Source organism: Phoenix dactylifera, chromosome 16, assembly GCF_051530095.1.
Source record: "Phoenix dactylifera cultivar Ajwa chromosome 16, Ajwa_hap1_PhDact_Kaust_v1.1, whole genome shotgun sequence".
NCBI classification, from domain to species: Eukaryota; Viridiplantae; Streptophyta; class Magnoliopsida; order Arecales; family Arecaceae; genus Phoenix; species Phoenix dactylifera.
Genome location: NC_143205.1, coordinates 16,316,466 through 16,457,524, shown reverse-complemented (window position 1 = coordinate 16,457,524; position 141,059 = coordinate 16,316,466). Strand labels below are relative to the sequence as shown.

The following is a 141,059-nucleotide window of genomic DNA, read 5'->3' as shown; positions in this document are numbered from 1 at the left end:
TAACTTCGCTGGCCTTGCTAGTGGCCGAGAATGACTAGCTGGCCCCGCCAGTGGCCGAATGGACTTCGTAGTAGCATCCGAGAGAAAAAGGACCACGGCATGCCGGGGGGCACGGTTTCATATGCATATATTATGAAAATTGTTGTGATTTGCACTACTGCTTTGTTTAAATCGCATACTTATTATGCCATGATGATTATTAGATAAACATGCATGTCAGCTTCTCAAAACCCTGATTTACATGTTTAGTCTACTGGTTGATCCGGTAGGATTATGCAGGATTACTTACTGAGCCGTGTAGCTCATATCCGTTTATTTACTTTTTTCTTTCAGATCCTCACCACTGATAGCTGCCAGAGACACGTTAATTTGGTATTAGCGCTTCTTTCTTTTGGGGTAAAGCAAGTATATACTTTTGTGTATATAAACTACGTAGAAGCTCTGTATTTGGGTACTGACCAGCATGTTGTACTAGATGAATACACATGAAAAGATTTGGTTGGTTTGACTACCCTATTTCCCAGGTATGAGGCTGCGTGCTATTGTGGGCGGTAGTCGGCAATAGCACGGCCGTGTCACGGATCCGGATCCGGGGCGTGACATTTCGTGGTATCAGAGCAATAGGTTAACCATGAGTAAAAATTTTAAGCTTTAATAAGGAAATGGGTAGTTAAGTCTCATTTAGTGAGATTCCGCATAACCGGAAAGGAAAGAAAAGATTTTATTGGTCGTATCATCGGTCAGTCACGAAAATTGCTTGACACAAATATTTTGATAGGTGATAATGAGCAACAAAAAGAAAGAAGCTAGGGCTAATACAAAGCCATTCTAGGGGCATGGTTATGACAGGTATGGTATCAGAATTCAAGATTTAAGACTACCAAAAATTTTGGTGTTTTCAGACAGAATGGTAGCGAGCCATGCCAAAATAAGAAAAAGCTAGTTTGGAGATTTCTCGATGGAGTAATTTGTATTTTGGATTATGATTAAAGTATATTTTGACTGATATTAAGTGGAGTACTAGCTATGGAATATTAAAGTATATAGGTGATTTTTGGAAGTTTAACTTGATACCTGGTACTGTGGATGATACTTCTAGTTTGAAGTTAATTATTTTGATGGCAGGATAGGGTTTATTCATAAGTTGTTTCAGGCTTGGACAAGGAAAGATATTTTTAATATTCTTCGAGGATAAAATCTGTATGACAAATTATGCAGGCAACTATTATATAGAAAGAAAGTATATTTGAGAAATGAGATCTAAGAGTTTCCCTTTTGTTTACTTGGAATGTGACATATTAGATCTTTTCAAATTACAATGCAAGATTGGTATTTTGATTGGAAGTCATTTAGTAAATTCTGGAATAATTTCCAATCTTGAAGAATATTTTTGGCTCATTTTATATGAATGAAGTTGCTGAAAATGATCGGATTTTTTTTTGGGATATCGCTGTGCTACCTTTGATTCTCCAGTTTTATGACATGCTAAGAAATTCTTAGCATCTTGAGACTAGAATTAACGGATCATCAATTTTGATCTCAGATCTGGAATATGCTGATATAAACCTCCGTCCTCCTAAACTTGAAGCTTGAGTTTCTTTAATTAATATCAACCCTCCATCTGATTGAAAGAAATTGAGGTTGTCAGTAGACTACGAGGAATTTCTATCCAGAGTGGATTAGAGTCGTTTATGATCTAATCTTGTGATAGATCGGTTAATCAAGAGAAGTTGATATTTTGACAAAGAAACTTGATCTTCTTATTCAGAATTAAGATGTTGATTCTCTGAATAATCTGGAGACAGCTATATAATTTCATCAGTGAGTTTTTTTTTCTACTGTGGCAATTCCGGGAAGATTTTGAGCATCTTAAATTTAGTATTAATGGATTGATGGTGCCTTGGTTAGGCTTAGATCTGAAATGTTCCCTACTCCTAGCTATGACATCTTCGATCTACCTATCTAAAAGGGGTTTGAAGTTTTGCTAGGATAAAAGTTGATCATAAAATTGTAGGCAAGGTTAAGAGAAGAATGGAGAATGTTCTGATTTCTGGATAGCACTGTGCTATCCTAGATTCTCCAGTTTTATGTCATGCTAAGAAACTTCTTAGCATCTTTTGACATGAATTAATAGATCATCGATTTTTGATCTTGGATCAAGTTTTGAGGTGCCATGATTTTGCCAAAATCTTATCAGCAAGCATTTTAAGAGAGAGACTAAATGAGATTTCGAGGATGACTCAATGGTTGACTACTTTTAAAAAAAAACCAGAACCTAAGGTATGTTTAATTTCGAGGACGAAATTATTTTAAGGGGGGTAGGATGTAATGTCCGGGCCCAGAACCTACTAGGCCCAATAAGAAATGGGCCCAGTTAAGGGTTGGGCCCAAATTTCACTGTGGGCAGTGCTGTTATCATATTTAAAAAAAAAAGAAATAAAAACGAAGGGATAAGACCGACAGGGAGGGGTGACCCTCACCCCTGCTGACAGCCGCTGCCGGCGCGCCGGAGACAAGGGGAGGCGGCGGCCAGTCCCGGAGCAGGAGGGAATGGAGAGGATGGGACCTCTTAGAGGGGGGTCTCATCCTCTAAATAATCAATTAAGCCTCTGCCGGCAACCCCAAATCACAGACCCCCCTAAACACCGAACGAGAGAAAGAGAGAGAGGGTTTGCCAACCTACTTCCGTCGCCGGAGGAGAGGCTCGTGACTTCTTCCAAAAGCTAGGTAAGCCCCCTGCCTTCTCTCCTCCTGATTTATTCAAGATAATAAAGAAAGAAACAAAGACAGAAAGGAAGGGGAAGAAACAGGGCTCACCGCGTGCGGCCGCTCCCTTGGTCTGCCAGCAGCCGACGCCCGCGCCGACGGGATCAGCCGCAGGCGCGGCCGTGGGCTCAGCCGCAGGCGCGGCTGTGGACGCCGCGAGCTCGGCGGTGGCACTGCCGACTGTGGCTCGGCCCTCCCAAACCCCCCTTCTTCCTTCACAGAGGAAAATGGAGAGAGGAAGAGAGAGGGTTTGGGAGTAAGAGAGAGAGAGAATATGGGGTGGTGCCGGAGGGGAAGGACCAAAGAAAAGAAAGAAAGAAAGAAAGAGAGAGGAGGAAGAGGCCGTAGATCCGGCCGGAGGAGAAGAAGAAGACCGGGGAAGCCGAGAGCTCGGCCGCGGGCTCGGCCGGGGATGCCGTGGGGCTTGGCCGCGGACGCCGCCGGTCGTGGCCCGTCCCCCTCCGCTCGCCATCCTCCCCTCCGCTCGCCGTCCTGCCTTCGTCGGAGAAGAGAGGAGGAGATCGGGATGAAAGAAGAAGGGAGGAAGGAAGCTTCGGGAAGGAGAAGAAAAGAAAAAGGAGAAGAGAAGAAAAGAAAAGAAAAAGAAAAAGAAAAGAAAAGAAAGAAAATGAGAAGAGAAAAGAAAAGAGTGGGTTAACGGGCCGGAATCGGGTTCGGATCCGAAACACGTTAAGCCCAAATTAAATTGGGTCCGAATCCAATTAAGCTGAGTTGGTCTCAGCATACCTAATTGATTGTAAATCAGGCCCAATTCAAGCCCAATTTAACTGACAGAAGGTCGAATTGACCTTGGGCTAATCCTGACTCAGACCCAAATGAGCCACGTTGACCAAATCAGAGGACCCAATTGGCTAGAAAAGGTTGGACCCAATTATAAACGAGGCCCAATCCTTTAATTAAAAACCCAATCAACCCAGGTGGACCCAATCTGGTTTTAAATCGAATCCCAAAGGCTTCAAATTGGACTTGGGCTAAATCCTTGGATAGGACCCAAGCAAGTAAGTTCATAGTATGATGAACTAAGAAATTTTATAATAAATGAAGGGGGAATAATGTAATCCCTATGATGTTGTTTTAGGTGATTGAGGATTAGTCACCTGGACTTGAGCAATTTGGAAAGCGAATTGAGGTAAGTAATCTGTCTTAATCCTATCGTAGATCTTGTAATACGTTTTATAAGATGAACCAGTGTTTTTTTATACAATTTGAATTGTATGCATGATTAGTGAAGAATGTAAGTAACCTGTCCTAATCCTGTTATGGATCATATTATGTTATTAATGTTTTCTAAGCATTTATTTTAAGTATATATGTTTCATGCCTGATATGTTACAATGCATAAGTAACTTGCATGATCCCAGAAGCTATGGCTATGTATGCGACATGATGATACTGATATTTTAATCATGCATGTAAGTTTATAAAGTCTTAGTTAGCCAAGAGGCACTGTAACGGGCTCAAAGATGCTACTGATCGAATGCAACTGAGCTGGCCTTGCTAGTGGCCGAGAATAACTTCGCTGGCCTTGCTAGTGGCCGAGAATGACTAGCTGGCCCCGCCAGTGGCCGAATGGACTTCGTAGTAGCATCCGAGAGAAAAAGGACCACGGCATGCCGGGGGGCACGGTTTCATATGCATATATTATGAAAATTGTTGTGATTTGCACTACTGCTTTGTTTAAATCGCATACTTATTATGCCATGATGATTATTAGATAAACATGCATGTCAGCTTCTCAAAACCCTGATTTACATGTTTAGTCTACTGGTTGATCCGGTAGGATTATGCAGGATTACTTACTGAGCCGTGTAGCTCATATCCGTTTATTTACTTTTTTCTTTCAGATCCTCACCACTGATAGCTGCCAGAGACACGTTAATTTGGTATTAGCGCTTCTTTCTTTTGGGGTAAAGCAAGTATATACTTTTGTGTATATAAACTACGTAGAAGCTCTGTATTTGGGTACTGACCAGCATGTTGTACTAGATGAATACACATGAAAAGATTTGGTTGGTTTGACTACCCTATTTCCCAGGTATGAGGCTGCGTGCTATTGTGGGCGGTAGTCGGCAATAGCACGGCCGTGTCACGGATCCGGATCCGGGGCGTGACATTTCGTGGTATCAGAGCAATAGGTTAACCATGAGTAAAAATTTTAAGCTTTAATAAGGAAATGGGTAGTTAAGTCTCATTTAGTGAGATTCCGCATAACCGGAAAGGAAAGAAAAGATTTTATTGGTCGTATCATCGGTCAGTCACGAAAATTGCTTGACACAAATATTTTGATAGGTGATAATGAGCAACAAAAAGAAAGAAGCTAGGGCTAATACAAAGCCATTCTAGGGGCATGGTTATGACAGGTATGGTATCAGAATTCAAGATTTAAGACTACCAAAAATTTTGGTATTTTCAGACAGAATGGTAGCGAGCCATGCCAAAATAAGAAAAAGCTAGTTTGGAGATTTCTCGATGGAGTAATTTGTATTTTGGATTATGATTAAAGTATATTTTGACTGATATTAAGTGGAGTACTAGCTATGGAATATTAAAGTATATAGGTGATTTTTGGAAGTTTAACTTGATACCTGGTACTGTGGATGATACTTCTAGTTTGAAGTTAATTATTTTGATGGCAGGATAGGGTTTATTCATAAGTTGTTTCAGGCTTGGACAAGGAAAGATATTTTTAATATTCTTCGAGGATAAAATCTGTATGACAAATTATGCAGGCAACTATTATATAGAAAGAAAGTATATTTGAGAAATGAGATCTAAGAGTTTCCCCTTTGTTTACTTGGAATGTGACATATTAGATCTTTTCAAATTACAATGCAAGATTGGTATTTTGATTGGAAGTCATTTAGTAAATTCTGGAATAATTTCCAATCTTGAAGAATATTTTTGGCTCATTTTATATGAATGAAGTTGCTGAAAATGATCGGATTTTTTTTTGGGATATCGCTGTGCTACCTTTGATTCTCCAGTTTTATGACATGCTAAGAAATTCTTAGCATCTTGAGACTAGAATTAACGGATCATCAATTTTGATCTCAGATCTGGAATATGCTGATATAAACCTCCGTCCTCCTAAACTTGAAGCTTGAGTTTCTTTAATTAATATCAACCCTCCATCTGATTGAAAGAAATTGAGGTTGTCAGTAGACTACGAGGAATTTCTATCCAGAGTGGATTAGAGTCGTTTATGATCTAATCTTGTGATAGATCGGTTAATCAAGAGAAGTTGATATTTTGACAAAGAAACTTGATCTTCTTATTCAGAATTAAGATGTTGATTCTCTGAATAATCTGGAGACAGCTATATAATTTCATCAGTGAGTTTTTTTTTCTACTGTGGCAATTCCGGGAAGATTTTGAGCATCTTAAATTTAGTATTAATGGATTGATGGTGCCTTGGTTAGGCTTAGATCTGAAATGTTCCCTACTCCTAGCTATGACATCTTCGATCTACCTATCTAAAAGGGGTTTGAAGTTTTGCTAGGATAAAAGTTGATCATAAAATTGTAGGCAAGGTTAAGAGAAGAATGGAGAATGTTCTGATTTCTGGATAGCACTGTGCTATCCTAGATTCTCCAGTTTTATGTCATGCTAAGAAACTTCTTAGCATCTTTTGACATGAATTAATAGATCATCGATTTTTGATCTTGGATCAAGTTTTGAGGTGCCATGATTTTGCCAAAATCTTATCAGCAAGCATTTTAAGAGAGAGACTAAATGAGATTCCGAGGATGACTCAATGGTTGACTACTTTTAAAAAAAAACCAGAACCTAAGGTATGTTTAATTTCGAGGACGAAATTATTTTAAGGGAGGTAGGATGTAATGTCCGGGCCCAGAACCTACTAGGCCCAATAAGAAATGGGCCCAGTTAAGGGTTGGGCCCAAATTTCACTGTGGGCAGTGCTGTTATCATATTTAAAAAAAAAAAAGAAATAAAAACGAAGGGATAAGACCGACAGGGAGGGGTGACCCTCACCCCTGCTGACAGCCGCTGCCGGCGCGCCGGAGACAAGGGGAGGCGGCGGCCAGTCCCGGAGCAGGAGGGAATGGAGAGGATGGGACCTCTTAGAGGGGGGTCTCATCCTCTAAATAATCAATTAAGCCTCTGCCGGCAACCCCAAATCACAGACCCCCCTAAACACCGAACGAGAGAAAGAGAGAGAGGGTTTGCCAACCTACTTCCGTCGCCGGAGGAGAGGCTCGTGACTTCTTCCAAAAGCTAGGTAAGCCCCCTGCCTTCTCTCCTCCTGATTTATTCAAGATAATAAAGAAAGAAACAAAGACAGAAAGGAAGGGGAAGAAACAGGGCTCACCGCGTGCGGCCGCTCCCTTGGTCTGCCAGCAGCCGACGCCCGCGCCGACGGGATCAGCCGCAGGCGCGGCCGTGGGCTCAGCCGCAGGCGCGGCTGTGGACGCCGCGAGCTCGGCGGTGGCACTGCCGACTGTGGCTCGGCCCTCCCAAACCCCCCTTCTTCCTTCACAGGGGAAAATGGAGAGAGGAAGAGAGAGGGTTTGGGAGTAAGAGAGAGAGAGAATATGGGGTGGTGCCGGAGGGGAAGGACCAAAGAAAAGAAAGAAAGAAAGAAAGAGAGAGGAGGAAGAGGCCGTAGATCCGGCCGGAGGAGAAGAAGAAGACCGGGGAAGCCGAGAGCTCGGCCGCGGGCTCGGCCGGGGATGCCGTGGGGCTTGGCCGCGGACGCCGCCGGTCGTGGCCCGTCCCCCTCCGCTCGCCATCCTCCCCTCCGCTCGCCGTCCTGCCTTCGTCGGAGAAGAGAGGAGGAGATCGGGATGAAAGAAGAAGGGAGGAAGGAAGCTTCGGGAAGGAGAAGAAAAGAAAAAGGAGAAGAGAAGAAAAGAAAAGAAAAAGAAAAAGAAAAGAAAAGAAAGAAAATGAGAAGAGAAAAGAAAAGAGTGGGTTAACGGGCCGGAATCGGGTTCGGATCCGAAACACGTTAAGCCCAAATTAAATTGGGTCCGAATCCAATTAAGCTGAGTTGGTCTCAGCATACCTAATTGATTGTAAATCAGGCCCAATTCAAGCCCAATTTAACTGACAGAAGGTCGAATTGACCTTGGGCTAATCCTGACTCAGACCCAAATGAGCCACGTTGACCAAATCAGAGGACCCAATTGGCTAGAAAAGGTTGGACCCAATTATAAACGAGGCCCAATCCTTTAATTAAAAACCCAATCAACCCAGGTGGACCCAATCTGGTTTTAAATCGAATCCCAAAGGCTTCAAATTGGACTTGGGCTAAATCCTTGGATAGGACCCAAGCAAGTAAGTTCATAGTATGATGAACTAAGAAATTTTATAATAAATGAAGGGGGAATAATGTAATCCCTATGATGTTGTTTTAGGTGATTGAGGATTAGTCACCTGGACTTGAGCAATTTGGAAAGCGAATTGAGGTAAGTAATCTGTCTTAATCCTATCGTAGATCTTGTAATACGTTTTATAAGATGAACCAGTGTTTTTTTATACAATTTGAATTGTATGCATGATTAGTGAAGAATGTAAGTAACCTGTCCTAATCCTGTTATGGATCATATTATGTTATTAATGTTTTCTAAGCATTTATTTTAAGTATATATGTTTCATGCCTGATATGTTACAATGCATAAGTAACTTGCATGATCCCAGAAGCTATGGCTATGTATGCGACATGATGATACTGATATTTTAATCATGCATGTAAGTTTATAAAGTCTTAGTTAGCCAAGAGGCACTGTAACGGGCTCAAAGATGCTACTGATCGAATGCAACTGAGCTGGCCTTGCTAGTGGCCGAGAATAACTTCGCTGGCCTTGCTAGTGGCCGAGAATGACTAGCTGGCCCCGCCAGTGGCCGAATGGACTTCGTAGTAGCATCCGAGAGAAAAAGGACCACGGCATGCCGGGGGGCACGGTTTCATATGCATATATTATGAAAATTGTTGTGATTTGCACTACTGCTTTGTTTAAATCGCATACTTATTATGCCATGATGATTATTAGATAAACATGCATGTCAGCTTCTCAAAACCCTGATTTACATGTTTAGTCTACTGGTTGATCCGGTAGGATTATGCAGGATTACTTACTGAGCCGTGTAGCTCATATCCGTTTATTTACTTTTTTCTTTCAGATCCTCACCACTGATAGCTGCCAGAGACACGTTAATTTGGTATTAGCGCTTCTTTCTTTTGGGGTAAAGCAAGTATATACTTTTGTGTATATAAACTACGTAGAAGCTCTGTATTTGGGTACTGACCAGCATGTTGTACTAGATGAATACACATGAAAAGATTTGGTTGGTTTGACTACCCTATTTCCCAGGTATGAGGCTGCGTGCTATTGTGGGCGGTAGTCGGCAATAGCACGGCCGTGTCACGGATCCGGATCCGGGGCGTGACAATTGCCTTCTGAGTAAGCTGAAATATTGGAGAGGGTTAATATGTGCCGTTCACCTAATCACCTCTGAGTTCATAGTTCTGTTATAGTCTATCATGGCAACTGCATACCTTTTTCTATCTTGTTCATACAACTGTGAACAGGTCTCACAGGAGCTTAATGTCAAGGCTGATTAAATCTTTTTCTGAAGCTCGTATATATATGGGAGCAAACAGGCGTGCGAACCAAGTGGAGGCCAATCAAAACTATCAGGCTTATATTTCAAGAACCTCGTTGCCGAAGCCTCCGGCCGCCGGAGCGGTCTCGCGGCGGAGGAGGTAGGCGGTGTACTTGCCGGAAGGGAAGGCCGGTAAGGAAGGGATGCGTGTTCTCCGCGGAGTGCGGGGGGATGGATGCTAGGATTTGCTGCTTTGTGGTTCTTTCGATGGTGCCTGAGGGGATGGTGGCAAATGAGAGCGAGCTAGCATAGGAGGAAAGAAGAGATGGAGGCGTAGAGGAGGAAGGATGAAGTGCTTAGTTTGGAGGGAAAACAACTCCATCTCTTGGTTGTTGAGGATTGGATGTACGAGGCAGTGAGTGAGTTGTGGATAATGGAAGGAGGGGAGGGGTTTTAAGGGAGTTGGGAGTGAGGGGTCGGTGCAACTTGAAATGGAGCAGGAGATGGTGACGGGCACTTTACGTTCTTTTCCAATTATGAGAGGAGGTGAAGCCACCGTTCTTTTCCTTTTTACGTAGCATGCAAGTCAACCATAATTGGAGTTTTTAAGTCCCTACCGTTGCACTGGATTAGTGGCAAAGAAGTAGGGCCATGTTTATTTAAAAGATTGGGTTCCGGAGATTAGGAGTTGGCTTTACTTGTTTGTAATCCTGCATACAATTCTAGTTCTAGATGCCAAACGTTTGGAAAATATTAATCGAAGATTTTGTTTAATATATGTGTTCATTCTTCTTTCATTGCGGGGTTCCTCTGTTCAAATATTATTCTAATGAGGTGTTACCAGTCTAACCAATGCATCAAGAGCTAATCCACCTTCTATGGTGACACCAGGTGGTGGTTTGCTACAGGAAAGCTTTCGACAATGGTGACACTCCAGATATAGTCGACCCCATCCAAGATCTTAGGATGGGAACCATGGCTAGAATTTCAACGCTTGCTTTTGTATACTAGATGACAAATGCTATGGCCTAATGGAGACGATGAGGCATGCCATGGTATATATGGGTTGGGTTCTCACAGAACTGAACCCAATCAAGCTAGGTTGAGGTCAAAATCTCGACTTAGTTACTCTCATAGTGGCTTGATCGAGTTGAGATTTTACCCATTAGAGCCAGCTATTTTGTACCCAGGAGCTTCTAAAACATGCAAGTCTTGCTAAAAAGATTTTAATCTTTTGCAAGGCCTTCCACTTTTTCATATGTCCCCATAAGGTAGTTGTAAGAAAAATTATATCCTATACCATATGCACCATGTAACAGTACAGCATCCCAATCATAGATGCTCATTCATGTGAGCCTCATTTATCAAACGCTCATCTCGGTGCACTGCCACACAAAAAAAAACATCTATAGTTGGCATGGTGCATATGGTGTAGAATACAATTCCTCTAATTGCAGACAAATAATTATAGACTAGTTTCATATCAATGGGATAGCAATACAGAGGGAGAGGAAAGTGGAAAGCAAGGCCTAGTGCTCTGTTTATGCAGATGATCTAATATGATTCCATAATCATGGTCTCAATCTCCCATATCTGTTAGTTGAAATTATCTTATGTCATAGATGACATTATTTTTATCTTTTGTCATGTTTAAATTTAGTCAAACAACAGGTAGCCTGATCAGCATTCATCTGTCAAAATGAGTGGTCTCAAATTCCAATCTGAGTAAGTACATGGCAATATATAATTACGATAGCTGTACATGATAATATGTGATTAAGATACACCTGGACCTAATTGATGATTATAATCATCTCTCTAATCAAGACACCCAATATTTCTTTTCTTTCCAAAGAAAAGCTACCCAATATTCCTCGAGCACAACACTGTTTACTTTTCTTAATTCATGCACATGATCTCTCAGACAATATCTACACAAGAAAAATAAAGGTTTCCTCAAGATATATACGAGAAAATTAGAGAGAAAACCCATTGCATTAGATTATAAAATAATAATAATAAAAGAGTTACGTATAAAATGGTGCAGTAGGAAATGTACCCAGTGTACCTATCCCATCCATTACATCCAAGACTCTCGTCCTCTCAAGTTGCAAGTCCAGCGCCAAACTGAATTCCTTGACAGGAGAATGTCCAGAACTCCTGCTCAAACCCCTGTTTCTTTGGCATCTTTTATCTTTCCTGGTTACAAGTTCCAAGCTCTTGCTTCTCCCCAACATCATTCTGTTCGATCTCAGAGAGTCCAACAACACTCTTTCCTCTTCAGAAATTTGAAGGATATCATAAGCTCTAGTATTGCAAGCCCGGGATGAATCTTGCTTAGTCTCGTGTGGTAATGATGTTTCCTTCTGGGACTGACATCTAACTGGTTGCAACGGTTTGAACCCATACCCCCGATTTTTCACCTGGATCACTAGATGGTGAAGCCATACCACTAGTTCAAGAACGTAATGGTCAGTCTTCTCCTTGTCTGCATGATAAAGTGTCTGGATGCGGGTAATGTTTAGCTCCGGTGCTGGGTTCTTGTTAACCTCAGTACTGAAAAAAAGCAGATTCAACTCCAAATATAATTATAAGATGATTACTATCAATTTTCTTAATGAAAAAAAATATTGCAATAAAAAAAAGAAGTAAAGGTAAAGATGCAATTGGCCTCATACTGACCCAATATTTGCCCACTCCCCGACCCATCCAAAACCTTGATGTGCTCTGTCAAATTCAAACGAAAAAGAAGAGTAACAAAATAGAAGTGAATAGGTGCAGTCTGCAAGAGATTAATAGAATTAAGGCAAGCAGAGGTTTGAGAAAGACAGTGCATAAGAAATATATTTCGTAATTTACAGATACTATTTGCCAAAGTCATTAATATGCCCACCTTATCGTATTTTCAGCTAATGGAAAGATCCATTTGAGAGTCTTCTGCATCTCAGCTTTGATTTGAGCAACAGTAAACTGCAGAAATGCAAATTCTATAGCATTACCATGCATCCATTAAATACAAACACACAGGTTAGTAGTTTCCATGACACTCATGATGGGATTATTGAACCAAAAAACTTGCTAAGTGCTAAGATTTCGACATTATATGATATTCTAAATCTAGAGCTATCATTATAAAAACAGATAGTATGCTATGAAACTTCACACCGAGAAAGTTTCATGTCACCAACATCTATAATAGGCAAGGCAAGACCCCTTCTGCATTATCTAGCGGTGGGCACACCGTACAAAAGAAATTTTTTCCGGAAAAAAAATTTGCATTATTATCAAGATATTTATGGGTGCCAAGTTTTTTGTATTAGATATGAAAATGGTGTGTGCTTCCAAAACAGACATGCCAATTGCAATACATCCAACATGAAGCCCCCATAATTGGTATTGGTTAATGGCATTCTATAGAGCAAACATGGATTGCAATCCAAGAAGACTCGTCATAAGTATCCAATAGCTAGCTTTTGTATTATCAGCCTTCCATTTGATTCATATTAATAACTAGTTCATTATAGAGTTCATTTTGAAAATCAGTAATAAATATCAGCAGCTAAGCTCCTAAAATAACCCGTAATGCTTTATGAAACCTCAGGCAACTGTGGCAAAACCAAGAAGGGAATTTCATCAAAAGGCTTTGTTATGCAAGTTATAGCTTGGGTCCACCACCCCATGATTACTACCTTAATGAAAAGCGCATTTCACTAAAGTAATCCAATGACCTTTGCTTAGATGTTAGTAATAGTTGATTAGAAGATATCCATGACTGAATTTGTCATGCAATGATACTTGACTTTCTGCTAATTTCTTCTTAATTTCTTGATTCTCAATAGGAATGTCAATGGACCAGGTCTGGCCAGATCAAACCTAGGCCAGATGCAAGCCCAGACAGGCCTGAGCCCATACCTGCCCGAATCAAGCCCAAAATGTCCCAGGACAGGGCCCAACCTGACTGTGCATAATATGTCAGGATGGGCCAGTCCCTAGTAGGGCCCTTATTTATTTTGAGCTGAAAAGCCAGCCAGGCCTGACCTGGAGTAGATCAGGTTCCCTTATTTTCAGGCCAAATCTGGCTTTCAGTTAAAAATATGAGTCCAAGCCTGAGTTTAAGCCTGGTTTTCCATGGGCCAGGTCATTGTGGTGCTCAATCCAGCCCAGCCATTAATAGTCCTAATTCAATTTTTCTGATTCTCTATGAACTTTCATGACATTTTCAAATTTCTATGTATAAATTGTACTCTTAACATGATAGAAATATCTGAAAGGCTTCTTACTGAAATTGACAGCCAACCAAACCTTTGACCAAGCTAATTGATTGTTCCTGGGCCTTTATGGTGCATAAGGACAATGAAGCTGGTCGCCAAACATTTTATCATATGCATTTAAAAAATACTAGGAAGTAGCGATAAAATCTTTAGAATGGATAATTTTTATTGGTTAATCAGTATACCTGAAGCATGTATCCATACAGATAAAGGCAAAGACTGAGTGAAAAACTGAAGGCCTATTCTTTGCAGACGATTAACATCTTTATAAAACATACCTCTTCTTTGGCATCAAATGCTTGCAAGCGGGAACGTAATGCTGCCTTTACTCCAGCTGGCAATCCATGATATAAAGAGTCTCTTGTACTTGATGGAAGGACAAGTGGCCTAGATGCCTAAAGACATGAAATTTTTAAGATACTAACATTCGCCATAATATATGAGAAGCTTCGCTGTCAGAGTTCAGTTATTTTGAGGTAAATCATACATCTTTACAGAGAGGGGAAACAGAATCTTGTATAAACTGAAGCCAGAAAGTTATAAATTCTTACTGAAAACTCTATGTGATTTGATTACTTTGCCAATCAAAGTACAAGAGGAAGAATAAATAAACAAAATAATTTGATGGTACTAGCTGATTGTTGCAATCTTCTTAATTTTTAACACTTCAAGGTACATAACTGAGGTGTGCACAAGTATGTTTACATAGTTCATGCTTTCACACATAAGAAGGGCATATGCTCAGGAGGGTCTTGATTCTTAGCATGCACGCACACACTTGCACACGCGCACGTGCGCAGAGAGAGAAAGAGGGAGGGAAGGGTGGGGCCTTCCTGCTCCATTCAATGATACGGGTGTGTTAACACTCAATTTTGTGTTCCCAACAGATTGAGGCATCTTGTACTTATTTTAAACTCTTTGAAGAGGAAGTCTCTTTTGTTTCCATCATCAATGAAATCGGTAAAACAGCATGCTAGGTAGTGGTCATGTAATCACCAAGACAAACAAAATCCATATAATATTATTTAGGTGCCTTACATAGTTATCTTGATCTGATATGAACACAAAGAATTCCAATTTTCCTAAAATTTACTAAATTCTTCTTTGCAATGTGCTGTTTTGATCAGTTTTTAGAACTTCTAAATTTTAATAGTGCATTGTCCACTATTTCATTCTGTTAAGTATTATGATAAAAGTGCATCCAAGTATGCAGACATATACATGCATACATTCATATATGCATATTACACATATACATAGGTACATGCATATAATGAAGGTATATATTCATATATCAATCCGTCTACAACTTTACTTGATTTGTTTCAATTATAAAATAACCTGATTTACATTATATAGCACAAGTCATCAAAACAGATGCAGTTCAATAAAGATATAAGATAACCTGAGTCTAATTACCGGTGAATGAAACAAGTTTCATGTGAATTAAAGCAAAAAAGGCCATTATCTCAGATTATATTCTTTGGTGTATGTGCCTTTTATATTTTGATACATTAGAATATAACTAATGTTATAACTCAAATAAAACCTTAGTTGGAAGCTTGAAACATTAAGCAATTGAGCTAAACCTTGTATTCTATGAAATTGAGAAAGTTGACGAAGTTTATTACTTTATAAAGAATTTACTAAATCTTTGAAATAACGGTGGAGATTCATGACTCAACATCAATCAAAATCTCTTGTGATTTAAGATAATTTATTTTTCAGAGCATTGGTCTACAGTCATCTCATGGATGATACTGAATGAGACCTACCACCCATAGACAGTTGATGATTATTCATACTTGAATTCATCAAGACACGATCAAAAAAAAATCCTCAGTAAGCTGCAAATCTCAGTTTAATGTGACATGACAGAGTTGAGAGAAATTTATTAATGTCAAATGCAAAGTAACTTTTGTGATAGCAGGAGGAAGAGCTCAGATACAGAACAAGATTGCGGTACATGAAGAAAAGCTTTTTCACTTACTATATTGTCTATTTGATTGATGATGTTAGCATAATGCAGTGCAAGACCAGAAACACCCAATCTTTGATTTTGAGCTGGACCATTGTCCGCCAAGATGGTAGCTGCCAGTGTTTCAAACTGGATTAATGCTATAATACAAATAGGTCAAGTATGTCAACAGCGCAACGAAGATAACATCTGGAAGAGTAAGAAGTTTAATTCAAGTATGTGAAAATTATCAATGTTAGCTGTTGCCATATGGATGCTACTGTACTTCTGCAGCCCATCCAACCTCACTCTAGTTTCACAAAGAACTCTGTTACATACCATATTGCTATCTAAAGGGCAGTAAGTGGAACGGACAACCTTATGTAGGATCAGGCATGCTGATAGCTGCATCAATTTGTGATTAAGCATCATTTTGTATAATCTATTACAATATAAAACATATACACTAAGAAAGAACTTACAACAATCGACTGGAACACAATAGATATGTCACAACTTACAAAACACTAAAATAGGAACTAGTGAAGCTTGAAAACTAATTGGGTTTAAATGACACTGGAACAGAGTGTCAAATTCTTCAAACTCTCAACAATAGATTCAGTGATATGGACATATATCTGAGTATATGATGACCATGAACATACAGACTTGAGTTCTAAGTGGCACGACTAAATTGTCATTATATTCTTACAGAAAAATGATAATGGAGAGAGAGAGAGAAACTGTTTGATTGGAGTAATTGGTATGTAAAAATATGTATCCACATAGAGGCTATCAATTCATGACACATCTCAGTGTTCCCTTATGTCTCTTAAGAACTTAGTATTGTACTGGGTCATATGCAGCAGCAGACCACACCGATGTAATGATTTGAAATGTGGTTGAGGAATTGGGATGATCAGAGAATGTGGAACCATACAGCCAAACACAGGTAGCTGGGATAAGGCTGGATGGTTATGGTTATGTTAATTTAGGATTCTTTTCTGTCTAACCAGAAGAATTCTACAGGTATCAACCCCCTCTATGGGTGAGAACTCCAGTCCTAAATCAGAACCTCAGTCAGTAAGAAGAATCAAAAGAGGCACGACTCAAATATACTGTTCAAGCAGTGTTTGCATTGATAATTGATATAGCATATAGTGACTTTCAAAACACATACCAGTATTACTAAATCTCTCCAAAATCTCTTTATGCAAAATAGCGACAATGTCAACAAATTTCTCCACTACCTGCACAGTGTTTTACCTCATCAGAGAAATATAAAATGTCAAGTATCACAATGAAAAAGGCTTCTTCTTGTGTACTGCATTATTTGCTATATATTTGAGACACACACAGAGAGAGAGAGAATTAAAACAATAAAATTAGTTATTGCTTCAGAAACGAAATCAAGAGAAAACCATATTGAGAATTGAGTTACCTCATTGACATAACTTATGTTTTTTCTTTTATTTAATTACCTCCTCCAAATTTCTAGACCACAGGGATTTCTTTTTCAAACTCCTCACAAGCTTTCTTTGACGTTTTAGTTCACTTTGTAAGATCATAAGATTCTCTGCCATAAACAAAGAAATGAGTTACAAGTGAACTACAATAACAAAGTCCAGTTATCAGGATAACTGGAAAAAAAAGTATTACTTTACGTAAAGTCAGAAGTTCCAGCACATGCATTGCAAATTATAAAATTAAGAAATGTAAAATAAATATCATTTATAGTTCTTTTTACAAGGATATACCTTTTCAATCAGATAAAATGTGGAGACAACATAGTCCCTAGTAAAATGCTAATATTCTGAATATAAAATGTTGTAGGTGAGCTCTATATCAATACAGTAAATGTCATTCTCTGATGGTATATTAATTAAAATATCTCTGCCCAAGAATATAGCCAAGATTTAGTTCACAATTTGTCTAAATATGAGATGAATTATTTTACTCACTTATTCTTCTAATAAACCTCTAGCCTTATTAGGCTACCAAAGATGATAACAGGGTAAGGATGATATTTCTTTAATTTATCACTTACAGTTGTTTTTTAGACAAATGAAAGCAATATGAAGCTTTCAGCCACCATCCTCTCTGTTAAATTTCCTAGCCTGCATTATGAGACTCCTTATTAGGGTAATTACATTCTCAACAAACCAAGACAATCTTCCAGTTGTAATTCCTATATGACTGGATGGTGCAGATCTGACTTTTAGCCCTCTAAGATCTCTAGATATGTTTAACTAACAGAGCAAATTCAAGGTTCTGATTTTGATAACCATATTAATATTATTATCACAGAATAACCAAAATCCTATTCTACCAATTCTCAACAGTTACTGAAATGTTTTCTTATTATATTATTTGATCATGATAGTAATCGACTCCTTCACCATTTTGAAGAGAAAAAAATACCAATTTGAAGGACTTTTATTCTCATATTTATTTAATTTTTTGGAAAGGAAAAAGAAGTTACTAGTGATTACCCCCACCTTCCTTCTTCCTCCCTTCCATTGCTAGGTATCAAGGCTCGCCGTCTTAGTACCGGACCCCATACCGGTGCCATACTAGTACTATATCGGTAGAGTACGGTAATGGGGTCTTTTTGGTATACCGAGTGTCGGTATGCCTCCCGTACTGTGTACCGATACCAAACTGGTATGATACGGTATGGTATGCCCCGTACCATCTGATTCGGACAGGTATAGCGAACCATGCTGGGTATAAAAAGGGAGGGGGGAGGGGTGAAAGACAAAAACAATACTTCTTGATGAAAGAAAAAAGAGAAACATTTGCCTTACCTCGCCTACCTGCAGGCAATGACTCTTCTTCCTGAAGCTTCCTTCGATAATCCTGTTCAAATCTGTCCAGCGCATGTAACTCATGATAGAGCTCCTATACATGTAGGATAAGTTATGTTCACAGAAGACAACTCATAACAATCTAAATCTGATGATCATATAGTTATATTTTCTTAGCAGTCCACATGCAGAAAGCAAATACTGGGTGCATGCACTAACCATGCAAGTTACCTGTTCTCCTTTACAGAGGACCATGCTCTACATAAAATTGATATCCAGGAAAGACAGACAAAAAACAAGGAAAAAGAAAAAGGAGATAAAATCATTCCTCATAAATAAATTTCCACAAGTTTATATACTTGAGCTGAAGTAAATAATAGTAATTTAAGGACACAGTCAGACACACAAAACATGCAATCAACAGGGCAGGGGGAGGGGAGAGATTGAAATAAAATACCAAGCAGGTCATCTGATACCACAATTTTCAATTCATCCACTGTAGCAATTATGTAGAAGTCACTAGGAAATTATCTTTAATAAAGGATTTTCCAAAATATACTTACAGAAGTGTTCTGAGCCAGGTGTATCAAGTGCTGCATGGATGTTTCTACCTCTGCTTTTAATTGTTCCTGGGGTGTAAGGTCTGGACTCAATCTGAATATGTATCATATATCTCAAATTAGTAATTGTAATTCAGTGAACATTAGAAGACTACAGTTCGGCTGCAATTGAACAACAAAGACAAATTATCTTACTTCTGAAAATAGCGGCCCAAATTATGCCACGTAGGGTTTTTACAAAGATCCCCAAATCGAATTACTTCTCTGGAGAAAACTTCAAGCTCTTCCCTGTTATAGTCGAAAAAGAACTTACAGTAAGAAATTGGCAAAATATTATAAGGATAATAAGCACAACATAATACAGAAATTTAAAAAACATGTATCCAACTTCCACACTGGTGCCACTTAATCCTCGAATCAACCTTTTGTCAGCAGCAACAATGCATAGAAGCTCATTGATATCCGCTGAAATCAGTTTTCTTACTCCGTCTGACTGCAAAATATCTTCTTTTAAGAATTTGATGCTTTCATCTGAAAGAGATCTCCACAAATTAGCGCCTTTGGCAATTGTATTTGCAACTTCAAATGCCAATATTGAAACTTTATTTCCTCGAGCTGCAATTCCAGAGAGAAATCCACTGCTAGGATTCAAGTTTGACATGCTACTCCCAAGGGTATCCAAGACCTCCACAGCCCTCTCTAGGCCCGCAATGCCAGCCCTTCCCAAAACTGAACTTGTTTCTGAAACCTAAGAAACACTGGCAGTTTGACATCAGTGCTTGCAGATAAACTACAACAAATTTTACCATTTGAAAAAAACTATTATCTACATATATTCAACCAAAAGTGACAGCTTATTCATGATATGATAGTTAAAAAGGGAAAAGAAAATAACAGAAAGTATACAATCAATTTACAAGCTCAAGAATTTGCACCAAAAGTAAAATTAGATTGACAGGTGGATATTCTTCCAAATTCTAAGAAAATGCTACTGGCAGCTAAAGAGAAGTAATGCACAGATGATAGGGATAGGAATCAACTTGAAAAGGTGGTCTCAAGATTCTGATATGGACTTGGATAAGATATCACAGTAAATCAGTTATTTGGGCATTCATTTCGAATTATCAACTTCAATGCATCATTGACAGCATTTACAACTGCAGCACAGAATTTGGAGTCATATCTCCTGTTACTAATTTTCTTAGATAAGTCAGTGTTTATAAACTTTCTCTTTGCTCAATCCCAAAATAAAAAAATAAATAAAAGCAAGAAAAAAAGAGAATGGGGAAATAATAGTAATCAAAAGCACGGAATATTGTACAATAGATTTGTGAGTGGACCACACGATTTGGCAAATATCAGAGGTATGCTGCGTGTTATATAAACATTATTCCCACATAGATTTTTCAACATACCCTTATATATTATGTTTGTCTCATGCATATGTGCAGCTAGTTCTGGTTTCATATATTAGGTCTTCCACAAATGAGACAACAGCCTTAAGTGTTTTCTTATCTTCACCTCTAAATGTTCTAGGCACCAGATTCGTAGCTACTTTTTGCAAGTAGAACTTGCACCGCACTGTCCCGTACCAAGATAATGCTCATGTGTTTGCTTCATTTAGTCTCTGCTTCAAAATAATTCTGTTTGCCGCATTTAAATTTTTCAAACCTCCAACAGGTGCATGGTTACTCAATACTGTTGCCAACTTTCACCTCATACTAACAGCTAGGAGATTGGTTTAATGGCAATTCAGCAAAAAATGTCACTCCATGTTAAGGTTAACTAGATCTTTTGTTAGGTGAAGCTTGCAACCCTGAAGAATTGAAAGAAGCATTTCTTCTTTAGTTGAAGTTCTAAAACTGATTGTTAGAAAGTTGTTAAGACTGCTGATTGGCATCTTTGGCTAAGATGGCTTCTTTATGATAGCATGTCTTCCATAAACCTCAGAAACCATACATAATTACAATCACATGGATTGAGCTCTGATGTTTAGTGATAATCATAGTGTGACTTAGTTCTATAGCAATCCCCTTTTTCCTGAATCACGAGAGAGAGAGAGAGAGAGAGAGAGAGAGAGAGAGAGAGAGAGAGAGATTAAGTTTGTGATCTTCACCATGAGAACACATTTTCCTTACCACAGTTTTCTTCAGAGTAAAAATTCAGTAATTTGTCACAAAGCCATCAAGAATTCAAAATGACTAATGTAACCTCATCAAGGAAAGAATTGTGATTGGTCATTATTTACTAGTTTTTATAGCCCTGCTTACTTTTAAAAGTTCCTCATATGCTTCATACCAAAGTGTACACATAATCAACTTAATAAGCTAAGTTTCATGATCCCACTATATTTTTTTAGTGGATATGAGAATTTACACAATACGGGTGAGATTACACATTTCTGTTACATGTTCACCAATATGTAAAGCATAGTCTGATTGCCCATCAAAAGACATAAGCTGACGCATAATTTGCGTCAAGTCCCCTACAAGCACTGAAGCACCAGGTATGATGTATCTTCAACTGCTTCGATCACAACCCTAGGATCCGAACTACACCCACATCCATTAATAAGTCACCAGTTTCTTCCTGTTCTCGCTCCACCACTGCCATAATCTAAAGGTTGTACTGCTCTAAGTCTATTGGTATTATTTGCTATTTAACTTGTGTAGATCCACGAATGGAGCATGAAAGCAAATGTCAGCATCATGATTTCAAGATCAGATCTGAGCAATGGGGAACTATGTCAAGTTCAAGGAGCAATCTAATCTTAGCATATTGCAAATGTTCAACTTTTTGTAGGGCGGAATCTAGCTTACAACTCAGAGGACATTACAATTTCATTTTGTATACCCTAGATTAGTCAATACTATTATCCAACCCTGTTATGATAAATGTGACTTTTTAGGCCAAGCCTTGTCCTAGTGGTCACACCCCTTTGCTTAGCAACCAGAGGTTCTCAGTTTGATTCTGGGGTGTGCATCCCCAAAAATCTTGACCTGTTTAATTATACTGCAGATGGGTCGCCCTCCCTTTTTCTTCTCAAAAAAGTTAAAAAAAAAAAAGAAAATTTAAAAAGAATGCATATATGGGTTATCTAGAAGCTATTCAGTTGCTTAATCATTGAACTCATTCTATCTCCTTCGAAGAAATATTTAGGGTTACTCTTTGAACTCTATTCTCACTGCCCAAATTTGGCAGTCCCGCCTTCCTTGCATGCACGAAGATATTCAAACAAACTGCGATTTTTGCTGACCCCCAACCAAACCCATCTACCAATATATGGCATCATACTTGGTATGTCAGTCCACTTACTCCTTGGTCATGACAGCATAGAAACTCGTGATGGGACAACTCCTAAACCACCTTCCATATGCAAATCACCAAACTCAATTTCCTCGTATTGCAGTCCACTTACTCCTAAAATCATCTAAGGTCCTCAAGTTTAATTACTTTTAAGTTCTCTAGAAAATCTGATGCATTATCAGAATCGCTTCTCATTGCAGACAAAGTTGCATCTCTGTTCTTTCACTTCGATCACAGTCTTTTAATACCTCAAGCTCAGATCTTATATACACTGCCATCAAATCCCAAACCATCACCCTCGAACTTGACCACCACATATATATCAAAACCTAACACCTAATTATGTTATCCAATCAATTCCCGCCCCCCCCCCCCCCAAAAAAAAAAAAAAAAAAAACACACACACACAAGAAATGAATCAACGAAGAAGAAAAGGCAGCACCTTTCCAGCTCCGGCCTTCGCCGGGTTGATCCGAAGCTCCCCGGAATCATAACTCCCGCAAGCGCTCTTCCGAATTCCGCCGAACCGATCCGCCGCCGGTATATCGGAGAAGGAGAGAGTCCGTCTCTCCTCCCCCGTGTCTCTCGAGCAAACGCATCCCATCTTTCTCCTCTTCTTCTCTTCTCCCCCTCCACAAGAACCCTAATCTCGGACCCCAGACTTTTTTGCTCTTGGGTTTGGCGACGACGTATATATGAATGGAGTCCAAGCCCTCTTTGTTGCTTATTATCTTCTTCTTGTGTCTGTGCTGTGATTGACCGAGACTCTTTCCGTTCTTCTTTTCCGAGTAGCTGCTGAGAACTGAACCTCGGCGTCAATGCAGGGTGGGTCCCGCGGGCAATTGGCGGGCTTTTTTTCCCGTTCTGCCCCGCCGTCCGCTCCACGGCGGTTGGCGGGTGGGGGAGAAGAACCCGCGAACCCGTTACCTTGGGGGGCACAGGTGGGTCCCGCAGTATGCTCGGTGGAGTTACTGTTCATGGATGTGGGGCCCGGAATGGTGGGTTTGGTTCGGTGTGGACTGTGGACTCGGTGTTTGTAGGGCCCGCCGTAAAGAGAAAATGTTGGTGGGTTGGGTTTGGATCCAGTAGAGACCCATTAGTTTGATCCGAACCCATCACCAAGGTTTTCACCCCAAGTAATATCTCAATTTGTGTCATCTTGGTTGATGTAACTGAAATAATATTAGATTCCGGCTCAAATACACTGGTTGACATAACTGAAAATAATTTTTTTAAATAATGTTTTGATATGGCTGTTAATTTTAGATTTATTATATGGGGCTAAGATTTTGATGTTTCATTTTTGAAATATCAATCGATGTCTTAGTTCATCTTAATTATGACGGCCATAGATAATCCAAGCTAGTTCAACAATAATAGATTCGTTTGGTTTGTGAAAAGAATATTACTTTATTGAGATAAGCTTTATAAAAAGTTGATGCCTGGTATATTATATTATACATGAAGAAGTGGTTTTGATATATTTGATTAATCATAAAAACATGATATAAAAAATATATTTTTTGAAATAGTTTTTGTCTATTAAGCATCTATTTTTGAAAAGAAATTATGTAAAATATTTTTATATTTTTAAAATAAATTAACTATAATAATAAAATATATATAAGCTATTAAATAAGGTTATTTTTGAAAAAAAAGAATTATATTTTCCATAAATGCATGTGCAAGAAAAACTTATTCCTATATAAAAATTAGTTTTTATTTTTTAAACTTCAACGAAAAATAATTTTTTTTTTCCGAACCAAATGAGTTGGATTTGGATATGGTTTTACTGTGATGATTTAGTTTCCACTTTCTATTTTATGGTGGACCTAAGACATGATAGCTGGATTCAACTAGAGTCTGTTTTTAGCCCAGGACCTCTTGAGAACAACTCAGCTGGACTCAGAAGGAGTCAAGAGATGACGGGAATGTTTAGACTTTCAGACAGATAGAGATCATGCTTTGATTTGAGTTTTGATTTTTTTTAAAAAAAGTCTGGACTTGATAGCAATCAGAAGCTGACGCGGATTGATCCAACCTGGCCTCTTGTCATTGATGATATTAGTATAATATTATCATAAATGGTACGACAATGATATCTCCACAATCTATCGTAGATTCTACAGTCAGGAGGGACCCACGACTGCCGTTTATAGTCCAAGTTTGAAAGCTGAGGTTGGATTTGACAAAAAAGTACACCTCTAAATATATTATTAGTACTTAAATATATTAAATTTGGATGTGACGATGACTCGGTCAGCCGTATGGGACACACCGAATCAATATCGTATTAGAACCACACGGAACGTGGTCGGTCGATAAGATTGGAAGTCACTTCTTTCTGGTACTTGATCGTAATTTTCTTTTTGTATTTTTTTTCCGACGCATTTCAAAGCAGATGAAGGAGAGAGAATGTATAGGAATGATTGGACATCGTTTGCCGAATGATGTTGATATTTGGAATGCATATTATGTCGACATGGTTGTACTGGTGACAGATGTGGAATTTATATTTATGAAGGCTGGGAGAACGAGTTTGAACCTCATGTGGTTGGAACTTTGGAAAAATTAGATTCTGATCAAAGAACAGACAAGCAAATGGATTCGAAGGCAATGGTCTTAATAGGTTCTCCAGTAGGGGTGGCAAAATATGATCCGACCCGCCAATTTAATTCGTGTTCGACCAGTCATAAACAGGTTTGGGTTTGGCCTAAACAGGTTCGGGTCGTAAACAGGTCGACCCGTTTAACCTGTTTATTAATTGGGTTGGATACGGATTTTAGATGTCTGACCCGTTTAAACCGCTTAACCCGTTTAACTGTTGGCAGGTTAAACAGGTCTAAACAGGTTAAACGGGTTAAATAAGTTAAACAGGTCTAAACAGGTTAAACGGGTCTAAACAGGTCTAAACAGGTCGGGTTGGGCAGGTTAAACAGGTTAAACGGGTTAGGTTGGGCAAACAGGTTAAACAGGTCGGGTCAAGTTGGATAAACAGGTTACCTGTTTATTAAACAGGTTAAACGCGTCGGGTCGGGTTCAGGTTGTAATTTCTGACCTGTTTATTTCAGGTTGATGATTTTCTGACCCGACCTGCATGTGACCCGACTCGTTTATGATCCGACCCGATCCGATTGCCACCCCTATTCCCTGGTCATCCAGACCCAAACTTTCTTCTTTGTTCCCCTAGGTGGGAGGCATATTTTTCAAGCACTCATAAGCCATAACCCAAGCAATTGAATGAATCGAGCTTATTTTTTAGAAAGCCATATTTTTCTAAGTTCTCCCAAAAAGCCAGCTCTAGCCAATGCTTAAAAAAATCCCTTGCTGTATGTTCATGCAATTGAATGAATTGAACTCATTTTATCTTCATACCCACCCTTAGTACGAACTTGTCTTTATCTCGGTGGTCACACCCCCTTGCTTTCAAGCATAACAAAATCAAGTTTCAAGTAGTGTTGTAACGTGAGATTGTTTTCTTTTGCGTAAAATGGAGGAAGCGAGATACTTCTCTTGGATTTATTAACTAGATAAATTAATAGTTGCGAGAGCTATAAAGAAAATGCTGAAGGTGGGAGAGGAGAAGAAAGAAAGAAGTCAGAAGATACCAGAGCATGGTGGATGTAGAACAATCTAAGAATTATTGTGATGCGGTGATATTTCTCTCCAACGAGCCATCTGCGTTATAGAGTGCAACAATGGAGAGAGTGTCCTATGCTGTTTCATATGTCTGTCCATAGCTCTTTTAGAGCACGAATGTCCCTAATTCTAAAAGCTATGCAAGATTTTGAGATTCTTGACGAGTACCATGTTGATCGAGGCCTTCTTCTTTAGGAAAACCTGTGAATTTCTTGCGAGCCAAATCTACCAACAAAGAGTCATGATTATGATTCGAGGTATTCGATCTTCTGAAAATTTTTGTAAGCAAAAGTTATGAATTTGCAGGCTCAGATCGGAGACAGGTGCAAGTGCATCTTCTTCTGCTACAAAATAGGACTTCCCTCCTCTTTCTGCAAAAATAAAAGTTTAGAAAATAATAAAAAAAACTGCCACTTACTTATTTTTTTCTCTCCTTGTAAATACAATATTATAATCAGTAGGATCTTACCCAAACAAGCAAATTGGAATGTTTTATTTGAGTTTTTTTAGTCCTATATAAGTACCTAAAATCTATCTAGTAAATAACTGATGTACGACTAATAATACATCCGTTCGGATCCTCACATGCTCCCTATGTTAAGCTTTGATGTCCTCACCAGGTTAAGAGTTCAAATATATTCAAAAAAATCACAAGCACTATGATTGGCCTATGGTCAGCCTCCATCAATCTGTGTTACAGTGTCTCCTAGTCAAATAGTCCATGGGCGGAGTCCACTTTGATACCATTTTAATTGTCAACTTAAGATTTTATCCCACAAGGCTAGCCGATAAGTATTATTTGAGCTTCTTGATCTTGCATAAGCATCCAAGATCAATCTAGTAAATAACTGATATGGGACTAAATGCATGCCCGCATGAATACTCACGGGCAAACTGCTCATCCATCTTAATTGCAGATGATGTAAGCATTATGATGAAAATGCTTGCAACCTGAAGTATTTATATTGAGCAGTGGTTTCTACTGTTGTATTCAATATTCAAATTAAAGCCTTTTTATACTTTTAAAATAACATAAATCTCGCAGACGCGTAGTAATGCTTGTAGAGTGTGACACCAACCCCATTACTCAGAACATACTATCTACAAAAATGCCATGAAGTGCCACATTTTTCCTTTTCTTTTATGTGGCATTGACGCAGTGCACAGAATAACTCTATCAGTAGTCCAATCTTTGTCAAGTGGCACTTCATAGCATCATCATAGAAATAAAACCTTTTCTTTTACGTGAATCTCACCTTTCAATAACATCATCATTCAATTATAAGACCCCCACAAAATCTATTAATAACAATCATTTTTTATCTTAAAAAAGCAGAATTATTATTATAGTTGTTGTCATTAGGCACCTTGGCAGGAATAGGGGAATGAAAATAGCAACATTATCTTTTAGTCATTGTGTACTTAATGAAATATTATTATTTAGATTGTGCAATCTTTTTGGAGAGAAATTTGATATATATTATTAAAACTTTAAAATTAATATTTTTATATAAAATGTAGAAATGATAGCAACCATTATTTATATTTTTTATTCACATATGTTTCGGTAGACAAATAAAGTTACTAATTGAATCGTCTTTTTTATTGTTTATTAATTTTAATTTTTTTTGAACTCACTTTATATTCGTTTTCTTATCTATATAGAGTATTTTGTCTTCAGCAGGCAGTGCTCACGAGACTTGTATGAGCTGCCGGCATATCAAATAATAATAATAATAATAATAAAGCAATTTTTTTTTTCTCCGGATGGAATTCAAAATTCTGGAGGCGGGAGAGAGATTTCGATTTGGAGCATGCCCTTGTTTGATTTCGATCGCGCGGGGGGTCTCTCGCCTTTTCTGTCCTGAATCCCTTCCGCTCTGTATCTAGGAGAGGCGGAGAGAGAGAGATTAAGAAAGATAGAGAGGGATTAGAAGTGGGATGGAAGGGAGGTGGCGAGGGGAATGGAAGGGATGATGCAGGTCTGATCTTGCCCTTGGTTTCGAGCGCATTCTTTGGGGCCAGCTTCATTTTGAAGAAGAAGGGGCTCAAGAGCGCCGGCCAATCCGGCACGCCTGCTGGTCAGAAACCCCAGATCTTGTCGTCCTTTTTTTTGATTTGGGGATAGATGGATATATGTTATGGGAAAAAATTCTAATCTTGATGCTTGTAATGCCCACTGAGTATATAATTATAGATTTCATGCATGCTTGATAGCTTATTTTTCTTCATATTTAATGCTGCTCTTGGGAAAATACACGAAGATTGCAGTTTCGTCTAAAATTCATACATTGATTGCCCTATGCTTATTTTTTTTTTTAAAAAAAAATCCAGATCGGCAGATTGTTGAGATTTAAGACTAATTTTACAAAAGACCTGGCTCTGCAGATTAGGAGTCCTTGGGAAACAGTTTCCAAGTCTATATAGCTAATGCTAATGATCAATACAGTCCAGCAATGTTTGAAATATCTGTCTTAGCTACTCTCTTTCATGTAATGCCAACTTCTTTGAAACTCGAATTCTAAAAGTAATCAAAACTATATTCTTTTTTTTTTCTCAACATGAAACCAGTTACAGATCATGATCTCTGAAAAGAAAAGTTTCTCAACTGATTTGACCTAGTTTCTGTATCTTGGGTTTATTAGCTTGTTGTTGTTGGAACTTTATCCGTTCTTTTATGACTATGAATCATTTTTCAGTGGAAAGTTCACTAGCTGAATGGCAAAGCTGATTCTTTACTAGTTACAATTTGTATCATCCTAAACCATTCCTCACTTTTCAAGTTAGAAACTTCAATCCTTATTTTCTTTCTTGTGGCTCAAATTTTCTCATGGTTGGAGATTGGTGGAGAGATACAGTTGTCATATGTTTTTTAACAAGATTCATACTATTGCTTTTGCTTAGAGTTAGAGAAAAACCTCCACATCTTTGTTCCCACATCATTTTTTCCATCTTAATGTTTAGGAGTTGCAGGAGTATGTAGGCGAATTTTATCTAGGGAAGCATCATTTCTTGGTGGAAAATACCAAATTAAGTTTCTCTTTTCATTTGTTTTCTTTTATTCATTTCCTTGTGCTTAGAGGGCTTAGAAATGAAAAATTATGCAATGCATTGGCTTACTTCCATCTAGTAACTTTCTGATTTTCAAACAGGGTACTGATCTTTCAATCTTCCATGTTATTCTTCTATCAAGACTTCAATTTTTTGCTGTACATTTTCAACTTTCTTTCTGATTATTTCTTTATTCTTTTTGTACTGTAGGTTTTGGAGGGTATGCGTACCTATTAGAGCCTTTGTGGTGGGCTGGAATGTAAAAGTAAGCTATTTTACATGCGAAATTATAGAAAATCTCCTTTAAGATCAAACAATTCCATCGAATTGAGTATGACTTTATGTGTGATAGCATCTACTATACCAGGAATATCAATGAACCCAATTCTTGCAATTGCTCAGGATACCCTCTTTTAGCTTCTAGGTAGTCATAATTTATCATACTCATAGCTTCTTTTTATTTATTAGTGGTAGCAGAGGGGCAAATTTTCTTTGTCTGAACTCAAGTTTCTTTACAAGCAGTGATGGTAGGCGAGGTGGCAAATTTGTTGCTTATGTTTTTGCTCCTGCAGTTCTTGTAACTCCTCTTGGTGCGTTGAGTATTATTGTCAGGTAAAACTAAGAAAACATTTTTCTGTGCTTAATAATATACAATTGGATCCTATTGATTTTGAGAATCTATATTTTTGATGGGCAGAAGAGTGCTGTTATGGCACGCTTTATGCTGAAGGAACAATTACAGAAACTAGGTGTTTTGGGGTGTCTATCCTGTATCTTTGGTTCAATTGTTATAGTGATACATTCACTTCAGGTGTGTTCCCAGAGTTCTGTAGAAGAAATTTGGAAACTCAACCTGGTATTACAGACAATACTCCTCATTTGTCTACATAATACTGGTTGTCAAACACCTAGGCAGTTCTGCAATGTCATTAATTTCTCTTCTTGCATTTCTCTTGTCTGCAGCATTTTTAGTTTACTCTGCAGCTAAATTATCAATAGTCTTGGCATCTAGACGCTCCAAGAATTCCAAGCTCCGGGAATCAAGAAGCTAATGATAAATAAGAAGATTTCTCTTCTTTTAAGTATAGATCCGAACTGTAGAAGACTAACTTTGTAAGCATATCCTCAATCAATATATAAATCGAAAAGGTTAAAAAAATCGAAAAAATCAAGGAAGTTTGAAAAAAAAAGAAGAAGTAAAATGGTGCTACATTTTGAACCTCATTACAGACACAACAACGTAATGGTTTATCTGGGTATCTGCTCTCTAATGGGTTCATTGACGGTAAATTGTTTTACTCTGATCTGACAAATGTGAAACACATGAACTCAGTTATCTGGGTCCTCTTAATCATCCTCTTGATCATTAAATTCCATAAAAAACAGCCTGCAACTCCTTTTTTTTCCTTTTTTTTTTACAAGCAAAATCATAAGCATGGGTCATGCACATACGACACAAGGTAGAATTAGATGCCACGTTGGATGGTCTTTGCATCGGGGTTCCATTTTCAAGTCCACCAATGGCTCCCAAGACAACAAAAACATAGTCCGGTCATAAGAACCAGGGGATTCCTCCACGGTGGATTCTACCCCCGAGCACGGATAAATACGAGCCGCATCGAATCAACGGTCGATACGCTCCATAGTTGACAGGTGTCCATCATTCAATACTAACAGGATTTTTATTTCTAAACTAAAATAATATCAGGAACCTTCTTCCGTTTGATCTTACCGTTGAGTCCAGATCAGACAGCCAAGAAGTTGGATATGTATAATATTCACCGTATAATCATCGGCATACAGTGTGATCTCAATCGGTCGGCTAGGATGGTGTCGGCGAGTATGATTTTTTTTTTTTTTGGTGGTTAATAGGAGGGGGTTTTTCACTGAATCATGTCACTCCAGCATCATCCTAATACCAGCGGGCTAGAAAGCGCTTTTATCATATGGGTCCAAGCCGGGGCATTCGGTCCCACAACGCCCGCGCGCGTGTATGATTTAAAGGCTTCGCCCCTCTCCTTGGTTGTTTCCTTCGCTTCTCTCGCCCTGTACCCAAATCTCGGTCGCTGTAAGACTCTCGTCTTTTGCAGCTTCATCTCGCTCGCCTCTTCGATCCCTTCTCGCCGTCTCCGGCGTTCGAATGCTTAGATTCCTCTCTTCGCCATCCTCCCACGGCCGCTCGATCACGCCGCCGTAGCCCTCCGGCCGCCCGAATACTTGTCTCCGGCGTCCGACAGGGCGAGGAGCCGCCTCGGGCTCGGGGAAGCGAGCCGGTGGCAGCGTTCTAGGGTTTCTTTTCCCGATCTTTTCTCTCTGAGCCTGGGTTACTGGAGGACGGGTGGGGGTTAGGGTTTCTTGATCGTTGCCATGGCTCCGGGGCGCAGGAAAGGTGGGGCGCGCGGCAAGGCGAATGACCAGTTGAAGCTGGGGGATTTGGTTCTCGCGAAGGTCAAGGGATTCCCGGCGTGGCCGGCAAAGGTGAGTTCGGTTTCTTGGTTGGATTCTGATTTTGTCTCGGCAGATGCAATTTTGATTTCGGTGCAGTTCTTGGTCCTCTATCTTTTTTCGTCTCAAGGTTTCGTTGCCATCTGGTTCGATTTCAATGAAGCACGACCTCTAGGGTTTTGGAACTTTTCTTTAACCAAATATCTAGGTAGCTTGATTATGTTCTGACTGAAACTTTGTTTGAACCCAATTCGCTTAATTCGATGATTATTGCTCCTAATTGTGTACATTTCTCCCTCTTCTGGATGCTTATTTATGTATCAGGAACCCTTGGAGCTCCCAAACTCTACCTATAGTAAAATTTAGCTGTTGCGTTTCGTTTGTTTCTTGGTGGCTTTTAGTTTATTACCATCTTTGATCCTATGAAAGTGCGTTATATTTTTTATTTTTTTTTAAAAAAAAGACCATTATCTTTGTTCCTCAGTTTCTCCTTATTGCGCTTGTATCAAACATTCTTGTTGCTTCTTTGTGGTTTATATCTAATAGACCTTTGATAGTTTCTTTTCAGATAAGCAATCCTGAAGATTGGGGGCATTCGCCTGATCCTAAGAAATACTTCGTCAGTTCTTTGGGACTTCTGAAATGTAAGTGTGATGCATTCCCCATATTTTCTCTATAACCTATATTTTTTACACTGGGTGAATGTCCAAGTTACATCCTGCATTATTATTCCTTATCCTGTTCTATTGTAATTTAGTTTAATACAACTTGTGCTTTGAACAGTCAAACCATTGCATGTTTTCCCTTTCACACCTTTTCAATTAATTTGGTAAGTAAATATGGGGACCACTGATTTATGATATAGCTAGAAGATATTTCTAGAACTATTTTATAGTGTCATGTTCATAAAAGGCAAAACTCCTTTTCAAGTCCTTGTAGAGAAAATTCAAGGGGAGATTTTTCATTGTTTTCATACGAGGTTCATTTGAAGATTAAATTAGGTAGGATTGTGCAGATAAATGCTTTTGGATGAAATCCCTTTAGAAAGTGGATCTTCTCTTTTTTATTATATGGAGGTAAATGGTATTTTTTTCATAAATGATTCTCTGTGTCATTAATTATTAGTATTGTCATACAACATTGTCAGCATATTCAGATAGGACTATGTACTCCATGTTAGCTCCTTTTCAATATAGTCAGTTGAGGGTGACATTAGAAATTTTTGGGACTTGATTTGAAGTTTCAGAGGATGATGAACTTTGTGTCTAAATCTTAGCTGTGTCATATTTCTCCCATTGATGTTGAGATTATCAATGATAATTCATGTAAATAATAAATAGCTTGTAGGCATTGTCATAGTGGCAATTAGGTTGGAAATAATTGAGGAAACTCCTCCATAATCTCTGTGATTGACCTGAAATAATTGTTGAGTGCAGTTTTAGGTGTTTGGGCTTCCATCCGAGCAGAAGACAAACCTTAGAATGCTTAAAGTGACTCCCACTTGATTGCGATGATGTTGGTAGGGCTGCAATTTAGCTTGCCAGGCAGGAGATTAAGCTGTTTGGTCTTGGCTGAGGTATATCTAGTCTCAGTTCAAGCTAGAGTCAAGTTCAAAGACGTAAGTTCAACCTTGGTTTGAGAGAGTGCTGGCAGATTCAGCTTAGCTTGCAATTGGCTTATTTGTTCTACTAGCCGAGTTCATGTTCAAGCTTGAATTTGGGCTAGAGTGCAAACTTGATCTTAAGAATATCTCATCTAAAAATTTGGTAAAATGAGTTTAAATCAGGGAGAAGAACCCAAAAATCAATAAGAACAAGAATTGACTATCTCTTACCCAAGTACTTTATATAATTGAATGTTGGCATATAATTTCATAGTAACTGTAATTGAAGATATTTCTATTTTTTTTTTTGCTAAAGATATTTCTATTTCAATATTGTATTTTGCTTGTTTCATATAAAGGAAAGCTACTGGGATCATATTAACGGGGAAGAATATGGAGACCATTGTTTGTGGAGTTTTTTTCTTTTTTAAAAATAAAATAAAATTAGGGGTGTGGGTCTTGGTGCTTTGGTGGTTTCATGGAATCCACAACTCACTTGATGCAAAGCACGGCCCTTTTTCTCTATGAGAAGTGGATGTTTCCACTACTTACATGTGACCAAGGTGTGTGCACAAATGTCACACATCTGATGCATGGTTGACCATATAGTTTCCTGAACAGGAGGTCGATGTGTCCTCTGAATGCATGAGACATGCATGTTTCATGTTGGAATTAAGAGGACCGACTGGTTCTTGGCTTGCATTTGTATCATGCATTTGATGCATGGTTTTTTTCAAGTGTCATCGGTTTAGTGAAAACAAAAGTTTGTGAAACAAAACATCAATGCATAGGTAAGCCTTTGGAAAAGAGTGAGGGAAGCTGGAAACGTGTGGGTTACAAGAAGTCCACAAGTGGTTTTTAGGTTTTCTTTGAATACAATTTTAATGATGGTATTTTTGGATGCGGTAGATCAAATATCCATAATTTTTTAATTCTATTGTGTTTGGATACCAAAGGAGGGTCTTCTACTTACAAAAGATGATAAAAAAAGTCGAGGATTTGAGTTTAAGGCCAAAGTGGAGGAGATATTGGATGCAATCAACATGCTTTAGATTTAGGGATAGAGGGGTTGTTTGGGCTATGAGACTGAGCGCGGGAGATGCATGTTTCTAGGCACCAAGTAGTGTAACAAGGTGCTAGGCAGTGGGATGGACTGATAGGTGGGGTTCTAGGGCAATTGGATTAGAAAAGGGAAAGAGTGATGCAGTTTAGCCTTAACTTTCGAATTAATCTTTGCTTAGGTGATAATTTATAGTATTGAAGGTGACGACGACGACCATACTATGTGTTTCTATTGTTTCTAGAAACCCGTGTTATAGTTCAATCTCTCTCTCTCTCTTCACATTCTCTTTTTCACGATTCTTTATATTGACCATAACACATTTATGAATCTAACTATACTATCTTTTAGCCTCATCTCCACCTTTCCCCTTTTCTCCCATATCATTCATCTCCCTTGTGGTTTTGTAATAAGGTGAAGTTGTTATATCAAGAATGATGTCAATATGCAACTTTGTAATCATGTTTTAGTGCCTCAAAGACAAAATGGAGTAGTTTAGAGTTGATTTAGTTTAGAATTATTGTGTATCCAATTAATATATTTGTTGTTGTGTCTTTTTCCATTCTAAATTTGCTCAAGAATATCTTTTCAAGTTTTGAAAATCTTGTCCTTGACTAAATTTGTCGTTGTATCTTAGTCTTATTGAAAGCCAAATCATCATGTAATTTTGGGTAAGCTGCTGTATATGCAATTTTGCACATTTAAAATAAGCCCAAGTAGATAATGATACTATACAAAGTAATTAATGAGACATTTCATATTGTGGGACCAATGCCCTTCTTCATTGTTAGAGACTCTTGATCTCTACCCACTTCTTACACTTATCATATGAATCAATATCTCAATATGCATATAGAGTGGAGCAAGTAGTTCTAACTCTCCTTTCACGAGATTGATGAACTTGACCAGCATTATAAAGTGGACCTGACCAAAAAAAATATTGAGAGGTTCATTACATGTTTAAATGGTATTCTGAGGACCTTGCCATTGATACTGGTAGAAATTGAAAAAAGAAAATAAGAGATAATCTAGTTTCATGGAAGTTGGTAATGAAGGGAGGAACAGATTAACATAATCTGCAGCAGTTGCTATGGAGAATTCATATCTTAGTCCAAGTCAAGAAGTCAAAGTACAGTTAAACGGTTTTTTTGTTAGGTATCCTATAGTTCGTGTTTGAGTCATAAAATGTTGAGGAGATTCATGGTTTAATTTTGGATTTTCTAGATTTCATTAGTTATGGTTCATGTGTTGTGTCTATAAGAGTTTATGAGGTATTCATTGCATGTCTCTTATTAGACACTATGGATGTAGTGCAGAAGGAAATATCAATGAAAACTTGGCATGAATTTGAGTCAATATTTGCTTGAATTTAGTGGTATTCCACTCTTTGTTATCCTTGGAGAAAGATCAATAAGGATTTGGAACTAAATTTGTCTTTATTTCTTCAAAATTTAGTGGCTCCACAGTTTGACTTAATATTATCATTCTTTTAGATTCTTCTTCTCTAGATAAAATTTACTTTCTTTGGTGCATGGATTACCTAGACACTTGTAATGGGTGCCAAGTGTCCAAGTTTCAATCACAGGCATGGGACACAATGTGTGTGCGTGTGTGGCGTGTGTTTGTATCTTTTGATGCTTATTCAGGAAAGTGAAAAAGAAACCTAGAGTTATAGATGCTATTTAGCAAATAAATGAATTAAATAGCCATGAGTTTGCAAGTTGTTGAATTTATTTGCTAGTTGTAAGATGCGTCGAGATACTTAGATTGATAACATAATCTGCAGCAGCTGCTATGGAGAATTCATATCTTAGTCCAAATCAAGTGTCTAGGTAATCCTATAGTACAGTTAAACAGTTTTTTTGTTAGGTATCCTATAGTTCGTGTTTGAGTCATAAAATGTTGAGGAGATTCATGGTTTAATTTTGTATTTTCTAGATTTCATTAGTTATAGTTCATGTGTTGTGTCTATAAGAGTTTATGAGGTATTCATTGCATGTCTCTTATAAGACACTATGGATGTAGTGCAGAAGGAAATATCAATGAAAAGTTGGCATGAATTTGAGTCAATATTTGCTTGAATTTAGTGGTAATTCCACTCTTTGTTATCCTTGGAGAAAGATCAATAAAGATTCGGAACTAAATTTGTCTTTATTTCTTCAAAATTTAGTGGCTCCACGCTTTGACTTAATATTATCATTCTTCTAGTTTCTTCTTCTCTAGATAAAATTTACTTTCTTTGGTGCATGGATTACCTAGACACTTGTAATGGTGCCAAGTGTCCAAGTTTCCATCACAGGCATGGGACACAATGTGTGTGCGTGTGTGGTCTGTGTTTGTATCTTTTGATGCTTATTCAGGAAAGCGAAAAAGAAACCTAGAGTTGTAGATACTATTTAGCAAATAAATGAATTAAATAGCCATGAGTTTGCAAGGTGTTGAATTTATTTGCTAGTTGTAAGATGTGTTGAGATACTTAGATTGATAACTAATTGTGATATATTTATATTTAAAATACAATGATATTGCTTAAACTATATATATAATCTTAAATAAATATTGCTTGAAGTGACCCAAAAAAAAAAAAAAAAAAAACTTAAGGACACTTAACTGAAAGTTCCAACATTTAGAACTATGAGTTCTTTGCATGGCACTCCAGAAAAAAAGTGCCAAGTGCAGACACTTTTTGGCTACCATTAGCAGGACACTTACAAGTGGAGTGTGCAGTTCTGTGTGTCGTGTCCAAGCATCTAAAAGTGTTGACACTTCCAGACAACTCAAAAATGAAGCGTCCTGGTAGCATACACATGAAAGGCAGAGCCCCGGCCAATCTACCATCAGTAAACTTCATGGAAGGTGCTCTTTAACACAGACTTATGTAAGTGCGTGCATATACATATGTGTGTTGTATGCACACACACAGAGAGAGAAAGTGAAAACTTCAATAGCATTTGGCAATGAACTATTTATCGTGATTGGTATGCATGATTGTTGAGAGCGTTATGACCTAAACTCGTGGCAAGGTCAAGTTAATGTCTGCAAGAGTTTATAGGAAATGTTGAATTTCTCATCACAAGGTTAGCAGTTTATTACAAGGAAAATGGTGGCATGTTATCATTGGTACTGAGCAATAGTTTTATTATTCCATATTTCATGCAAGTTTACTTTCAGAAGTTGCAAGGCCTCAATTTGGAAGCAAGATAGTATGAATCGATGCAAATGATTATCACGAGGGACAAGCAAAGCCAATACTCATACTTATCAGAAGTGGTTAGTTGCAGATTTTACCCTTTATGGTGTATAGGATAACTCTTTGAATGCCTTTGGTTATTTGTAATCTCTATGCTCATTTCCTTGGTAGTAAGTTTTTAATATCTTTGAAATTGTCCTGTCACTTCCATTCATATTCTTTTTGGCTTTTTGCTCCACTTTTTCCCACTTAAAGCCAAAACTGAGCCCTTTTAGCAACTTTTAGTAAATAAATTTGTGTTCATTGAGCTGTTTGTGCTATTCTGATATATCACATACTTCTGGATTTGATGCATACCTATTTGTTACATTTTTTATGTTTAGGAGCTTTGCCCCTTTACCATTTGAATCATAGTAACATAGCATCAAGGCCATTGGAATTGCGATATAACTTGCATTGGAGGGAATAAGTCAGATTGCTTTTTTTTTAGTTTTGCCTTTGTCTAAGGCCTATATAGGTGATTATCCCTCAATGTATTTATTTTTATTTGTCTTGTTCTGTTTCAAAATTTCGATCTCTGAATACTTGCTTGAATCCAGGTTTGCAGAATATAACAGTGTAGAGTGTCGTTATTACTATAATACAATTAAGGCCAATATCTGTAGAATTTATTTCCAAAATTAATTTGTCTTAGCATGGAAGACTCAATATGATACCATAAAATATTATTACATCTTGCATGGCTGTAGTTCTTGCTTCTCAGTTCTTTTTTTAGAACCTGATTTGTATCAGCTGTATGTGAATTTATAGTCATGACTGAAATCAGTTTCACCTGCAACTACCTCTCTACATCTTGTCTATATTCTTCTTCTTCTTTTTTTCTGTTTAAGAAAAACAACCCCGTGTCCAGGTTGGGGATGTAGCATGGATTATTTAAATAAAAGAAGGATTCCAATGAAGATAAAATAAATGTAACAGGGAAAGGCCCATGAGTTTACTAGTGGGAAATCCTACATAAATACGAATCTAGGCTATCAAAAGCCCATCTGATCCAGGGTTAGGAAGTGCTGAAAACAACACTTTCTTGGGTATCACAAGCTAAAATTGCCATATGATCCTTAACCAAATTGCATTCTTTAAGTATATTGAACCACGGCAGATTTAATTGGCCATCAATCTGAATTTCTGAACCAGTTAGCAGCGCTGCCAAGAACTTTAATCCGGAATATTAACCAATATTTTAGTATTAAATTCCAAAACGATAGAAGAGTAGCCTCCTTTGGATTTTCAGCCCATCAAGTAGGCACTCATTTCATTAAAATCATTGGAACCAAACCCATGAATGTAGGTAAAACCCCAAATTAATTTGCACATGGTGTCCCTTAATAGCACTGCCACCAGAAGACAAACATCACCTCTAGATATGGAAGCACCTTCACAATTCAGTTCCACAACATGGAGCAGTGAATTTGATCCAATTAGTTACAAGTTCCTTAACTTTTTTGGATTTGAAATTAGAGAGATGAAATTCAGCAAGCATTGGCCTATCAAAATTGTCTATAAGGGCATTTTCAATCTTGATAGCAATAAAATTATCCTGAAACCCTGAAATAATATAATTACGCATTCTTCTTCCTACTTAAAGATAATCTTAATCTTTTATATAAAGTAAATAATTTTACTAATATGAATATAAATATAGATTATCGAAATTATTGAATATAAATATAATAAATATGATTTTTTTGGGAATTTGAAATTCATGCACTGCGAGAGAAGCTTAAAGAATAATACTCACCGGTGGCCACCTTCAGTACGCGCAAATGGAAAACGTGCCACCAAAAGCGATAACAAAATAAACTGACTGGGTTACCCTTTTGCCACGGGCATGGCAAGTTAGTGCAATCAATTCAATGTCGGAAGCGACCCGTTCCAGCCGCCCGTACCTCCTCCGGACCCAACCCAGCGACACATTTATGACCGGTCCAACTCAAGGCCGAGGTCTTCGCATACTAAAAATATCAGAGGTACAGGCTTTTTATATTTTGGTAGCGCTCGGCACCTACCCCAAAGGATGACCTCTCTTGGTCGTGGTAAAGCGAGGATGGTAGCAAGGGCATCGAGGGGTACGCGACGGATAGAGTGGTCCCATCGTTTCTAATCCCCCGTCCTCCGGAAACGGGCCGGCCAGTCCACCAGCAGCGGAGATCAACTCTTTTTACCCTTACTTTTCATATAAGTAAATCTCTACAATATTGGTTTAGTTACAGAGCAGAGTCCAATTGAATCTGGGAGAGTGGGATCATCATCCAAATAGATAATCAAAAGTTTCTTGTAGGGAAATAGATTGTCTAGTTAAAACTATTTAAAAATGAAGATTTATGATCATCTATATTTAGAATCCTATTTTATACCTCTATTTGGGATCGTTCGTTCTAGCTCATTACTAATTTCACACATGCATGATAGTATCTTAAAAATGCCTTTTATACATGCACAGGAAATATCTTAAAAATGCTTTAACAAGAACCATTTGAATGAATACTGTATGGATACTACGAACTTTATTCATTTCAAATAACCATAAATATCATTTTTTTGGTTAATTAAGTCTAACCTTACGGGATCGAATTTCCAAAAACTACAATGCATCTTCATTACAAATTATCGTAAGTATTACTTGTTGGACATAAGGTAAATTTGACAAATTATTTTCACGTCAAGGAAAAAAAAAATCAAATACCTATAAGAGTCTTGGGGCACAGTTGCAAGCATCGATTATCGCATTCAACAACCTCGATGACATTTGCACCGTTGCCCAACATCAACCAAGATAAAACATGTCCCTTTAAATATTGCAAAGCATAAAGTATATGGATTTCGGCACGAAATAAAAGTCAGAAAAATGTTGTAAAAATAAAGCAAGGAAGAGAGTTACAAAAATTTAGTAAAATGAGTGGCGGAAGCACATCAGTCTGGAATATTTTTATTCCCCATAGTCTCTTTTGTCTGATCGGTTCAAAGTGAAGAAAATTAGTGATAGCATCCCTTGCGCTTCGCAACTTATAATACAATAAAAAAAATACGAAACAAAAAAAAAAAGATCGAAAAAGAGGTGAGTGTTGACGAGCAACAATCGAATCGCCAATCGGAGAAATGGCGACTGAAACGATTTCTCGCCTCATCGTTGTTCCTCTGCTTCTCCATCAGGGATCCACGCCATTTACGACGCTCCCTCTATTCCAATAATAATGAGCAGAGGATGTAAAGGGGAAACAAAATAAAGAAAATAAACAAAATAATCAAATTATTTTGTTTTATGAAGTAATAGCAGAAATATATGACCCAGACCCTGCTTACGAGATCTCAAATTGATTTAATTTATTTTTTTAATTGTTTCGTCATAAGCTTATGTTCTAATTAAATTTTGAACTCCGAATCCAATCTCAAATTCCAGATCTCGATCACAACCCCAAAATCCAAACCTAGTTTCCATCTTCACGGCACGGCAATTTGGGCAACGAGACCTCTCTTAAAGGTACATAAATCCCCCGTCTAATCAAAAAATAAAACGGGAAAATGTCTTTTTTTTTGTAAAAAGGCCTAAATATATTGCTGTTGCTACTCAAGAAACCTACACAAAAAAGAAGAAAAACACCACCAAACCGACAGATCCTCCGTACCGTAAGAACCCTGAAACATTAAAGATAAGACGACATCAAAGACGATCCAAAGAAGAGCGGAGCAGATCAGCCAATTATTTCTACTAGCGAGATGTGCAGAAGAAATAAGAGGGAAGGGGGGATTTATGGGGGAGACAGATGGAGATCGATCTAAGAGAGCTGGCCGCAGTCGGCGATGGTGACGGTCTTGGTGGGCCTCCCGGTCGGGGACCCGACGTTCTCGATGGCCTTGACAACGTCCATCCCCTCCACTACCTGCCCGAAGACGACGTGCTTGCCGTCGAGCCACGAGGTGGTGGCGGTGCAGATGAAGAACTGGGAGCCGTTCGTGTTGGGCCCCGCGTTCGCCATCGAAAGCACCCCGGGCCCCGTGTGCTTCTTGACGAAGCTCTCGTCCTGGAACTTCGGCCCGTAGTTGCAATCCCCGCCGGTGCCGTTCCCGGCGGTGAAGTCGCCGCCCTGGCACATGAACTCCGGGATCACCCGGTGGAACACCGATCCCTAGTAGTGGAGCGGCTTGCCGAACCTCCCGATGCCCTTCTCGCCGGTGCACAGGGCTCGGAAGTTCTCCGCCGTGCGGGGGACCACGTCGGCGAAGAGCTCCATCACGATCCGACCGGCGGGGGCGCCGCCGATCGAGATGTCGAAGTAAACCCGAGGGTTCGAAGTCATCTCTGATCAAAGGAAACAAAGATTAGGGTTTCTATGGGTTTTCTTCCCCCTTCCTATTTTCTCCGTCGCTGGTGCGAGCCAGAGAGAGAAGGGTTTGTGTGGTTATATAGAGGAGAAGTAGGTCCACGGATGAATCTGGACCGTTGGTGAGAAACGTGTCGTGATCTAAGAGGGTGTAGGGTTAACCCTTCAACCAGGAGTTAGTGTTGGGCGTTAAGCAAGAGAAGGTGCGGGGGAGTTTGCGGTTACCACTTGGCGGTATACTCGTCGGGGAGGGACAGGCGGATGGCACGTGAGAACATGGGGGAGATAAATATTAAATAATTGACAGCTTCTCATAATGCTCGGATTCGTATTTCTAAAAACACAATACTAAGATTTGTAAAGTAAGATAATCCATAAATTATGAATGATATCTAGCAACAGAGTTTGGGTTGTAGATCTGATGTATGTAATAATAGGGTATATTGTTATATTTGTAACTTGGAATATTTATAAGATGACAACCATCTTGACAGATACTATGATAAATTTTATCTAGATAAATTAGAGGGCAGAAGGCAATGATGGGTTGTATGCAAGCAATGATGGATTATAGGGATGAATGAAGAATTGTGGATTTACTTCGAGACATTAAAAAAGCCTTTTGGTAGCTTACCAAAACTTTACTTATGTCACATAGAATTTATCTTTATTTTTTAACTAAAAAAGATTAGAAATATTGAAAACTAAGAGGACGGGGAAATCATCCAATTTTCTCAAACCAGCTAGGGATTCCATAACATTTTTTTTTGCAAAAAAAGAAGAATAAATAAGAGTATATATTGAGGGAGATTTTTTTTCCCCCCAATAGGTGGAGGGAGTAAGATGGGATGAAATGTTATTCCATTTTCTTTGAAAGTTCTGACATATGGATAAAATTTTAGCTACTCTACCGTAGTATTTTATTGATGGTTCGTGCCTTTCGAGAAAGAAGCTTTTTTTGTTTTCAATTTAGGTCGCATATTTGTGTGATATGAAAGAGATTTTTTTTACCCTTAAATATATATAGAATGTAGGGAGGGAGAGGATAAGATTTTTTTTTTTGTTAGATAGAAAATTTAGGACATGGTATATAAGTGCAATAGGAAGAAATTGGATGGTGGGGACACCGGCTGGAGGCTTGCAATGGAATGAGTTTTTTCTTCGGCCCTTATCTTATTTCATTATTTTTAGATAACAAATATTTTAGAATTGAAGGATATTTTTTGCATAAAGTTTTTTATAAAATAGTTTTTCACTTAAAAGTTGACAAAACAAAATAAAGAGTAATATTCTTAATTCTGATGATTTTATAATATAATATAAATTTTTTTAGCTCCTTATATCTTTTCACAAAATTAAACTCTTTTTTCTTGTAGGAATGCCTTCAAATCTGGTATATACATGTTCACGTTAGCTTGTTGGGCTTTCCACTACTTTACCCTTGTTTTGGATTTATACAACTTTTTAATATACTAATTCCTTACTTTATCATGTTTTGCTACACTCAACTTATATTTTTACTCCCTTTTAATGCTTTCCCCACTCTCTCAATTTTTCCCCAACCTTTCAATCTCGAAGCCTAGCCCAGTAGAAGGATCGACCACCCACAAATAAACAACTAAAATTATTATTGACTTCCCCAGTTGACTTCTTCCTTCTCTTGAATCCACCGACCCGGCACAGATCTGAAAGCGCTCCGTACTATCTTGTTCGTCCGGCTGCACAAATCTCAAAATGACCGGCGGATGATCACCGGTGGATTCGCGCGAAGGACAGATTAACGGAAAAGGCCAGGGAAGACCTCATGGGACCCACAGGCAACATCAAGATTCACGAAACACGACGCTGTTCATCGCACGGTTGTGATTGCCCTGAAGCCGCGACGTACACACTTCCGGCCTCGCTGCCCGAACTCCCAAGCGAACGAGGAAGAGCGGAGACCTATCTCCATCATCCCGACACGTGGCGGCGCTCCAGTGCCCCATTGTGAATTTCCCCCTATGAGATCCCCTCCCCCCACCCCCCTCCTTTGCGCCCTCGCTTCTCTCTCAGCGGCACCTTCTCCAATCTCCGCTGCCCTTCCAACCCCACCACGTCGACCACCAACGACTACTATCATCTCCGCCGCCGCCGTGTTATTAAAAGAAAAGGAGAAAGAGATGAAGCCGCCGGCGGGTGAGGCGCCGACGGAGGTGGATCAGCTGGAGGTGGCGCGGATACTCCGCAAGCTCCCGAAGCTCGTCCTCGAGGCCGAGTCCCGCCGCCTCCCAGACTTCCTCCGCTGGGGCGCCCGCCGCCGCCGATCCGCCCTCGACGACGACATCTCCCTTCTTGATCCCCCTCCTCCTCCTCCTCCACCCTCGATTTCCCCTCCTCCTCCCGATGGGAACGTCGAGAGGAAAGACGGGGACCGCGGCGGCGGCGGCGGGGCCACCTCGAGCCCCGCGACGCCGTTCTCCTTCCCAGCGAGCGGCAGCGAGGAGCCCGACGGCCGGCCCCCGCGGCCGCCCTTCTTTCCCGCCAAGGTCTTCAAGGCCACCGAGCGACACATGGAGGTAATTCTACTGCCGGCTTCCTTCGATCTCTCCCCTCTCTTTCTTGCTCTCTAGATTTCTCGTATTCTTTGATGGATCTTGGGGTGTGGTAATTAATGGATTGGATATTGGTGGGGTGATTGATGCAGCGGGTCAAGAAACAGAACCAGTTGATAGCCTCCTTATCCGACGAAAAAGCTCGCCTCCAACGCGTTTGTTCTCTTCCCTCTCCTCCCTACCCCCCCCCCCCCCCCCCCCACACCTCTTTTCTTTCCATCATCATCTATTCTTGTTCTTATTTTCACTAATTTGTTTCCAAAAAAAAATCAGTCAAAAACGGAGTTCGACGCCCTGTACCAGCAATTAAAAGCAAGGAATTCTTGGCTTCAACACCTTCAATCCAAGGTATTTATAAAGTTTTAAATGAATGTTATTAATATTTATGTAAATTAATTGATGATTTGTAATTGAAAAAAAAGAGGAAACAACTATGAAAGATTTTTTTGGGTCCGTCTTTGGATCAGGTGGCGGTACGGCAGTCGATGGAGGAGGAAGGCCAGAGGAAGCGGCAGAGACAGCAGCAAGACCGCAGCTCCGGGCTGGCCCCGCTGAGCCCCACCACCCTCCCATCGCCAGCCACGCGTCCTTTGGTGGACCCCCACAGCCAACGGTGGGAGATCCAGCCGCCCCCGGTGGATCGGATCGCCGCCGGCGGTGGGACTCCATCGCCCTCGGTGGCGGCGGAAGGGCAGTGGTCGGAGAAGATTGGGGCGTTGGCTCTGAACGCGACTCCGGAGGAGGAGCAGGGGGAGTGGGAGCGGAGAAGCGCGTACGAGGCGCAGCCGAAGAAGAGAAGGCTGGAGATGCAACGCGAGAAGAACGACAGCTATTCTCCTTCTTTCTTTTCCATGACTCAAAAGATGCCGCGGTTAAGATGACTGCTTTTTGTTTTATTATTATTATTTTAGGATTAATTATTTTTGTTTTTTTTTTAAGCCCTTGCTTTTTTGGTTTAGGGCTGAAATCGGTCCAATTCAAATACAGTGATATTAGCAAATTCATATTCATATATATTTTATTTAATAAATATAGATGCAAATATTAATCGGATGTAAAAATTTATATTGATATTTATTTGTAACGAATACGGATACAAATTGGACACCGAGAATATACCGAAAGTATGGATATCAATATAAATATTAATCAAATAATTAAATTTTATGACTATAAAATCAAATCAAGTTAATAGCATGTTAATATGATCATTTATTTTTCTTAAATTTTATGAGTATCATATAAAATTAAATAGTATTATAAATAGAATCGGATATTTAGATACTGATCGAATAGTTATCTATTTATATTTATATTTATTTTTTTATGAACATGTATACGTATACAAATATTAGTCCGATGCTTAAATTTGATGAACTTCCATCTCTATTTTGGTTATTTTTTTGATAGAAGGGACGAGGAAGTTGTGACATATGGGGATTGGTTGGATAAGGAAATGGACCCGGAAATCTTAGTGGGCCAAATGAAGTTTTGTGTTTGTGTAGCAGGTTTGACCATATCTAGCTAACTTATTAGCTGAGAGCATAGAACTGTGGATTACTAGTTAGGTTTCAATTGATCCGATTTGAAACAAAATTTACTGTGACGCTAGGGAAAAAAAAGGATAAATTTTATTAGGAAAATTGTTGATTAGACTGTTAAATCTTTGGTCTCCTTTCTTATATAATGTTTTATATTATTTATTTTATTTATAGGCCAGCTCTTATTTGACTCGAGTCAAGAAGTTCGCAAATTATATCAAGAAGAATGTGTCATGTTCAACCCATTTATTTTGTATGGATCCATCGGTCTAACCATTAAGTAGAATAGGATTTTTTTTATTGATTAGATATATAAAAATAAGGAAGAAATTAAGAAAAAAAAGAAAAAGAAAAATGTAAGTTGGAGGACACAAAAGTGCTGCTAAAAACGTGATATAACTTGGACATGCTATTTACTTCGCATTTCCTTAGAATCTCTAGAATTATGTCCCTGTTGTTACTATCCTAAGAGCCTAGAGGTAGCATTTTTAACTGGTGAGTCTTAGTGCCAAACCTGAACCTAATCTATTTATAATTTCATATACGGGTTGGTCTTTGAATTATCAAAATCTGATGGCATCACGTCAAAATTCTATTCATTTTAGAAGGATCAGAGGACCCGAATCAAAAATCGCCACCTCTTATATCTTTAATAGTGAATAAGGTATTAAAAAAAATGAATTATAAATTTATTGAGAATAATCACTTCAGAAATGAACCAAGTGAACCAATGGATTGGATATCTATGGTCTGACATACATGGCCATGGTTCAAATAAATACATTATTTCTTTAGTCTTACTTTTGTTCAAATATGTTATTTTCTTAATTCTAGTGATAGAATTTATTGTCCTCCTATTTGTCCTTACTTGTTGCGATAAAGAGCTTATTTTTATTTGGAGTTGGAAATTGGTTTTCCATGGAATAAGCCAGGATACTTTTCTGGAGGTTGTTTGATCGGATTGTGCGATGAGAGATGTGTAGTTGGAAATTGCTTTATTTAAATAACAAATTTAACCTCATGTTTAGAATGCATTTGAAGAAAAAAATGGCTGAGTCTGGTGAACTATGGTCAGTTTATGGGTTAAATATTTGGCTTAGTTCAGGTGCGCAGAAACATCACAGAATTGAACAATATTGGGGGTTTCCAAAGCATCGAAACATTATAAATTTTGACACCCCTTTCCCTTCAATGCCTATTAATAGTGACAGCAAATGTTATTCATTCTTAAACTAGTATTTGGCATCCTCGTGGCCATGACCGCACTAAGTCACTTCAAATTAGCGAAACAAATAGGAGCTCATGATCTTTTCTTTCTTGAGAAATACGATGAAGACATCAATTCGAACCTCTCCCAAATAGAGAAGGGTGCCACAAGTGTCATAGATGAATAAGACTTAACATAATAATTCAGTATCTCAGCAATTGGGACTTTAGTTCAATCATGCATATTATCATTATCAAGAAAAAAAATCACTTCCATCAAAAAAAAAAAAAAGAAGAAACACGTATGTTCAAACTCCAAGCATCATACTCCATTATATAAAATAAAAATACGAAGTGTTGGATTTGATTTAAATGATTCTAAATACCTATATAAAAAAGCATGTTTTGAAGACTCCTTATTTATAACCTCAAAATCCCTAAAATTTAGTTTACCATATCATGCTAATGTAACTTTTTTTTTTTTTTTACCTCAAACATGCTAGCATAACTATTAATTTGGGATCTTTTGACGACCAGTAAATTTTTTATAAGTAGGAGGCCAGCAATGGAATGAGTTTTTTCATCGGCCTTTATCTTGTTTCATTATTTTTAAATAATAAATATTAACAAATATTTTAGAGTTGAAGGATATTTTTTATATAAAGTTTTTTATAAAATAGTTTTTACTTTTTTTTTAGGTACAACGACGGCTCACACTCTACGAGTGTGGATACGGCCAATAAAATCCGAAAATAATAAGGCAGAAAGAGACTCCGGCATTATATCGCGCTCCCTCCAAACAAAACCTCCAGAATGGTGAGCCGCATAGGAAGCAATCCAGTCAGCTGCACAATTCGCTTCGCTTCTCTATATACGTATGTAGCCTGATGGATACCACACTCATGTAAGAGTCCACGAATGTCAAGTAGCAACAACCTATCCTTGCTTGCACGTCCCCGACCCCTGATCTAATCAATTACTGTGGCCGAGTCGCTCTTGAGGATAATTTGGTTCGCACCGAGTGTCCATTGGGCATAAGATATGCCCTTCCAGGCGGTTCTAAGCTCAGCACACACCACCGAAGAATCGAAGATCCGCTGTCCCTCCATCGCCACTAGTCCGGAGTCATGATTTCTAATGACAAAGCCTACGCCTCCGTCTCTCCCATCAGCAGCCATACTACCATTAAAATTCACCTTTAAGAAATATAAAGAAATAGTTTTTACTTAAAAGTTGACAAAACAAAATAAAAAATAATATTCTTAATTCTGATGATTTTATAATATAATATGGATTTTTTTTAGCTCCTTATATTTTTTCACAAAATTAAACTCTTTTCTTGTAGAAATGCCTTCAAATCTGGTATATACATGTTCACGGTAGCTTGTTTGGTTGGCTTTCTACTACTTTATCCTTGATTTGGATTTATACAACTTTTTTATATACTAATTTCTTACTTTACCTTTTTTTTTTCTTTGAATTTTATTGCATGCCCACTATATCCTTCTTGTTTTGCTACAGTCAACTTATATTTTTACTCTCTTTTAATGCCTTCCCCACTCTCTCAATTTGTCCCCAACCTTTCAATCTCGAAGCCTAGCCCAGTAGAAGGATCGACCACCCACAAATAAACAACTAAAATTATTATTGACTTCCCCAGTTGACTTCTTCCTTCTCTTGAATCCACCGACCCGGCACAGATCTGAAAGCGCTCCGTACTATCTCGTTCGTCCGGCTGCACAGATCTCAAAATGACCGGCGGATGATCACCGGTGGATTCGCGGGAAGGACAGATTAACGGAAAAGGCCAGGGAAGACCTCATGGGACCCACAGGCAACATCAAGATTCACGAAACACGACGCGGTTCATCGCACGGCTGTGATTGTCCTCACGCCGCGACGGACACACTTCTGGCCTCGCCGCCCGAAGAGAACGAGGAAGAGCGGAGATCTATCTCCATCATCCCGACACGTGGCAGCGCTGCAGTGCCCCACTGTGAATTTCCCTCTATAAGATCCCCTCCTTTGCGCCCTCGCTTCTCTCTCAGCGGCACCTTCTCCAATCTCCGCTGCCCTTCCAACCCCACCACGTCGACCACCAACGATAACTATCATCTCCGCCGCCGCCGTGTTATAAAAAGAAAAAGAGAAAGAGATGAAGCCGCCGGCGGATGAGGCGCCGACGGAGGCGGATCAGCTGGAGGTGGCGCGGATACTCCGCAAGCTCCCGAAGCTCGTCCTCGAGGCCGAGTCCCGCCGCCTCCCCGACTTCCTCCGCTGGGGCGCCCGCCGCCGCCGATCCGCCCTCGACGACGATATCTCCCTTCTTGACCCCCCTCCTCCTCCTCCTCCACCCTCGATTTCCCCTCCTCCTCCCGATGGGAACGTCGAGAGGAAAGACGGGGACCGCGGCGGCGGCGGCGGGCCCACCTCGAGCCCCGCGACGCCGTTCTCCTTCCCAGCGAGCGGCAGCGAGGAGCCCGACGGCCGGCCCGCGCGGCCGCCCTTCTTTCCCGCCAAGGTCTTCAAGGCCACCGAGCGACACATGGAGGTAATTCTACTGCCGGCTTCCTTCGATCTCTCCCCTCTCTTTCTTGCTCTCTAGATTTCTCGTATTCTTTGATGGATCTTGGGGTGTGGTAATTAATGGATTCGATCTTGGTGGGGTGATTGATGCAGCGGGTCAAGAAACAGAACCAGTTGATAGCCTCCTTATCCGACGAAAAAGCTCGCCTCCAACGCGTTTGTTCTCTTCCCTCTTTCCCTCCCCCTTTTCTTTCCATCATCATCTATTCTTGTTCTTATTTTCACTAATTTCTTTTCCCAAAAAAAAAGCAGTCAAAAGCGGAGTTCGACGCCATGTACCAGCAATTGAAAGCAAGGAATTCTTGGCTTCAAGGCCTTCAATCCAAGGTATTTATAAAGTTTTAAATGAATGTTATTAATAATTATGTAAATTAATTGATGATTTGTAATTGAAAAAAAGAGGAAACAACTGTGAAAGATTTTTTTGGGTGCGTCTTTGGATCAGGTGGCGGTACGGCAGTCGATGGAGGAGGAAGGCCAGAGGAAGCGGCAGAGACAGCAGCAAGACCGCAGCTCCGGGCTGGCCCCGCTGAGCCCCACCACCCTCCCATCGCCAGCCACGCGTCCTTTGGTGGACCCCCACAACCAACGGTGGGAGATCCCGCCGCCCCCGGTGGATCGGATCGCCGGCGGTGGGACTCCGTCGCCCCCGGTGGATCGGATCGCCGGCGGTGGGACTCCGTCGCCCTCGGTGGCGGCGGCGGGGCGGTGGTCGGAGAAAATGGTCGCGTTGGATCTCAACGCGACTCCGGAGGAGGAGCAGGAGAAGCGCGAGCGGAGAAGCGCGTACGAGGCGGCGATGTCAGCGCAGCCGAAGAAGAGAAGGCTGGAGATGCAACGCGAGAAGAACGACAGCTATTCTTGTTCTTTCTTTTCTCTGTCTCAAAAGATGCCGCGGTTAAGGTGACTGCTTTTTTGTTTTATTATTATTATTTTTAGGATTAATTACTTTTGTTTTTTTAATTTCTAGCTTTTTGGTTTAGGGCTGAACTCGGTCCAATTCAAATACATGGTATTACCATATTCATATTCATATATATTTTATTTAATAAATACAGATACAAATATTAATTGGATGCAAAAATTTATATTTATATTTGTTAGTATTCAATACGGAAACAAACTGAACACCGAAAATATACCGAAAGTATGGATATCAATATAAATATTAATCGGATAATTGAATTTTATGATCATAAAATCAAATCAAGTTAATAACATGTTAATATGGTCATTTATTTTTTTTAAATTTTTACGAGTATCATATAAAATAAAATAGTATTATAAATAGAATCTGATATTTAGATATCGATCTGATAGTTATCTATTTATATTTATATTTATTTTTTTATGAATATGTGTGTATATATATATATATATATATATATATATATATATATATATATATATATATATATATGAATATTAGTCGAATACTCAATTTTTTATTCATATTTAGATAGATTCAAATACAAAAATGGATCTTGTAAACTTTCATCTCTATTTTGGTTATTTTTTTGATAGAAGGGACGAGGAAGTTGTGACATATGGGGATTGGTTGGATAAGGAAATGGACCCGGAAATTTTAGTGGGCCAAATGAAGTTTTGTGTTTGTGTGGCAGGTTTGACCATATCTAGCTAACTTATTAGCTAAGAACGTAGAACTGTGGATTACTAATTGAGTTTCAATTGATCCGATTTGAAACAAAGTTTACTTTGATGCTAGGAAAAAAAAGGATATATTTTATTAGGAAAATTGCTGATTAGGCTGTTAAATCTTTGGTCTTCTTTCTTATATAATGTTTAATATTATTTATTTTATTTATAGGTCAGCTCTTATTTGACTCGAGTCAAGAAGTTTGCAAATTATATCAAGAAGAATGGTGTCATGTTCAACCCATTTATTTTGTATGGATCCATCGGTCTAACCATTAAGTAGAATAGGATTTTTTTTATTGATTAGATATATAAAAATAAAGAAGAAATTAAGAAAAAAACAAGAAGAGATGTAAGTTGGAGGACACATAAGTGCAGGCTGCAGCTAAAAACGTGATATACTTTGAACATGCGGTTTACTTCGCATATCCTTAGAATCTCTAGAATTATGTCACCGTTGTTACTATCCTAAGAGCCTTGAGGTAGCCTTTTTAATTGGTGGGGACCATTGGGTCTTAGTGCCAAACCCAAACCTAACCTATTTATATACCGGTTGGTCTTTGAATAATCAAAATCTGATGGAATCACGTCAAAATTCTATTCATTTCTAATAAGGTCTCAGAAAAAGGAGTTATAAATTTATTGAGAATAACCACTTCATACAAATAGGAGTTCATGATCTTTTCTTTCTTGAGAACTACGATGAAGTCATCAGTTCGAACTTCTCCCAAATAGAGAAGGGTGACACAAGGGTCATAGATGAATAAGACTAAACATAATAATTCAGTTTCTCAGCAATTAGACCTTTAGTTCAATCATGCATATTATCATTATCAAGCAAAAAAAAATCACTTTCATAAAAAAAAAAGAAGAAAAGAAACACGTATGTTCAAACTCCAAGCATCATACTCCATGATATAAAATAAAAATACGAAGTGTTGGATGTGATTTAAAAGATTCTAAATACCTATATAAAAAAAAACATGTTTTGAGGGCTCCTTATTTATAATCTCAAAATCCCTAAAATTTAGTTCACCATATCATGCTAATGTAACCTTTTTTTTTTTTAGCTCAAACATACTAGCATAACCATCAATTTGGGATCTTCTAACGGCTAGTAAATTGTAGAATGGTTTTATAATCTTTCCATCTAAATGAAAAAAAAGAAAAAATCTTTTTTGACAGAGCTGTTATAATAAGTTAGTGATGTTCACTCCTGACAGAGCTGTTATAATAGGTTAGTGATGTTCGCTCCTGACAAAGCTGTTAGAAACTTTCATGTCTGATATATACAAGTGGAACTCGGATGATGGAGATGCACTTGTCATAGTTCCCATCATTGTTTTTTGGTGACTTTTAATGTTTTTGCAACGAAATTAATAGCATTTTTGTTCAGACAACTAATAATTCAAGACCGATGTAATAACCGGGAATCTATCTTGGTCGGCTCTTGTGAGAAAATTGATCTGATTTAATTCTCTCAAAAAACAACTAATCTGATCTAACAAATTTTAACCACATTGCTTATGATTTTGATCACAACTGATTGTGATTTATCAATACTCTTTTTTACAAGAGAACCCACTTAGATACCATCTGCCTACGAGAATATCGACTAGATTGATGCCTCGAGAACATGAGGTGTTGCGGACCATGATATTATTCCAAATTTTACCGTATAATCATGGATGGCCTCCAAGAAATTCATGAATACCGAATCTTTCAAATTTAATTTAATTTTTCAAACTACAATCAACTGTTTTGTAACGCCTTTTAATTTATTACATAATAAATTAAATAATATTATATTTACTTAATAATAACTAAAGTATAATTTTTTGTTATTTGATATTTGTTATTTCGTAACCTCTATATATTGCATATAAGCATAACAAAAAATCTGAGTCATATTTCAATTTCAGATGAGAATTTCACAACATCGCGATCATTTGAAAATGATAGCTAAATGAATTTTAAAGGTCAACATAATATCTCAAGCAAGATAAATCAAAATTATCAGCCTCCTATTGAGATAGATATATCAAAGTTCAAAAACCTTGATCAGGTCCGTTACCAATATTCCATTATCACAAAAAATTCATAATCAATAATTAAATTTAATTTTTAAAACTACAATTGACTATTTTATAATACCTTTTTATTTATTACATGATCAACTAAATTATATTATATTTACTAAATAATAAGCATGGAAGAATTATTTTATAATTTTCTATTATTTGATATTTATTGTTTCATGATCTCCATATATTACGTATGATTATAGCAAAAGAAAATTGAGTCAAATTTCAATCCTAGCTGAGAATTTTTTTAAAATGTCAGAAATCTTCCGGCCGAGAACATCACCAGCCTCCTCACAAGATAGCCATTTCGGGACTTAAAAATCTAAATCAGGTCCAACGTCCATTTTACCTGGAGATACAGGTGCAGCAACGGAAGAACCTCCAATTAATCTTGTTGGGGGAAAAACGGATTGCCCCAAAGCACATGAACGCGTCGCCGGCACGTGACCAAGGCGCCCGACCTGGAGGTGCCCGACCTCAGAGCTTCCAACCTGGCGCTCGATCAGGAGCTCGACTCCGAGACATCCGACCCGGGCATTCGACCTCAACATTCTCGACCTCGGAAGCCCGGCCTCACTATCCACCTGTTGCGGTCACATCCTTCTACAGCTCGATCGGGGACCATGCCTTGCTACCACTGTCAACAATTAATGCGCATAGCCTCTGCTGATCTCCGGCTCACTCAACAATTAATGCGCATGACCTCTGCTGATCTCCGGCTCACTCAACAATCAATGCGCATGCTATCTACGGATCTCAAGCCCTCCACGACAAACAACTGACCCGCTTAGCCACGTCCGATCAGCCACGACGACTCACTGGCTCCAGCCTAATCTCCTACGGCAATGCATTAATTCAGACAATCGTGCATTAATTCGGACGACATGCTCAATCATGACGGTAACCCGTTCGCCCCGTCACATCACAAGTACACCTGTACCCCTCTATAAAAGGAAAACCCTTCCTCCTTAGAGGGGTTGGACTCTGTAAACTTCGGAGAATACTTTCTCTCCCTCTACACATTTGTCCCCTCTAACTTAAGCATCGGAGGGCCGGCGCCGGAAACCCCGGCCACTGGCTTTTTTGCAGGTCCTCCGGAGGACACATCCCGCCGACGTACCGTCACCCGCCATTCCCGCACCAGAGCTCCTCCTTCTCAGCCAAGTGGTCGCCCCCGGATCTAATTTCCAGCAACAAATCTGTTAAGCTGGTTTAGTTGTAATGTGTTTTACAAGCAAATTTTTATCCAATTAATCATGCCGTATAACATTACAAACTTTATGGATGAATTTATCGTAAGGAATTTCAGAGCCAGTAACCTTGACTCAACATCTCAAGCAAAAGGCTTTCAGCAATTAACGATAGCGAGATTCTGATACCAAATAGCCAAGTGAATTAGCATGCTACAGGCTTTTATCCATCTTCCCCGTTAAATCATGCTTTCTTTCACCATCGCTTCTACCACTCTCTCTATGAATTATGTCTGGACAGAATTTTCACATTGACCATGAGACAACCAAGAATCTAAGAGTACATATATAACAAGTCTCAAAGAGATCAAATCAACACTATATGCAGCATCAAAAAAGTAATATTAGTTCATTTTTACCATCAATAATGCAAATTTATAAATAGTAGTTCTAACCAAAATTGAATTTTCCCAAAATATTTTTCCTTGTGGTACACAACTTTCAGTTGAATAAAGACACCTACAGCTTCACGAATGCAACGCTTGGTTCCAAGTTTCTCACCTACAGCTTGAAAAACTACCATGTTGTCAGAATTTCCCTCACCTTCCTGCTCCAGAAAGCCGGATTGTAAAAATACACACCACCCTGAAGCACATGCAAATCTACTTCTTCTTCTTTGGCTTGTTTGAGAGTGAATGAGCATATGCAGTTCCCTGAACATACACAAAAAAGAAAATGTTTCATTTCTCTATGAATGTGCTGGATCAACTGATCAGCCTTCAAGCAGAAGAGTCAGGACCAAAATTCGGCAAACATGAGTCATCAATACCAATGCTTTATCAGCAAAGTAGCATGTCTTGAGATTTGAGAGAACAGAACAAAGATTAAAATTTACACAAAAGATAGCCGTGAAAAGGAAATATACATTTAGTATAGTGGCAAAAAATAACTTACCTGCAACCACTCATCCATGTTTGCATCCGTTGCTCGAGTACCTACTTCCACCTTAGTTGCTCTCTTGGTTTTCTAAGAAGAAGTATACCCACACATAAGAACAAATTAATCATACGCGGGTTACATTAAATGTGTAACAACTCAATATTCACAAGTAGATAGATACCTAAAATCCATTATTAAATTTATAAAGGAACAAGGCATGTGTATTTATGGTTATTTGATACTGAACAAGACTGTCATCAAGAATTGTTTCCTACAAGCATATTTAGATTTCTTCCCAAACGCAAGTAGCACAAGTCTGAGTTATACCGAAACTATGGTATCACAAGCCTACTACAGGAATTTTTACAACTTTTACTACATCTATGGCAGCACCCATCAACTCAGACGAGGTGAACACCAAATAGGAACAATAATAATATGAAAAACATCAGAAACAATAAAAAGATACTAATGTTGACAAATATATAGCACACCCACCAATGTTACAGTGCAATAATGTCTCAGCACATACATCAGACTAAAACAATGGGTCCACTCTTTTTCAGCACATAATTCCCTTCAAGAACCAGGTGACCAAAGGCACCATCTTCTAAAAGATACTAATCCACTTATAGTAAGTTATCTAGGCAAGCATGATCCACTAATAGTAAGCTATCTATGTGTTTAAGCATGCACGCACGCCCGCACGCCCGCATGCAAACATAATATGGAATAATGCATATTAACAATTTATTCCAATCACCACAATAACAAATAGTTCGCAAGGCTGGAAAAGAATTTATAAGGCATAGGCTTGAGCAGTAAGCAAACCATTTGGCAGAGATTTTTTCGACTTATAGCACTAATACATATCAAGTATACCAAACTACATTATGAATTTGTCTATCCGAAATCATTGTCAATCCACTTTAGAGCAGCATAGAGTATCTGATTTCTTTATTCAAAAAACTTGAGATCACAACCGAGTTTTTATAGCATACAAAGGAACTCGCTAAAAGAAACTTACCTGGTGTAGCAAAAAAAAAAAAGTGTCGGAAAAAAAAAAACAGAAACTTACCTTTGAGAATTGCTGTATTTGACCATATGCCCACAATCCAAAAAGGCCAAGGAGGGCAACTCCAAGAGTAACAAGGAAAACAGACTCTATGCTGAGGAAACCTCCAGCCTCCACAACTTCGATGGTACCATTATAAAAGACACTCTGATAAGGTTGCTGATCAATCTCATAAACTATGGTGCCCACTAAATCAAATGAGCCAGGCTGCAGTACAAACATATTAGAAGACTATCAAGACTACAGCACAAGCTCTTAATATATGAACATATATGCATGTGAATCCGATATAGGCATGCCCATCAAAAAAGACTAGTTGCTTGTCCAAAAAGGGATGTTCTCAGTGGGCACGATATCATGACAAAATTCGAACTGCTATATACTGGCAACTACCTGCAAGAATTTGTTGACAGCAAATTTATAAGGGAATGTTGCTTGAGCAGAAACCGGCACTGATGCATTGAAGAACTCCTGTGATAGGCAAGGGATAGAATTCTTGATATTAATAATGCACTTAACAATTAAGTCATAGCATCTAAGGAAAATCAATACTTAGAACAAATGAATTGTGGGTACACTTTGTACAAAACAGATACGAATGCCATAGATGCATTTATTCTCAGCATGCAATAAGCGATTTTATATATATGAAAAGGATCTTAGTATTTCAGGAGACCTAATCCCATGCAATCCCGGTAACAGAATGCCCTTTATGCACCATAGCATACTGCTTATTACATGTGACAATGAAATAATCTGATATCTCCAAATGGCTGCGCTATACTGGATTGGCATGAAGACTAATAAGACACTCCTTTATGCACCATAGCATACTTCAATTTATCAATATTAATCACAAAATTTGGTTTTACACCTCCTTTAATCTCCTCTTTTAAAGCTAAGAAACCATAAAGATTTACTAATTATCACTCCTTAATTAACTAGTAAACTTGTGGACTATTTTCTTACAATTTCTCAGAAAAAAGAACATAAATGACTTTCTAAATTAGCAAAAAAACAGTATAACCCCACATAAAAGACCAGCAAAATCTATTCAAATCACAATTTCAATGAGTTTCAGCTTCCTTGATCCAACCTAGACTAAAAACCTAACTACAAAAACTAGACCCAAAATTAAGACGAAAAGCACAGCAAAACAATCTTCTTCCATGAGATTTAAATATAAGATTCCTGAGACTAAATAAGAAAGCAAATTAACAGAGAATGAATCCAAAAGAAATAAAAAATTAATTATACACCTTATTCAAGACTAAAATACTTAACTGTCACTGTATCTTACTTGATAAGAGAACTCAATCCTTTTCGAACCATTTCTTTTAATTCCTAAAGTTATCTGCTTTTCTAAAATCATGATGGCATGAAGGAAAGGGACAACGAGAATCCAAGCGGCAAAGTATTAATTTGCATGAGCCTTAATTGCGAATGATAATGCAAAATTGTGGAAGACATAAGCCAGACAAAGGGGAAAAAATGTACACATTTGATGATCAAAACTGAACTGAATTTGAGAAAACATGCTGATTCCACAGAAATAGCAAGAAAACAGGTATATAGAACTTGATGCACCTCACCTGTGTGGTAAGATTTTGGACAAACATATGATGATCAAAAGGAAGATGAAGGCTACCATGCATTGCTATGACATTTAAAGTTGATTCGCCTGTATTTATCAGGATATAATGGCTCATTAGAATAACAGAAGACAAGGTTCAATAAAGAAGAACATTAGGATCAAATAAAGACCACTATAAAACAACAGTTCAATAAAGGATGATAAAACAATAACCACCAAAAATGATAAATATTAGCAACTCTTCAATAAAAAACTAGTGTTTAAGCATGGATGGTACATTAAACTACCAAGAGCCGATTTGGATATTCTTACAGAATTGGACTGAAAATCCTGTAGGAATCAGGCCTATCGGCCCATCTAGCCCCACCTTCCAAAGGCCTGCCCAAATACCAAGCTTTGGGCTGCAAGAAGAAAAAAGGACCCTTGGAGGTCCTTTTTTTTTTTATTCCCACAGGATTTGAGTTGGAAGGTGTTTGGTTGATAGGGCCATGCTTAAATGGGAGGCCCAATCCACGAATCCAGCAGAAAATTTGACCCCATCCTATTGTATTACCCTACAGGCCCTTAATAAAAAACCTTAAAAATTAGTGAAGCAGGTCATATTAAAATGGCCAAAAAGCAAAAATAACCATTCAGATAGAAAATTTGAAATGATGTGCTCTAGTTAAAATAATTTTCGTTGGTAAAGTACATATAAATATATTGAACTCTTTTCCCCCCAATTCTCATATCCATTTTGTCAATAGTTTGATTTTCCTATCCAGAAAGGATTTGTAGTGCAATTTAGGAAGCCTACAATGTCATACATACTTCCACAAATCGTTTAATATAATAGGAGCTTAGCCGATACAAACAGTGAAAGTAGAGAGATTAAATATGGTTCACTGGAGAATAACTGTACAATTTCATGTATTCTTACATGCACCATTTAGCACAACAGGAGCTTAAGAGACATGAACACTGAAAATAGAGTAGACTATCATATAGAGCTAAAAAGAAAATAAAAGTACCACATGCCATTACAGGTGGAAGTGCTAGCTTTCAAAAAGCCTTACTCTTGTGCATCTTTAGAAATATCTTTAGAAAGCAAGCCAGAACACAGTTATGTGCGCATGTGCCCAAACTATTTAAGGCTGAAGTGGAGAGTAAGCATCATAAATAGCTAAAGAAGGCATAGGCATCTTAAGGCACCAGTAGAGGTGTCAACTTCCACAAAGCTTGCTTATATCCCAATGAACACACACATGCACATCTGGATCATTAGCCCACACACACTGTCAGCCATAAATACCAGAACTAAGCTAAGCAAATAAAAAGTCAAAACATACGAAAGAAATGGTGTTTACGTTAACTAAATTCCAAGATGCGCCATTATTTTCCCCATACAAAGAATCCTAAGTATGGAACATGTTTAACTAAGTCATTATCATCATTGTATCAGCCATTGCCTGCATATGTCTGATAAGGGAACTACTATGAATGATAACCCAATCCACAAGAAACTTCATTTGTGCTTCCTCATTTATATTATTCGATGATAACAAGATACTTTATTTTCGATATAGTTCTTTTCAAAAATAACTTAAACATGTTAAAGCACCAATTCTCAAATTTTGAATTCCACAATGACAGGTACAGTTTTCCATAGACAAAAACATTATGAATGTCAGAGTTTATGATAAAATTAAGAAAAAGATATACAAAAGACAGATGGATCAAAATGTAGAATATAGAAAAAGAGATGGAATTAGTCAAAAGTAGTATGCTTACTCATATAAAGAGAGCAAGAAATAACAACCTTTCTGTTTGACAGTATCTATAGATAAAATGATTACTGAATTAACAATATAAAACAGATCATGTCTTTAAAACTGGTAAAGGAATGAGATAAATTAACTGAATTAAGAAGATAAGCAGGAAAGGATGAATTGCAATAGTTTGATAGCAAACTCAAGAAGCAATATAAAGTTACCCTCATTATGCATGCCAACCAGAATTTCAGTCACTTCCCCGGCTGGAACCACTGCGGTCAGAAAAAAAAGAAAGAAAAGGAGCTTGTTACAAAAAATAGAATGGCATCATAAACAATGGCAACAACAACACTAATAATAGTAATAGCAATGGTAATAGTAAAAGCAACAACAACAACAACAGCAATGACAATACATTCAATGCTAGCTATTTTTAATGTCTTATGAAAATAATACTCACATTTAGCAGCATTTTTTGGAAAAACACATATTGTATCTACTCCAGGAGCTGGACTAAAGGTTCCATCACCAAGAACTTGGGTCTCATCACCAACAATGCCAAGATCATCCCCTTCAACAACTGCTGTTGCATCAACATCTGCTTCTGATTGACATCTCACAACTGCCAAAATGAAAATCAAAAGGTTATGATGAACCTCAAAGACCTAATTACTTAGGACTCTAATTTAAAAGTTTCTTCATAAAACATCATTCTAATATTTTCTGAAGCAAAAATAGTGAGATTGCAGACTTTACTGGTGAACATCACTTAAATAAAAGGGAAGAGTGGATGTGTGTGGTTAATTACTTAGAAGAAAGTGTGTACAAAACAACCACCACTCCAAAAGGATACACACAAAGCCACTCATATTAACAAGTGGGATCCAAAAATCATGAAGAAGGAATTCTTTTCCTCTCAAAATCTGTAAGACCATCAACCCAAGCACAGGGCATGTGTAAGCCTCACTCTAAATGATGTCTTTTTTCATGAAGACCAAATCTATGGCATTACTACTTTTTCTAAAAGATCTCACAGGGTCGTATGTCTACAATTATGGATGAAAGTAGATTAGATAACATCCATCCAGATCCCTTTCGCAACCGAATCTATTCAGATATGAATAAAAATTTGAGCATCCGACTAATATTCGTATTCGTATCCATATCCGTTAAAGAAAAACGGACATGGATATGGATAGACAACTATTTGATTTGTATCTAAATATCTGAGCCTATTTGTAGTCTTATTTAATTTTACATAACACTCATAATCTTTAAAGAAAATAAATTACCACATTGATGTGCTATTAACTTGATTTACTTCCATTTAGTAATATCTTTGACTCTATGGCCATAAAGTTTAATTATCTAACTTGTATCCGCATTAATTTTCATATTTTCAGTATCTGATTTGTATCAATAACCATTTAAGACAAATATGGATATGATATTTTGCACTCGACTAACATCCATATATGTAGTTGTATTTGTTAAACAAAACAAATATGAATATAGATATGCTGATATTCGATCCGTATCCAATCCGGTTTCAGCCCTATGTACAGATATAGTAGACCACCTTAGTCACGAAGTTTTTTTGGCCTTTCAACCACCACAAATTCCTTTAGTAGACCAATGAAATAATTTTAAACAAAGGAGGGCTATACCACTACAATTTGTAGGAAATGGAACAAACTATATAAAGCAATGAAAAAAAAGGAGAAGGAGCTACCTAATCAATATAACGAAATAAAAGACACTAACTCAAGGCAAACATTAGAAAAAACACAAAAAACTTCCACTTAAAATTGGGGGAGAAATGAAAAGAAGATACCAAAAGGGGCAACGAAAATGTAAGTTAAAAATGAAAACAAAGAATAACACTCTCACGGTTAGAAAGAAGACTTAAAAAGAACAGAAAGATGAAATACCACAGTGTCAATGACTAAAACAACAATGCTACCACCACTGCAAACGAAGTAAAAATAAAAATATAACTACCAGCAGTTACAGATTTGTCCTTGTTTTATACATCCGGACAAAATCCAGGTGGCACTATTAAATATGAGCTGAATTTTAGCATTTCTTTTTCATTTTGGTTTCATCCAAATTTTCAAACAACACAAGTTAAAATCAGCATTTCTCATAGTTCACAAGCTCAAAAGGAATCAACCCTCAAATATGTAAGCATCTTCTCGAATTTTACCCTAATAAATTGCCACCCAGAAACACAAAAAGAGCCATATATGAAAAGGCGAAATATTACTAGAAGACATCTAAGATATCGAATTGTCAGGTTCCTTTATTCTGTCTTCATGATCAACAATGAACACCTCGAACCGAATTAACAAAAAGACGCTCAAAGAGTAGCTTTAGATCAACGCACTGTGGTAATCAAAATCTTCCTAGAGATCAAATTATAACGGGAAGCCCTCTTGTATACAGATCCTTTTATGCAACAAATTATCAAATTTCCCAAATAAAAAGGTCACCTTTTTCTCTTCTTTGCAAGCCTTTCTCTATACTCGTCTTCCTAATACGACCTTATTCCACTTCAAACACAGATATCATGATGTCATGATCATCAACAGATATCGAGGGGGAGAAATAACGTTATACGAACGGAACAATATTCTAAATAGATCAGATCTGATACCTCAATTGATAGAACCAATCAGCCAAAGGATTCTTTTGAACAAAAATATATAACTATAAACTTTGACTAGAACGATCGTAAAATTTTCCGAATAGAAAATAGATCGCGCTGAAATAGACCCAAATAACCCGAAAGATCGAGATGGATCCAGATCAGAAGCAAGAACCAGGAAGCCGGGATTGCTTAGGAGACAGAGATCGGGGGACACGGAGAAAGAAAGAGAGGGAGGGGGGGGGGGGGGATACCTTGGATGATCGGGGAAGCGAGGAAGAGAAGCGCGACCAGGAAGGAAAAAACCCTAATCCCCATGGCTCAGAGCTAGGAGGCGAAGGCAGGGGCAGACACAGAGTAGGCGAAAAATTTGTAAGCTGTTTGTCCCGGCTCGAACACGAAGCCCAAAAGTCCAGACCAGTGGGCCGGCCCGGTAACCAAAGAATGGCGCAGTGGGGACTCGAGCCTGGAAATGCTAAGCTACACACATAAGGTCTTGACGGTGCCCATGATATTGACCGTCCGCGCGAATCAGACGGCGCTGTTTGTTTTATTGATCGATAAGGTTAAATGATGAGCAAGTACACAGTTTCTCCGTGTATTCAATGAATAAATAAAATAAACACTGCAATGAGCTTATGACCATGTTTGATTTGCCAGAAGGGAAATCGTGTACAATAAGAAGTGACAACAAATATAAACATATCGATTCTAATGGACACTTGTTTTATCTTTTCATGAGTATAGATGTAATGAATGTATAGAGGTTCCAGATTGCAATGGAATCAATGGATAGTATATGCTACAATATATACAATAATATTATTCACTTAATATATTAATAGCATACTAGATTAATTTTATTATAACATTATACACTGATATTATCATGTATAATAGTCTGTATTTATATGGCACATTTGTAAAAAATATAGTATATAATTAGCATACATAATTTATTCTATATTAGAAATCTTATATTGTATTTTATTTGAACTTTATATTATTAAGTTTTTTACATTGCGATATAATATCCATTAAACATATGCTTAAAACATTAATCCAAACATAATATTGATACGAAACATTGCTAACATATTATGATTCTTTGATAAATTATCATTATAATTCTAGATGTGCGAATTCAATGATAAATTCGGTAATTATATAATATTTCTACATGACTAAAAAGGTATTGCATGATTATTATAAAAGAGTAATTAATGTATTGAAAATAGTGTAACATGTTGTATAGTGCTTGTAATCTAATAGTATATAATATTCATACATTAAAACTAAATAATTTTACCAGATAATGATATATGATTATATTGTGCCTTGTGGGTGTTTGCCCATTTTTAAGCAATCCCGGGGCAGTTGACCAACTCCCTCTACCGTCATCATATGTTACCTTTTTCGTACCAAGACGAAGCGCTGCCTCTCTTTAATTTCCAAGTGGCACCGAAAGGTAAATCCTCGTTGGAATTCTTGTTAAGGTATCGTGGGCTCCACCTAATGGTCATTATGCCGTCATCGTGGGCTCCACCTTATGGTCGCTCTTGTGTTTTCTCCCACCAGCCCATCATCCTGTCAATGCACGAAGTAATCCCTCACACGCGAAATGAAACCCAAACTGTAACCCGTAACACTGTTCTCGCATGTAATTGTTATGATCTCGGACAAGAACTAGCCTACATGATGACTCAAGGGTTCCTTTCTAGGGTTCCCTTTTATGTCTCCTATTATTTTCCTGAAATAGAAGTCAATGCACCTGCGAGCAAACAGCGAACAGCTTTCCTGCCGATCGACGGAACGCTGTGGGGCCCAGCCACTTGCAGAGGATTATTGTGTCAGCCACGTGATGCCACCAACGACCTTTCCACGTGGCATGCTAGAGTCCAGTCCCACAACGAGGTGCCGCTGTTCGTTGTGCCATCCCTATCAAGCACGGAAAATGTTCTGGGTTGCGCACCCCGTCATGTACACAACGGAACTACATGGGGCCCACGGCTTACATGGCAACTGACTTGTCCAATAACTATGTGCCACGTTGGTAAAGAACCTTTTCGTCTTATTAGAGTCGGCGACTCATAACATTGCTCGCATCCCAACCTGCTGGATTCTCCGAATACGTGTCCAATGAAGACAGCCTCCGGGGCGATCCGATAAACCTAGTACTTTCTCTTCGCTCCAAATTCCGAAAAATATGTGTACAAATAAAAAGAACGGGAGCGAAGGTGAAAAAAGAACAAAAAAATATATCTTTATTTTTTTCCTCGCTTCGTGGTGGTTGGTGTGGTCGAGAGAGAGAGAGAGAGAGAGAGAGAGAGGAGGGAGAGCAAGGGACGAAGGCAATGGCGGCGGCGTCATCTCTGGTACCTCAGTTCTTGGGGCTCGGCGTTGCAAGCGAGCGTGCCCCCTCCTTGTCCTCCACCCTCTTCTTCCATCGCGTTGGCTCTCAACGCCGCTTCTTTTCTACTCGAAGAGCTCCCAGAGGAGTCGTCGCCATGGCCGGAACAGGAAAAGTGATTCCTTACCCCTTCTGATTTTGATATTTGACCCTTTTGGTCTTCTGCTGGCATTTGTTTTGGGAAAAGTTATAATCTTTGAACCGGATTGAGTCAGATTAGATTTACATCTGATTTTTTTTGATTGATTTAAGTGAAACGTTTCGTATGTACTGTTAGCAGATCCCTAATTTTTAGCTTTCATGATTGATTTAGATTGGCAGTTGTCTAAGCAGTTTTTTATCGTTTGTGTTTGTTTATTCGATTGGGGGGAACGATTGCAGTGGTGGTTGTTTTAAGCAAAGACTGTCATAAGTTAATAGATTTGATAGAGACTCTACTATATCTAAATTTTAGAAAGTTTTGGAGGGTAGAATATATAGGACTGTGATAAAAAAGAGCTTTTTATTTATTTCAAAAGTATGATTATGGATTTATGTATTTAAGGAATATGTCTCTATGTGAATACAGGAACGACTTTGGTTGTTTCAAATTTATTAAAAAATAATGTGGATTTTAAACAACAAACCTATGAGGAATACGTAATCAGTACTATATTGACACTGTAATCCATTAATAAGGACTTGATCATGCTGAGAGAATATCACCAAGCGCGGTGGTTTATTAATCAATTACCATAAGGCTTTGCATTGATGTTTTGTGATACTTGCTGATGGGTACCTTCCACCAAGGTACAACGGATTTGTACCATGTCAATGGCTTTAAGTACCAAGTATTGTCAGGTAGTAACAGTTCATATGAAAGCTTTATATCGTGACAAAGGAAGACACCTGGTAACTTGATTAGATGGTTGGCCACTAAATGAGGAGGCCAGAGGCCAGGAGATGGAGGAGTTGGAGAGATCGGGATCCTGCAATCGTAACATTTAATATGAAAGATTCATATTGTGATAAAGCAAGCCATTCGATGACTTGATTATATGGCTGGCCGCTAAATGAGGAGGCCAGAGGATGGAGAGTTGGAGAGACTGGGATCCTGCAATTCCACAATTCTTGAAATATTGGAAATAACTTTCTTAGATGAATTCCAGGATTATACTGCAATTAATGTAATTAAAAAAATAATTCTTCTTATAAAGAATTCTAGCATTAGTAGTATGTAATGTTTAAGTTCCTACTTGTGGTGACATGACTGGATATATGATCATTGAAGTTTATTTCTTTTCATGTATGTTTTAAGAAGAATTATCTAGATTTTCATTGTTTTACATTGTATACGAAGACAACTATTTTCACAAGAAATTTAAATCCTGATAATCTTTTTTGTTTCTAATACTCTGCTTTTCTTGTGCTTGCAGTTTTTTGTTGGAGGAAATTGGAAATGCGTAAGTATAATTCTTGTTATATTCTATTTCTTTTTTTTTCTATATTTTTCCTTTTATTGAGAGCCAATACTTCCAGCAGCTAATTGATCATTAGAAATTTGCTCTCCTGTGAGTAGAAGAGAGGAAAGCTGTTGTTATTTAACAGAGTTTGTAGCATAGAAAATAAGCTTTGACATGTGTTATCAATACCTGACATGATGAGATCAGTTTTGCAATACTGGGATTGCATGCATGCATGACGGGGGCAATAGCAATGTACTTGGGGAATTTATGTAGGAATTAACTAGTATTCAAAATCACATAATAATTTTTGCTGGTAAAGATAGTTTATGCTCTGCTCAACTTCAATTTATTGTTAGATGGAGAAATTAGTTATATCTTGAGAGCTTACCATCAAGATATATGAAATTACATTGTTTCGCAATGCTATCTCTGAGATATGTGAGGATGGAAAAGCTGAGCAAGAGTATCATGCGACAATGCAACTCTTCGTACGCAGACAAGAATCTCCGTGGAATGAAATGTTTTGGAGACTAGGCATTCCAGGGGGCCTCCTAGTCATAGCAAATCTGAGTGAGAAGTAGTACAGACAGTAGTAGAGAGTGATCCATAGACAACTAGACATGTGGTTGTTGATTTTGGAGTTAGAATAAGGAAACATGATTTACCTAGAAACTAGTTGTTCATGATAAATTTACAACTTATTTAAAGCTGTGATGATTAATAATTTTATATATGTCATGTAATCCAGGTGCAATAGCATAATCATTAACATGTCTTTTTAAATGAAATTTGTTTCTTGTCAAAGAAATAACATACTAAAAGGTTCTACCATCCGGAGGACATAAAAATTTGACAGCAAGATACTCATGGAGAAAGGACCAAGTGTTCTGACTGATAATTGTCTAATTAATTCTATTCCAACTATTTGTGTTTAGCTTATGATTCTTTTCCTGTTCATTTCCATCAAGGACTGCATACATTCTTGAGACAAGCTTCTTTTAATCTTTTATTATACTTTAGATCATTAGCCATAGCCATAAAAGTAATTCGTGTAAATTTTCCTGGACCATATATGAATATAGTGATGTAGTAGCATATACATTGCTTCCTAGAGTAAAATGCATAAGGTATAAAGAGTTGAACTTGCATGGTTTATCAAATATCATGTTCTGTTTCTTATTCATTTGTTTGTAGAAAGGTATCATGGTATTTTGCTACCATTCTAGCCAATCTTGAATCATGTGCTTTCATATATGTGACTTCAAAGTTCTCCACTCATTTCATGATGTTTGAAATTATATAAATTAATCGCTATAATTCATGTTACTTTGACTTTGATAAATTTTGAAGTTTGATTTTCATTTCCTCTCAGTTTTTTCTAAGATTAACTTCTTTTGTATTGGAGTTTGTGTTCGTTGATAAGCTATTGTTTGTAAATTTACGATTTCACCTAATTTGTTATTTCTTTTTATTTTCTCATTAGAATGGAACGAAGGACTCTGTTAGCAAACTTGTTGCTGACTTAAATGATGCTAAAATGGAAAATAATGTTGGTAAGCCGATTTGTTTCTCTTTACTGTCTTTATGTTGCCTCAACATGCAACTACAATGGAGTAGGCCTTTTATTTACAATAAAAGTTTTTAATCATAGAAAACTCGGTTATCTTGGCATGTGTCCAATAAGAGGCTTAACTGATATATATCAGTTTATCTCAGTTAAAAAGGAAGGCTGAAGAATTTTAAAATCACTGAGATATATCTCAACATCTTGGCCAATGTATAATAACTGAAATATAAAAATGTTAATAGAGCAAGAATGTGATTATATAATAAGCCAAATATTGTATTGGTGAATTGCTTGATACCAATACATATTGATATCTTGGTTGAGATCTCAGAGGCTGAAAGCCATCCTTACAGTGGGCTTACCCAGCATTACTTGAAATGCTAGTTTGATTATGCACATTATGCTAGCTCTGTGATTAATACATCTAAATCTAATCTATTGCATGCAAACTCTCCTAAGACTGATAAATTCTTAATTGCATAATTTTATGAATGCTTCCTGTAACATAACTTTTTTTTGGTGAGCATCTATCAATTTAATTCTGAAGGTCTCCTGACTTCTTTTTTCATGTTGATAATGCAGATGTGGTCGTAGCACCACCATTTATCTACATTGATCAGGTGAATAATTCATTGACGGATCATATTGATATTTCTGCTCAGAATTGTTGGGTTGGAAAAGGTGGAGCATTCACTGGAGAAATAAGGTCATGGCAACTGGAAACTTGTACTTTCTCCGTATCTGTTTCATTTTTCTATGGAAACAGCATAGACTTGTTTCTATGGCTCGTTCGGCATTGCTGACTTCCTAAGTTTTAATTTTTTGAATCTTAGGGCATGTTTGGCATTTCTTGGCCCCCTTCTTTCTTTTTCATAAAACATGATTGTTATTCCATTGATGTGCATCCCTTAAAAATATGATTATAATTCTAAGAAAAGGTGACCATAATGCAACATAACAATATTTTTGATACATTTTAATGCTAAAATTATTTTTCTTTATATTCTTTATGTTCTTTCATGCACCCAGGGATTGTGCAATGCACTTGCAGCCTTACCGCTATTAATGGACAACTGATGATTATTCCTAAATTTAACTGGTGCTTTGCTTCTATCTTTCAAACAATAAATAAAGATCTGCTCCAAGTTCTCTCGGATGGCCTTAATAAATTTCCTCAATGCTTTGTCCATTTCACGTATCAGGTTTGCAACAACTGAGCATGGAAGCAATTTGGAGTATGCGACAATCTGTCCCTGTCCTGAGTGGTGATATAAGGATCAAGGCACTTACCAGGAAAGTTTGGTTAAAATGGTGTGCGGATGACCTAACTGGATTTCTTATCACATCCACCTGATAATTTAATTTCCCAAGAGTTCTCAAAGACATAAATTTGTGTCTCGATACTCATTAGCATTTAAAATATCAGCAGATATAAACACACATCTTTTGATATTACCTTTACCTTTAGCTCATCTGGCTATGCATTATGATAATGTGCAAGTTGAAGTTATCTTTATCCATCGGCAGATAACTAATATTTACTTTCTCTAACTTGCTTGTAGCCATTCTCTCGTTTTCTTCTGATTTTCTTAACAAAATAATTTCTTGGGTCATGTAGCTATGCCATCATGCAGTTGCTAATTTTTCTGTTCACTATGTACAGTGCAGAGCAACTGATAGATATGGGGTGCAAGTGGGTTATTCTTGGGCATTCTGAGCGCAGACATATTATCGGTGAAGATGACCAGGTTCCAGCTAGAGAATTAAGACATAAATGCTTTTGACATATTAACTAGTCAATGACCCTTGTATTTGGTGAAACAAAGTCAGGGATTTAATATTCACTTGTCTGACTTAACTCAAGTTTGTAACAGATAAAAATACTTTTTTTACTTTCAGTTTATTGGGAAAAAGGCTGCATATGCCCTGAGCCAGAATCTTAAGGTTATCGCGTGCATAGGAGAGAAGTTAGAAGAAAGAGAAGCAGGAAAAACTTTTGATGTCTGTTTTCGGCAGATGCAGGCTTTTGCAGGTAAATTGTTTGCTTTGTGTTTCTACAACTATAACCATCAAATCATACCTTAACTATATGAGGCCATCTGTGTGAATCCCCATTCATGAAGCATTCCTATTTAAGGCTAACTATGATGTTAACCTTTTCATGTCACAACTTTGTACATGTTGCTGCAGAAGAATAGGACTTATAATTTCTGATACGTCTTCTCGTTCATTATTTCGTTCAGATAGTATTACAAGCTGGGAAAATGTCGTAATTGCATATGAGCCTGTATGGGCTATTGGCACTGGAAAAGTGGCTACTCCTGAACAGGCTCAGGAAGTGCATGTTGCTGTTCGTGATTGGATCAAGAAGAACATTTCAGCTGAGGTTGCGTCTAGTACTCGTATTATCTATGGAGGTAATTGTTTACAACTGTAAATTTGTCCATTGCCATATAGATTTACTTATATGCCTTATTTACAGATCTATTACTATGAGATGATAGAATTAGGTTCTAAAATGTGTCACATTTTGTCTTAGTTTGGTAACCTTGGTCAAGGAACTCTTGTCATTATGCTGTTTTAGTGATGTGATCAGTGAGGTGGTGGTTGTTGTGTTGATGGTATGGATTCCAGTGCTGCCCCCAAAAAGGGTGTGTTTTTTTTTTTTGAAAGAAAAACAGCCCAGTACTCAGCCATATTGACCCGAGCCAGATCTTTGTGCATCAGTACTCTGTGATACAAACACCCTGGGTTCAGTCAGTTCCTGAGCCCAGCACATGTTTGCCCACTGCAAACACCTGTTGGCATGGCATGCAACAGTACTCAGAACTCAAACCCTTGGTTGGCAGTAAATTTGTTTGTGATTTTCTCGAGTAGACACATAAACTCTGCACTTTCTAAGGAAAAATTGTGATTGTTCGCCCCCACAGGTACTTGTGCAGAAAGAAAAGAAAATGAAGAAAACCAAATGAAGTTTCTTCATCAATACAAATTCTTGATATACAGATACCAAAGTTTATGTAACACCTTATTAGCACTCCAATAGGATGGGATTATTCAGTTTCTTTCTTTTCTTCTCTTCTTCCTCTCTCTTTCTCTCTCCTCCCTCTTTTTTGTTTTTCTGTGGAGGGAAAAGACCCTTCTTCGTGTATCCACCTCTTAATTTTCTTCATCTTTCTATCTATTTTTTTTTTCTTTCTTTCTCTTCGGTGAGGAAGAGTGGAGGTTGATAAGAGATGTTCAAGAAAATGTGGCATTTGGTCCAAGAAATGTCCTATCATTATGCACTGTTATGTAAGCATATGCTGAATGATTTCTGGCATAGTTTAACCTGATATCCCCTAGACAATTGAGTGCCAAAACTTTGTTTATGAACGATTCCGTAGTGTTGGTGGCTAATGTATGAACTTACTCTCCTCATATTTGATAACTGTATATTGCATGTCGACCTATTTAATTAACTGGTGGCTATAGGTATCCTTATGATATGATTCCAGGAGGGATTTGCATGTATGCTAACCTGTAGGTTCATCTCCTAGGCTTTAGTAATCTTACTGTATGTAATGATAGTTTTGTATTCAGTGTTTAGGTGCTTTCTAATTTTATTTGCTCATACGGCTATAGAGTTGAATTGATGCTCTGTTTTACAGGTTCTGTGAATGGGAGCAATTGTTCAGAACTTGCAAAGCAAGAAGATATTGATGGATTTCTTGTTGGAGGTGCATCTTTAAAGGTATGCTCATGGGGCACTGCTGCTATTCACAAAGAACATTTTAGTCACTTGTTTTCTCCTTGAATTTTTGTTGCATTACTAAATAATGAAAGGCAAATTCCTCTATGAGGGATCCTAGTTGTACCAAACTCATATGTTACGAGATGGATTTGTTTTTTCATTTCTTGCAACTGAACATGATATAAGATAATTCCTTTGTAGGTCCCTGGTCTATTTTGATGCAAACGAGCTAAAATAGCTCAAACCAGGACTCATCAAAAAATGCCACAAAACGGATTTTTGACTTTGTTTCAGAAACCATTATATTTATAGGCATTTGTATCATTACTAACATTGGAATGATCTTAATATAAAATAATAAGCTACATAAAACAATAAGCTAATTTCCATTCTTTTTCCGTATACTGAGAAATGTTGTTCTGATGAGATCCCTTTCTTAAGATTAGTTTAATAACCTTGTTTCTTAACTTTGTATATACCGATAAAAACAAATATGGACAATATTTTAAAAAGTTTTAAGTACCTATCATTATAAGTCATGCAATTACTAAAAGCTGTAGGGTTGTTTGATTGTCTTTTAAAATATATATATATATATTCTAAGTTTGATTACTATTGTGAAAAGAAACAACTGCATATCGAATGGGCAATCTAAAAGGGCACACCCCCTCATCTGTAACCAAGCAAGCAACATTGTAGGCAGTAGGTCCCTCATTTCAACCTTCAAAAAACTATATATATATTGTAAGCAGTAGGTTTGCCCTCCATTCTCATCCCACCAAATTGCAAGGGTGAGCATTGAAGTGCCAGTTGATGCAAGGATTTGTTTTTTGGGTCCCACATGAAGGTGTAAGCTCATGCCTGCACCGGCTTAAAGCTTTCTAGTAGTTTTGTATTATCATAATTACTGCTGATTTTTATAGTTTATAATGAGTGACTTACAGGGACCATTGCTGTTTTTGTTGGTTCTGCAGGGACCAGAATTTGCCACAATTGTCAACTCAGTGACTTCAAAGAAAGTTGCCGTTTGACTATCCATTTGAAGTCAGATAATCACGAATAAGGTCAGGTGGCAGCTCCTCCATTCAAAAGGGTTATAACTCTGACCTTCGTCATGATCTCATTTTGGTAATCTGTAATGAATAAATTCATGTTCTTACCTTGTTTTGACCTCGCCTGAATGTTATCACGAAAGCTGTATCAGTCAACGTTGCCTTGATTTCTTCTTTGCATGTATTATCACTTTTGTTGCTGGTATAGAGCCATAAAATGCATGAACAAAGCCGTCTAATTCTTGACGTGGTACTTTGTGTTTCATATTTATCTGTATTCAGTTGTCCAACCTTTATGAAGTGCTCTCTCTCTCTCTCTCTCATTCTCTCTCTCACACACAAAATGTGTTGGTGCCTGAAAGAACCACTGGATTAATTCCAACTGAACTGCTGTGGGGATATTTAATAATCTCAAACAAGACTGCTTTTGGCCGGTGAACACCATTATCTATATTACATTCTGGACTTGCTTTGTATTTTGTCTTTCTTTCCTCTTATTACTAGTGAAGAAGCACTGCATTTCTAAACAACAAAACAATTTGCACTCGATTGTCACCGGCATATAAACACCATCTGATGCAAGGGGCTTATCTCTGGAGTGTTTCATCTTCCCTACCCGGTGAACAACCTCTTTTCTTCTCTGATGGAAGGGGGCACATCTCTGGAGTGTTTTTATCTACGCTACCCAATGAACAGCGCCCGGCTCTGCTGGAAAATAAAACAGCAGCACCAATGGCCTCCAGGTTCCCATGGCACAAGGGTAGTTCGGGTTTATATGAAACTATAGAAGTTCAACCTCTTGCTTCACCATTATAGGGAAGCAAGACTCGGACTGCTATAAGGACAATGGGAGTTCAGGAAGCGCAATGAACTCCAACAACTACAGCCATTGACCAAGATATCTAACTGTCCACAGCTTTCAGCCTTGTTGCCATGGCACATCATCACACTGCATCTCAACATGCTGAAAGAGGATCCGAAGATTGTTCTACTTACCTGTCTTATTTATCCAATAGAACCTATCAAAGTACAGACATTTTAAACTAAATTACATTTTAACGACCACACTGATTCTTACCTCTTACCTAATCAATGTTATAAAACGATACTGAAAATTTCACTATACCATGCAAAAGTGCAGCTGTGCTCTCAAGGTGCTTTTACCTGAGTCGTCCGCAATTATCTCGAGCAGCCAGATCCATAGAATGACCATCTTCAGGCCGCCGAAATGGTGGTGAGAATGCAGCAACAAGTATGATCCAGAGACGAACACATGTGACAGACCAGCCTCATCCATCTTATCATCCAGGTTTTCAGGAGCGTTGCGCATTGCAAAGCAGCTGCAACGGTGATGTAACTTCGAGACGGAATCCGCCATTATTCAGGAGACCATTGAGGTGATGATGCCTTGTCCTAGATGACGACGACGACGACGAGGGATTAGCATGAAGGTGGTGCTGTTGTGGTGGGTTGAGTGGGTGATGGGCTCCAGCATGCGCCTCTACAGCAGGGGAAGGAGAGATTGGTGCTGAAGCCGGAGGACAGAGGCGAAGCTGACGGGACATGCCATGCAGCCTCCCATTCTGCCACACTGGGACACCCATTGGGGGCCTATAGTGGGCCAAATAGGTGGGCCACATCGGCTGCTGATGTTGTTGCTGTGGTGGCCTCGTGCCTCCTGCATGGACCATCTGTGGCCCATAGAATGTGCTGCCCATGTACTGCGGTACCTGCAACTGCAACTATATAAAAAAAACAAAGCAGCTTCAACATGTCATGCTTAATATGTCTTGATAGGAAACATAACAAGACGAGCAATGAGTGGGATCAGATGATTTGGACGGCACGCTATGCTTCCCATGCGTAAAGTGTGTCCTCAGGTCCCTTCTAAGAACTTCTATCATCATTATACAATATTATAATAGATCGGTTGCAAATGCATATGCTTTGCGACCAAGGTATCCAAAACATTCATAGCAGCATCTAAAGGAAACTCTAAATTATGGCTTCATTTTTTCTTCAAAAAGTTTTATCATAAGGCATTTCCTTTCTTTTTTTTCTTTTTTTGCATGAATACCCTTCTACAAATTCAAATTTGCATGAATACCCTCTAAAAATTTATATTTATTTCTGTACCCTCATAAAACATTGTTTTTGCACAAATGCCCCTAATATAATGGTTCTTCTAATACTGTTAATAAAAACCATATTTATTTTAATTAAAAATAAAATAGAATTTTAAAATTACTTTTTTGTCCTCCATTACGATCGCCTTATAAATGTTTCTTTTTACACAGCTACCCATTAAGGGTATTTTAGTTATTTTAATTTGAAACCATTAATGTTTTAATAGTGTTAGATGGCATAGGTACATATGCAAAAATAAGAATAAAAAAAAGATAGAATAGCAAAACAAGTGTTTTACGAGGGTATATATATAAATATAAATTTTAGAAGGATATTCATGCCAAAATCGATATTTAGGAGGGTATTAATGCAAAAAACCCCAAAAAAAAACCATGTAAGCTGATGATACATGCACTCATCTTTCATTATTAGGTGTTTCTCTCTCTCTATCCTTATCTAGAAAGGTGTCCTGAGAGAGTGAATTTCTAACAGGCAGAGCATATTTATTGAGGGTTTCATGGCCTCCATGACATCCAATTGGCCGTCTGCATCTTATGTAATTGAGATGATGTAAAAATTAAGAATGGAGACAGCCAGAAGCAAATAAAAGTTGGCACCAAACTGTGATGAATTTGAGAGGACAAGATACTAGAGTGCACCTGTTGAGCAGCTGCAGATGATAGCTTTTCTGGATAAGGTGTCATGTGAGGAACATGAGGGAAACCTAAGGGCATGACAGAATGGTGTGGGGCCTGTGGATGCATGAAAGGAAAATGAGGCTGCCCGGATAACTCGACCCGATTTCCAGAATTACTAGTTTCGCCACCAGCCGACAAGGATAGGAAATCACCAGTCTGATGGAAAGATGCCAGGATGATACAAGATCAGCAATAAGAAATTAAACTACAAGAAAATGAGGATGGAAAGGCAATCACACTACTTATTACCTGCTTCTGTGGAGCATAGGTTTCAGATGATGTGGAAGCCTGCTGAGCTTGGAGAAGCTTTTCACTACGTAACATTTGAATTCTGGCTTCGCGTGCATTCGTCTCCATCAAGAAACCGTTGGTTCCAGCAGAAGCCATGCAGTTCATCAGCCCATTTCTTAGCCCAGCTGTCTTGTTGGCTGCTGCTGGTGCACCCATATTTGATCCCTCCTTGGATTTTGACAGCGAGCTCTCCCTCTCCATGTTCTGATGGTGCCGGATGAGATGGGTTAAGTACACATGAGCAGTGCACTTCTTCCGTAACGACAACACATTAAGATGCATTGCCGGATGCTGCATGGTGAATAAGGATATAAAGAAAGGTGAATTTTTTGATAATGTTCAAAAGAAAGAACTATTAAGTGCAACCAAGCTTCAGAAGGAGCAGTGACATGGGCCATTTTGGATTAACAGTTTTCTATTCCATGCGAATGTAGCATTTGTGACTTAAGAAGCCTGTAAAGCTAATGCCCCCCTTATAAAATGTGATATACCGAGACCTGATTTTTGCATGCAAGAAAGACCTCAAAAGCCAAGGGTCAAAAAAAAAGAGGCTTCTAAATACAAAGAACAAGAATTCGAAACGTGAGCATAGGTCTATGAAAACAAAGAGGCTGGGGTTCACAAGAGGAGCTTCTCTCTCTTTCTCTAGTGCACGTTTCTTCCCTCTGAAAGTTTTAGAAATAAAAAGACAAATCATGGTGCAAAAGAGGCACATCACCTTTTCAGTTGGAATACCATTTCCAGATGAATTAAGTCCAACAGTACTAGTAGCAGATCCTGGCCAAGCTGCAGTTTTACTTGGAGGCAACCTGGGAAATTATATGCAATTATTAGACAATGGATGATGGCAGAACCTACCATTCTGAGAAAACAGGGCACACAAGGAGTTCCACATTGAGAGCAAAGACTAAGGTTTGCGGAATTACATTGTCAAAGGTGCTTGTGTAACACTAAGCAAACCAGGACGCACCGAAGGATCAATTTCTGATAAAGCAAATAAATTAAACTACAGTCAGCGGAGAGACATGAAGCCACGTTATTTAACACATAGGCGGTTCATTGTTTTTGAATCTAAGAATTGTCTTTTTCCTGGTACAAAATTGATACCTTCCCGATGCCCAACATTTGTACCAGTGTCCATTCTCTGCTCATCTGCCTGCACTTCATGTTTCACTGCAGCAGATCCAGTGGATCCAAACTGAAGAAAAAAATGCACGAATAAATCATTTCAGAAGTCGAAGAAACTTAATACAGATTGTAATCAATTTCAGGTAAAGAAGCATGCATTACTGGCCAAAGCACGATATCTGGTTTTTGCGTAGGAAGAGCTGGAAGGGCATCATGTTGTGTTGGTTGAAGCGATCTACAGGTAAATCCACCAGTAAGGAAAATCAGGAAAGAAGTATAGTATCTGGAGTGAAGAGACTTCTGGTCCAATAGCTAGCCTAGCAAAAGCATGGTATGATATAAAAGTTACAAACCCATTTCCAGAGTAATACTGAGATGAAGCTCCAAAAGATTTTAATGAATTAGCAGCATTCATCGAAGAAGATGGGCTCTCCGCATGATCAATTTTAGACAAAAGAAGAGTTGCATGAACATCAGATTGAGCAGACTTGTTTGGTTCTGGCTCAATAGCTGGCCTTGCTGAGATGACGGCAGGATGCTCCAAAGCAGGTTCACCCTTTGCAGTTTCGCTAACAGGTTCCTCTAAACATGAAGCAAGATCTATCACTTCATTAGCAACACATGGCTGTGAATTATTTGTATCCTCTTCTTTCGAAGCTGCAAAATCACAAACTAGGTTCCTTGAATATAATAAAAAAAATGAAAAGATACTAAACATTTTTGGCAACCTAAAGAAATCTTTATCAGGAGAGAGAGAGAGAGAGAGAGAGAGAGGGTGAACTGAACCTTCCGAATGAGAAGCGTTGGTGGCATTCATGTTTGACATATCTTCTGATGTTTTTCGTTCTTCGTTGTCCTCAATTGGCTCGCAAATAGGCATCATATTGGCCAATGAAAACAAAGTCTCAGCGACCTCTTCCTCATCTTTGGTCATGGAGTTAGTTAACTATTTTAAGGAAAAAAAATCCAAGATTCAATAAATTGAAATACGTAAACATGGAAATGTAACAAAATGGGAAAAAAAAGTGCATGACCAACCGTATTTTGCTCGGACTTATTCTCATCAACGATATAGGGCAGCTGGGCATCGCTAGAGGTACAATGGCGTTTCTTCTTTGTATCTGGCAATGGTGGAGATGCCGATTGGTTGCTGCGTTTGTTTATAGCTGAAGCAGAAAAACAATGAAGTATAAACATACTGATGCCAATAAGTCATAAAAGAGACGACTGCAATCCAAGATTTTGCAAGACAAACTTAAATACCAGACTTCAACTGCACAGCATCTGCATGTGCCGCAAAATAACTTGAAAAAATGAAAAAAAATACATAACCCTGTAAAAGTCTAAGAAAGGCAGCAAGCATAACCCCTAAACATCAGCATGAATAACACCACATTCGTTAGTGACAGATTTAAGATCTCATTACTAGCTCTTTTTATTTATAATCCTCTTCAAAGAAGTAAAGATTCCTTTGGATTGACACTATTACAATAATGACTCCCTAACAACCTTACAAATAAGCCTTCTGAAGAACTTCAAAAAAAAAAAAAATCAGCTCATAACACCATCGAATTTGATACAGTAGAGGAGTCAAACTTCTCTAAAAAGAGTCAAAAGTAATTGAATGTTGGAAGCATCCCTTTCCATTTCCTTATACCTGACCGTAATTTTCTAGGCACTGATGCAGGATCCACAGCATCGCAATCCTCCGATGTCTATAGCATAAAAAAGTTGTAATCATTAGCAACTAAACGGATAGATTTGCATAAACTTGGTCAGCTTGTCATCAAAAGGGGAAAAAATCCAACCTTTCCATGGAGCCTAACTCTCTTCCGAGCAGTCACGCTGTTGGTGGTGGTCGTAAGTGGCGGACGAAAAGGATCCCCCTCCTCCCCCTCCGACCCAGCACCACCCACCTTGCCTTCTGCCTCATTGTTGCGCGACCTCGAGACCCTGACCTTCTCTTTTTTCCAACTCGATGGCACGCTCCCATATCCCCCCTTATCCCCACCATCGCCTTTATCATAAACTGCAGAACAAAACAGAGCAAGCTCGACTCCAGCAAATCAAATTCAAAATTCAACCAAAAAGATACATTTTGCTTCAGAAAAAAACAGAGTACACAAAAGACAAGGAGTTCACTGTATAAAACCAAAAAGCTTGCTTGGCTCTATTTGAATGGAAAAAGGACGGAGAAAAAAAGAACAAAAGAAACAGACTTTCCTCAGTGGAAGTATAAATTAAGGAAGAGAAGAAGGGTATCTTGGGGGTTTAAGGGAACAGAGTTAAAGATGGTAAGTAACAAAGTACCGATAGGAGAGGCGGAGCGCATTGGGTGTCGCCTTGCGGGCGAGAGCCGACGACTCCCCGAGCTTCTGCCTCGCATCATCAAATCCCGAGATCTTTCCTTGTCCATATCTGATCCACCCCCACCCGCATCAATCAAACGATCAGATCTTCTCCTTCTCTTTCCTTCTCTTTCTCTCCTCTTCTTCAAGTTCTAAGGAAGTCAAGGCCACGCCCAGATGAACCTAGTGACAGAGGAGGCAAAAAAGGAGAGAATTTACAGCATTCTTGTATCGGCTTTAATGAATATATCTGCATTCATGTGTTTTAAAGAACACGCGAATGGGGGAGTGAAGGGGGGAAGCGAAATGAAAGGCGAGATGCCCGGTGGGGAGTAATAAGAGAGCACCTTTTTTTACCTATTTTTAGGCCAAAGGAGATGTTTTTCTCTCTCTTAGTAATGGAAACCGGGATTTCTCTTTCGCCTCAGCTGCTGAGAAACTGGCAGCAAGCGCGATCATCTGAGATCTATGTCAGCGAGGAAACTGAGACCAGAAACAAGAAAAATATAAGCAAAGAATAAGAGAGGAACAAAAAAGAAAGAAAGAAAGAAAGCCAAAAAAACGAGGAAAAGGGAAAGGCGACCTCGTCCTGGGAGCCAGAGAAGAATCTGGTTCTCGTTGCCATCCATTAAAGCACAGAGAAAGATAGAGGAAAAGAATTTTTACCCAAAACATTCACGGGATCTTTCGGAATATAAAGAAGAAAAAAAGGAAAACAGACAAATAATCCACGAATCTCCAATAAAACTTCGATCTTTATTCTTTTCCACTGTTAAAAAAAAAAAACCATTATTCTAATCTACACCAAAAACAAGACTCTTGCCCTTCCGTGCACCAAGTCCAGAAAAAGGGAGGAACAAACCGATGCCATTTCCAATCTCCAAACCAATAAAAGCGAAACAAAAATCGATTTTTATTTCAATCCCCTCACCCACTCCTCCCAAAATTCTCACCTACCAAACTTTGTTTTCATACCATAAAAACCCAACCTTTTCTTTTCTCTCGATCCACAGCAAAGCTTGAGACGCTTTCAACAAAGAAACAGAACACGAAACACCTCCATCCCCGAAGAAATTTCAATAGAGAAAACAAGAAAAAAACGAAAAAAAATCAACTTTTTTTTAATTTCTTTCCGATCCTCAGGAAGTCTCGAAATCCATTCGACAGAGAGACGGGGAAACACCTCCATCCCCACGAAAACTCATAAAAAGAAGAAAAAAAACGATAAAAAAACTAACTTTTTTCTTTCTTTCCGATCCTCAGGAAGTCTCGAAACTCATTCAACAAACAAACGGTGAAAGACCTCCATCCCCCAAGAAAACTCGATAAAAAGACGAAGATAGCGAGAAAGCAACATAAAATAGAGAGAAAATCAAAAAAATACCCCTCGAAATCGGCGCCGGCTCAGGAAACGAAGCCGCCCAGTCGATCACCAAGTCCTCCCAGCTCTCTCTATAGAAGCGATCCGAAGGACGGGAAGCTCGAAGCTCTCTCCCCCGAACCCGAAACGACTCTCTGTTGTCTCCCCCCTCCCCCCACCCCCCCTCTCTCTCTCTCTCTCTCTCTCTCTCTGAGCCCTGCATCTCTCTCTCCTTCTCTCCGTGCTCTTATAGGAGCACGACGAAAGCCGTCTTACGTCACGGTAAATCGACGGCTGACATTCGCCCATCCAGACCCCAATCCGACCGCCGACAGCGGTATCCCACCTGTCCGCCACGTCGGACGCGCCCCACGCACACCGAAGCCGCTCTCCGCTCCCAAACAGCACACACAGTATTCTCCCGATGCAATCCCGTGCCAACTGGCAACCTTTTACACGTGTCTATTTTGAACATGCCGCGTCAACATGAGAGCGTGGGCTGGGTGGTTGCTGTTTGCAAGCCTGCAGTCTGCAGATGGGTTCAGTTGATAACTATCTGGCACGTGTCCTCCGGGTGTCTTTTCTCGCCTTCATTAAAGTGATTTGTTGGTCGGTTGTGATCTAATCGTACGCCAACCTCGGCTTCTCTAGGCCGTTCGATCGCGTTGCGCGGGTCCTCGAACGGGGCGCCCCTCAGCGTCCCCATCCTCGCCCATGGAATGGAAGACGGTCTTGGGGGCCGTCGGATTTGTAAGGAAGTACCGGAAATCTACTCACCCCTACCACACGGACGGCTCTGATTCTCCCTTGAATGAACCCCGCTCCCCTTGTCCTGATCGAAAGGGGATTAATAAATGCATGGCTTTTGTGACAGGTGGTTCTGCATTTGTGTCTGCAAAAATTTGGTTAAGAGAGAAAAAAATTAGGAGGCGCATTTAATACTATCATGTTATACAAAATCTAAGGCACGTGCAATGCATGTGGGAAGGCGAATGGATTATTCTTAATCTCATTATTTAATTTCTTTTATTATTTATGTAAATAGGTTTACACACTCTTTCCATAAGTTGGTGCACTTCAATTGTTCGCTCTTTCAATGATGGTGCAAAAAGATGTGCTCGTTAATAATAAATGAAGTATGTCTTTTAATATATCGTTTTGAAATTTGAATTACTCGAGTATGCTGGGGCCACTGAATGTGTGTGTTGCCTTTTTTTTTTTTTTTTGCTAGATGGTATAGTCGGTGGAAGCTGAAGAGTTCCGACAAATATAAGGAGGTACACGGATATCTTGTGACCTCATCCTCATTAGTTCGTATTAGGGCTATCCGTTGAATAAGCTGTTCATGAGTAGCTCCATTCAATTAAAAACTTAGTTTAACTTTAGTTTGCTCAATTTCTACATAAGTAGGTATAGTTTACTCTTGTTCATCTTATTGATCCCAAAATATAATAAATAAAAATATAAATTTATACAATGCTGAAATTGTATATGTTTGATATATTTTTTATTAAATAATATTAGCAAACATTGTAAAAGAAGAATGCAACTTAACCATTAGAATAAAATTTAGTGACCTCAATAGTTATTCAATGGTAACTATTCCAACCATTGGATCCTCATCTAATAGCTCAAAACATACAAGAACTAGGACTTCTTTTTAAGTGACGCATGTTTGTCATTTTTATCTCTTAAGAGAAAGAATTAAGTCATGAAAGTATATCGGATAAATGATAAGATATCTTTAGAGATTGGTTTGAATCGCTAGGGTTATCCTTTAGGTCCATACACATACATGTGTGTTCTATTATGCTCCTTTATGTTCGGTTAAGTCAGTAAAGATTAGAAAGTGGAAACCGTATAGAAGGTTATGTGGAGGCCTTAGGCCCCACTTTTAAAATTTCATGCTAGAGTTATTAAGTGAATAAACTATTCTTAAGTAGTTTTCCTCAACGACAGATCCAACTTATAGAAGGTTATGTGGAGGCCTTGGGCCCCACTTTTAAAATTTCATGCTAGGGCTATTAAGTAAATGAACTATTCTTGAGCAGTTTTCCTCAACGACAGATCCAGCTCAAATCCAGCTTGCTCGAACATGCGCTCGGCATGGCTTACTCATCTTTATGTTAGGGTTATGCTTGGGACCTACATATATACATGATTTTTCTTTTTCCTTTTCAGGCTCAATACGACAGTGAATGTGGAGAATGGAGATGAGCATAAGAGGTTTCTTCTAAAGCCTTGGGCCCCCTACATAAAATTTTCTACTAGGGTTATCTAGTGAATGAGTTGTTCGCAAGAGCTTTATTGAGTAATAAATCTAGCAGAAATCCAACTTGCTTAGTAAGCAAATATTTAGAACACACATTAGGCATAGCTTGCTCATCTTTAGCTCATTATAACTCAAAATATAATAAGTAAAAAATAAACATGATGTTTATATTACATTGAGATTGTTTATAACAAAATTATATTGTTATTAAATAATATTAACAAACTTTGTATCAAGAAGTATGCAACATAGCCATTAAAATAAAATCTTTTAACTTCAATGTTTAGTAAATAGTAACTCTTCCAATTGTTAGATCTTGATCTAATCTAATCACGCAAAGATTGATATTAAACCCTAACTTGTGTGTTTCATTCATTTCTCTCTTTTAAGAGAGTACGAATCGAACCACGAGAGAATGGACGATAAAAGATGGACGTTGTTTTAAATTACTTGGATAATGCTTGAGGCCTTAGGACCCACCCTTGAAATGTCATGACAATGTTGTTTCATGATATTTATCTAGTTAAAATCCGTTATGAATAACATTCTATATCATTAAATAATATTAACAAACTTCATGTAAGTCAACCATTAGAATAAAATCTAGTAATTTTACTGGTTATTGAATGAAAACTAGTTTGGCCTTTAGATTCTGAATTAATGAATCAAATTAAACAATGGCTAAAACTAGTCTTTTTATGCCATTCTATCCCTTAAAGAGCCTTGAGACTGGAAAAAAATAGAGCCTTAAGAGTGAAAGCCAACAAGAGCACAGTTGATAAAAAAAATGGAGTACCGAGATATTTTAAGATCACTAAAGTGATGCTCAAGGACAATGCAAATATATATTTTTTAACTAAAGTTGGCAAAGCCCAAAGAGCGAAGCAGAATAAGTTAGGGTTTACAAAAGGCCTTGGGCCCCATCTTTAAAACTTCATGTTAGGGTTGTCCTATGAATAAGTTGTTCATGAATAGCTTTATTTAGATAAAAGCCTAGATTAAATTCGGTATGCTCTATTAGTAACAAGCTAAACATGAACTAGGCGTGACCTGCTCATATTTGGCTCAACAAATCTCAAAATATAAAAAACAAAAAAAAGTATTTAAATTATATTGGTATTGTCTATAAATAAATGAGGTTTTATATTTTTTGTTAAATTATGTTAATAGATTTTATTTATGAATTTGGGTCTAGAATTCAGTCTTGAATGTTCTTGTTCAGCAACTAGATATTTTAGGTTTGATCTTGGATGGTGCATTCAAGCATTTGAATCTACATAGTTATAAGGCTGGTGATCACCCCGCTTTTTCTCTTAAACAAAAAGTTTGCAAACTTCATAACGTAACTCATTCTTCAGAATATAATCCAAAGACTTTAATGGCTATTGAATAGTACTTAATTATTGTGGTCATCAGATCTTGATATGATGGCTTGAACCATTCACCTTTTGACTAACAAAGCCATGCTGGACAACAAGAAGCTGGATTTGTCCTCTGATGACATTCTCTATGGATGTGACCATGAAGGTATGAAGGCTACGATCGATATCATGCAGGCGTAAAGAATCATGCTTGAGGGCGACTCCAACAACATAATCTCATGGATTCTTGGGAGAGGTTATTGTGCTCATCCTTACCATAGTAATATCATTTGCTGGGCATCTTCCTTTGCAATTTGCCACACAAATGTATTGTGAAGGAAACCAATACACTGACTTCCTCGCCAATTTTGCAACTGGCTGTGCAAAAATGTATCCCAACTCTGTCTCAATCCTTTCTCTTTTCTCACCTTCTCTATCTTTCTCTTGCTGATCTTAAGGGTTGTGGTTTTATTCCATGGTTTCAAAGATTCTCCCTTTGTCTATCAAAGAAGACGAAGGAAGAAGAAGAATCTCTTGTTGATCTTAGTGGTTGTGGTTTTATTTCATGAATCTAAAGTTCCTCTGAAGGAGGAAAAAGAAGAAGAAGAAGATGATGATGAATCATCTATATATATTGATGTGGGGTCGGAACCCCGACACCAGCCCACACACCGGCCGAGCAGGGAAAGCATCTGCGTCCCTCCCGAGGTATTGTCCGCTCTGGGATTGCCGCTTCGGGTCTGCGGGAGGTCGCCCAGGGTCGGAGCCCAATGACAGTCCCAATGACAGTCCCGAGCCCTGACGGCGCGGGGGGCCGCGGAGGTTACCCCCTACCCTCACGGTTTTGTCCTATAAAAGGCGCCTCGTGAGGAAAGGTTTTAGGCCTCCTCATTATAAGGCACAGACCTTTCCGCTGATTAGCCGATGTGGGACTAAACTGGGAACCCCATCCCACAACACAGCCCCCCCAGTGGGAAGGTCTGTGCGTGGCCGGGGCCCTTCCTCTAGCGCCATCTGATGTGGGGTCGGAACCCCGACACCAGCCCACACACCGGCCGAGCAGGGAAAGCATCTGCGTCCCTCCCGAGGTATTGTCCGCTCTGGGATTGCCGCTTCGGGTCTGCGGGAGGTCGCCCAGGGTCGGAGCCCAATGACAGTCCCAATGACAGTCCCGAGCCCTGACGGCGCGGGGGGCCGCGGAGGTTACCCCCTACCCTCACGGTTTTGTCCTATAAAAGGCGCCTCGTGAGGAAAGGTTTTAGGCCTCCTCATTATAAGGCACAGACCTTTCCGCTGATTAGCCGATGTGGGACTAAACTGGAAACCCCATCCCACAACATATATCACTATATTATTATGTATAATTAAATAAAATTTTATATTTTTCATTAATGATCATGTATAATTAAATAAAATTTTATATTTTTTATTAATGATTTTAACAAGCTCCACATGTAGAAGCATGCAACTTAGCCACTGGAGTTAAATCTAGCAGCTTCAATGTTTGCTTGCTAATAATTATTCTCTGTTCGATATTGATCTAATGCCACAGATCATACAAAGGAAAATTCGAAGAAAAAAAAGGGGTCCTCCTAAATTATAGAAATGGAGGCATCAAATAGGCGTGTGTAAAGAAAAAATACTTAACCTCATTATCTTACCCAACGCCACACCTTTCTTGCTACATTTAATATATTTCCTAATGAACATTTCCTTCTCATTAGCAGGGCCCTACTTGTCAAGCTTGGTTCAAGTATTGCCAGCAAATTCAATTCTTACGTCTTTTCCTTCGATAACCAAATGCACTTCCTCCATGGATGCATCTCCAAACCCCGGTTCCCTCCACCATGGACACCATGGAACCCCACCCCCTTTCATCTCTCTCCCCCCACCCCACCCCCCTGTGTGTTTGTGAGCATGCACACATCGTAAATGTTAGTAGTGTTATTACTCGAAGTCTTGCAGTATAACCTCTTTGGACTTCGGCTTTAAAAAAAAAAGAAAGAAATATCCTCAAATGAGAGAAGAGGGAGAAAAGGCTGAAAGCCGAGAAGACACGTAGCTTGGGGCAGCCATGCGAGCATTTGGAAGGGTGGCAGCGGGAGGAGATGGAAGATAGTTTGGTTTGGTCGGCGTCGCCCTGAGATCGCGCCGAACACCACGACATAGATATCGCGGTCCACCGTAGACCCCGATCCCGAGCTCCGCCGTACGCCGCGCGGTCCACCCTTCCGCTGTACACCGTGATATCCGGTCAACTATTCCGCCGTGCACGAGGATAGCACGGTCCCCATCGCACCATACACCGCGATATCGCGGTCCACCGTCGCCCCGTGCACCGCGACATCGCGCCCCACCGTACACCGCGCCAACGCAAACTAAGCATGGAAGTCCGGAAAGAAGATGGCAGGAAAAGCAGACAGAATATAGAATGGCAAGAATGGTTGAAAAGCTTCATGATAAATAAAAAGCGCCTCTTCAAAGGGTCTGATAAACAATTAGAACATAGTAATCAGACTTCAAGCATACTCTCGACCATCAAATACAAGCTTTTGGAGAAAAACCAGCTTGTATAATAAGCAAATTACTAGTCATAATCTCAATTTTTCGTGCACATTTGACCGGTTAAGACCTCTCATACTATGCTATGGACTGCTTTTAATTGGCTACTCTTTGGAAAGCTGCTCTCATCCAATTTAGAAATGATCCCTTTTATGAGTCACAAGTTCTATTACCCTGAGATGGGAAAGCAGAAATTCTTTCACATCAGGCATCAGCCTTTTCTGATCAACTCTCAAGATGTGGTAAAAAAATGAAACACCATCTTTTGATGCAGTCCCATTTAATTTCCATCCACAGGTCCGATACCAAAAGCTAGTTGCACATGGGCTCATCAAAATCACAACCAAGTACTGAATGATCAATAAATCAATCAAACCATGCATTGTTCGTTCAGCATCATCCTCAATGATCAATCTTATATGGTTCATGTTCAGTACAACAGGTTGATACCAAACTATGGGCTGCAGAGGTTCTTTAAGTCTTCCTCCTTGGCAAAGGAGGTTGGAATCAGCCTCGAAGCATAGGGATAAAGATCTTTGTAGGAATTTCTTATGGTGCCTTCTGCAACTCCGGTAGCCAAGGATATATCTGCAACAAAAACATTCAGGTTAGCACAAGCAATTATGATTGCAAGACAATATAGACAAGGAGATCTCAGAACCTTTGAGGGGTTTCTTGTCATCCGACAACTGAGTTATCATGTAAATGACAGCTGCTGCAATTGATATGGGGCTCCTCCTGCAAGGAATTCTAATGTTAGAATATGAAGCTCTTAATCTTCTAGAAGCTAAAGTTTCATCAATAGACTTCATATTTGAAAGTCTATGCTCTATGAGATGCCTCTTGCTCTTTAGAAGTTGAATTAGGTGCTTACATGAACATGGATACATCTAAAAACTGAATACAATAGTAAACTGATATGTTGGAACTTCGAAAGTAAATTTGATAGGTTGTAAGCTTTAAGTAACTCTAGTTACATATTCTAATGACACTAGATAACTAATACGACCATGACCGATCCATGTTCAAGGCCTTAAAAGAGCATGAACAGATCTTTTCCTACAGTCGGCATAGCTTACAGAGAGAACATGAGACAAAGAAAAATGATAAAAATGATGAATACATGGGGGAAAATACAAATTGAATAATAGAAGATTCAGTCAATACGGCACATGAAAAGATCAAAAGCAAAATGGCAGTTGCTTGCAATTTCTAAATATTTCAAAAAAAATGGTACCTTATATCAAGTTCTTCTGACTTCTGTACCGCTTCTTGAGCAGCCTTGACTGCTTGATTTGTCATGCCAAGATGTGAACAAAACCGTCTCTACAAATTTTAGGAAGCCAGGACATGAAGCCATACGAGGATCATCACAGATGTTTATGGAGACTTCTAATGTTGAGAATATCAAAATAATGCTAAGTATGCATCTCGAAGCAACTCAAAATCTAACTTAATTCTAGCCAAGCAAAATGAGATGATTGAAATAATAGTGCTTAAACAAACCAGGAAATCTCCTGCATGAATGGTACCCATCTCCATCGACTGACCCATCTCAACTTCAAGCTGTTTTACTATGAACTCTTTTGCACGGCCAATTTCCTTCTTTGTAGCTCCGTTGGCAACAGAGCATATCTCTAGTTAAAGAAAAAAGTACATGAACATTTATGTACAATCAAGATGAAAAATCAAAACTTGTCAAACAGTTAGATATAAGCTATACCCTTTACAGTGCGAGGCCTGTCCTCTTGTCGACAAGCAATGTAGAGGCAAGCAGCTAAAATTGCATCTTGATTTCTTCCCCTGATGGATTTGAGATCTTCCACCTTTTTGTATATCTCATTGGCCCGATCCTTCAGGAAATAAATATGACATTGTTATTAGAAAATAAGAATTTAGTCTCAGAAGAAGAACTTATCTATTTCTACTAAGTATAAATATAGAAGAACCACCCATAGTGACAGCAGGAACATCAAGATCAACCAGGAGAAATTCAATTTCGTATGACAAAAGTAACAGACAGGAAAGGCGGCATATAAGAAAACCCACATAGAAAATAAGTTGAAAATACAAATTATATAAAAAAAAATCCAATTAGCCAATCATTAAATATCATACAACTGCTCAGATAAACCAGGGAAGAGAGATATAAGACATGAGAAGGTAGTTCAAAAATAAAGTGCAGAATGACAAATTACACGGCTGAATTTTAATAGGTTTAATTTTTCAGATAAAACACACACATATCAAAATTCTAAAAGGAGAAATCTTAAGCAAGTATGTAGACATGGTGCAACTCTGATCGGATCAAGTGTATTGGTCGGTGAGACTCCAACTAGTTATCCTAGTTTAGCTTTTTATCTCTGCTTTCTACTTCTAGATTAACCTACTAATATAATTATTTTAATAAGAAAAATAGTTACTTTCTTTTGATTAACAATTATTTTGTCACTCATTTGCAAGCATCCTTCACGCAATCACTTTTGCATTTGAACTAGTAAAATTCTTTTGCCTTCATGCACTTACCCTAGCCTTGTGCAGCCAGATCCCAGTCTGTCTGTTCCGACCTGGGTCAATTTGGTAACCATGCACTCAAAAAAGCGTGCATCTATAGAGAGACCAACACTAATGAATAAAGGCATAGGGTTTTGATAGGTGAAACAAAAGCAAGCAAGCAAGCATGCACATAGGCAAGAAAAAGGGACAAAAGGGTAGCACATGGTCCTTAAAAAGGTCTATCAACATTTAGGAAGATTTGGATATGCTGCTCTAACTTAGTTTCGACTAGTTTCATTAAAAGGTGAACAGTAATGCCCTTGCAACTGCTAGACCTCAATACTCTTGAAGCTTCCAATTTTTAGACTCCATTCCTTGCTTATTAATATTGTTTTGGAAATTAAAAGCACCTCATATTAGATACAAACTTTTTCTTGAAATCACATATTCAAGAAATGAAACTTTTACATGATGAAAAACTACAAAATGATAGCCAGATTGTACCTTGATAGTTGCAACAAGACCCAACCTGAAGGCAAAAAAAATACCACTATATCAGCAGTAGCTTCAACTATTGTTGCACTTGCAAAAAAAAAAAGTAATTTGACAAAATCATAAATGAATTTACATAGAAACAAAAATTAGTAATATAATAACACAAGATATGTCAGTTTTATGCATTGGAGTTCCGGGTAATCAAATCAAAATTACAAATCCCATCTTCTTATAACAAATATGCGAAATAGAAGAGTCCATTAACATCAAACTTTTCTAAATGGATTCATAAGCACCTTTATTTTTCAATGCATTTACATGTTCAAAACATGGAGTCCTTCATGCATGTAATCCTTAAGTAGATAAAAATAAAATGAACTACTAACTCAAACATTATAATAAAGGTTGCAAAACATGGTGAATAATTTATTCTGGTGAATTAATTCTTCCTGGACTATTCAGCTCCCAGAGCACCCAACTTGGTGAGACATTCAAGACAAATAGCCACATCTTCAAAGTCATTTTTTACGAATTTAAATGACTCTGTCTTCTATCACCCTAGTCTCTTTTTTTTTTCATGATCAATATGGGAACAAAGAATATCATAACAAACCTTTCAAAGTAGTTTAGGTCAAGTCGACAAACCCAGAACTTCTTTGGTGAGAGAATGAATCTACTTTTTCAGCTGTAAAGTTGTCTTACTTAAGGAGAAGAATAGATTAGCCCCATGCTTTAATGTACCTTACAATTCTCAATGTTCTGTTGCACTATTATACATTAAGGGATAAGAATATACAATTACAGAATAAGTATTGCCTGTGTATGGGAAAGAAAATGCACATCATCTTATGGGATGAAAATTTTTATCCTCACATAGACATGATTGTTACAGATAAACCCATTTACTTTCTAATTGTTCATATGATCCCCCAGCTTATAAGCTGTGTTACCTGGACACTTGTTTCAACCTCGGAGAATCCAATATTGACATGTATCTGAGAGCTGGATATGCATCAAGCACTTCTACCCATTAATTCTTGCATTATGGGTCTATTCTCCAACACTGAATCATAAATGGCTCTCATACAAATCTCATGATAATCAGAAGTGGGATTTAGTTGTTCTCAAAGTTTGTTGAAGGATGGAGATTAAAAAATTTGTGGAATGTCATAAAATTTTTGTGCTTGAGTTAGATATGGAGATCCAATCAAGTACATGTTGTTTGAAAAGAATAGCAAAAAAGATGGCATATCTTTAAAACTTAAAAATCCATAATTCATGCAGTGATAATTCTTTGAAATCTACGAATCATTGCTGATTTCACTAGTATGAAACCTTTCTTCACATACTTGTGGTAAATTTTTAAATATAAAATCAAGAGCAACATCATCAATGTCATATGAGTCAATCATTCTCCTACATACCCATGTATCTTGTAAATTGACTTCAGAGTCAGATACCCGCAAATGTGTCCAACTCTGACTCTTATGTCCATGGCCATGCAACACTATTTGTTAGCATTCTTAACATAAGGCACCTTTTATGTTTCTGTTCCTACCCTATGAAGGCATGTATAGTGCATCTAAAACAGTCATTTATAAAAATTGTACTCAGATCAACCTTAAACTAGAAAAATGTAGCCAAAACTGGCCTGAAATTCTTTTGAACCTATGATTTGGCCAGAATCCATCTCGAAATTCTAGTTCGAACAATCTAAGTTTGGCCAGATAGAGCCTGATCCCTTCAGACTAAGTGCTTATTAGAAAGTGTTTATTAGATAGATAATGCACCAAGCCATTCGTCTAATAATTCCTCTGAACCCCATTATCCGCCTCAAGCCATTCTTCCCAAAGATATTCCTGTATGAATCCTGGTCCTCTCATTAAAATCACCCCCTTCCCGGAACTGTACCAAATCCATATATATGTTAAACTTAACCTCTGAGATCTTCTTAGCTGTATGTTAAGCTTGACCTCTGAGATCTTCAACACAAAGAGTCCAATGCATCCTGGTAACTCGTTACTTAAAATCATGCTAACAAGCCATCACTGAGTGTCTTTCAAGTGTCATTAAACAAAAAAAGACGCCCATGAAATCATAAATAAACCTAATTCATTTCAGAAGCATTTATTTCGATGCAACAACAAATCTCCTTCCAGCCTTTTCTCTCCCATTGACGATTCTTCAATCTCTCGCCTTTCAATGACCCCCAACAAAAAAAGAAAAGATGTCCACTAAGAACTTCCTGCTCTTGAGGAAAATTTTAAAACTTTTCAGCCAAAAAACAGGAAATACTTTTCAAAACAAAAAAGCAACATTCGACACCTGTGTGGCAGCAAATAACATCTGGACGACTCAAACAATAAGAAGCAAAAAAGGTGTTTGTTCTAAAATTTGTGAACCAAAAAGAGTCATATCAATCCTAATATATAAGTATATCCAAATTTTACACCTTTATATATGAGACAAGTTCAAATCCTGAAATCAGAATATTTAGTTGCATTCATATGGGATGGATCACAGAACCCAATTTTTCAATCAATGGCTCCGACATGTCCAAAAAAATGAAAACAAAGTTCAGTCAAATGCTCCAAATGCTAGCATGGGGATCCAGCACCCAATTCTCATTTTTCATCAAAATTCTAATCTCAGATGCCTGCATACTCTGGAAAGTTGCTAAAAAATTCTCCGCCTCCCTCTTCATCCCCTTCTTAGAACTCAGGGATCCAATCCTAAGACAGGAAAATACATTTCCATGTCAACTGCATCTCTATATGTATGACATCGTTTCAGTATTCATCAAAATTCCATCTTTCTCAATTTGGTATCATCTACTTCTCCCAACATACCATCCGACCCAAAAATCTATCCAGTTTTTAATGAAACCATTTTTAACAAAAATCCGATCTTTCCTCATGGCCGTTAAAATTTCGAGCGCGGTTGGAAGCGCAAGATCCATCTACTGTCATCAACCTACCCCAAAATTCCATTTTTGTCGCATCACATCAATAACGCAAACAGGTAGAGGGCGGGAGAGGGACCTGTCGGCCATGGTGGCTATTGTGCGGAACGCGAGGATGAGGGAGCGGTCCGGGTTGGAGCTGCGGTTCTGCCAGCGGCCGAGAGAGGAGGAGAGGAAGTCGCTCTGGCCGCCGTTGGGCTTGGAGATGACGGTGGAGAGGCCGCCGTCGGCGAGGAGCGGGTTGGTAGGCCCGCCGACGCGGACGGGGTCGTTGTCCCCTGACTCGTTCGCGAACGTCCTCCACTCCGACGTCTCGTCGATCGAGTGCGCCTCCAGCACCAGCCCGCACTCCGAGCACACCATGTCCCCCGCCGAGTGGTCGAACACCGTCTCCGTGCTCCTCTTGCAGTCCGGACAGAACGCGTCCGCCATCTCTCTCTCTCTCTCTCTCTCTCTCTCTCGTTCTCTTCTCTTGGTGGTGGCGAGGGTGAGAAGCGAACGAGGAGAGGAGGCGGTCTCAGTGAAAAGGGGATCTTTTTTTCCTTGAGGCGGTTGGTAGGACCTGGTGATACCAGCGTAGATGTAGAGAGAGAGGGGGAGAGAAGAGAGGAACAGGCTGTGGTTTTGATGCGTTTAAATTTTGATCTAAAATGTTCGATTAGATCTGAGGGGTTTTCCCAAGCTTGTTAGTGTGATGGAGAGACAAGAAAGCTTTGGTTTGATCTTAGCAGTATTTAGACTGGTCAAGTTAGACTGCTTGTCTTTCTCTCTTTGTTACCGTATCAAGCATCCAGTTGTCCAAGTTAGTAGAAGAGGAAGTAGACAGTCCATAAAGTCACGCGTCCTCAAAGGACATCGATTTAGTCGTCTTCTATATGATTTTGATTTGAACATTGATTCTCTGTTTTCTTTTTTTTCCAATGATTCAACTTCCCTTCTTCTCCCCAGCAAAATTCTAGCCCGGAACTCCACAAGAAAAACCTAAGAATTAGTAAATCTACACGTTCTCAACTCAGCTCACTGCTCAATAAAATTTTATCTTTGTGAGGCGTATTTTAGAGACTAACAACATACTCCTGAAAAAAGAAATAGCGCAAGACTATGGCTCATTTTAGATTGCTCGTGTCTCGAAAGACGAATCAGACTGCAGATTGAAGTACCACCTTCACTACTCACCACTCAGGTAATGTCCGTTGGACATATTTTGTAACCGCCCTTTCATTCTTACGCCACCTCTTTTCTATTAACTTTGTTGGGTACACTCATCCTAAAATATATATATATATATATATATATATATATAGAGAGAGAGAGAGAGAGAGAGAGAGAGAGAGAGAGAGAGAGAGAGAGATTCGTTTGATGCCCCAACCATTGTCAACCCCACGCTGGACGGCAAAATGGAGCAGTGAACAGAATGGCAGCAGACAGAATTTTTGGCTCACGAAAGCCTGCTCATGTAACTTTCTCGACAGGAATCCGGGCAGCCGACTAAGTTGCCCTCAAACAAACACCCATGGATTTCTTTAGCCGGCCTGCAACAATGACGTACACAGGTAGCTGGAAGAGTTGAATGCAATGAAGGAAACAAGGACAGCAGATAAGACCCCCAAGCCGTGCGCCAGGACACGGAGGGCAAACAAGGCTTCCCTGGTAGGACATCACCGGATCACCCGCGGAAAGGTCAACTGTCAGCAAGGGTCCCACCGGCTCTATGGCCGAGAAACTTCAACTGACGACCACTTGACACGGATGTCCACCGAACCTGGAATCGGAGAGACAATATCTAATAAAAATCTAAACAGAACAGATTCTCATCGGGGAAAAGATAGGTCCCGATTTGGGCCTCCATACTCCTTCGAATCCCTGCCATGCATACGACAAGATCTAGTATTGTGGTACAAGCATGCCCTCAGCTCCAACCATAAACAAAGCCCTCCACCAACCATGAGGATATCCTGCACCATTGTAAGTGCAGCAGTGTTGAACACAGCAATAAACAGTGCTTTCCAATTAGAAATTTCTACTGTCGAATTATCCGAGACAAAGTTTCTGCATTGCAATAGCACAGATGTTCTGTCAATTTACACCGCACCTCGCAGCTAAAGAGAAGACCACCACAACCAACACTGGTATAAATACAAAAGACTGATGGTGCCAAGGAGAGGAGTTACTGAAAATAAGAGGCTGAATTCCTTTAATATCCTAGGCACAGCACAAAATTTGGCTCGCTCACAGGGACAAATTTTAATTGTCCAGAAACAAAATTTTCCCAAATAATCATTAGTCCATGATCTAAATAACGTGAGTGTTATATGATAGCAGCAGTCAGCATTTTTTCTCAAAAGAAAAAGGAAAAAAAGAAGAAACAGCACTCAGCATATACTATGAGGTTAAAACATGTCACTCGTATGATCTCAATCATTGCCACGCTTTTAAAAGCATAAATTATGGCATAGCACCCACAAGCTGATACAAAAGAGAAATATCCTTGAGGTTTATGATTGCAAGCATGACAGGGAGTTCTAATGAAAAGAACTGAAATGTTTTCTCAGGGTTAAGAAAAAAGATCCATAAAGGGTTTGGATTAGCTTTATCTAAAGTACAGGCAGTCAGCAAAAAACCAATGCATTACCACTCAGGAAATCGACACGTGCTTTTAAATTTCATACACTTCGCAACGTGTCCGCAGCCTAATATCACTGGTGACAAATTGAAAAGGCTATAGGTTTCAAAGGTATGAGGCAATTGAAAATGCACATAATAGGATTTCATAATAAGTTACTTCAGGGCACGATAACTGAGAGGTTGCACAGAATCTTCAAATTTATACTACCCCAGAAGGAAGACGTAGCACCAATTGCCCACCAACAAGACTGTAAAAGAAAAACATGAAGTAATATAAGATTTTGAAATGAATCTATTATATTAAGGCACTTCATGATGGAAATTTGCAGTTACCTTTTGACGTAATAATAGCAGAAGTCTGCGAGGATGAAGGTTTGAACAATTTCTGAAAGGAGAACCATGGATGGCCACAACCCGTAGCCCAAAGCTGTCAGCAGGGCTCCACGAGTATCCAGGACCTAAAACCCAACATTGTTTGCTTTAGTCAGAAATTTAAAATCATTACTTTGCTGGATCTTTGATTGCAAGAAAAGTAGCACCCCACCCCCCCACCCCCCAAAAAAAAGAAGAAAAAAAGAAGTTTCTTTGTTTCCTAATATCTTTTCCCTTTCTGAGCAGTAAAATCTGAAGTTCTGAACCATATTCAGATGGTGCAAGAAACACACCATAAAGATAATGGCAACAAAAGCTGAAGAACATTTGGCTATTGCTTTATGCTTTATAATTTAATTTCTTAGACGTCCTTGACTAGCCACAGTCACCATGCTAGCTAAGTTCTACCATATAATCATTCCATATATGCGCACCGTTTCTTAGAACTTTTATCCTAACATAAACTATTGTTTATTGACTGAATATTGTGCTGGATGTCTTAGATGTTATAATTTGTGGAAAAAATGAAATATTTCAACCAGATTGGACTGGTTTCCTCAGTTCTTCATCCATTTTTTTCCTTATAGAGGTATCCACCCAAAATTAATTCCAGTTTCAAGGCTCTAGTTGGTTTCGGTTGAAATGGATGTATGTCACACATAAAAGCCTTGCTTTTTTCCGGTTTAGAGAGCGGTTGTTGCATACAGTTGATTGACCAATCCTCCACGAAGCATTTTCAGAAGATTAAACTAGGAATTTGGAGATTCCAAAAAAGATTTAGAAGCTTGTAGGTGTTTGGTAAAGAAAAGAGAAGGTTCGCTATCCATTAATTTTATTATCTATCCATTTATCATAAGCTATATATTCTGTATATCTGTAGGGTTTGGACATATAAACGCTCGATACAGATTTCCTTGTGCCCACACACACATGGTACTTGCTAAATTTAGAGATGGGTTATTATAGTTCTATCATATTTGATATGCACAGTTGTTCTTATATGGAACACAAGTTACTTTTTGAAATAAGATTCGCAATTTACTCCAGGTTTTGGTTCGGGCCTTCTTCACTTTGTAGTCAGTACTAGCATACACTCCCGACATAATCCAAGAGATTTTATTGAGTTCCGAAATTACCATTCCAATTTACTGGGGACAACTGTAGAACACATCCATAGTGGCAACACTCCGCTTCCACAAAACAATAATGCTTCCCGACAGACCTTGAGATTCAATTGCATAAGACTCCTAAGTAGTAGAAAAACAACGTTGTATTTTGTGGAGGCAGTCTCCAGAGAGTTGCGTCTCACACAAGAAACAAATGTTCGGGCCATGCACTTGGACCAATCTCCTAAATGAGGTAGTAAAGGAGAGCTTACCCGCTCCTCTACAGTTCCACACAAGAATCTTCATTCTTCGACATGCAACAAAGGACCCTGCTCCTCGCCGCATGAAGTCCCATTCCCTTGCTCTTCTTGGTGGGTCGGCCCACTTCCACAACCCTTCCCACACTTCCCAAAAGCAGCGCAATCTTGGCCCTCCTCACCGCTGCTTGGTGATCACCCATCGCAACGGATAGGAGCTGGTCCGACTGCCCGCTTGTCGGCCTGCCACTATTGAAGGCCTCCTCCACCGCCGGTCGAAGAGCTGGCGCCACCGGGTCTAGGTCTACCGGGCCACGCCACCAGGAAGGGCAAGAGACCAAGTAGCTTTGAAGATTGGAGAAGGCGAACCCTCCGGCGGTGCCGGAGAAAAATCGGGGGTCGCCAGAGCCGGAGGCACAGTCGCCGGGGTAGACGCCAGCGCATGGGCGGAGGGAGGGGCAGCGGTCGGCTCCCGCTCACCAGGACTCCATCCCTCTCCAGTTTTTGACTTGGGTGCCTTGGGCACATTGGGCCCATCCACCTGGGCAACCCGATCCATGCCCCACTAGGTTGGCCCGAGTCCGCTGAGCAAAGGCCCACTCCCGCCGACCCTATCACTGAGCTCCTGACCTCTTATTCGAATGGCCCAGGCCCGCGTCCACCATCGCTATCTCTAGGCTAGCCTACACAGCGCTCGTCCCAACTTCGCCCGAGTCATCAGCCAAGTCGACTAGCTCGTTCAATGGATCGAAGCTCAACCCGGCTTAGCAGCCCCCTCATTGGTCTGTCGGTCCTTCGAGGGTGATCGTCGTCGCGCTACCTTCATCGGCTTCTGCCACCCGTCCGAGTCCGGCAATGAGCCAGTGGAGCTCGGACAGTTAGGGGGAGCACAGTCGCCAGGACGAAGATTTCGAGGTTAACTCAGTCGTCTTCCTCAGCCACAACGGCCCTTCATAGCTGGCGACGGTCGGATCTTTGTTGCCGCCAACCAAGGGCCAAAAATCGGCCTCCAGGCCATCTCATCAGAACTGGAATCCAGCTCGCTGCCACCCCCCGAGTCTCCACCCATCTCTACCACCATGGGAATCGGGGACCGCGTCTGAACCTGCGCGTTCGCCTCCGCTGCTAGCTCCGACATCAGGTACTTGCAATCAACTTCGACATGCCCGATTCGCCCAAAATCGTAGCAAAAGTCAGGAACATTTTCATGTACAAAAGGCTGCCACATGACCTTGGTTTTCCGCTTGATCTAGATTTCGGACAGCAGCAACGCGGTAGCGTCGATCGCCACCTTAACCCTGGCAAACCCCATCATCCTCTGCTGCTCCGTGATGCCATCAACAGCCAGCGGCCGGCTGACAATGACGGTGATATGCAGAATCGTTTTACTCTCCCAGTACTTCACTGGGAGCTTCGGCATCCGGATCCACACCATTGCCGTTTTCACTGTGTCTAGACCCGGGACGAAGTCGAGAGCCTGTGGCTCCATATCTAGCAGCTGCCCCGCCGCCACCTAGGGGCCACCGGCAAGGGCAATGTCTCGATCGGCCTCCGTCTTGAATCTGAGGGCCAAATGATCCTCAACAAGTGGAATAGCCTACACCTCATGCTGAGTCTTTCCCTATAACGCCACATCCCGGGCCACCCACTCTGCCGGGACCCGACGGCCAAGGCTCCGGACGACCACCGCCAAGTTCTCCCAAGCCTTCTTCGAGGCTTCGATCCGATCCTCCGGCAGTTCAAGGATTGCTGTAAAGTGTCAGCCTCTTTCTTGTTCTTCTGGAGCGTTGACACCCAAGCTTACTATGCTGGCCAGAAATCATCGTCTCAGACACTAGAAATGAGGTATAAATCCCTCCAATCACTTCTATGTTCTTCCCTAGTCTTCCCCCTTCTCTATCGAGAAGATGTCGCTCAGATTCCGACAAGGGTAGTAGACCATTAAAAACATTTTAAAAAATACTAAGAAAAACTATTAAGGAAGATTTAATCTCAAATGTAACACTAGATTTTTTTTGACATAAACAATACAAAAAGAAAGAGGAAATATTATGTTTCAATATATATACAAGCAAGCACTTGTACATTCTATGATGCCCCTAAACTCAAGGATCAAATAACTAAGAAAGAACCAATAGTACTAGTTATGTTATGCATGTTCTCTTTATTTTATATTTAAAAAAAACGAGGATCTCTTTAATTTCTACAAGAGCATTTACATTTTTGTATAAACATGCATGTGCAATCATATAAAAATGTAGGACCAATTCAATATAATTAGAACACATCTGAATAGAAAGAGATATTTCAAAAAATAATAGCTTTCATGCTGAATCAAACCTGAAGAACCCAGTGTGCACAACTCAAGAATCTGGCAACTCCTAATGCAAATACATAGTGAGCTGTGAATGGTTCAACAATCTGCCAAACATAAACAAATATGTTGTTAGAAACAAAAGCAATTCCTAAACTAACAAGGGCTATCATTTTCAGCTTTTACCTTTGTGTTTTGCATCAAACGTAACTGGGGTAACACTGAGACAGCTTCCAAATAAACACAGAAGGCCCAGAAAATCCTGTTTACAATATTATGTGCTGTCGAAGGATGAAGTAAAAGGGCTAGTACAGCACAAGGCACTACCTACATCCATATGACAATGTACAACTCAGTACAGTTACAAGTTTATAAATATGGCCAAGAAATAATTGTCAATAAATATAATAAAATAAACAATTCAGAATAACATCACGAAAGCTGAAATTATCAATGCTTGCAGAGCTTATACAGTGCCATCATTGGTCATTTGTCCAAGTATTCAACATTAATCCAATGACTGACAAACAAATTACAAAATAAACTACCTTAACCATTATAGTGGAGATTGCAAAGGAAACAACTTCCAGACTTTCAGGAATGCATTTCCCTCATAAATGCATATAGTTTAAAGCTCAATTATTTATGCGCAAAAAAAATTATACAACATACATCCTCAAGCACAAATAGCCTGACACTTCTCTTATTTCCCACACTATGAAGTCAATAAATAGTAGTACCCATGTCGGTGATGCCAAGATCAGTAGAATTGCAAAAGGTTTTAAAGAGAATTCCTTATGAGTGGATCAGACTGGTGCCTGCTTTCTCTAAATTGAACCTATGCTCCTTATGTTGCATTGCATCAGAACTTGTTGAGATAAAATTGTTCAATTCACTATCTAGTTATGACCAAGGTCTGAAAGATGATTTGAGATGAACCATCTATTCTCACACATTTATGCTTTCCCAACTTTTGAACCATTACCAAAAAGTCAGCATGAGATACACATGTGCCAGCCACGTGAAAGAGTTTTCCACGAAACCAATTGAATTTCATTCAGAAATTGAAAAAGGAAACATCTGCAACAAATAAAACTAGTTATCAGTGATAAATCTTATATAAACTTTTAACTACTTCAGACTGTATCAGTCCAAACTGTCCGAAGCAAAATTGGAAGAAAGGAAGACCGAAACATGCAGTTCTAAGTTGGCTGGAACATCTCTTGAACAGATAAGTTAGACAATAGACCTTGACTGCTGCAAAGAGAACTTATGTGCTCAGAAAGAAAATAAAAAAATAACTGATGCAGGGGGACATTTCAAGGACTCGATGCAAGTTGATACGGGGTCAGCCAGTATTCTGCATCGATATAGGCCAAAGTGGGTTAATACATGGTCAGTACAAGTGAAATGTACTTGCCAGTATAGGTCATGCTGACAATACATGAATCCTTGATGGTAACAACTATAATAGGTTAAATATGTATCGACCCGACGATCACATAATATGACAATAGCTAAAAATTCACTAGTTCTGTTTTTATGCTCAAAGACCCAGCTCTCTACACACTTCAAATTGCTCACCTGATAACAAAAGGTAACATTCTTATTGCTCTCTTCATCCAAGTCTGCCATGTCCCAAAGTAAATGTAAACCTAAGGGAGTCCTAAACCCACCCACAAAATGCTAAAGGCCTCATGAATCCCTTGACAGCCTGCTAGCCAACCATCATAAATTTACCACTGAAACACAGAACACATTCATTCCATTATTCAATCCTACAGTTAAGTACTACTAGTGGAGCATATTTCCACAAAGGCAACGAGCCAAACAAAATCTCAGTCGCTAAGTCTTAAATCAACCATTTAGCACATGGCACAGCACAAGCCACTGCTAGTTAGGTATAAAATAATTCTCCATTAATCTCCACCTCTAGCATATCATCATCACCAATTAGGGAAGTAGGTTAGAGTCGCATGAGATCACAAAAAGTTCTACAATTGTCCAGAAGCATAATGTTCCCAATTTTTCCATAGCTCAAAGGACCATACCCGACTTAATTTAGTTGGCTGTAAGGAGAAAACCCAATCATAATGAAGATTTGGGGAATGAATGAAGACCTCCATGTTAGGCAAATTCCAAGCAAGATGATATCTACATTGTCAAACAAGGCTAATCAAAAGCAAAATAATGTCATTAAACTGGGATAATACAAAGCAAAAGATAACTCCAGTCAATAAACTAGGCAAGTAAATTCAGGATGAAGACCAACCACCATGTCACTACATTGAGCAAGTTATCTTCAGATGAAAATCAAATTTCACATTATTAAACTAAAAAAATCAAATTCAAGTGAAAATAGACATCAAAATTGCTAATTATCACAAGGTAGAATTGTATGTTCTTAAACTGATCCCTTTTTAGAGTTCCCTCGTCATCTCTACTATTATTATAACCCAAAGACTGGGAGATGCATCTCCAACCCCAAATTTCCACTCCGCCGCACCCCACCTTCCACTCGACACCACCTGTCTTGCAATAACTGAGAGAGAGAGAGAGAGAGAGAGAGAGAGAGCAATGGGCCCCACAGTTCTCTTGACCCTATCCAAGCAAAGAAGCACCCATGGTTCAACTTGCCTTCAACCCACATAATTTCAGTCACATTCCATATATATATATGTGTGTGTGTGTGTGTGTGTGCACGCGCGCGTGCATGCACGCATGCATATATGTGTAAAAAAAAGAAGCAAAAAGAAAAAAGAACCAGACCTATCCTTAATTGAAGTCAACCCTCCAATTTATGCCAACTTGCCATTAAAAAGTATTAAAAAAAGTCATGAAAGATTTAAGCACTGAATATGACACCTGTCTCAAGCATGATGGGCAAAGTACGGCATACCGTGCCAATAATTAGCATGCACTAGCAAGGACTCGTCGAGTTAACTACTTATAAACATGGAAAGCACATGCAAAATTTATGCTTGAGATATCTTAAATTTCATTTAACTGTTTTTGATCAACAAATAGCAATAAATAGATATGTTCTGAACTGACAATAAACTGATCCGCTATTTAAATCAAATAAATCATGATTGTTTTCTGTCATAAGCGCGAAACAGACACAAACACTGTAAGAAGTTCCATACAATAACAAATACTTTAAGAAGGGTTCTTCATAACTTTTATTGCACATGGACAGAAATAAATTATCAGCACTTTACAAACCAAAGAATATGATTAGTCCCAGATTAAACCCAGTTTTAAAGTTATGACCGATCCAAGACAAGAAGATAGATTGGAGGAGAAGCTGCAGTATATAGTACAAGCAGTAAAAACAGAAATAATCCCTTCTGAAGCCTATGTAACAGCCTGAGAAATATTACTTCAAACAAAGTAATTCGCACCAGTTGAAGCATCATGGGCTAAGTGCACAGAATTCTATAAGTAATTAATGTCTCATTAACAAGAAGCCAATATGACATATTATAATTGTGCACCGAAGACCAATCATCACTGGTAAAAGTTCAAGCAAGTGCCACAGTGACAGGATCAAAACAAATGCACAAGGGACTAATTTTGTTTTTCTAATATCAATGCCTATTGCCCTCTAAAGGACAATATCTGAGTCTGAAAAAAATGTTACTCTAAGATTTGTTTTGGTCGCTATAGGAGCTTCATTTACATCCAGGCAACCCACAACCATCAGTCACTCAATTGCTTCTTGAAACTGCTGCAAAACCTTATATACTACAAGTTGCAACTTTCTGAGTTTACTATAGCAGCCCCACATCAGTGGCGAAGTATGTAATAATTATGAGCTACCAGTCACCAGAGCTTTTTATAACTAGTACAAAAGTGTTATGCATTACATGAATTGCAAAGTCACCCCAGGGGACCCATTCCTTAAAGAATATTTGCAATCATCAGACCTTAATGCACATTTTCCACAAGCACCATTCATAGCATTACATTGAAAAGAACAAATGAACTCTACTAAACCATCTTGCAAGTAGGTTGCCACCACAAGGAACAGCACACCTCCAATTCCATGTTAGAAAACAGTTCACTGGATACACATCTTGTCAAGAAAAAATAGCACCTTATATCACAGAAAAAATCCATGTTCAGAGGGACTAGTGACAAGAGAGTGATCACACCCCTAAATGCATGCACCAATAAGAACCTCTTTTTCAATTTCCAAACTCCAAATTAAGCTACTATTATTACATTTGTTGACTCATTTAGAGAATATTATCACAAAGCAGTACAAAATTTCAGCAAGACAGAGATTGTTATATTCAAGGAGAAAATGTCTCAAAGGTCTGATTGAGTTTGTAAACCTTCCTTGGCTCAACATAAAATTTCTTTTAGAGAAAAAAGCCAAAAAGTTTTAACTATTGCCAACAGAACAGTTGTGTAGAACTAGAATCCTTATGCTTTTTGCTTTTGCAGATTTGTTTGATTATGAAATAATGTATTTTTACATGTTAAAGATAGCAATATATACCTATTAAATATTAAACTATGCATATTTTATTTCAGATATTTTTAACACAACTATTGTATGATTCACTGCAAGTTTTCAGTCTACATGTTGAAATATGAATGTGTAGAAAGTTTTATCTATCATTCACTCATTATGGAGATGCGACAGAGACATGGCAGAAAGACTCGGTTAAAGACTTAAAGATTTTAGTATATGGTGGCTTAAAGAGATAATGAACGTTAACTGTTTAATATGAGAAAGTTGGAGAAGTTGAGAGATATCATACCACATAATATATTGCAAAGTTGTCCTTATCCTCCATGTAACTTGACTTCAGCTTAAATCGAATCATATAAATAACCCACAGGGTAGTCACAAGTGTAGCAGAATCCAGCAGTGTGTGTATGTCATACTCCATAACAAAACTGCAGTACAGTCTAACAGCTAAAAATAAAGCTGTTAGATCCTGCGACTTGAGCGAAAGTCCTGCAATATTTTAAAATTATGGATTAAGAGTAATAAATTCACAGAAGTGAGAGCAGTTGCAACACAATCAGTAATTCAATGGTAATTAAGAATACAAATAAACAAAATTTGACAAATTATTAAATTCCAAGAACTTCCTGCAAACAATGGCAATAGCATTCTGCTGTGGAACTATGTAATATCTTTAGTGTTATCAAAAGCATGATCTGAATGATAAATAACAGTGCATCATCAACTGCTTGAACTTGCACAAACCCAAAATAACAGTGCATCATTAACTGCCTCCTGATCTGAATGATAAATAACAATGCATCATTAACTGCTCGAACATGCACAAACCCAAAATATAAAGTTTCATGGTCATCTTTTTCAGGAAGAAGTGAGAACCTCAAGCTTAACCTCCTCTATAAACTAAAAAAAATGAAAACTCATTAGCTATAACTTTTCCATCTGAACAAACATGCCTGAAGTTAAATAATTGTTGATTTTTTTCAAAGTTGGACGAGAAAGGTGCATAACATCTCTTAGCCTAAGTCTTTGTAGATCTCTTACAATTTTGTGTCTTACCATTAACTTATAGGCAATATAGATGGAGCAATAACAACACTAGCAGCCTATATATCAGCATATCAATCATTATATTCTAAGAACTGCAAATGTTACATCAATAAATAATACTTGACCTCGAATCATAAGAGAGAGAAAATTTTCAGAAATGTAGTGACTAATTATAACATACAAGCACTGACATAATGACCTGATGCACATAAGGGGTTTATAATGTTTCTTCTTCACTTCCACCTTCATTTACTAACTCATATGCCCACAAGTGCCACTCCAAGGTAGTGTTCTTATGATTGCTCGAAAACAAAGTATATCCTTAAGGTACTTTTACTCAACCATCCAAACCTAATTCACTACACAACAACTGGATTATTATGCATCACATTAGATGCCACCAAAACTTCAAAAGAACTCGTGATACCCACTTTAACTCTTTCCATTCATGGCACCATGAGTCATCACAACTTTCAACTGACTCTTTAGGTAAAGCCTCCACTCAATTTTTCTACTATACAAGATTCATTGTCCTTGATCACAGATTGCTGCCACCAGTTTAGAATAAAAAGTCCTTTTCTTTGAAATGATAGATATCAAAAAAATCTTCTCAATCATCCAATTTGATGGACCTGACGTGCTAATCAGCGCAGAGAATCATATCTTCTGTTCTCAAATTAATCCTCATGCCAATATCTCAATCTAAATATCAAGTTAAATTCCTCATAAAAAGAATTTCTTATCATGTTGAAACCCTAACTTATCAAAAAAAAAAGGAAAAAAATCCTTTTTTTATCTTCTTTAGTAATCCTTGCCTTATAATTCCTCATAAAAAGAATTGCTTGAGACTCATAGTGACCTAAAAAATAAATACCACTAGCAGCAGTACCACCAGCTCCTAGAAATCCGCATGTTGAAACCCTAGCTTATCAAAAAAGAAAAAAATTGCCTTTTTATCTTCTTTATCCTTGCCTTATAATTCGTCGAGAATAGGGCATCTTCAATCTATTCTGAGAATCACTATTGCGATCTACCCACGGCTTCATCGGAACAACAAATAAAACAAATTATAGCCATAAAAATACAACCTTTGAAACCAAAATTAGGAAACAAACAACCGATTCCATCACTGAAAGATCAAATACCCTAAAACGAGAGACAGATAGAGAGGAGGGGGGGGGATTACGAACCGGCGCAGGTCTTCTCCTTGGTGAGCTTATAGATTAAAACTGAGATGCCCAGGGCGTGGACGGCCTCGGCGGCGACGAAGAGGTTGTCGTGGTCGTAGACGACGAATCTGAGGAAGACGAGTGCCGCCATGCCCGCCACGACGCTCAGGAACGCCTTCACCTTGGGCGGCTGCCGCTTCACCCATCCCACAACGGCGCTCATCCGCCCCCTCGATGCCTTCATCTTCGCTCCTCCGATCCGGTCGTTCTATAGCTCTCTCCCAATCCGAGTAGTAGAGGACGAGGGGAGAAATAAAAGAGCTTCTTTTTTTCCTTCCAAAGAGGAGACCCGGAGAGAGAAATACGTGGGCTTTCGGGGAAATCCAGGAGGTGGGCGGTATTTATAGACGGTGGGTTTTGACGACGATGGTGACTCCGATCGTGTCAGATGGGGAAGGTGACCAGCTTTTGCACGAATTCTTCGGTCTTGCGGTGATAATTAATAGTTTTCTTATCTCTTTATTGAAAAAAAAAAAAGAGTCCAACTGGTCCCAGATGTCTAATCTAATAATTTATCTTACTTTTATTTTTTCACGCATATTCATAAAGAGAAGAATTAAGGATATCTTAATCATAAATTTGACGAATAATCCAAAATAATATATTTTAATCATAAATTTGACGAATTAAGGATATATCTTACTCTTTATGAATTTGATTTTTTTTCCACAGATACATCATACACAAATATATTTAATAAAATTAAAAATAAAATATCATAGAGTACTCGAGATAAGTCATCCTTTTCAGTCTAAAAGGTACTTCCAGAATGACCAGCCACAGCTCCGTTAGTCTATTTAAAAATATGCTTGATCTAAGGCCCTACCATTCCTCATCATCATCCAGTTTTTTTCCAAGCCCACACCTCTCGGACCCTCCTAGATTTAGCTGATCACCGTGGCTGAGTCACCCTCCATATTCCAAACTTTGCAGTAATTTATTAATCATAACAAAGTTTGAATTTTATCTTTGGTAAGGAAGTAAAATATCAAATAAATGCTCATTTTATATTAAATTCTGAATCAAAAATATTTGGTAATACATAGCCATGGGTACTTGAACATGCGCTATAATTTACAACTAGCTTGCATTGTATGGTATTGACCGGTGGGGAAAGCATGGTCTAGCGAACCAGAAAAGGATATGGTCTAAAACAACGAGAATTTAGCATTATAATAACTACTATAATAGTTTTAGATATCCTTGTATAACCGTGCCTTCAACTTAAAAAGTTTTTGAGTCAAACTGTTTCTAAGTTTGGATTGTGGGTCACCTACTCACCCGTTCATCTGAAAAAGCGGCTTCTATTGCTGCTGTGGGAAATTTTGCAGCCCAGGTTGACTTGAATCACCACTGCGTATCAGAGCTGTCATTGCTCTCGAATACCTAAATAAATAAAAAAAAAGGACGAGTCTTTCGACTCCGTTAGATCCCCACTTTAGATAACTATAAAAGCCTAACCAGGGCTTGAAAACAAGCAAGAGGACGAGGGGCCTGTGGTCCATGGTGCTAGGTGGTGATTAAGAGAATAAGAGAAAGAAAAAAAAAAAGAAAAGAATCATAAAACGAAGACAAGAGGATCTTTTTTCTCTATTGTTTTCGGATTCTCCGCAATTTCTTGGCAAATATTTCAACATATTTCTTCTTTTATATTAAACTTTCCTATGAGTTTACTATACGCCTTTTTTTTCTCTTGATCTGAATTTTGAATGAACCACAATAAGGAATTAAGGAGATGCATGTAAAAAAAAGCCAAATTATAAGCAATGCTTATATCTTGTTTGGTAAATTAATTATATTATCATACATAGTTTTCATGTTACTCAAAGTTTTTAATTGGCTTAAGGGGATTATTTTTATATAATTGTAAATGACATACTCTTGTTAAGTGATTATCTTTTGCTAAAAAGAGAAATATATACATTGAACAGAAATTAAATAATATTTTCTTATTTATATTTATTACCTTGGAATGCAAAAATTTATGCTTTGATAATGAGCCAATGTTTCTTTTTTAAGAGAAAAAGAATTATGATCTAAATTTTAATAAAATAGTAAACTATAAAAGTTTCATGAAAGCTTTGAAGGGTATATCTTTTTATTTGCTTTAATTCGAAGGTAGACCCACAAGAAAGTATTTGGCCTAGATTTTGACCCAACTTTTGCGTCTCTGACAAGGTAGAACCAGACCTGTGAGAAGGTCTCGGTCTAAATTTTGACCTTGCTGTCCAGCAATGAGGTCAAGTCTGGAATCAGCTCGCTATTGGTCAAGTTTTTAGTTTGAGCATTAAACAAGCCCAGGCACACAGATGGACATTGATGGAATCTTGATATGGGAGGCTTAAAAAAAAAACGGGCCAAGGTTGATGACAGTGAGCTGAGAGTTTTAGCACCTTGTATCAAAGTCGAGGTTTTGGCCTAGGTTGAACAAATTGGTTGGATAAAGCAGCAAAATTTTTTTGGCATATAAATTAATTATTTTTGTATCCAAATCATTTTTTGTAATCTTGAGGAAGGGATTTTGGAAAGAGTTATTGTATATATTTGGATCAAATTCGAGGCATATTTGTACCAATTTTGGATCTACCATGATTAGAGTAAAACCCACCCCATTAGATTCAGGTTAGATTGGATATCCGACGAGATGGAGTAAATTGCCATCTCTAGCTAAAGCCTAACCCGAGCAGAATAAAAAAAAGATCTTGCAAGATCCTTTTCTTTCTCTATGCAGAGATCAAAACTTGTAACATCCACGCATTCTACCTCTTCATCTCACACTCTCTCTTTGCCATCTTTCTGGCTAGCGGGGTTTGATAGGATGTTCCTAAACAAAGCCTTAGGAGTTGAAGGCAACCCGACATGAGTATGGATTGTTAATGAATCAACCATGGTTAGCCGAGGTGTTCATTGAAAGAGACTTTGCTACGGTGGTTGGATCAGGAAAAGATGGTGAAAGGATCGAGAGAAGACGGTGAATCCAACCACCCTCATATTCCAGACATGCATATTATTGCATCTGCATTACAACTTAAGATTACTCACATATACCAAAAATAGAATCAGGTGGCTAATTGAATGTCTGATACTTCTTGTAACTTCACTACCCTTCTTTGGACAAACCGTTATGCTTGCAATTTGTACCTCATAGCTTGGATTGATATTCGAGGTTTTTATTTCCCCTTTACTTCTAATATAAGAATATGAATAATAGAAGAAACGAATACATATACAAATAAAATAATGTGGTTAGTATTACATTGCATGTCTTATCTGCCAAGTATGAATATAGTTTTAGTTCATCTAATCTAACACTCGAAATTCTCCTTGGGTCCATCTTTGGACCCACACTAGATGGGTCAATAATTAACCTAGAAGCCTATGATCCAACCAAGTCTCAGGCCTACATCTCCAAGCAAAAATAATTATTAGCAGGCTTAGCTCATGATTTTTTTTAGTTTTTGTAAACTTATCCTCCTCTTTTTTTCTTTCTTTTTTTTTTTTCTTTTTAGTATAAGTGTACAACGGTTGCTCACCTTACTATAGTATATAAACTTATCCTTTCATGACCCATTCTCAAGGCGTCAACTACTAGTATTACTTTAAGATTAATGTCATCCTCACTGCAATATCAACAACTACTCATGTCCGAGCTGCGTTAAAATCTACACATATTGGTGATACTGGAGGGGCTTGGCATCTTTTGTCTCTGTCCTACAAATAACATCATATATCAAATCTTGGGCTCTATTCCGGCCCCTCTATGAATGGCCAGGCTTCAACTATAACCGGGCCCAAGTCTGGATTGGGCTCGGTCAAGTGTCGGCCCAGATTCTTCCGTTCCCGGAAATCCCAATGCCCGTGAATCGCCGGTGTATTCCCCTCTAATCTATGAATGGCCACGCGTTATTCCCTCCTTATTCCTCCTATTCTCCCTCCTCCCTTCTGCGCCTTCCCTTCCCATGGACGAGACGGAGCTCGATGCCTACTCCTCCCCTGATCCTTTCTTCGACGCGCTCGGTTCCTTCCCTCCCGAAGAAACCCTCGACCCAACCCCCGCACCCGAGTCCACCGCCAACGGCCCGGGCGACGCGATCCACTACCCCTCCCCAGCCGCCCTCCGCCGCCGCAGGCCACCCTCCAGGCGGATCCCGGCCGCCGTCTTCAAGGAATCCTCGAGCTCCGATTCCCCGTCAGGCATCACCAGCCTCAGAGAAAGCCGGACCAAGATCCTCCTCGCGTTGAAAGACCAGGAGGCTCTGGAGACGCCGGATAATTCGAGCTCTACCCTTACTTCGGATCAAATAAGCACGGGAAGAGACCGGAGCCCGGAAATTTCTCTCCGATCGTCGGCGACGAGCAGTGCTCCTGTTAGAGAATCGCCTCCGGTCTCCGTTGCTGGATTTGTGGTCAAAGCTGTGTTTTTTCAACTCAGTTTGCTGATTAGTTCCATCACATTTCCCATTTGGTTGCTGCATTGCTTTTTCTTTCTCCTCATCAATCCTTTCGGCACCCTGAGACGAGCGAGAAATGGGATAAAAGGGAGGGCTTTGAGGGTATGGAAGAGTTTAGTGGAGAAAGTTATCCCCTTTGTGTCCGAGAGTCTTGAAAGCCAGCAGGGGGTGGGGAAGTTGGCGGCGAGATTTGCTTGGGGGTGCTTCTGGTCTTTCTATATCTGTTTCGGGCTGTTTGGGCTCTTGATGGGAGCATTTTTAGGTGGGAGATTGTTTATGGGCAGAGCTGTTGAGATGCCGTTCCAGATGACGGAGGGTTTGAATTTTGATTACACGAAGCCGACTCCGGATGCTCTCGTGCCGGTAGGGTCTTGCGATGGTGGTTCGGTTTCTGGTGGAAAGGCTGGAGCTTGGGAACATGGGGGTTGGCGGTCGGTGCCGCCAAATCACAAAATGCAGTTGACAATTTCATTGACTTTGCCGGAATCAGATTATAATCGAAAACTTGGCATGTTCCAGGTATGGACCTTTGTTATCTGCCTCTTGCTCATATTCTCTCTTTCTCTGCCTCTGTGTTAATTCACTTTATTCTATGACTGGTTTTTGAATTTTGATTCTATATTCATGTTCGTATATTTTTGGATACTCTAGAGATTTGGAAAGATTGTGTCTTTTATATTATACCGGCTTGGATCTTGAAGAGTCTTTATATGCTTAGAAATGAAAGAGTGAAAAGGTGCAATAGTAGCAAGGAAACCATTAAAGGAACAAAGGGTTTTGACCCCAAAAAAAAAGGAACAAAGGGCTGGACCTGGAACATCCATGTACTATTGCTCCTCTTCCTCATTAATCACTGGGTGAAGGAATGACCAATGCTTGCAGGCAATAAGACACTATCAGTTCACCCCTCTCATGCTATGCTTCTCATCTATTTTGTCGAGGGACATATGCTTATATGCACTTACATATATGTATATATATATAGTTTATTAACGTATCAATTAATATTTTTCGAAGGCAAGACTTGGTGCAATGAGAAGCTTGCTTCATTTTGACCTGGATGTCACAATTTTGAAACATGAAAATAGCATCTGTGCACGAGGGTAAGGCTGCGTATATCTGACTCTCCTCAAACCCGTAGTGGCAGGAGTCTCATGCACTTAGCTATTTTTTTGTTAAATCAATTAACGAGAGGTACCTTATTAGATGAGAAGATTTATCTTACATCGAGGAGAAAACTTGAAGGAACAAAAAGTCAGAGTAGAAGAGGACATGAGACCCACAGGATTTACAGGAGTTGATATGGAGATGCATGTAACCACTGTTTCACCTACTTGCTGCCATTAAAGAGGGATAAAAATAAAAGATTACGAGGAGGCAACATGAAAGTGCCCCTTGCTCTTGTTTATCATTTAATTATTGACAGATGCAACTGTACTTGTATCAACCTTTTTAGCCAATATAATAGTCATCTTAGATGAATCACTGAAAGTATATTACAACAATCTCCATTCCTTAAGATTCTTAATTCCTTTGTGATGCAAACCAGTGTGTGGAAGCTGTGATCCAAGGTAAAAACTCACAGCTGAAGGTCAATACCAACGAGCTGCACAATCTATCCTTTGCCATCAGCAGTTGAACAAGTGCTTCATTCGAGGACATCCATATTACATATGGAGACAAGGCTAATATTGTCAGTTATTCCTCTGGATGAACTTTATTATGCATCAGAAACTGTCTTAAACAGTGTTTAAACAAGAGGAAAATGTGCAACCAATTCAAGGTCTGGCAGTGCTATAAGAAGCTTTATTGCTAGAGTGACTAACAGTTACACCAGCAATGGTGCCAACAATGCATTTTTTTAGTTTAATTGGTGAGAGTTACTTTATTTTTAAATTTGTTAGTTGTATTAAAGATGTGCCTAGATAATTAATAATTGGTAGTTTAGTGGAGAGGCACTCATCCACAAATTGTATTATTAAATGTTGACTTCCCTCAAGGTGGTTCAAGAGAAATTTGGAATTACTGAAGACAACCATTCTTCTTAGTTGTGATTTCAGATCAAATGGTGAAAATTAATATATAAACTTTTACCTTTATTAAACCTATTTAGAGTTATATCACCCATATGGCTTAAATCTAGATGGTTCTGAATTGAATTTGGAATTCCTGAAAACAACCGTTCTTCTTAGTTGTGATTTCAGATCAAATGGTGAAAATTAATATATAAACTTTTACCTCTATTAAACCTATTTAGAGTTACATCAACCAAATGGCTTAAACCTAGAAGGTTCTGAATTGTTTTGATCAAGCACTCTTATTCTAAGATCACCTTTGTGATGTGATAGTCATGAAGTGATGCTATTGGAGGTCTGTGTATATTATAGATTGCTCCTTCTCCTTTGTGCAACTTGTCTAAAAGTAAGCTACTCTTTTTTTTAGTCATGCAACTGCCATATATGTATATCTACTTCACCATTGCCACATTGCAAGAGGCAAGTAAAAAATATAAACTGCACAAAACAATGAGGCAATACAGTGAGAAAAATTGTATGAAAAACGGCAAGTTAAAAGATGAATGCGATGGAGATATTTCAAATAGGATTGCAATTTAAAATGAGGCAAACCTCTAACTTTAGTCATAATGCAGCTCTATTTTTTAGTCATAGGCCTTATATACTGAAACAAGTCTGTATTAAAGCCATGAAACTAGTAGCCGGCAAATCAAAATTGGAACTAGCTCAATTCGCACACTAAAGTGATAGTTGAAGAACTGCATCCCTTTGTGAATTGGCTTTCTTGAAAATGATAAATGTACTCCCATGTTGACTGAAAAAGGACCAATGAGAGCTTGTACAGGTGGAAATCAGTCAGATATCCCAAAATAGAAGCTTAAGTGGCATTTATTCAGCATATGGATGCGAACTTGACCTTTTGTGGCATTAAGTTTATATCAAGGTTGTTCTCTATTACATGTTCCAGTTGTGCGTGAAGTATGTTCACAAATGCATTTTGAGCTCATTTTGGTCAAATCCAAACTAGGTGGGTCTATTTGTTCTTTGTATTAATTGGCTACCAATGCTGCCATATAGATACCCTGCTTAAGCAAAAATTAGGGTGGTGGGGTCCATACAAAACAACTAGAAAGCACGAAGAAAGACTGATTTTTGAACCCCTCACCAAGACAGAAGCCAGAAAAGGTGGAGTTCCATGAGCACCATGTTTATTGGCTCTTGATGGGGAGTCATCAAGTAATACGGCACAGTTCTGAAGGGTCTGGTATCACTCTGAGGCCTCTGAGGCAGAGGGCCCTTAGCGAAATTTCTCATTTCGTTCCTTGCTTGCCATAAGGAACTAGAATGAGGAACCTGCACCTACTCATTCATGCACGAAAACTCTAATCTTGAAGTTAACCTAACTATTGCCTTGTTTTCCTCTAGTCATCCCCACACATGTAGAATTAATAGGTTTATCACTTCCATATAGGCATCATAGTCACTTCACCTGCTTTGATAAGAATTATAGTTTTTTGGGATCCAAATCTGATATGCAAGTCTAGGTTTCAAGTTTGGCTAAGGTCTTATTCAAGCTATGAATTTTATTTGGGCCCAAGCATGGGCATGTAAGAGACAGGAAGGGAGGGGGGAGACAGGGTTGGGAGTTCTTAATGGTCAATAATTATAGAATGAAATAAAATTAGTTCTTATTGTTAGGTTTTATGTTTGTGACTGTTGTTGCTTACAAGATACATTACCTGTTTATATAATTATATAGGTACTGGCCAACTCCAAAGTTCATGGATTCTTGATGCTTCTTGCTGTTTTACTAGTTTCACAAATTGTAATGGGCTGAATTGGTAGAATGACTATGAGGATATGGGCGGGCGTGTTTTTAGTCATACATCGGCTATGCATTGGATAGATCTTGGGTATGTATACAGAGTTAAGGAATTCAAATAACATCTTCCATCTAGCCTTTTTAGGCGAGGTTCTAGATTGTTACAAATGGTATTAGAGTGGATCTAATCCATGGCCTATATGAAATAGGGGACACTACAACACAGGTCCGTTTGGGACTGATCATGGGCCAATCACGGTGTTTGTGATTCGTTTTGATTGGATCTAGATTCTTAGCTTAGCAAAGATGCCACGGCTTAAACCAAGGGGGGTGAGGACCCATGCAGACATGTGTTTAGATTCAGATCGGGTATGCACTGGATAGATCTTGGGTACTTATACAGAGCCAGAAAATCTAAATAATACTTTTTGACTAACCTTTTTGGATAAGGTCCCGGATTGTTACAACAACTCTTATGAGAGTTAACATAAAAGAATGACCCTCATAAGAAATGACATGCAACTTAGTTTTCATCCACTTGAATAGGTGATGTATTACGTCATCCTTTATGTTATATTTTTAGGTCTCATTTTGTTTTAATTACTAAATGGAATATTTTCTTGACTGGTACCATATCCATGAGGAAAGGGAATATGATAGTATAATAAATGCTATTGCTTCCTCATATTGTGCCTCCTATGTTTGATATTGTGTTCCCTTGTTTTTTATTGATATTTATGTTCTATAGCTTACTGATAGACTGACTATCAATTAGTGCAAATAGTTTAGATACAAAATATCAGGGCTAGCAACTCAGTCATGGAAATATTTAAAATATCTTGTTTTATCTCTTGCTTGTTTATGTTTATTTCTTGTTATGCTAATTATGTTGACCCTTGATGTTTGGTTTTGCTGAGGTAAGGTCCGGACAGAGTTTTTGTCAGCAGATGGTAATGTCATGGCTAGTTCAAGCCAGCCATGCATGCTACGATTCAAGAGCTCGCACATTCGCTTGACAGAGACTTTTCTCAAAAGTGGTACTCTACTAGCAGGCTATTCTTCTGAATCACAGTTTCTCAGATTAAAAATGACAGGCTTCACAGAAGGAACTGAACCTACTGTATGCATAAGAGTCGTTCTTGAACAAAGGGCAGAGTTCAGGCCTGGTGCTGGTATCCCTGAGATTTATGCTGCATCGTAACACGAATCTAATGGCGTATCAACTCAATTGGATCTAGGACGAATCCGAAACGGATCCTATCAAATATTTCACAGGGGCTCATGGGTTGCTCATGCTTCCCAAACGTCACGCATTTTTGAGGTCATTAGTCAACAGTTTGACATTCCGTAAGTAACTCTGTGATTTTGAAAACGGGGGAAATGAAAGCAGAATTCGTTATCAATGATTCTCAATGGAGGATCGGGGCTTTTTTGACCAATTCTTGTTCAAGTCCGAAAAAAATCCGTTCGAGAAAGAAGAATCTATCGAAGAGGGATCTCAGATTGCGCTTGACCGCAGACTCGTAGCATGGGTGAAAATTCTTCATCTTAGGTAATGAAGGTGGACAGCTCGTCGTCTTCGAAAAAGGAAGGGATGTAGTCAAAATTACAACGCTAAATCGAAAGTCCTTTCCTATCCCTATCAGTCGAGTGCTAATGCCCTCAGCCGGTACGGAGCCAACCCAGCTCCCGTCCCCGCGAGTGAGTTTTGCTGGTCATAAAGAGAGGGAAAGAAGGGAATAAGTTATTACCGGAAAGTCAAAGATCCCCTATTTCATTCTCCCGAAAAACGAAGGTCGAAATCCCTCTCTAGCTGATTCCGTAGCTGCAAAGGAAACATATAGGCAGGAAGGGCCCGCGAGTGATATCTCTCAAGAAGCTACCGGGGCCAAGCTCGTTCCAGTCAAAAGAAAAGCAGATCCTGATCTGCCTATTATTTTTTTATTTTTTTTTTCATTAAGATTTGATCATTAAGATCTATCTGATTAAGACTTGAGTCAGAGCTTCCTCTTTTTAAGAAGTTGATATGGAACTGCAGGAGGACGCTGTATATCTGGATCAGTATGGGGTTATTCATCATGGAGTTACTGGTTTTTCTTGTCTGCTGTAGACCTATTATAGTTCCAAGGTCAAGGCCTGTTGGTGGTTCTCAAAGCAGGATGTAGGATGCGAACTTTTAAAACATGGTTGCAAAAGAGGAGAACAGGTCTTCTGCAAGCACCATTTCCCCATTTTGCCGCTGTCTGAAATAAGATACCATCTTCAGGTGCCTTGGGGTAGTAATCATGATTTGAACACTCACATCAGTTATGTCATGCATACTTCTGTAGTCTACTGAGGGCAAAAACTATCGATGCTGCTCAGTTTCAAAGATGTCATATTCAGCTATAAAACTTGGAAATTGAGATAGTTTCAATTTGGAAGTTGGTAGCTCTTTTAAAAATTAAGAATGGGGGAACTAACTGTCATATCACAACTACTGTTACACTATTTGCGAGGGATAAACATGTAATGAGTGCCTATACGAGAGATGAGTAGCCTATTGGCAGAGCAGATGTGGACATGTAGCTTTTGGAGCACGAAAGCTGGAGTTCCTAAGAGGTTAGGTTTTGGGGTATAGAAGAATTAGTATGAGAAAAAAAATGTCAAGTGATATAGACTGAATGGTTCTTAACCTTTATCATTATTTTTTATTAGCATGAAGCGAGAACTGCAAGGTCTGAGGCTGGGTTAAGAGTTGGTCCAACATGTTGGGCAGAAAAATTATCAGAGTTGACTATTTTAACTTCTACCAGTAAACAAATTTATTGATGCGGAATAGAGGTGATAGTGCTAGGTACATGTGTTGCCTGTAGTTGGTTCAAGAGGAAGAAGCATGCGATTGATGGTCGTGATCTTATCAATCATGATTGTTCGGCGTAGATTTGATAATTTTGCTCTCATTTTTTAGTTTCTGTAATTCTTTCTCTTTCTTTTAGAGATGATATTACGGATGCCTTGGCTAATAAGGAGTGTTTTTGTGGAAGAAAAGTGAGGTGCATGGCTTGACGAGCAAACTTCATGGCTGGGTGCTTTATATGTGGTATAAATGATTCTGTGATGTAAATTACTTCCAGCAGTCTGCATCTGTAAGTAGCGGCATGAGAATAGTTTGTGTTAATTACATTCTTTTGCTGTGTAATATCCTCTTGGTGTGAAAATATTTATTCTTTTACTGTAGACATGCTCCTACCATGTCTCATTCAACTTAAGTTGTCCAAGCTTGTATATGTATGTGTGTGTGTGTGTGTATATATATATCATGCTTCTTCGGCAACTTCAGAGCTGGCTTTTTCCATAAAATGAGCAAGTTGGGAACAGAAGATTCTTTTCTGCTTTGCCATTTGTAATACCTACTTTTCAGGGCACAGGTGGATTTTCCAGAGACTGGTGAGGCTGCATGAAACTCGGAGGCCACGTTATGTGGTTAAATCAGTGCTTTTGCAAGTCAAGTGGTTTCACAAAGTTATGCAGCAAAGAATTGAACTAATTTGTGATGGAAACACACATGTTCCATCAAGGTGCTCTTTCACTGTAGCTACTTGGTTGTTTTCTCTTGTTAATGAGCTTAGCATCTTGTGTGTCTCCTTTTATTATAGGGAAAATGGTCATTGCATGGATTATTCATTTATTGTCTTGCCTGTAGCATAAGGAAATTGTTTTATACTTTTAATTTAATTAAGGTTTCTTTACTCCCACAGATTTAATCTCAGGTGATGCATATTTTGATGTGACAATTGGTGAAATTATGGTGATTAGGTTTTGGTGAAGGATTTTGATCTTGAATGGAGAGGTTGTTATTGGAGATGGAATTGATGATTTAATGGAAATAGAGAGTATGCGGCTCAGAGGATTGAACTCATTACTTGAGCACAATTGGTAACAACCATGTAATGGAACATTCTTATATGTCTGGTCAAATGCATCTCAGATTGGGCTGGTAGCGATATCTTTAAGGAATGCTATCCCTAGGTTGGCACACGATTCTTGAAAGCTAAATACTTCGCTCGGTGTCACACCCCAAGCTTAGAGCGCACTCCAAACTCGGAGTATAACAGATGCTGCATACTTGCAGGACGGGCTATGCGAGCATGCAAGACTACAAATCAAGTCATAATAATCACAAAGTAATAATAATGATTGTTCGATCCTCGAAAACTGATTTAATCAAGATTTAAGCAAAATCATTCTCATAATTAATTATTCCAAAGTGACATAAGCCAAAATATGTTATCAAATCAAATGATTTGTTCTAACTAAACTAGACCAAACTAGAACTTCAATAACTGTGAATATCTTCAAAAGATTTAGCGTACTCCCTCAAGTCCCAAGCAATCATGATTCAAAATCTGAAAAAATAGAAAAAGAATAATGAACTACTCTAGCCTAGCAAACAACATAACACAAAAAAAGTGGGATATAAATATTCTAAATAAATATATAATTAAGAGCATGATACTAATCGAAAATAAATCAATTTTCAAATAACACATATGTCTCTTTTGAAATTTACTATTATTTTTCATAAATCGATATAAAAAATCCAACATCAAGTTATGGCCATGTAACCCAATGGCATGGGTCAAATACAGAATGCATAAAGTGCCAAATACCACTATTCTAATTACTGATGGTTCGGTGTCTAAATACCACTATTCTAATCACTGATGGTTCGGTGTCGAAATCAGTTTCTTAGATTACAAGTCAACATGGCCAGTGAATAATCCCATTGGTGGGGCCAGATCATAGCCGTGCTAAGAATACATCCATATAAAACAAATTTCATAATTTGTCCAATTATATTTTTCAAATTTTATAACGTAACATATAATATAATTTAAAATAATTACTATCGTAACAATAACATGCTTAACCAGTTTAACCAAGTATTTATCATTTTACCAAAAATTCGAAAAACACACATTGAAGCATTGGGTTACTTCTTTTCGCTTCAAAAATCCCACTTCAGTTAGATGGGTCAGATTTACCTATTTTAATATTATTAAAATACTATAAATTTTATCATTATCTTAGAAGCTAAATAAAGTTAAAAATAAGGATACTATTGGGGATACGACCTTATGCCCAAATCAAGATGGATAAAAGGCAATGTCAATCAGGCAGTGGTATCCGACTGCATGGGCGGTCTAAACAAGGTGAACTGAAACAGTCAAAATCAGATATGATTTAAGTGACTCAATGAAGATAAATGGTAACCATATTCTAGGGATACCTGACAGGGTTGAGGTACTGAAACGATAATACTGCCTAGGTATCGGGATGAACCAACTGGGACCTGAACAACGGAAAGACAGGGCTTCATGCTCGATAAGGATGAAGAAGGATAAAGCTAATTGAGCGGTAAGGTCCAACAATCCGATCGGTCTGGTCAAGTTTATTCTATCCAATCAAATATCAAATCAAATACATGTAACTTATAGTGATCGAGGATGACCAGATCTAGTAAAATCCAACAACGACCAGGATGCTAGTAAAAGCCGGATAAAAGTCAACATGTTGAAGGGTTACAATTGAGCATGTCTCAGACCTCTTATTTAGGCCAATCTGGAGTCCACAAAGTTTGAGCATATATCTGCACGCATGTCCTTTAACACATAATACTGGGCCACAACTCACAAGCTTAAAAATTATCTTCCCAAGTAGCAAGAAGGCTCTTTATTCATCTACTCCGTCACTAGGTCCATGCACGTAGTCATTTACTGCCTTCTTTTCATCCATGCAGGCTTTTGAATTTTGGTACACTGAAAAGCTTTCACTCCTTGCCATTACCATTATGGTGGCATACCAACTCCATCAACAGAATGAAACCGTACGATTATAGTATACCAACCCCCAAGCTTCCAAATGATGGGCCTTGTCGCCAATTAGCAAGCTATGAAGTGCAAGATAAAGGGAATTAATGGAGTTCTCAGGCAAATGTTTGACAGCAATGTCAACTCCGTAGGCACAACTAAACAAATAAGACAGCAATGGAAGAAAAAAAGCTTGCGAACCTGAAGGAGGAGAGTAAAAGACGTACGTGAGGTGGCCCAAGATGGTGAAACAGCATATGAATGGCACAACCACATGGGCTAGGGTAAGAGAATATATGCTTGCGGAGTTGAGGGATGATAAATGAGAGGGTCCTACGGTATCGCTTCATGGCCATGGGTTTCTTTATCTCACTCTTATGTGTAGCTATCATCTTAACTATGTTGTACGCACGACACTACCTCAAAAAAATATATAAAAAAAGACATTAGTCCTCATGCATGCATTCGACGTCGGAATTTCACAAGTATGCACCTACCAACGGGTAGGAGCAGCAGAATGACAGCTCAAGTGTTCGACAAAGACAAAGGAGGGGAGGAACTAGGGAGTTCATGTTGGTTGGACCAGCTAGTCCATCAAGGATATAGTGACAATTTCTAGCTAGTAGAATTAAATGCTGAACTCTATCATACGACCTTATGCCAACTTGTGCAAGTTGAAGTTGAATCCTTCAACTCTGGCTAAAACTTTTATTATCATTGAGGGTGCCAACTCAGATTTAGTTATGACTTCACCGCTGATCTTAGCAAACATCGACAAGGCTTGGCCATTTTGTTTTCCATCATCGACAATTGGAAAAAAACTATCATATCCATATATATCTAGAATTACATGGGATGAAGTAATAAGGAAGAAACTGATATCATTACAACTTTCCAAAAATATGACCTAAACAGTATGGGATGGAGGAAGATCAGGATTCATATTGCCGAGCCAACTAATTTGGGATTAAGATTTAGTTGAGTTGGAAAGTACTGCATCGTCATATAATAAAGCTCGAAGATCAAAAAAAAAAATTAAAAAAAAGCCATGAGGATAAGCTCGTCAAGCAAAGATTTGCAGAACTCCATGATCAAATTTAGGGTTTGGTTAGGCAGTTAGCTGACTTACCAAAGGAATGAGTAGATGCCAGCCCAGTGGGTTGGTGGATGTATTGAGATGGGATGCGAGAGATGCCGCGTGGGGACAGGAAGGAGGTCACACAGTAATTGGTGGGGTTCCTTCAACCTCCGATATATATACGGAACCGTAGTAACATTTAGAGCCTTTAAAGACTAGGACAATCCCAATAATATATTACAGTTCAAGACCTTGGCTAGGGAATTTCACAATAACATTTTTCAACAAAGGAGCACCTACGGTGCCACTAGATTCCTTGACGACGAATGCAGTGACGTACGTTGTCTTAATAGATGCTAGGAGAATATACCAGGTTGAATTGTGTGTATCTTAATTCATGCCTCGTGAAGTTGACAGTAGTCTAGTTGTTTTACTCCCTCCTTTAAATTATTTAGGAGGGTTTAAATTTGAAGCATTTTCTCACGTATTTAGATTTTTGGATGGTTCTACCAGATGGATCTTCTTTTTCCTTCCTTCATTAAATGCAAGTAAGTAAGTAGGCTCTCATCTACGCTTAATCTTCGTGTAGTTTTTCTTGTTGAGGGAAATCCAAGTAGCTCCAACAAAAACTCAAGAAATAGACCAAGCATAGACCATTATAAATCTAGGAAGGAACGAAACGGCATGCTTTTCTCTTTCGAAAAAAAAAAGTTCGGTTGGCATTACAAAAACTTAAGCTATGTTTCTAAGATTTCTTATGGTCAAATTAACTTAATAAAAGAAGGTGTTTAGTCATATCTTAAACATGCATGCATTATATATATATATACTTTGCTCCTGTAGCAAAGTAAGACCTTTAAGGACTAAGAAAAAATGGTATAGTTCATGATCACGTCATGATGTGGATTGGTGCCAATGAAGATTTTGTTTTCTTATGACACCCATCCATTATAAGTTTATCTCCTAGATGTGAACTGAACCAGTTCCATGAAATAAACTATTGCACGTGAGATTTTTCATACATAGATTGGAATAGCTTCCAAGAGGAGATAAATTAAGTGGAGACGCAAGTGAAAAGAGATAGGAGAAGTCATCACTGTACTTGATCCCCAGACCTCTCAATAAGGAGAGAAATGCCAACTGGCTGAGATCAGGATGGTTGGCAAGCCATTGCTTTTATATCTTAGGATTTTAGCAACATTAAAGATAGCCTTTTTGGGTGGAGTAAATATTTTGCATCTTTTGAATTTGTGCAACCAATAGTTTTGTTGATCTTCTAACAGTCCCTATGTCCCTGTATATGTTCACATGCGAGATCTCCCATGCATAGATGTGATAGCCAAGCATCCACTGAAACCTAGCAATCTCTATCTGCACCGATTTCCAAGTACGACACATCAATGGATAAGCTCCAAGGTTGTAATGCTGACTCCCGTGACACAAACATGTTCTTCTGTGGATGGTTTATTTAATTATGTAGAACCATCCTGCTTGCACTTAAGAAGAGGAAGTTGCTGCAACTTGTCTATAATTGTTGTAGAAATATGTTCAGAAACCGGTCTATTTTTCATAATCATTGGTTATGAAAAATAAGAACCCGATCGACCAAGACATGCGACGCCATTGGTTCTAAGAAGTATACTCATTCAAATGGATTGCCTTCATTGCTTTCCTAATATATATATATATATTTAACTATTTATATATAAAGATTTATGCTGCTGTTTTTTCTTCTTCTCTGTGTCTCTTAACTTCCATCACCATGCAGATTTCAAGATACATGCATACTATTGTATATTAAGCAGCGTAATAAAAATATGTAAACGAAACTATTTCTAAACCCTAGAGTCCATCATGTACGGTGGATTGGTTTCATATGGAAATTACATATACAATTGACAATGGATATAAACTTCACCTAATGTTAATAGTAATGATGATAGAATCGGAGAGCACAAAGGTAGTATCAATTCCAATTTTTTAAATTATCACATCATCACCTCAATATCAGTCTCCTCGTATACATAAATGTAGTCTTCAACTAAATTTCTCTAATTCCTGTAAGGGGGATTTTATTGTAGGGTTGGGTTGGTTGCTAACTTTAAAGGTGATCTCAGTGGCAATGAAAGCTTACTCAATAGATCGAGCACTTGTCTCTTCCCTCACCCACCACTCCTCTGTCGGCGTTGGACGTGTGCATGGGTAGATCTAAGTGTAACTAAAATTACTCTCCCCACCAGCCTGGCAAAGAAATTTAATACAAGCTATGGGGACATACTTCGTACTATGCATGAAATTTTGCGAAAGTGAATATATTGACTATTTTTTCGAGTAATTCACGACATACTTTGATGATTTTTTTTTGTTTGAATGATATGATCGTGCATTATTTGATAAATCCAATTGAGGTGGAACCAGTCTAGTAGTTAAGCAGCATAAAATGTCCATTACTTGACTATAGATTTATGTGAAGTTCTTTTTTTTTGGGATCTTATGAAGAATTGTGAAAGTAATTCTTGATAAATTGGATAGGAAAAAATTCATTGGCACAAACTTCTCAGTGAAAGAGGAAAGTTTACAATTTTTTAACACTAGATTTATTTTCTGCCTTGGAATCTAAGACAGGGTTCCCTTGTAACTCTATTTATTCATGTAATTTAAGAATCGAGCAATCAAAGTTACTTTAGCCCTATGTCGGGGCGCATTTCGACATATTCCATGGTATGTCCTCCACCTTCACACCTCCACATTTCTTTCTTCTTTCGACTATTCTATGAGCCTAGGGAGCAAGATGGAGCTGAACCTACCTCCTTACACATGAATAAAAATTATAAAACCAAGAATCTATGATACCTCATACTACTTGATTTAAGTGGGGAGACCAGATCATTTTTCGAAGTTTTTAATTTGTAACCCCCATATATGACCAAGAGATATATAGAGTGTAAGTGGGAATCGATGTTGAGCACTGATATGAATTGCCAATCATGTGGGATATTATACAAACGGACTTTGGGCACTGCATTCATTTGATCATGTCACAAAGTTGATGGTAGATACATAAGAAAGTGATCATTTCTCAAACATGAAACTTAAAGCCCGCCTTTCATCCAAGTGTACCGTATTTATATGATACCAACCAAATATATAGAATAAAGCTTAAGAAATAACTTGCTTGAATTGTCTTGCTGATGAAAGTCATGTCATTTTAGTTTTTCTATAAAATCTAGGAGATAAACAAGTTGGGTTCAATGAGATCGAGTTCAAAAAATTTAAATTCAATCCATCTTTGAATTAGATCAAATATTTGAATCCAAGCACAATCTATTTTCACACGGTGGAGTTAAAGATTTATTTATTAATCAAATCAGATCTTTCAGGTCAAATCTAATCGAGAACAACTAAACATGTAGGTGATGAATTGGGGCCTGTTCTCGTGGTCACACCCCACTACTCAAATATTCGGATAGAGGCAATTATAGCATAGCTAGGCATCTCTTCCCACTCTCCCTGTGTCTGTCTCTCTCAACAAAGATATATAAATCACATCAACAACCATCTTGCATAAATCTAATGGTTAATCATATATAAATCATCATCAACCAACAACAGCAAGTTGATGGTTGATGACATACAAACTATTACTAAATGTCAATTATATTTGGAATTCAAAATAATAGGAATAGTGGATTAATTTAGGTTGTTGAGGATTTTTATTAGACGACAGAACATTTTATTAAAACAAATCCAAACCGAAGCTCGATAACTTCAATTTGGATCGGATAGGGTCAATTTCCGGTCGAAAGTGTATCTAATACAAGCTACAGCAAAAATTGTCTACTCCACCATGTTTTTATTTAGTGTATTTTATATTGTAATTTGAAAGTAGTCCACAAAATATTTTCCTTTGATTTCCTATGTGCTGAGGCAAGATCAGATCTAGGGAGCCTCATTAGTTCCAGGTCAAATGAGATAAGGTTTGGTGACCCAATCAAATGAGTCAAATTAAATTAAATGAGTCCAACAAGAGCAATTAAAAGATTGATTTTGACAAGACATCAACCGGTGGCTCAATTTCTATGAGCCCACTGAGCTTTTTTTTGGTTTTCAGATAACAAGTGGCTTGCTTAATTGTGGCCTTTCTAGCCTTTTAGCTAGCTAGAATTGGTAGGCACCCCTCTCCGAAGTTCATGTATTGAAAAGAGTTCGCACTGAAAAAGTGACGCTTCTATCACATTTCTTAAAAAGCGACATTCAGCCAACCATGAAATATAAGAATCTAAGCTCCAAAAAAGTATACTTCAATATAAGGATCTAAACTTAAATCCCACCTTCCCTAGGCTTTAGAAGGTTAGGTGGTATATCTGGTAGGGAGCAATCCCTCGTTGTGGAATCCATTGCATACGGCCAGTGCAGAAAACTTCAAGCTAAACCATAGGCCTGCTATAAGAAAGTAGCAGTGGTAAAAAGACAAAAAGCCGCCGTACGGATGGCAGGTCCATTTCCCCTTAGAACAAAAAAATAAAACCTATTTCTCTAGGCTGCGCAACGGATTTAATAAAAACCTCTTCTACCTACCGAAATCCCCCACCTCGCATTGCAGACTTAGAGGAGAACGGGAAACTCCTCTTGCCTCGCTTGTTAGATAGAGAGAGAGAGCTGTCGGAATCCATAGACCACAGCCTTGTTCCTCTATTGTGGAAACAGGATAAGAGATAGAGATGGAAGCCCAGGGACAAGCAAGGGTGGCGATAAGCTCAAGGAGATCAGCCTCGCGGTTCAGACGAGTGTGTGTGTTCTGTGGGAGTAGCCCCGGGAACAAGGCCAGCTACCAGCTCGCAGCCATTCAGCTTGGCAATGAATTGGTCATCACTTCTCTCCTCTCCTCTTTCTTTCTCTTTGCATCTCTCTCTCTCTCTCTCTCTCTCTCTCTCTCTCTCTCTCTCTCTCTTCTTTCAAATGGATATTATCTTCCATGGTTGAAGGGATAGAGTTGGGTTTTTAAGGCAGATCAGCTTGCATAGAAGTTGGAAACTAGCTTTATTTACCTTGTCTGTGTGAGTTGCTACCTTGTTTGCTAATAAATCTCTCTTTTTTTTCCCTTTTTTTTCTTCTTGTTTTATTACAAATGGTTTCAGGTCGAGAGGAACATAGATTTGGTCTATGGTGGAGGGAGTGCTGGTCTCATGGGTCATGTCTCACAAGCCGTTTATAACGGTGGCTGCCATGTCTTAGGGTCTGTCTTTTGCCTATCTTTATCCATCCAACACACATATATGTATGCATGTTTATAAAATAAAAATTTTCAAAATTATTTCCGAAGAACTTGTGTGTTTTTGATGTTATAATGCAGGGTAATTCCCAGGACTCTAATGCCAAGAGAGGTATGGTAAATATTCTTCTCTCTCTTATTATTATCTTCTTCTTCTTCTTCTTTCCTTTTTACACAAAGTTTGGTCGCCCATGGGGACCTTACCCCCATGGATAGAGCTTGACAATGGAAGGATTCTGATGGAAAAAAAAAAAAGCAGATAACAGGAGAGACAGTAGGAGAGGTGAGAGCTGTCTCGGGCATGCACCAAAGGAAGGCCGAGATGGCACGGCAAGCTGATGCTTTCATTGCGCTCCCTGGTACGCATACCAAGCCCTGCCCTGTGCTTCCTTTAGTTTGCCATCGTAATGATTGGTATCTGGCAGTCCTCCTTGTGCTTCTGAGGATGTTAGGTCTCTAGATCAAATAGTTCACTCTAAGAAGAATTGCTTTCAATGGTTAGTTCCATCAACCCATCTTTCCTTTTCAGTGATCTCCTCGTGGCTGCTCCTTTATTGGAGTTCATTAGTGCAACAGATTCGGCATCCATCACACACAGTTTGGGATTCATTGCTCAACCAGTGCCTGGTTGGTTGTACCCAACATGTATTTGGTTTTTATGGTGCTATGAATACCAAAATCGGCACATTAACTAGTTGACTCATGACTTGGCCAAGAAAGAGTTGATCACTTGACTGATAAATCTGCCATGATTCTCCACTCCATTATCCATCAGTTCTTGCCACTGCCATGGTGTTTGAGGGGCATAAAGAAGCCCAATCTGAGTTGCATCAGCTTCTGAGGTCATACCAACCAATCTCCTCTTGCCACATCAAAAGGAGCTGCATAGCATTGCTGGAACAAAACACAAAAAAAAAAATAAAAAGCTGATGACACTTAGCTTACCTCAAGGATTGACTTGGGTGATGATTAAATAATAGCATATATTAGAGTGGTACTGATTAAGGAGTAATGACTTGGAAATGTAACAAAAGGGAAGGAGGTGTATGTTGTTTAATGTTACATATTAACACATGAGGCCATGGCTTAGCAGTTGCACTCCATTTTGTAAAGATTTTAGGTTCAATTTTTGGAAGAGTGTTTCATTCAGATAATTGTACTATTTATTATTTTGAGATGATATGTGGTGCCCCCACCTTATTTAATCTCAAAAGAAGGACATGACTAAATGTACTGCTTCTGCTGCACTTTAACTAGAAAACATTCAAGGCAGCTGCCTATATTCCTATAACATTCATGCTAACAAAATTATTTTTGTGCGGATTGGGACTATAGGTGGGTACGGAACCTTAGAAGAACTCCTTGAGGTGATCACTTGGGCTCAGCTGGGGATCCATGAGAAGCCGGTATATCCTTCTCTTTGCATGTACCATATACCATAATCAAGCCTTTGATATGCTTTAACCATCTTTGGCCTAAAATTTTATAATTGATATCAGGTGGGTTTGTTGAATGTCGATGGGTACTACAACGCCCTACTATCTTTTATTGACAAGGCTGTTGACGAAGGATTCATCACACCCGCTGCTCGTCACATTATTGTCTCTGCACAAACTGCCCTTGAACTATTATCGAAACTTGAGGTGTGCAAATGAGCTCTCTCTCTCTCACACACACATTTTTAGGGTTCATTTGGTTCGTGATTGAAATCAGAATGACCATATTTTCTAACGTATTTAGTTTATGATTGAAATAAGAATGACCATATTTTCTAACGTATTTAGTTTATGATTGAAATTTAAATATTAAGGAAGAGTTAAAATTGAATTTCAAGAAATTGGGACATTTTTATTCCTTCCTAGAATCGGAATGGAAATAGGAGTTCTTCCTAAACAAATGGCTGGAATATGAGTCGCTCATTTTTATTTCCATTTTTTTTATTCCAGAGTCCAACTCTCCCCAACGAAATACGCCCTTAGTCTATTTATTGATAATTGCATGCACCAAGTAGTACCTACTTTATTTTGATTCCTAACATAATATTGATTTATGGTTAATTTTCATTAGAAAGGAAACAAATAAAGATGTAAACTACAAATAAATCCTCTCTAGCAGTTTAAAGTTTGTGATTGTTAAGCAACCTACGGCATAGAGCTGAAGAACATTTTGATCAAATAATCATGCACTAGATCGAGAAGCTGAATGCTACTTTCTTAAAAAGCGTATAGCCGAAGATAGAAAAGAATTTGATAATTTAGATTTTTTATGAGCAATATTATGGGGATGCCATCGCCAAGGTTGAAATTCTGGACTTTTCCGTTGTAGAGAACAATTCCACCAAGGACATACACCTAAATGGTTTGTTGTTTTCATAAAACGCAACCCAGTACATAGTCTCCTAATGATCAAATACTCAGGTAACGAACTAGAGAGACATTGACAAAAGAGTGCCTTAATCCTGTGTTATATTCGCATAATATTGGGGACCCTACTCTGTCCAAGATCAGGATTCGGAACACTGTCAAACTTATGATCAGATTTAAACGAATAAGAATATTTAGAATAATATCATTTGTGACTCATTTTTTTGTATCCTTCTCCTTTTGATCGATAAAAATCGATGTTGCTTCCAGGAATATGTGCCCAGGCATGAAGGGGTTGCACCCAAGCTCAAGTGGGAGATGGAGCAATTAGGCCACTCTCGCAAGCCAGACATTGCCCGCTAACCATCCAACTTGTATACGTAACACCATCTATGATGCAATCTTTGTTCAATATTTTTTTCCCTCTAGTATAACCACTAAGACACTTATTAGCAAGCTATCTGGCTTTTTTTTTTTTCTCAAGTAATGACTGATGGATGTATAATATCATCCTCCGTTTGGATTTTTCTTTCCTCTCATAGAAAATGTGCAAGAGATTAATCTTTCAATTAGGTCTAATTGAAATCAAGTAACCTCGCTTCCACTTCGCTAACCTATTAACCATGCTTGTTTAGATATATACTTTTTTAATTATAAGATTAAACTCCCTACCATGTCTAAGTTGAGGCTCTGGGAGTTACTTCTGGACTCCTATTTTTGACATCGTCAAAACTCTCCCAAATAAATCAAGCCCCGTTTGGCTATGTAGGGAGAGAAGAGAAGAGTAAGAGAAGAGCACTCTCCCAAATTTGAGCATGCATTCATCAAACAACATTAACAACAAAAAGAAATCATTAACCGCTTCGGGGGATCACATCCATCCATCTCTCTTGCTTTGTGACAAACTTGATTGTTCGAATAATCAAAACTGAGCTCTTTTGAGCACATTTTCTCATCACCGTCTATTCATATGCGAACAAGCTTATAAAAGCCAACATGTTTTAACTTTACAATGCAAAAATTGCTCTATTCGTACAAGATAAATGCCTCCCTAGGAATGCGAGTTGCCAGAATCCTCACAGCTTTCAAGCCTTCTAATGCCAATCCAAAACCTTCGCATGAACCCCATTTTAGGTTTGCTTATTAAGGTAGCAAATGAAAGTTACAGTCTCTTAGATATTGACCTAACAATGTAGAGGCTGGCAGATTGAGATTTTATTGAAGCATTCTCCCTAACATGAAACAGTGTTTCCCTGCATTTGACCCTAAAACCTCACATGAAAACCTCGTGCACTGGAGCAAACTTTTATTCTTCCCAAAAATAGTCCTTTCCTGGCTGCCCTCAGCCGAGCTGTAGAAACAGAGCGTCACGACAAAAGGTGGCCCAGACACCAGGACAACCACATTACGATCACTTTCCCCTCCAAAGAAAAAAAGAAAAGAAAACTACACTGGTCGCTGCCAATAAAATCTGGACCACCTTTCTCGTTAAAAGTCCTCTTGACATCACTAGAGATACCCTTAGCCAAGGGAAGATGAACACCCTAGATGAGGTAATGAAACCATAATGACTAGTGAATTGGGGAATTGCCATTCAGTAACTTTCAGCTACGATGGACCTCGTGTCATGGAGTTTTCATATATGACAGGGATCATGCTTTAACAGCTTAACATCAGAACCAATGCACTACATCTTATACCTACTTCAATGAAATTACCTTCTCTTTCAAGATAAACATTGGAAAAATTGTCGTATTTCCCAAATAATGATGTCCAAATGGCGTCTATCACTAGTGATATAAGACCACCATCGAAGAGGATAAGGATCACTCGAGTCGCAGTCACGAACATAGTTTGGCACTGACCTTATCCATTCCAATACAATGTACTATTGGGATTAAATGGAAGGAGGGAGAGAACTTACCCTCGGAAAAAAGACAGACTTCCTACTGATGCTTGTTTATAGCAATCTTCCAAGAGTCTCCACTGATCATTAGAAGTGGAAGGCATTTTCAGACATCCTCTTGTATGTATGGCATCACCTCAAACATTCCATAGCAGTGGCCTGTCTCAACCTCAACATCTTGCTACTCTTATTATGGAAAAAAAATAGGTCACTTTAAATCCTCAGGAAACTGCCACATACCAGCTCGAGAACTTCCCCGTTAGTACACACGCAAAAGAACATTGAGAAACTCTGAATTATTGTAGTACCTGTTTGTCCATGCCAACCACATGCAAGCAAAGATTAGGCTTCTTTTTGTGCAGATAGGGCTTCCCCATATGCATCTGCATTTGACCTGTCGAAAACACACCAGTGGCATCAGATCCAAGACCTCCATCTAAATGGTGCGTGTCGCTGAATCATGTCACAGATGGGTTAGAGGAGAAAATGTCAAGAAATTTAGCATCTCTCTTCTTGAGTGGTCCTCTGCACCCTAATCGTCAGGAACATGCTGCACTTGCTTGTTCTTTGAAAGACCAAATGCACATCCAATTACCAACAGTTTTCGTTCTATCTTCTCCTTATTCTGTTTTTCCCAGATCAGGGACTGTTTCCTTACACTTCATAATTTAAACAGGTGAATGGCCACGTTTCTCCAATTTTTCTTCTCTCCATCCAATAAGCATTCTGAGTTGTAGAAGCATACTACCATTCACCTCAACAAGCTGTGAAGATTCAACAAGCAAACTGATTTGATTGTTATTAAGAAAGCACTTGCAATACTTTAACACTACCCATTGGCATTGTAACAACATGACCTCACCAAAAAAAAGCTAACTAGAAGATGTTACTTGGTTCTTTGCCCCTGTATAAATGCCCAAGATCTATCCATTGTATAGTCCTCACAGGCATGAAAGAGTCGGCACTGAGAGAAAGCAAAGACCTTATAGGAATGCATAGAGAAGGAATTCATAAAAACAAGCTGGATATTTAGTATAAAGGCGATTAGGGATATAGTAAATTTATCTTTTCCAATCCAACCTAGAAAAATAAGAACTATGATGTGGTGTTCAATTAATCCAACAAGACCTCTGGGGATGACTCAACGCCCCACCATGATTTTTGACGAAAGCTTTGTGTGTCCCCAAAAAGTGACTGGTCAACAAGAAAAAGCAGGCAAAACGTGGCCCTGAGAACCAGTCCACCATAACCGACCTTATCATGAGCCCTTTTTCTGTAGAGATGTGTGTATATTCAACAGACATACATGAACATTCCTCACTTCTGCAAATAAACAAAAAGCTGAGGGGAATTAAATAAACATAAACTCAGATTCCATTTATAAACTGTCACATCCAATGAAATCATTCCCATGATGAATGTCTGGAGAAATATCTCATGGAAAAGGACCTCAGGGGCCACCCATTGGTTTTTCCAAGCTCAGTACTGGAGTTCAGTCGCCTATATCCTGACATGAGGTCAGATGCATGGAGGGGAAAGCTACCAGGAGATGTAACATAACACAATACAGAAGCTGGAAGGACTGTCACGAACTCTGTGCCTTAAAACAGGCCTTCCCTTCATATATGATCACGAGGAAGCCACTTAAATTGATCTTCATCCATGTAGTAGTTGGTGAAATTAATCCACAAATCAGTTTCTTTTTTTCTTTTTTTCTTTTTTTTTTTGCTGAAGCACAAATCAGTTTCTTCAACAACTTATTTTTACAGAATGCATTTAATTGCTAGGCAAACAATTCCTAATTCATTATCTTGTTCGTAAGCTTATTCATTTGCTTTAATATGATTAGTACTGACTAAAGAAGTGAAAGCAAATATTCAAATACATGGTCCAGTGTCAGAGGTAATGCTGCAAAAATTCATCATAGCACCATGCACCTAATAGATGATTGCTGATTCAAAAACTTGAGCTAATGAAATTCTCACACGGTCCCAACATTTAAGAAAGAAAATAAAGTTCTAGATGTAATTTAAACTGTAAAACTATCTTCATGAAAAATTATTAGGATAAATAAAAAGAAAATTTTAGAATATGAAAAATAAACATATTCTCATAATTTTTCATCACTATCTAATGGATCAAAATTCTCAATAATCTTAAACTTTGGATTTTCAGACTCTTAACATCCTTCTTAGCTCTAGTTTTGAATTACTCATGGGTACAAGAAGATGCAGGACATAACTTGGGCATTTTTAGATGATATTCCATTTACTAACACCAAATACCCCATCAACTATGGATGGTCGTGTTACATAACTGATTTATTTGCTCATTTCTGAGTCAAGCTCATATTACACTCCTTTTAGACTGAAATGTGTTCAATTAGGGTATATTCAGAATATTCAAGTTCCCAACTTCATGAATTATATAATGTTTTTAGTCTATGTTTCAATTGTTAGTAACTAATACTATATCAATGATCGTATAAAAGCTCAACACATGCACGAATACTAAACTAAAAGATCAAAGATTTAGTAAGCTTATAAAGAAAACAGTTATTGAAGAAATATAATTTCCTTCTATTATAAAACAAACTGAGATATATTGCTAATTAATTTCTTTGTAAGTATGTCATTTAACTAGCGAATATTATAATTATAAATGGCCATGCAACTACGGTAAAGATACTTAGGCCTTTGTTCACTTAATTTAATTATCCATGAAGATAGGTATCATGCTTGTGCCAAAAATAAGCAAATGCATAGGATATATATCTAGTTGTCAAGAATAATTATGCACCTTTAGTAAAACAGAGATTATTTATGCATAATAGAATAAAGCATCATAATGCTTGTGGTATGATAAAAATACTAATATGCATATACCAATATTCTGACACTACCAGGTACAATCAGGAATACAATATTAACAGGTAAAGTCGAGATTATAACTAAAGCATGTACAAATGAAACCTAAAATGATTAGCCTATAAGGATTGATACACAAGCATGTTTATTGCTGTTCGTATAATTCCACAAGCCAGTGGGAAAGGAGGAGGAAGGGGAAAACATAAGCCCAATGGGTAAAGAGTAGCATGATGAGAACAATAACATAAAGCACGATGCAGCAGTTTAAACATCTTGAAGCATGTTCACTAATATTTGCTTTCAATGAACCATTTAGCTCGAACTTTTTATGACGCTTCTCTCATCTTCTCCATAACCTTCCCTTCAGTCTTGATTTATATAAATTCCACGAAAAAAATGTGGTAGCAGAAGCAGCAGAACATAATGCTAATAATAATATCACATCACTTACCAAGTATGTCGAAACTAGTTTTAACAAGATGGCTTACAATACACTCACATAGTAAAAGTGTAAACCATTTATAATATGAACATTCCATATCAAACATTGTCTCCAGGTTGCCAGCCTCACGCACTAGAATGCAGTACCAAACACATTGCAAAAGAACAATCAATGATTGAACTACCAAAAGGACATATGTGCAAGAACAAAGAAAAAACAACCACAGCCTAAAACACAGAAATCTAAATGACCAAAATAATAAGAACATGAAAACATATAAAAATAAAGCACCAACAAAACTAAAACCAACATTTGCCGGACCGATCCAAACCAGGTGGTTCGGCAAGTACCAAACCGAACCAACACCAAATCGGGACGGTTTGGTTTATCGAAATAGTTTGGTTTATAACAAGGTTCGCCGTCTCGGTACCGGACTCTGTACCGGTGCCACGCTAGCACAGTGTCAGTACGGTACGGTATAGAATTTTTTTTTAGCGTACCGACCCGTACCGAGTACTGATACCGAACCGGCATGGTACAGTACGCCCTGTATCGCCGGATTCGGACCCGTACGGCAGACCATGATTTATAAACCTCCCCCTCAATTCGATGGTTTGAGAGCTTTCGAGAGGGCTCTTGACCTCTCACTCGCTCGCTCGCTCTCATCCCCTTCTTCAATGCCGCAACGCCCACCGATACCATCCCTTTAAGTAAGCCACCCCCCCTCTCTCCCCCCCATCCCTCCCTCTCTCTCCCTCCCTCCCTCCCCTTCTCCCTCTCCCCCCTCTCTCTTTCTTCCCCTCCATCTCCCTCCCTTCCTCTCCTTCTCCCTCTCCCCTCTCTCTCCCTCCGTCCTCTCTCTCTTCCTCCCTATCCATCCCCATCGTTCGGTATGCCCCAGCTCGGTATGGTACGTCCACATACCATATCGAACCAGTCACCAGCTGCTACAAGCGTCAGTACCAGTTCGGTGAACCTTGACTGAAACACTACAAAACTAACTGAAACCTCAAAATGCAAGACAACAATACATGATCCTAAGTTGTTTCTTCTTTTCTTTTGAATTTTATGGACTCCACAACAGGGTTAGCCATCTCGAATTGCCAATGGGCTCAAGAGGCCTTGAGTCTATGGCATTTGGGAGATGCCAGCTCAGATTTGCCCTGATGCCTAACCTAGGCTCCATATGTGCTGAAGCTTCAAATAATTCGAGCCAGGACCAGCGGACGAGGCCTTGGCCTAGGCTCATAATCTTGGTAAAAGCTAAAGTGGACCTATTCGAGTCTAGCCCGACAAACACCTAGACTAGAGACAAGTTCGGACCTAACATTCTCTCACTCGTTTCATGTTAGACTTGGCTCAAGCAAGCGCTTCCAACCCTATGCTAAAACTAGCTTGGCCTATTGACACCTTCTATCCCTCCCTTGAAAATCCTACGCACACCCACCCTAGGTGAATGCAGGATTGATCCAAAGCCCATTGGCACACCTCCATGAGACTTTACCAGCTGGTCAGTTGGCATTTTCTCTAATCTTCATATGATGCCACAATAAAATGCCCAGCAGCATTAAACCCTGTTTGGTATAATGCAGATTCCTAGTATACAGGGCAATAGTGCCAGCTAACAGTTGTCATCGACAAGGCAACTAAAATTAAAAAAGTAAAAATAATATAGCGAGAAAATTACATAAATAGCACAAATAGGCATTCTTTTTTAAGAATGTTCAGAGATAAGATAATGAATCTTTGCGGTTCCTTCCATATAAAACCAGCAACAATTGCATAGATGACCAGTAAATGAACAGTTAGGTTTCATACAAAGCATAGTTCGAAAGAAAAACCACATGATTTACAGGACACCTTTCATTGAAAACTTGCACAAAAAGGTTCCACTGTTCTCATACTATATTCGGCACACGGTATATCAACATGGGACACATCAATAAAAATTGATCTAACTAACAGAAAATAAAGATTTCTCTTTTTTTCTTTTTCTTATTAGGTATAATACAGACACATCACATAACCCAAGAGCAAACAGAAGACTATACAATTCAGGTAGGCTGTTTTCTTCAACAAATGACAGCAGGTTTTATGTTATTCCAAAGGTTTAGAAGTTTAAGAACTACTCAGTAGCCATCTGAGATTCAATTGAAAAGGAAAGGCAAGACATAAATACAAGCATGTCCATATATCCTCGAAAATGATTGTCTTGCTTCTCCACCTCCCGTGAATCTAAGTCATAAAAAAACTGATGATTAGGCATGAACTTTTTGACTTGAGTCAAAAAGGTTTATAAACCAAACCTTTCTATAAGCATAATACCTGAACACATAGCACATAAATAAAGGATGACAACAGGAATATATTTCTATACGACAAGATTTAAACTGTATGAATGAATTAAAGGGTATTAATTTTGATAAGAAACGACCTAATCTGTCATGCAGACCTACTCCTACTTTGAGTTTCAATGCTTCTTGTTTCATGTATTAGATGCAGGTTGAGTAACTGTAAGCCCCTTATGTGGAATTGCTAGTAGTGGAATAATCTTACTTACAAAGGAAAAAGCCAATGCCCAATTTAATGCAAGGAACTTTACCATTATAAGGCAGCCTTTGGTTTGAAAAATGGATTGTAAATGATGAACTATATGCTAGAATTATTCAATGCCATGAACTTGCACTGTTCATTCATGGCCAGCAATTGTGCCTCCTTCTTGTCCAACAAAGCTCTCAGACTAACATTCTCCTCCATGAGCTTCTGAACTTCAGCCTCTTTCTGCATCTTCTCATTCTCCAGATGAGTGGTCTTGGCAATTAGCCTGTTCCATGCAACAATTTGAATCTGTCATAAAATTATCCTGTGCATTCCAACTTCCAGATAAATTTATTTTTCACAAAATTAAAAAATAAATATGGACAAATGTAGTTAATATATGCCTTTTTGACATTTATTTATAGCCTATGGATGAATAGGTGCTCGGGAACACACACAATTAGAAAAACAACAGTTATGCAAATTAGTGTAATTGTAACGTTAATTTTGCATTACAACTCAGACAGAAAGGACAGATATCCATGCATTATAGGGCAGATCCTTTCTAGGCTCTTGCCTTCAAAAGTTTTATGTTCATGGATGATGCACATAAGTTCAAAATTTTGGTTGTGGAGCAAATTTTTGTAAGTAATCAAGATGGATCAAATTTAGGTTGTCATGTTGGGTTCTGTTATGCTGGATTCCAGCTAAAATTTAACTCTTATGTCTCTAAATGTTTAAAATAGTAACTCTGGGTCAAGGTATACAACAAAAGTAACCTGTCAAAAAGTTTCTCAATTGTCTGAAATTGCTTCTCTGATGAAAGAAGGGTTTCTCTAACACTGATGAGACTGCTAACATAGGATCTCAGTGACTCAAAATCCTGCTTCAAACGACAAAGCTCCTGTTCATTTTCTGCAGCCCGTTGTCTTTGTCTAGATGTTTCTTGCACCATATCTTCAACCTTCTGCCGCATTTCATTCAAAACACTATTTGTACTCACTGCAAACTTCTCCATCTCTTCAACTTTTGCCGACAGGCTCTCAATTTGGAGTGTTTTCTTTTTAATTTCTTCCAAACCAAACTTCACTTGTTCTTTTTCAGTAGCAGCTTCATTTTCTGCCATTATAACCCTCTTAACAAGAGATTCCATAACATCCGTTACAACATGAACTAACTTCAATATGTTGCCAATATAGGCTCTGTCATTAGCATCAACAGATCCGAGGTCAATGGTACCTGCCAAATGCATCTCCTCGTCTGAACTTTCAAAAGAAGAAAGATCAATATCCTTAGACCAACCAGATAATGGTATGCCATGCTTGTCAATAAACCCTACCCCCTCTTGATGTTTAATCCCACATGAAGCATAGGCTAAATGAGGAACAGAAATAATTTTCGCCTTTGATTTCAAGTAGGTCAGCAATGTTGTGGTAGTTTTGACTCTGCGCCAAAGAAATTCTAACTCTTTGTTCACTTCATCCTCAGAACATTGGATGTTAGCCTTAACCTCCAAAAGTTTTTCTTGTAAAGTTTCAACTTGAGATTGATGCCTCTCCAACTCCTGCTTCCAAGTGATGTTTGTCTCATTGAGCTGACTCTTCAGGGTCAACAACTCCCTATCCTCAACTTCATTCTCCATAGCCTCTTTCTATGTTGTGGCACAGGTACAGTCTGAACAAGAGATAATGATCAATTAAGATAATAAAATAATCAAAGAGAGAAAGGAATGGCTGAATATACATTCTATTAATTAAACTTTACTAATACCCATTTAATAAATGATCTTTATTGACATTAACAGAGAGAAAAAATGCACAGAAACCAAGTACTAGAGTCAGACGTACAGCATAGAAATTCTAGTCATGAAGACAAGGAGCCTAATGGGCAGGTCAAAAGCTTTCTTTAGTATGTAAAAGAAAGAAGAAAGACTCAAGTCAAAATGTTTGTATCTAATCATCAGTTGTTTTATGAATTACGTTCACTAGACAATTTGAGGACTATGAATAATGTCAATAATTCCCACTAAAACTCCAGTGAAAATTGTTGAATTACATCCAAAGTTAGCACAAGCTTCACCCTTATTGATCATGCAACAATTTAGATACACACTCAAACCTAATGTCAATGTACATGTTTGTATGAAGAACAAAAGATAGATCAATAGACAGCACCTAAGCATGTATTTGAGTGGAAAAGAAAAGGCTTTCGTACCAGCTCATTAAAAAACAGCATAAAGGGGAAAAAAAGAAAGATAAAATCAAGGGGCATTAAGACCTTCTACTCAACACTCTTATTTCAATAAAATAATTTCTCATTAAGACATAACTAAGCAAGAAAACCATAGAGCCAGAGAGAATATGAATTAGAATTACCAAATGAAAACAAAAACTCCATATATAATCAATTAAGAACGATGAAAGATGACAATTTGGGAACTCCTAAACATCGAATGAAAACCTATAAACCCTAATCAGTCCAGATAGCTCCGCATTACCCCATTCCAAAATCTAAAGAGCTATAAACTATTTCCTTACAGAGAAACCCTTGAATTCATAAAACACTAGCCCTAGTTTTATGACGATTTCCAACATTGAACAAGAAAACGATCGATTGGAAGGGGAAAAGGAATGAAAACAAGCCTGGGGATTCGGAAATTGGTACCTTGGGATTGCAGGAAGACGGAGGCGTCGGTCTGCCGTCGCCTTCTCCCTTCCGCAGCTCCGCTTCTCTTTTATTTTATTCTTTTGGTTTGGTGAGCTGAGTGGGGATGAGATATGACCATTTTACCCCCAATAATGAACTAAACATGACATCAGAATATTAAATAACATATTTTTTATAAAATAACATATTGTTTATTTAAAGATATGCAAACGAAATATTTTCAAGATATGTTATTTAAAATATTTTAGGGTTTTATTTTATATATATATATATATATATATATATATATATATATATATATATATATATATATATATATATATATATATATATATATATATATATATATATATATATATTACAACGGTGTCCCACAGCATATGCACATGAATACAACCGTAAGAGCCAACATGAGGAATGCGACAAAAAAAAAAAAAAAAAATAGAAGAGGCTTAATATTTTTTCAAAAAAAAATTCGAGGGATGTATAGTAAAAAAGACAATCCAGCTAATTATACTATTTATTTTCCGAAATACATGCGAAAACAAACCTATCCATAAGACGACATGTTAACTGAAATATATTAAAAAATTATTACTCAGCTGGTGGCCCTTGAGTAATATAAATATTATTGGAGAATTCAATTTAACTAAAATATTTATCATTAAATAAAAAATTTTGATTTTGCTAAAATGAGAAAAACGTAGTGCCACTCATCATCGGCATGTTGGGGAAGTTGGGGATTAGCATCGTAGAGTAGGAAATATGGTGTCACGGGGGGCTCTGGTATTATTCTGCTAATCCCCAGCGAGTGCGGTAAACTTGATCTCATTAATGACCAATGGGTGACTTTCAGCACGTAATGCTTGGTATCATAAAAATCACAAACCAAAGCAATATAAAAAATAAAAAAATAAAAATTACATGAGCATGTTTGGCATCTTCTTTAATTTCTTATTTTAATTTTTAAAAATAAAATTATAAAAATCAAAATAAAATATGTTTGATATTATTATTGTTATTGTTATTATTATTATTTAAAATTTATTTTTATTATTTATAAAAAATAAAAATAAAAAATTTTATTTTTATTACTTTCACCAATGTCACTGCAATTGTCTCCATCATCATCGCACTCGTCTTTACTGCTAAAGCTGCCACTACCATCGCAATCATCTCCATCATTACAATCATTATTGTCATCGCAGTCATTTCTATCACCACCATTGTTGTCGGTACCATCTCTATTATTGTTACTGTCGTCGATTTATCGTCGCCAGCAGCACCACTAGAACCACTACATTTTTATCCCAGTGCCCCCGCCATATTGTCTTTGTTATTATAGTCTCTACCATGTTGCCACTGCAATTACTATTCTTGTTCCAATCACCTTATCATTAATGCATCCACAACCATTGTTGCCTCCCCCACCACTATGATAACTACAATCTTACCTACCTTTGCCATTACCTCAGCCACCATTATTGTATTTATATTGTAAAAATAATTAACTATACCAAATACATCTATATTTAAAAATCTAGAATAAAATAAAAAATAATAT

The 141,059-nt window shown here is 38.4% G+C and overlaps 11 protein-coding genes, 1 non-coding gene and 1 pseudogene across 28 annotated transcripts; 5 read left to right on the top strand and 8 right to left on the bottom strand.

The window, feature by feature from the left end:
* Nucleotides 1-11,046: 11,046 nt before the first annotated feature.
* Nucleotides 11,047-23,154, bottom strand: LOC103706343 (protein PSK SIMULATOR 1-like). Of its 9 annotated transcripts, none has more exons than XM_088712286.2 (13): nt 22,698-23,041; nt 19,372-19,697; nt 19,145-19,237; nt 18,953-19,043; nt 18,390-18,483; nt 17,064-17,158; nt 16,763-16,832; nt 15,616-15,743; nt 13,904-14,020; nt 12,248-12,324; nt 12,037-12,081; nt 11,414-11,910; nt 11,047-11,285 (listed from the first exon to the last, which is right to left on the bottom strand). In XM_088712286.2, exons 1-13 carry the CDS (start codon nt 22,857-22,859, stop codon nt 11,275-11,277), a joined length of 1,806 nt encoding a protein of 601 aa, XP_088568412.2. In that variant the 5' UTR covers nt 22,860-23,041; the 3' UTR covers nt 11,047-11,274. The 9 variants fall into 9 exon arrangements, with proteins under 9 accessions (XP_088568412.2, XP_088568413.2, XP_038973945.3 ...); XM_088712287.2 differs by having other exon boundaries at nt 11,423-11,910; XM_039118017.3 differs by lacking the exon at nt 11,047-11,285 and having other exon boundaries at nt 11,331-11,910; nt 15,616-15,716; nt 19,372-19,707; nt 22,698-23,154.
* A 7,742-nt stretch (nt 23,155-30,896) lies between these two features.
* LOC103706345 (uncharacterized) lies at nt 30,897-45,223 on the top strand. Its single transcript, XM_089927763.1, has 6 exons — nt 30,897-31,423; nt 31,959-32,034; nt 43,266-44,177; nt 44,306-44,368; nt 44,487-44,561; nt 44,681-45,223. The coding sequence occupies exons 3-6, from the start codon at nt 43,623-43,625 to the stop codon at nt 45,092-45,094; spliced, it is 1,107 nt and encodes a 368-aa protein (XP_089783889.1). The 5' UTR covers nt 30,897-31,423; nt 31,959-32,034; nt 43,266-43,622; the 3' UTR covers nt 45,095-45,223.
* LOC149751141 (peptidyl-prolyl cis-trans isomerase-like) lies at nt 40,210-41,700 on the bottom strand (annotated as a pseudogene).
* Nucleotides 40,363-40,487, bottom strand: LOC113462681 (small nucleolar RNA snoR111). Its single transcript, XR_003385603.1, has one exon. It is a non-coding gene; the product is annotated as a small nucleolar RNA snoR111 (small nucleolar RNA).
* A 3,786-nt stretch (nt 45,224-49,009) lies between the features above and the next one.
* LOC103700182 (uncharacterized) lies at nt 49,010-53,734 on the top strand. 2 transcript variants are annotated; one of them, XM_089927977.1, is made up of 5 exons: nt 49,010-49,511; nt 49,640-49,702; nt 49,799-49,873; nt 49,992-50,449; nt 53,546-53,734. In XM_089927977.1, the coding sequence occupies exons 1-5, from the start codon at nt 49,116-49,118 to the stop codon at nt 53,586-53,588; spliced, it is 1,035 nt and encodes a 344-aa protein (XP_089784103.1). In that variant the 5' UTR covers nt 49,010-49,115; the 3' UTR covers nt 53,589-53,734. The 2 variants fall into 2 exon arrangements, with proteins under 2 accessions (XP_089784103.1, XP_089784102.1); XM_089927976.1 differs by lacking the exon at nt 53,546-53,734 and adding an exon at nt 50,530-50,696.
* Nucleotides 53,735-54,859: 1,125 nt separating this feature from the next.
* On the bottom strand, nt 54,860-62,928 carry LOC103706348 (translocon-associated protein subunit alpha). The gene is made up of 8 exons (XM_008790413.6): nt 62,737-62,928; nt 60,296-60,457; nt 60,057-60,107; nt 58,083-58,171; nt 56,884-56,961; nt 56,494-56,697; nt 55,431-55,502; nt 54,860-55,189 (listed from the first exon to the last, which is right to left on the bottom strand). Exons 1-8 carry the CDS (start codon nt 62,798-62,800, stop codon nt 55,139-55,141), a joined length of 771 nt encoding a protein of 256 aa, XP_008788635.1. The 5' UTR covers nt 62,801-62,928; the 3' UTR covers nt 54,860-55,138.
* A 1,713-nt stretch (nt 62,929-64,641) lies between these two features.
* On the top strand, nt 64,642-72,954 carry LOC103706349 (triosephosphate isomerase, chloroplastic). Its single transcript, XM_008790414.6, has 9 exons — nt 64,642-65,007; nt 66,308-66,334; nt 67,821-67,890; nt 68,487-68,610; nt 69,568-69,652; nt 69,804-69,936; nt 70,148-70,321; nt 71,555-71,637; nt 72,612-72,954. The coding sequence occupies exons 1-9, from the start codon at nt 64,837-64,839 to the stop codon at nt 72,666-72,668; spliced, it is 924 nt and encodes a 307-aa protein (XP_008788636.3). The 5' UTR covers nt 64,642-64,836; the 3' UTR covers nt 72,669-72,954.
* A 707-nt stretch (nt 72,955-73,661) lies between these two features.
* Nucleotides 73,662-80,862, bottom strand: LOC103706350 (uncharacterized). 5 transcript variants are annotated; one of them, XM_039118020.3, is made up of 15 exons: nt 80,666-80,862; nt 79,629-79,764; nt 79,244-79,464; nt 78,742-78,962; nt 78,591-78,648; nt 77,972-78,099; nt 77,720-77,879; nt 77,287-77,590; nt 77,096-77,168; nt 76,913-77,003; nt 76,732-76,789; nt 76,524-76,614; nt 75,764-76,096; nt 75,476-75,670; nt 73,662-74,431 (listed from the first exon to the last, which is right to left on the bottom strand). In XM_039118020.3, exons 3-15 carry the CDS (start codon nt 79,347-79,349, stop codon nt 74,003-74,005), a joined length of 2,247 nt encoding a protein of 748 aa, XP_038973948.3. In that variant the 5' UTR covers nt 79,350-79,464; nt 79,629-79,764; nt 80,666-80,862; the 3' UTR covers nt 73,662-74,002. The 5 variants fall into 5 exon arrangements, with proteins under 5 accessions (XP_038973948.3, XP_038973947.3, XP_088568682.2 ...); XM_039118019.3 differs by having other exon boundaries at nt 79,639-79,764; XM_088712556.2 differs by lacking the exon at nt 80,666-80,862 and adding an exon at nt 79,865-80,168.
* A 6,302-nt stretch (nt 80,863-87,164) lies between these two features.
* Nucleotides 87,165-93,584, bottom strand: LOC103706351 (transcription initiation factor IIB-like). Its single transcript, XM_008790418.6, has 7 exons — nt 92,869-93,584; nt 89,837-89,861; nt 88,560-88,689; nt 88,343-88,473; nt 88,074-88,162; nt 87,498-87,574; nt 87,165-87,424 (listed from the first exon to the last, which is right to left on the bottom strand). The coding sequence occupies exons 1-7, from the start codon at nt 93,219-93,221 to the stop codon at nt 87,291-87,293; spliced, it is 939 nt and encodes a 312-aa protein (XP_008788640.1). The 5' UTR covers nt 93,222-93,584; the 3' UTR covers nt 87,165-87,290.
* A 1,759-nt stretch (nt 93,585-95,343) lies between these two features.
* On the bottom strand, nt 95,344-106,651 carry LOC103706353 (uncharacterized). Its single transcript, XM_008790419.6, has 6 exons — nt 106,184-106,651; nt 104,236-104,435; nt 99,650-99,790; nt 99,490-99,570; nt 95,748-95,872; nt 95,344-95,662 (listed from the first exon to the last, which is right to left on the bottom strand). The coding sequence occupies exons 1-6, from the start codon at nt 106,404-106,406 to the stop codon at nt 95,614-95,616; spliced, it is 819 nt and encodes a 272-aa protein (XP_008788641.1). The 5' UTR covers nt 106,407-106,651; the 3' UTR covers nt 95,344-95,613.
* A 3,435-nt stretch (nt 106,652-110,086) lies between these two features.
* LOC103706425 (seipin-2-like) lies at nt 110,087-117,691 on the top strand. Its single transcript, XM_088712519.2, has 2 exons — nt 110,087-111,192; nt 115,433-117,691. The coding sequence occupies exons 1-2, from the start codon at nt 110,182-110,184 to the stop codon at nt 115,709-115,711; spliced, it is 1,290 nt and encodes a 429-aa protein (XP_088568645.2). The 5' UTR covers nt 110,087-110,181; the 3' UTR covers nt 115,712-117,691.
* Nucleotides 117,692-125,773: 8,082 nt separating this feature from the next.
* On the top strand, nt 125,774-129,868 carry LOC103706426 (cytokinin riboside 5'-monophosphate phosphoribohydrolase LOG1-like). The gene is made up of 7 exons (XM_039118025.3): nt 125,774-126,305; nt 126,579-126,676; nt 126,794-126,824; nt 126,972-127,071; nt 128,048-128,118; nt 128,212-128,355; nt 129,346-129,868. The coding sequence occupies exons 1-7, from the start codon at nt 126,162-126,164 to the stop codon at nt 129,436-129,438; spliced, it is 681 nt and encodes a 226-aa protein (XP_038973953.1). The 5' UTR covers nt 125,774-126,161; the 3' UTR covers nt 129,439-129,868.
* A 6,270-nt stretch (nt 129,869-136,138) lies between these two features.
* Nucleotides 136,139-139,627, bottom strand: LOC103706354 (uncharacterized). 4 transcript variants are annotated; one of them, XM_008790420.6, is made up of 4 exons: nt 139,493-139,627; nt 137,608-138,502; nt 136,893-137,114; nt 136,139-136,525 (listed from the first exon to the last, which is right to left on the bottom strand). In XM_008790420.6, the coding sequence occupies exons 2-3, from the start codon at nt 138,468-138,470 to the stop codon at nt 136,940-136,942; spliced, it is 1,038 nt and encodes a 345-aa protein (XP_008788642.4). In that variant the 5' UTR covers nt 138,471-138,502; nt 139,493-139,627; the 3' UTR covers nt 136,139-136,525; nt 136,893-136,939. The 4 variants fall into 4 exon arrangements, with proteins under 4 accessions (XP_008788642.4, XP_088568646.2, XP_088568647.2 ...); XM_088712520.2 differs by having other exon boundaries at nt 139,471-139,497; XM_088712521.2 differs by lacking the exon at nt 139,493-139,627 and adding an exon at nt 139,204-139,472.
* Nucleotides 139,628-141,059: the final 1,432 nt, after the last annotated feature.

What these genes read in the sequence shown, in the direction of transcription:
- LOC103706343 (XM_088712284.2), bottom strand. Translation starts at nt 22,859, where the DNA reads ATGGGATGCGTTTGCTCGAGAGACACGGGGGAGGAGAGACGGACTCTC. An exon ending in ATTGTTGCTGCTGACAAAAG is followed by an intron (nt 19,238 to 19,371) that starts GTTGATTCGAGG and finishes CGACTATAACAG; the next exon opens with GGAAGAGCTTGAAGTTTTCT. An exon ending in ACCTGGCTCAGAACACTTCT is followed by an intron (nt 18,484 to 18,952) that starts GTAAGTATATTT and finishes CTACATGTATAG; the next exon opens with GAGCTCTATCATGAGTTACA.
- LOC103706345 (XM_089927763.1), top strand. Translation starts at nt 43,623, where the DNA reads ATGAGATCCCCTCCCCCCACCCCCCTCCTTTGCGCCCTCGCTTCTCTC. An exon ending in CCACCGAGCGACACATGGAG is followed by an intron (nt 44,178 to 44,305) that starts GTAATTCTACTG and finishes TGATTGATGCAG; the next exon opens with CGGGTCAAGAAACAGAACCA. An exon ending in AAAAAGCTCGCCTCCAACGC is followed by an intron (nt 44,369 to 44,486) that starts GTTTGTTCTCTT and finishes AAAAAAAATCAG; the next exon opens with TCAAAAACGGAGTTCGACGC.
- LOC103700182 (XM_089927976.1), top strand. Translation starts at nt 49,116, where the DNA reads ATGAAGCCGCCGGCGGATGAGGCGCCGACGGAGGCGGATCAGCTGGAG. An exon ending in CCACCGAGCGACACATGGAG is followed by an intron (nt 49,512 to 49,639) that starts GTAATTCTACTG and finishes TGATTGATGCAG; the next exon opens with CGGGTCAAGAAACAGAACCA. An exon ending in TTCAAGGCCTTCAATCCAAG is followed by an intron (nt 49,874 to 49,991) that starts GTATTTATAAAG and finishes TCTTTGGATCAG; the next exon opens with GTGGCGGTACGGCAGTCGAT.
- LOC103706348 (XM_008790413.6), bottom strand. Translation starts at nt 62,800, where the DNA reads ATGGGGATTAGGGTTTTTTCCTTCCTGGTCGCGCTTCTCTTCCTCGCT. An exon ending in AAATACAGCAATTCTCAAAG is followed by an intron (nt 55,503 to 56,493) that starts GTAAGTTTCTGT and finishes ACTTCTTCTTAG; the next exon opens with AAAACCAAGAGAGCAACTAA. An exon ending in ACATGGATGAGTGGTTGCAG is followed by an intron (nt 55,190 to 55,430) that starts GTAAGTTATTTT and finishes GTGTATGTTCAG; the next exon opens with GGAACTGCATATGCTCATTC.
- LOC103706349 (XM_008790414.6), top strand. Translation starts at nt 64,837, where the DNA reads ATGGCGGCGGCGTCATCTCTGGTACCTCAGTTCTTGGGGCTCGGCGTT. An exon ending in CCATGGCCGGAACAGGAAAA is followed by an intron (nt 65,008 to 66,307) that starts GTGATTCCTTAC and finishes TTGTGCTTGCAG; the next exon opens with TTTTTTGTTGGAGGAAATTG. An exon ending in TTGGAGGAAATTGGAAATGC is followed by an intron (nt 66,335 to 67,820) that starts GTAAGTATAATT and finishes TTTTCTCATTAG; the next exon opens with AATGGAACGAAGGACTCTGT.
- LOC103706350 (XM_039118020.3), bottom strand. Translation starts at nt 79,349, where the DNA reads ATGGACAAGGAAAGATCTCGGGATTTGATGATGCGAGGCAGAAGCTCG. An exon ending in GAGTTAGGCTCCATGGAAAG is followed by an intron (nt 78,649 to 78,741) that starts GTTGGATTTTTT and finishes TTTATGCTATAG; the next exon opens with ACATCGGAGGATTGCGATGC. An exon ending in ATGGTATTCCAACTGAAAAG is followed by an intron (nt 76,097 to 76,523) that starts GTGATGTGCCTC and finishes TTCACCATGCAG; the next exon opens with CATCCGGCAATGCATCTTAA.
- LOC103706351 (XM_008790418.6), bottom strand. Translation starts at nt 93,221, where the DNA reads ATGGCGGACGCGTTCTGTCCGGACTGCAAGAGGAGCACGGAGACGGTG. An exon ending in CAGGCCTCGCACTGTAAAGG is followed by an intron (nt 88,474 to 88,559) that starts GTATAGCTTATA and finishes TTCTTTAACTAG; the next exon opens with AGATATGCTCTGTTGCCAAC. An exon ending in TTCATGCAGGAGATTTCCTG is followed by an intron (nt 88,163 to 88,342) that starts GTTTGTTTAAGC and finishes TAAAATTTGTAG; the next exon opens with AGACGGTTTTGTTCACATCT.
- LOC103706353 (XM_008790419.6), bottom strand. Translation starts at nt 106,406, where the DNA reads ATGAAGGCATCGAGGGGGCGGATGAGCGCCGTTGTGGGATGGGTGAAG. An exon ending in ACTTTGCAATATATTATGTG is followed by an intron (nt 99,791 to 104,235) that starts GTATGATATCTC and finishes ATATGGATGTAG; the next exon opens with GTAGTGCCTTGTGCTGTACT. An exon ending in GTTTGATGCAAAACACAAAG is followed by an intron (nt 99,571 to 99,649) that starts GTAAAAGCTGAA and finishes TATGTTTGGCAG; the next exon opens with ATTGTTGAACCATTCACAGC.
- LOC103706425 (XM_088712519.2), top strand. Translation starts at nt 110,182, where the DNA reads ATGGACGAGACGGAGCTCGATGCCTACTCCTCCCCTGATCCTTTCTTC. An exon ending in GAAAACTTGGCATGTTCCAG is followed by an intron (nt 111,193 to 115,432) that starts GTATGGACCTTT and finishes TGCTGAGGTAAG; the next exon opens with GTCCGGACAGAGTTTTTGTC.
- LOC103706426 (XM_039118025.3), top strand. Translation starts at nt 126,162, where the DNA reads ATGGAAGCCCAGGGACAAGCAAGGGTGGCGATAAGCTCAAGGAGATCA. An exon ending in TTCAGCTTGGCAATGAATTG is followed by an intron (nt 126,306 to 126,578) that starts GTCATCACTTCT and finishes AAATGGTTTCAG; the next exon opens with GTCGAGAGGAACATAGATTT. An exon ending in GGTGGCTGCCATGTCTTAGG is followed by an intron (nt 126,677 to 126,793) that starts GTCTGTCTTTTG and finishes GTTATAATGCAG; the next exon opens with GGTAATTCCCAGGACTCTAA.
- LOC103706354 (XM_008790420.6), bottom strand. Translation starts at nt 138,470, where the DNA reads ATGGAGAATGAAGTTGAGGATAGGGAGTTGTTGACCCTGAAGAGTCAG. An exon ending in ATTGAGAAACTTTTTGACAG is followed by an intron (nt 137,115 to 137,607) that starts GTTACTTTTGTT and finishes TGCATGGAACAG; the next exon opens with GCTAATTGCCAAGACCACTC.